General features: G+C 36.9%; 1 long non-coding RNA gene across 1 annotated transcript; it reads right to left on the bottom strand.

Annotated features, from left to right (window-relative positions):
• Window positions 1-79,986: 79,986 nt before the first annotated feature.
• Window positions 79,987-141,529, bottom strand: LOC104671801. The gene is made up of 3 exons (XR_749324.2): window positions 141,410-141,529; window positions 140,210-140,372; window positions 79,987-81,210 (listed from the first exon to the last, which is right to left on the bottom strand). It is a non-coding gene; the product is annotated as an uncharacterized LOC104671801 (long non-coding RNA).
• Between the last annotated feature and the right edge of the window lie 2,650 nt (window positions 141,530-144,179).

The raw sequence follows: 144,179 nt of genomic DNA, 5'->3' as shown, positions 1-144,179 counted from the left end.
TCTTTTCAAAAAACCAACTCCTGAATTCATTGATTTTTTGGAGGGTTTTTTGTGTCTCTATCTCCTTCAGTTCTGCTCTGATCTTAGTTATTTCTTGCCTTCTGCTAGCTTTTGAATATGTTTGTTCTTGCTTCTCTAGTTCTTTTAATTGTGATGTTAGAGTGTCAATTTTAGATCTTTCCAGCTTTCTCTTGTGGGCATTTAGTGCTATAAATTTCCCTCTACACACTGCTTTAAATGTGTCCCAGAGATTCTGATATGTTGTATCTTTGTTCTCATTGGTTTCAAAGAACATCTTTATTTCTGCCTTCATTTCGTTATGTACCCAGTAGTCATTTAGGAGCAGGTCGTACAGTTTCCATGTATTTGAGCGGTTTTGATTGAGTTTCTTAGTCCTGAGTTCTAGTTTGATTGCACTGTGGTCTGACAGACAGTTTGTTATAAATTCTGTTCTTTTACATTTGCTAAGGAGTGCTTTACTTCCAATTATGTGGTCAATTTTGGAAAAAGTGTGATGTGGTGCTGAGAAGAATGTATATTCTGTTGATTTGGGGTGGAGAGTTCTATAGATGTCTATTAGGTCTGCTTGCTGCAGAGCTGAGTTCAATTCCTGGATATCCTTGTTAACTTTCTGTCTCGTTGATCTGTCTAATGTTGACAGTGGGGTGTTGAAGTCTCCCATTATTATTTTATGGGAGTCTAAGTCTCTTTGTAAGTCTCTAAGGACTTGCTTTATGAATCTGGGTGCTCCTGTATTGGGTGCATATATATTTAGGAGAGTTAGCTCTTCCTGTTGAATTGATCCCTTTACCATTATGTAATGGCCTTCTTTGTCTCTTTTGATGTTTGATGGTTTCAAGTCTGTTTTATCAGAGACTAGGATTGCAACCCCTACTTTTTTGTTGTTCTCCATTTGCTTGGTAGATCTTCCTCCATCCCTTTATTTTGAGCCTATGTATGTCTCTGCATGTGAGATGGGTCTCCTGAATACAGCAGACTGATGGGTCTTGACTCTTTATCCAGTATGCCAGTCTGTGTCTTTTAATTGGAGCATTTAGTCCATTTACATTTAAGGTTAATATTGTTATGTGTGAACTTGATCCTGCCATTATGATATTAACTGGTTATTTTGCTCGTTAGTTGATGCAGTTTCTTCCTAGCCTCGATGGTCTTTACATTTTGGCATGTTTTTGCAATGGCTGGTACCGGTTGTTCCTTTCCATGTTTAGTGCTTCCTTCAGGGTCTCTTGTAAGGCAGGCCTGGTGGTGACAAAATCTCTAAGCATTTGCTTATCTGTAAAGGATTTTATTTCTCCTTCACTTATGAAACTTAGTTTGACTGGATATGAAATTCTGGGTTTAAAATTCTTTTCTTTAAGATTGTTGAATATTGGCCCCCACTCTCTTCTGGCTTGTAGAGTTTCTGTCGAGAGATCTGATGTTAGTCTGATGGGCTTCCCTTTGTGGGTAACCCGACCTTTCTCTCTGGCTGCCCTTAAGATTTTTTCCTTCATTTCAACTTTGGTGAATCTGGCAATTATGTGTCTTGGAGTTGCTCTTCTGGAGGAGTATCTTTGTGGCATTCTCTGTATTTCCTGAATTTGAATGTTGGCCTGCCCTACTAGGTTGGGGAAGTTCTCCTGGATGATATCCTGATGAGTGTTTTCCAACTTGGTTCCATTTTCCCCCTCACTTTCAGGCACCCCAATCAGACGTAGATTTGGTCTTTTTACATAATCCCATACTTCTTGCAGGCTTTGTTCATTTCTTTTTCTTCTTTTTTCTTTTGGTTTCTCTTCTCGCTTCATTTCATTCATTTGATCCTCAATCACTGATACTCTTTCTTCCAGTTGATCGAGTCGGTTACTGAAGCTTGTGCATTTGTCACGTATTTCTCGTGTCATGGTTTTCATCTCTGTCATTTCGTTTATGACCTTCTCTGCATTAGTTATTCTAGCTATCAATTCTTCCCTTCTTTTTTCAAGATTTTTAGTTTCTTTGCGCTGGGTACGTAATTCCTCCTTTAGCTCTGAGAAGTTTGATGGGCTGAAGCCTTCTTCTCTCATCTCATCAAAGTCATTCTCTGTCCAGCTTTGATCCATTGCTGGCGATGAGCTGCGCTCCTTTGCAGGGGGAGATGCACTCTTATTTTTTGAATTTCCAGCTTTTCTTCCTTCTTTTTCCCCATCTTTGTGGTTTTATCTGCCTCTGGTCTTTGATGATGGTGACGTACTGATGGGGTTTGGTGAGGTGTCCTTCCTGTTTGATAGTTTTCCTTCTAACAGTCAGGACCCTCAGCTGTAGGTCTGTTGGAGATTGCTTGAGGTCCACTCCAGACCCTGTTTGCCTGGGTATCAGCAGCAGAGGCTGCAGAAGATAGAATATTGCTGAACAGCAAGTGTACCTGTCTGATTCTTACTTTGGAAGCTTCCTCTCAGGGGTGTACTCCACCATGTGAGGTGTGGGGTGTCAGTCTGCCTCTAGTGGGGGATGTCTCCGAGTTAGGCTACTAGGGGTCAGGGACCCACTTGAGCAGGCAGTCTGTCCGTTCTCAGATCTCAGCCTCCGTGTTGGGAGATCCACTGCTCTCTTCAAAGCTGTCAGACAGAGTCGTTTGCATCTGCAGAGGTTTCTGCTGCTTTTGTTGTTGTTGTTGTTGTTGTTTAGCTGTGCCCTGTCCCCAGAGGTGGAGTCTACTGAGACTGGCAGTCCTCCTTGAGCTGCTGTGAGCTCCACCCAGTTTGAGCTTCCCAGGGCTTTGTTTACCTACTTAAGCCTCAGCAATGGCGGGCGCCCCTCCCCCAGCCTTGCTGCTGCCTTGCAGTTAGATTGCAGACTGCTGTGCTAGCAATGAGGGAGGCTCCGTGGGCGTGGGACCCTCCTGGCCAGGTGTGGGATATAATCTCCTGGTGTGCCTGTTTGCTTAAAGCGCAGTATTGGGGTGAGAGTTACCCGATTTTCCAGGTGTTGTGTGTCTCAGTTCCCCTGGCTAGGAAAAGGGATTCCCTTCCCCCTTGCGCTTCCCAGGTGAGGCGATGCCTCGCCCTGCTTCAGCTCTCACTGGTCGGGCTGCAGCAGCTGACCAGCACTGTTTGTCCAGTGCTCCCTAGTGAGATGAACCCAGTACCTCAGTTGAAAATGCAGAAATCACTGGTCTTCTGTGTTGCTTGCGCTGGGAGTTGGAGACTGGAGCTGTTCCTATTCGGCCATCTTGCTCCGCCCCCCAATAATTTCTATATGGTGTTTTAACTTAAGCATTTTGCATACTCCTAGGTTAGAGAGCCCAGAAGCAAACCTATGTACTCATCAACATATGACAAGTGGGATAAATGTTATTGCGGGCAGGTGGGGGGAAACGGACTTTTCTCAGACCTTTTTTAAAAGAAAATATAAAATATTTGTTGTCTATGGACACATTAAACACAATTTTAAATGGATTAAAGACCTGTAATTTTTAATAGAAGAGTATCTTCATGAAGCCAGAATAGAAAAGAATTCCAAAAGAGACTTCAAATCACAAACCATAAAGGGAAAAATTTTGTTAATGTTCACTATATTAAAACTAGCAATCAGAAAGACTACAACGTGCCTTTGCACATGCTGTATTTGCAACCTGAAATTACCTTATCTCAGATATCTAAAGGTCTAAACTCCTTATATTAGGTTCTCTCTGAAGCAAACTCCAGAAGATAGAATTCAGAGCAAATAGTTTATTTGGGAAATGATCCCAAGTAGCACAAGTAAATTAGCTCCTTGAATAGGAAAGTGAAGGAAATTAATAAAGTTGTGTAAATAAACAGGTTGCTGCTATTGAAAACTGGGGCTCAAGCCTCTTGGAGACCTCTGAGAGATGGTGTGGAACAAAGAAACTGGGGACATTATCCACTAATCTCAGCCAGCATTACTTGAAGGCTATTTCTGGGGATGTTACCACCACAACACTTCTGGTATAACCCATATATAGATCAAGCACACTCTTGCAACAAGATAATGCTCACACTCAGAGACTCCCAGTTGCAATAGGAAGGTGCCAGATGTACATAAATGGTAATTGCTGAGGGGACATTGATGAGGCATGCTCAGTTAAGCCTCTGCACAAATATCAGCTCATCAGAGTAGATTTGCCTGACTATCCCATATAAAACAGCATCCCAGTTCTATAGGCACTATGCTCTTACTCTGCTTTGTATTTACACATCTCTTTGTTTATTTTTAACCACTTCCACTAGAATACGAATTTCATGGAAACAGATATTTTAGAAGGTGCTTTATCGGCCGGGTGCGGTGGCTCATGCCTGTAATCCCAGCACTTTGGGAGGCCGAGGCAGGCAGATCACGAGGTCAGGAGATCGAGACCATCCTAGCTAAGATGGTGAAACCCGGTCTCTACTAAAAATACAAAAAATTAGCTGGGCATGGTGGCGGGCGCCTGTAGTCCCAGCTATTAGGGAGGCTGAGGCAGGAGAAAGGTGTGACCCTGGGAGGCGGAGCTTGCAGTGAGCAAAGATCATGACACTGCACTCCAGCCTGGGCGACAGAGCGAGACTCCGTCTCAAAACAACAAAGGCAGGCAGGCAGGCGGGCGGGCGGGCAGGCGGGAGAGAGAGAAAGTTATCTGTATCTATAGAGAGAGTTATCTATATCTATAGAGAGAGAAAGTTATCTGCAGTCAGGCAGGCAGGAGCTTTATCTCCCACATCTAGCATAATGTTTGAGACATAGTAGGTATTATGTGCTGAATGCTTATGTCCTCCCAAAATTCATATGTTGAAGCCCTAATCCTTAACAGATGGTATTTGGGGATGGGAGCTTTTAGGAAGTGATTAGGTTTAGATAAGGTCATGAAAGTGAGACTTCCATATCGAGCTCTCTCTTCCTCTCTCTCCATGCACCAAGGAAAGGCCTTGGGAGAACATCATGAGGAAAAGCTCTCTCATTAAGAACCCACCCAGTCGGTGGTAATTTGTTATAGCAGCTGGAACTGACTAATAAAATAGGTGTTCAATTACTTTTTGTTAAGTGCATAAATAAGATGCCACTTCATACCCATACAAAGAGCAAAAAGTAAAATCTGAATATATCTGTTATTGTGAGGAGGTTAGGTAAAGAAAATTATTATACATTGTGGTGGAAATGCGAATTAACCCAAGAATTTTAAAGAACAATTTGGCAACATAAAGCATAATGAAAAGTACACTTACCCCAAAACCCAGTTACATTAATGATGTGGCAAAACTCCCATTCTGGTTTTAATTTGCAGCAATTTCTGCCCATGCGCAGAAGACATATAGAAGTATGTTAATCACAGAGAAATATTATAAGCCTTTATTTTAATCCTGAAAGTCCTTTTATAAATACCAAGCACTATATTTTTGGTTTCTTGAATTTACAAATTCTTCTTTCTCCTCCAACTAATGGAAATACTCTTGGCTCTTGAACAACATGGTTGTGAACTGAAGGGTCCAATTATAGGAGAATTTTTTTCAACCAAACATGCATCGAAAATACTGTATTTGTGGGATGCGAAACCTCCACATATGAAGGGCTAACTTTTTATATATGCAGGTTTCCCAGGGCTGACTGAGGGACTTGAGTATAAGCAGATTTGGGTATACTTAGGGGTCCTGGAACCAATCCCCCAAGTATCCTGAGGGGCTGATGTAGATATCATCACAAGAACAACAACTTAGATTTGTAAATTTTATTTCAGTTTTGCAATGCACTATTCCACTGGATTCTCATAACAATTTAATGGCATTCTTGGTACGAAGGACAGACTGCTAGACACAACCTAGCCTATGTTACCAAGAAGCTTACTCTACAAGGGTTGAATAATCTAGGGAGGTACTAGGTACTAGTCTATTTTACAGGTAAATAAATGCAATCTCAGAAAGATGAATTGCACTGTCCAATGCTAGTGCCAGTAGATGGCAGAGTCAGAATTTAAATATAATTTCTCCCACTCAAAATTCATGCTCTTCTCATTGTTGTAAATTAGCTATATTTTAGTAACAGTAAAATAAGTCCTCAAATAATTTTTAAAAAATTAAAATAATGACAGAACTATTTAAAACTTGCTGGTGATTTCTATATAATTATGGCCAAGTGAGAATCTGCCACTACACAAACATCCTAGTCATCACAACTTAGCCAATGATGTGATTTTAAATGTTCTCCCCAGCTGCTGACTCTTAGACTTTTAAAACTTAACAGGTTAACACTATAAGCTGAGGTAGCAATATTGATGTTATTTTATTATGAGTAGTTTCTGACACAGAAGCACTTTACATAATCAACAGTACTAAATATATTTAAGGTAGTATTTTGGTTGCTATTTCAATCCAGTTTAATAATGTGGGTAAAATTACTAGCCCATAATTGCATGACAAGTATACATTGAATAAATTCATTATTGAGTAAATGCTAATGTTGTAAAACAATTGGTCATTTTTATTCAGACAATTTAATATATGTCCAGTTGGCACCATGTAGACATAATTTTAAAATCCTAATGGCATTTATCACAGTTCCTGCTGATGAGTAAAAGATACCAACTCTGATTGTCTTAAGCGGTATTCACAGAATCAAAGGCAGGCTTAGCAAAGGAGAGGGAACTAAGTCAGCTCTGGGGTGAGCCAGCAGGAGGAGTATTCCATCACTCTAGGTAACTCCTATACTGTGCGCCATTATCCTTGCTTAGCACAACCACTGCCACTGGATACCACTGCTGTATCTCACACTGCCATTGCAGGCTATCCCAAGATTTTGTCCATTCTATTCTCTTTGTATTCTTCACCCAAGGAGATAGGAGAGAGAGAAAGTTATCTGAAGAGAATGTGATTGGCTGATAAGTCACACACTCAAATCCTAACTGGCAGGATTTCTCCTCTCACGTTCTATGGCGGAAGGTGAGGCATTGCATCCCTTCAGAACTACATACAATAGAGAAGATTTTACAAATAGGGAAAAGGCAGTATTGTAGGATGCAAGGAGGTAGTATATAAGGAGGTAGTAGTTATAGGGTGCTGTGCATATACATGGGGCACAGGTGTGAGAGTTGGAAGACATTAACAGGACCATAAATCATCCCTGAAGCTTATTACTTTTATTATACCACTAGTCACAGTAGGGTATATTAAAGTGTATATCTGTCTCCTCAAGTGAGTTTCTTCAAATCAGGGAAGATATATGGATACTTTGAAAAGTTATATTAATTAATACTGATATTAATTATCAATAAAATAACCTGTTTCTACTGTGCTTGATGTACAATATGTGCCCCATTTTATATAAGAATTCACGGTTACTTCCAAGACAGCTGAATAGGAACAGCTCCGGTCTGTAGCTCCCAGCGAGATCAATGCAAACGACAGGTGATTTCTGCATTTCCAACTAAGTTACCTGGTTCATCTCACTGGGATTGGTTGGACAGTGAGTGCAGTCCACAGAGGGCAAGCTGAAGCAGGGCGGGGTGACGCCTTATCCAGGAAGCGCAAGGGGTCGGGGGATTTCCCTTTCCTGGTGAAGGGAAGCTGTGAGTGACTGTACCTGGAGGAACGGTATGCTCCTGCCCAAATACTGGGCTTTTCTCACAGCGTTTGCAACTGGCAAACAAGGAGATTCCCTCCCATACGGGGCTCGGCAGGTCCCACACCCATGGAGCATTGCTTACTGCTAGCACAGCACTCTGAGATTGACCTGGGACTCTGGAGCTTGGCAGGTGGAGGGGCATCTGCCATTGCTGAGGCTTGAGTAGGCAGTTCCATGCTCACAGTGTAAACAGAGAAGCAGGGAAGCTCAAACTGGGTGGAGCCCACCACAGCTCAGCAAGGCATACTGCCTCTCTAGATTCCACCTCTGGGGGCAGGGCATATCTGAATAAAAGTCAGCAGGCAGCTTCTACAGACTTAAACGTCCCTGCCTGACAGATCTGAAGAGAGCAGTGGTTCTCCCAGCATGGCATTTGAGTTCCAATAATGGACTGCCTCCTCGAGTGGGTCTCTGACCCCCATGTAGACTGACTGGGAGACACCTCCAAGTAGGGGCTGACAGACACTTCATACAGGGGGATGCCCCTCTGGGACAAACCTTCCAGAGGAAGGATCAGGAAGCAATATTTGCTGTTGTGCAGCCTCCACTGGTGATACCCAGGCAAACAGGGTGTGGAGTGGACCTCAAGCAAACACCAACAGACCTGCAGCTGAGGGGCCTGTCTGTTAGAGGGAAAACTAACAAACAGAAAGGAATAGCATCAATTTCAACAGAAAGGACATCCACACCAAAACCCTGTCTGTAGGTCACCAACATCAAAGACCAAAGGTAGATAAAACCACAAAGATGGGGAGAAACCGGAGCAGAAAGACTGAAAATTCCAAAAACCAGAATGCCTCTTCTCCTCCAAAGGAACACAACTCCTCACCAGCAAGGGAAAAAAAATGGATGGCAAAAGAGTTTGATGAGCTGACAGAAGTAGGCTTCAGAAGGTCGGTAATAACAAATTTCTCCGAAGTTAAAGAGCATGTTCTAACCCATCGCGAGGAAGCTAAAAACCTTGAAAAAAGGTTAGACAAATGGCTAACTAATCAGTGTAGAGAAGAGCTTAAATGACCTGATCGAGCTGAAAACCACGGAAAGAGAAATTTGTGAAGCATACACAAGCTTCAATAGCCGATTTGATCAAGAGAAAGAAAGGGTATCAGTGATTAAAGATCAAATTAATAAAATAAAGCTAGAAGACAAGATTAGAGAAAAAAAGAGTGAAAAGAAACAAACAAAGCCCCCAAGAAATATGGGACTATGTGAAAAGACCAAATATACATTTGATTGGTGTACCTGAAAATGACAGGGGAGAATGGAACCAAGTTAGAAAACACTCTTCAAGATATCATCTAGGAGAACTTCCCCAACCTAGCAAGGCAGGCCAACATTCACATTCAGGAAATACAGAGAACACCGCAAAGATACTTCTCAAGAAGAGCAACCCCAAGACACAAAATCTTCAGACTCACCAGAGTTGTAATGAAGGAAAAAAAGTAAAAGGCAGCCAGAGAGAAAGGTCGGGTTACCCAAAAAGGGAAGCCCATCAGACTAACAGCAGATCTCCCAGCAGAAACCCTACAAGCCAGAAGAGAGTGGGGGCCAATATTCAACATTCCTAAAGAAAATAATTTTTAAACCAGAGTTTCATATCCAGCCAAACTAAGCTTCATAAGTAAGGAGAAATAAAATCCTTTACAGACAAGCAAATGCTGAGAGACTTTGTCACCACCAGGTCTGTCTTACAAGAGCCCCTGAAGAAAGCACTAAACATGGAAAGAAGCAACTGGTACCAGTCACTGCAAAAACATGCCAAATTGTAAAGACCATTGACACTATGAAGAAACTGCATCAATTAATGGGCAAAATAACCAGCTAGCATCATAATGACAGGATCAAATTCACACATAACAATATTAACCTTAAATGTAAATGGACTAAATGCCCCAATTAAAAGACACAGACTGCCAAATTGGATAAAGTGTCAAGACCCATCAGTGTGCTGTACTCCAGAGACCCATCTCACATACAGAGACACACATAGGCTCAAAATAAAGGGATGGAGGAAGATCTGCCAAGCAAATGGAAAGCAAAAAAAAAAAAAAAAAAAAAAGCATGGGTTGCAATCCTAGTCTCTGATAAAACAGGATTTAAACTGACAAAGATCAAAAAAGACAAAGAAGGCCATTACATAATAGTAAAAGGATCAATGCAACAAGAAGAGCTATCCTAAATATATATGCACCCAAAGCAGAAGGACCCAGATTCATAAAGCACGTTCTTAGAGATCTACAAAGAAACTTAGACTCCCACACAATAATAATGGGAGACTTTAACACCCCACTGTCAATATTAGACAGATCAACGAGACAGAAAGTTAACAAGGATATCCAGGAATTGAACTCATCTCTGCACCAAGCGGACCTAATAGACATCTACAGAACTCTCCACCCCAAATCAACAGAATATACATTCTTCTCAGCACCACATCGCACTTATTCCAAAATTAACCACATAATTGGAATTAAAGCACTCCTCAGCAAATGTAAAAGAATAGAAATTATAACAAACTGTCTCTTAGACCACAGTGCAATCAAACATAGGCATGGGAAAGACTTCATGTCTAAAACACCAAAAGCAACAGCAACAAAAGCCAAAATTGACAAATGGGATCTCAGTAAACTAAAGAACTTCTGCACAGCAAAAGAAACTATCATCAGAGTGAACAGGCAACCTACAGAATGGGAGAAAATTTTTCTAATCTATCCATCTGCCAAAGGGCTAATATCCAGAATCTACAAATAACTTAAACAAATTTACAAGAATAAAGCAAACAACTCCATCAAAAAATGGGCAAAGGATATGAACAGACACTTCTCAAAAGAAGACATTTATGCAGCCAACAGATATATGAAAAACTGCTCCTGATCACTGGTCATTAGAGAAATGTAAATCAAAACCACAATGAGATACCATTTCATGCCTGTTAGAATGGCAATCATTAAAAAGTCAGGAAACAACAGATGCTGGAGAGGTTGTGGAAAAACAGGAACACTTTTATACTGTTGGTGGGAGCATAAATTAGTTCAACCATTGTGGAAGACATTGTGGCAATTCCTCAAGGATCTAGGACTAGAAATACCATTTGACCCAGCAATCCCATTACTGGGCATATACCCAAAGGATTATAAATCATTCTACGATAAAGACACATGCACACATATGTTTATTACAGCACTATTCACAATAACAAAGACTTGGAACCAATCCAAATGTCCATCAATGATAGACTGGATTGAGATAATAAGGCACGTATACACCATGGAATACTATGCAGCCATAAAAAAGGATGAGTTCGTGTCCTTTGCAGGGATATGGATGAAGCTGAGAACCATTGTTCTCAGCAAACTATGACAAGATCAGAAAACCAAACACTGCATGTTCTCACTCATAAATGGGAGATGAACAATGAGAACGCATGGACACAGGGAGGGGATCATCACACACTGGGGCCTGTGGGGGGTGGGGGACTATGGGAGGGATAACATTAGGAGAAATACCTAATGTAGGTGACGGGTTGATGGGTGCAGCAAACCACCAAGGCACGTGTATGCCTATGTAACAAAACTGCACATTCTGCACATGTAACCCAGAACTTAAAGTATACTTTAAAAAAAAAAATTCAGATATATATGATTTTAAGATGTTTTGGCATTGTCTATCCAATTATTTTTAAGATCCTACAATAACTCACCAAAAGAGGCTTAAGAAAATTGAATAATAATTTTATTTTATGAATTCCAAATAATTTATATCCCAAAATGTCTTTGCATCACAAACTTCCAGAAATTTCAATATATGAACCCCATATTGAAATTTTACCTGACAATCACTTGAGTCTTAACATCAGAAGCTGATATTTTCATCGTTTATCTCTAATGAGACTTCACTGGGCTCCTTTTAAAATTTTGTTTAATTATACTTCAAGTTCTAGGGTACCTTTTATTGTTTGTTGTTGTTTTTAATTGAAATGCATCACCCTTACCTCTCAGTAACCCTCTTTATAAGTTGTCTGTTGTTTTATATTTGTGGTCTGTTTAAAAGGAAACAGTTAGATTCAAATCATATTTGAGAGATGAAAGTTCAGCAAAGAATTCAATTATGTAAATTAGAAAACAAATGCCGGTAAAAAGAAAACTAACCACTCCACTCTTCCTTAACTCAGGTGGGGGCTGGGGGGAAGATGCAAATAAGGAGAGGAAAAGAGCTTTGCTCTGGCACTGAGAGGAAAATAAATATTTTCCCATTCAGTCTTATAGCAAGTAAGGACCATCATCTACAGTATCTTCCATCCTAAACCTATCTGCAGCCAATCATTTGAACCATTGAACTGCAAGTGTGCTTTATACCCCAAGGTGGTTGTACTTCACAAAGGGCGCTGTCCTCTCATTTGTGTGGGTATAGATCTGTGCTACTGAACAAACAAAACAAGGCAGTAAGCAATCAATGTACCCTGGGGAGCGGTGAGGGTTTGAAATATGGACAACTGGATGCTTTGGCTTTGGTACACAGGCTGGAGGGTTTATTTCAATGAATGCGCACCTTCAGGTTGTAAAAGAACCTTGGAAAATTAGTTCTGGAAGGAATCTTAGAGATACTTATTTCTTCTTTTGTTTTAGTATTGGCTTCTATGGATTCTATGAGAGTGTATGAACGTGTCTCAGGGCTGCTTCAGGAAATGGAAACAAAGTCAGCTGGACTCAGGGGCCCTCATCACCTTACCTTAGCCAATACAGCATTTCTTTTATCTGTTGATCACTTTTCCCACTTAATTTAAGAATGCATTTCTCTGCTAAGAAATTGCTTTTAAAATCGCCAGTCTAGTTCAAGTGAATATGTCATTTTACACTTAAAGGAAGAGGCCAGAAAGATTCAGTTAGTAGTCCAAGGTCACACAGCAGGTATTAATAGAGTTGAGACTAAAATCCTATGCCTCTTTCCTAACCTTTGTGTTTACCACCAGGTCACATTATTGATCTTTTATTCAATTCACTAAATTCTAGACTTCCCATCCTTGATAGCCAGTCAAAGCACTCCCAGAAGACAATTTTTCAAAAAGAGATTTTGAACTCATTGACTTTAATCCAAAGAAAATAACAGAATAATTTATAAATGTAAAATTAGTAATTTTCAAAGGCTGTATCGATATGTATGAAACTCTTTAGTTAAAATAAGCCCCCAATGGCTCTCAAGTTTGCCTCAGTGATACTCTAGGGAGAGCCCTATAAAGAATAGGATATTTCTAAGTATAAAGAAAGGGTAATTAAAAGAAAGGCAGTTGCCGACAAAGAGCATACAAAGATAGGTAAGCTTATTAAGTATATTGATGTATTTATAAATGAGAAAATAAATTATATTCAGTAACTCAACAAGATAAATATGTGTTCAGAGGACATGTACAGATGCTATGAAATATAGGACGTGATTCATATAAGATAAGAGACTATCTTACTGAACTAATGCTGACATATAAGGAAATGCTTTTTTTTGCATTCAGATTAACAGCTGTGGTCTTGCTGTATAGGAAAATGTTTAAGTGAGCTTTTGGAGACTATGTTATTTCCTTAGTGTAACCGTAAGGACTATAAGCCATTTGCCACCCTAGAGGACAGTTTATGTCTCTGTCCTCCCTAAATAGCATGCATATTTTACTACTAGCTCCACCAGTCTAGTTCATCTCAATAAGCGATGAACCCAAGTAACCATGCCACTCAGTTTTAGTCAATCAGTCTCTATTTTCATCCTTTCAGGTCACATTTGCTTTATTTAATGCAGCTGTGTTGAATCCGCTGCAATGCAAAACATTCAATGGAAGCCTTAAGCATGTGACTAGAGCTTCACATAAATATCTCTAACTTGAAGCTTTAATATAAAGCATTGCGCATATACACACATTCAATCAGTAAACATGTTAGAAGCACTGCTCAAGTAGATAACAGTTGTCTGTGTGGTGAATTAACACTGCTCTTTATTCTGATTAAGGGCAATCCTAGAGAAATCATAGCATTTTATCACAGATTCTCCTTTTTTTTTAGGTAAATGATTACAAGCCAAAAACAGTCCTGACTAATAAAAATAAAGAACATAACTTTAGGGTCCTTCCTTTTTTCCTCACTAGAACTATGCCAAATCCAGTAACTAATCATCTAAAATAACTGAGGAAATAAGCAGAAAAAAATCTAATGGCCTATAAGAACATTCCAGTAGTTGAATATATTGCAGTTGCTTAAATTATTAATACTTGTGTGTCCTGAGCCCATATACTGAAATTAAAAAGCACTGTCATGACATGGAGGGTTAAAAACAAAACCTAACATAGAAGATCCACATGAGACTTTTTTTGATCAAGCAGTTAGGATTATCTGCCCTCTGATATCAAACTGGGGCGTGATGGTAGCACAGCCAAAAAGCCAACTCTAACAGAGTGGAAAGTGGGTCCTGAGTACAGGACTAAGAGGAAAGTAATTCAGTAGAAGCCAAGAAGAACAGCATCCAGAGATGGTGATAAAGTTGATATATGTCTAAAAGACAGAGATAAGAGGGGGCTTTGTGGTCTTTGCACTTTGTTATTGATCTGCTAGCTGGGCTATTTAATGTGTCTGGTAATAATACATTATTTCTCCAGCTTCAGACTTAAAATGTGATAGTAAAAATTAATAGAGTAAAGACTATTTTTCTCCTTTCTTGTGCATTTTTACTATACTACATTTGTCACGAGAATAGAATTTACACACATTAAATAGCTCTCTTATGAGCTATGATGATTAGTAGTTTGAGCATCAGCAAAAGGGTGTGGATAATCCTAACATTCAGTAGAGAGCCTTAGACTACTCTCTTGAGTTCTAAGCACCTTTAACTCCGTGAATTTGTGATGTGAACATAGGCTTTGGAGCCAGACAGAGAAAAGTTAGGCAAGTTATTTAACCCCACTGAGCTCCTCATAAAATGGAAATAATGAGATAGAACTCATAGGGTCATTGGGTGGATTATAATAATGGAACGTTGCAGAGAAAGTCCTTAACAAGAACCTGACACAAAATTGTATTCATCAATATTCCTTAAAGGAGCAGATCATAATGAATAAGTTTATGTAAATCAGTGTTCTAAACCCTGGCTTACATCAGAATCAACTATGGAACAATTTTACAAAAGAGATGCCAAACCCTATCTTAAGACAGTATGCACAGTACAGTCTTTTCTATTTAAGAACTCCATGGGTGACCCCTATGTCCAGCCAGCACTGATAGTCACTCTTATAAAAGTATTTTTCATAGTCAAAGAACTTGAAAAGTTGAAAATGAAAAGGACTTTAATACAGAGTCAGCAACTCTTCCACCTTTTTGCCTATTGCCATCCAGCATTGTTTACACCATATAGAAAAGGGTATGTATATATAGATAGATGCTGACTATGATTCTATAATGTATAAATAATTGTATAACACAAAGGGATATTTCTAAGAATAAGATAAATTATTTGAAAAATCTTCCAGGGAACTAAGCAAGTTCATCTCTACATGACTCTGAGCATTGTTAGCTCTGGTTGGAATGCCATCCAGGATGGAAAAAAACAGGAGCCTGAACTCAGACCATCTGGCCTGTGCTTCTGCCTTGGATTCAAGAGTTGTAAAATATGATAGGTGCAAATTATTCTTGCATACCCAACACACACTGCCTCTCTCCTCCTGTATGACCCTCCCATTATGTTTCAGAATAGCATCTGGAGCCTGACCAAGTTCATAACCATGATCCAGGTAAAGAGAAGCCAAAATTGAAAGGAATCCAACTGTGAATCAGTATTAAGCAATATGCTGCCAAGTTTCTTAGACTACAACAACAGAACTCAAAAGAGCTTAGTTCAGGATAGTGGATCTGTACAGGAGAACTTGGAGCAGCTGAGATCAACCCTATGATTTAAACCTGAATCAAGAGATATTCAAACAGATTGGGGTAACACTTATATTTTTCTTCTGTGTATTATTTTACCAAATGAAGTGAAGGAAACATTTCAATTTGTTAAATATTACTCTTTTGGGATGCTATTAGGAAAAACATTGGATGAAACCACTAACATAAACATGTCAAAACCAACCTGTCAGTGCCTTACTAATATTCTGTATTCAATTATTAATAAGAAAAATAGCAGCAACAATTATACAATGTTTAGTATGTGTCAGATGCTGTTTCAAATGTTATTTACAGATTGACTCAATCTTACTGACCACCATATGGAGTAGGCAATTTTTTACACCCCTAGGTGGTATGTCACCTAAATTCGCCTTAAGGAAGGAGGACATTCCCCTGGCTCCTGGGAGTGCTGCTGGAAGTTGGCCTACAGCTTTCAGATGGATGGGTCAGGCAGCCCTCATCAAATGATTAATCATCATGTGGGTGTCAAGTCTGACCTTCTTGCCCCAAGTTAGGAAAACTGCAAGGCTATCCCAGTTTCAGATCTCTTCATGGGGTTGTCTGAAGACTTCCTCAGAATTCCATCATAGCCCAACTTCTCCTTCTGCCCTATCCTGCTTCCCACCCTTTCTACCCACATTCTGAAGAGGACTCCATAATAAATGTCCTGCACCCTAATCTCTGTTTCAGAGTCTGCTTCCAGTGGAATGCAATCTACAACAAGCCACTTAGGCAATTTGATCATCTCGAAAATCTCTCAGAAACAAGTGTCATACTCTAATATGTCAGTAACACATTCTAACTCAGCGTTTCTCATCTCTCTACTTCGCACTCCATTTTAAGCATATCACTTCATCTTCTACTACCTCTGTGTTTATTGGTCTCACATTCAGAACTCTTAATATCTGACTGGTTACTTAGTTATCATCCAACAAGGTTTTTCTCTATAAGTAGACTACTTCTTAGAGAGTCTGGATTCCCTATTTCTAGCCTGTAAGTAATTGCTGATGCCTAGAATTCACATTTCTCAGTCTGGTATATCCTGGCCAGGTTAACAAGAACACAAACAAGACAACTGAGGGTTTATGCCTAAGTAACTATCCCTAGCTATTTAGTGCAAAGAAAAGACTTTAGATGTAACAAGCATTGAGATTTTCATGAGTTCCCTATTTTTTTTTTAATTTTGAGATTGTAATGTGATTTTTGTTGTTTTCCACCCATCTTCCAAATCCAAATAATTATAAAGTCTAAAATTCTGCATAATTTCTTCCATTGACTTTTGTTTTTCCTCCCAGTTCCCTGAATCTTCTTTGGGTGAAACTACTTCTCACTCATTTGTCAGTCATATGGTAGAGGTTGGGCCACCATGTTATTATATTATCCCCTCTCCCTGGCTACAGTGATGACAAAGGGGTGATTTCTGGGAAGCCAATAAGATTCCTCTTCAGCATTTTCCTAGCTGGAACTGAGAAAACATTGTTGCAGCTCTAACATCAAGCCATCAGCCAACAAATTCCTCAACTTGTGGAGCTTACTGGTTTGTTATGTGAGAGACTAGAACCCAAGGAAACAAGGGAAAGTTTCAAAGATGATGACTACCCTAATTCCAGTTGTTTTTATGGTCCAACTCTGGCTCTCTTTTTCAAAGTTTATTTATTCAACTTTGCTTTCATTAACACTCCCATTACCTGTAGGATTAATTCCAAGCTCCTTACTATGATATATACAAAGTCTTTCACAATATTAATCTCACCTACTACAATCTAACTTCATCTTTACAAACTACATGTGCTCTATCCTTCCCTCCACCATACTCAGTGTTATAGTGATATTATAAAGTGCCTGAACGGTGACTCAGGACATAGCACACACTGTGCCTTTTTGGAAAAATACTCCCCAATTCCTCCTGTCAGGGTTAGTCATTAATTCTTCATGTCCTAATGACCCTATCATCATTCATTTGGAGGTCTGTGTCCACTACTATTTGATGAGTCATAGAAAGTGTGAAGATAATGTTAAATCTGAATGGAAGAAAAATCACAAGGAAAAGATGTCTTGTGTATATTATCTCACAGGCTCTAAGGATGAGCAAAAGATACATAGAGTTTTTTCAATTTGTGCAAAGGCACCAATAATAGAAAAATGCTTAAACTAACACTAAAAATAACACCTACGATAGTTCCAATGTTTTGTCATGCCAAAGAGCTGCTTCATATCTACTGTGACAACAAGTTTTTATCAAGCCAGTCACCTGGGACAACTGCTTATTGATATCATGCTTTCTCCCAAATGTTTATTTTGTTTTGTTTTCTTATGTTTACTTTACACTTATTTTGTATTACCTCATTTGGTCTCCTAAGGTGAAAGCTTAGGTTAGTGAGTTTAGATTTCTTTTTCTAACATGCATTTAAAGCTATAACTTTTTCTGTAAGAACTTGATCTCTCAACATTCCACAAAATTTAAGTTGTATTTTCTTTTACATTTATTTTTAAATTTCATGTGAGACATCTTATTTGACTCAGGTGTTTAGAAGTGTTCTGTTTAACCTCCAAGGATTTGTGAATTCTTCAAGTATCTTCTGCTTTGGTTTCTAGTGTAACTTTAATGTGGACTGAGATTATTTCCATTTTTAAAAATTTACTAAGGTGTATTTATAGCCCAGAATGTGCTCTATCTTTGTGAATGTCCTACACAAGCTTCAGAAGTATGTGTATTCTACTGTTGTTGAGTGGAGTATTTTACAGATGCCAATTGAAGCAAGTTGACTGGTAATAATAATGCTGTAGGTGTCTACATGCTTCCTGACTTTCTGCCTGCCTGATCTATCAATCACTGACAATGGGATGTTGAAATCTCCAACTATACTAGTGGATTTGTCTATTTCTTCTTTTAGTCTACAGTTTTTGCTCCCATGTATTTTGATGATGCATTGTTAGGTGCAAATGGTTAGGATTATTATGTCTTCTAGTAAAATTGACCCCTTATTATTATAATGCCTCTCTCTTTCCCTGATAATCTTTCCTTTTCTGAAATAGGCTTTGTCTGAAATTTATATAGCTACTCCAACTTTCTTTTGATTAGTATTAGCACGATATAGCTTTTTCCATCTCTTCTTTTTTAACCATCTGAATCATTATATCTTAAGTAGGTTTCTTTTAAATAATGTGTATTTGGTCTTTTCTTATATCCATGTTTAAAATCTGCCTTTAGACCATCCATACTGAAAGCAATTGTTGATATATTTGAATTAATATTTGTCATGTTTGTAACTATTTTCTACTGGTTACATTTGTTCTTTATTTTTCCTCTCTTATCCAATTTAATTTGGCTTAATTGAACATTTAGTTGAAAGTTCAATTTGTATGTGTGTATGAATTATAATTCTTTTTGAACATTTCTGAATAATTTCCATACAGTTTACAATATGAATTTTTAACTCATCAAATTCACCTTCAACTAACATTATACCACTTCACTTGTAGCATAGATCCTCTCTCCCATCCCTTGTGACATTGCTGCCATTCATTTCACTTACTTACATGTTTATCACACAGTACAACATTACTATGGTTACTTTCAACAGTTTTCTTTAGAGCAGTTAAGTGAAATTTTTTGTTTTGCCATTATTTATTCTTTCTCTGTCACACTTCCTTCTTCTAGATCCATATTCTTCTTCTTCTCCATGAATAACTTGTTTTAACCTATCTTTCAGGGTATGTCTGCTAGGGATGAATTCCTTCACATTTTGTTTGTCAAGGAAAATCTTTATTTCACTTCCATTTTGGAGGATAATTTCAGGAGATACAGAATTTTAGGTTGGTGGACTTTTTCTTTCAACACTTTAAATATTTCACTCTACTCTATTCTTCTTTGTGATTTCTTACTTTTGTGTTTCATAGATAAGGTTCACCACCAACATTATGACATCATTAAGATTTTCTCCTTTTAACTTGGTTTTCTGTAGTTCGAATATGATATGTCCAGGTATGACTCTCTTTGGTATTTATCCTGTTTGGTGCTCTCTGAACTTCTAGAATCTTTAGTTTGGTATCTATTAGTCATTTTGGAAAGTTCTCAGGCATTATAACTCCAAATATTTTTTGTGCTTCATCTTCTCTTTTTCCTCCTTCTGATATTTCAATTATGATCATGCTATATCTTTTGATATTGCACCCATTGTTCTTGATATTCTGCTCTGTTTTATTTATTCTATCTCTCTTGGCTTCACAGTTAGGGGTATTTCTATTTGCCCTGTATTCAAGTTACTGATTCTTTCCTTAACCATTTTCCAGACTATTGATCAACCAACCAAAGGCATTCTTCATTTTGTTTACACTATTTTTGGTTTGAAGTACTTCCTTTTGATTCTTTCTAGAGTTTCCCTCACTCTGTTTTCACTACCAATCTCTTCCTGCATGCCGTCTGCTTTTTCTATTAGAACCCTTAACATATTAAATACATCATTATTTTAAATTGCCTGTCTCCCAACATCTGTGTCATATCTATATCTGGTTCTGATGATGGCTTTGTCTCTTAAGGCTGTGTTTTTAATTGTCTTTTGGAGTCCATTAAATTTTTTTGCCATTGTTGAAAACCATACATGTTGGAATGAGTAATAGGAGCTGAAGTAAAGTGATCTTTCACATGAGGGATTATTTTAACCTGGGTAGAAGTTGGGCTGTGTTTAATGTTTGCTATAGCTGTAAGTGCCAGAGCCTTCAAATTCCTCTAGTGCCTTTGTTTTGTCTCTTCGCTTGACTTCAGGCTTCCTTAAGTCATTCTCTTGTGGGAAAGCCTGTATTTCTCACCTTTTTCAGATGTTATCCACTGTTGTAGTATATACTGCTGTTGGTATGTAGTAGCAATCTTATACCCTTATATCAGTATTTTTGTGAACCTGTGCCTTGGAACTTTGACCTTAACAATGTTTCTCCAGTAGAGTAGATTTTCCCCTTGCCTCCTACTTCTATCTCTGATTACAATGTTTCTAGGGTTTTGTTTTTGTTTTTGTTTTTAATTTCTAACTCCTTTTAACTACATTTCTTTCTTCCTGCCTCAGGTAAAAAAGGAAAGCTGGAAGTTCCTGAAATGTAAGGAAATCCCTCCCTAAACTGGGATAAATCTCTAGCAAAATCATTTTCCCTGGAGAGTGGGCATTTTTTATGGAGAAGTCTTTAGACATATTTTATAAAGATAATAGTTGTCCCTCAGTATCCATGAGTTCTGTATTAATGGATTCAACCAATCATGGATAGAATAGATTTGGAAAAAAAAATAAGGATAATTATCTGTAGTAAACATGTACAGACTTTTTTACTTGTCATTATTCCTTTAATGATACAGTATAACAACTGTTTACATAGCATTTACATTGTATTAGATATTATATGTAATCCAGAGGTTAAAGTATATGGGAAGATGTACATAGGTAATACACAAATACAACATTTTATATAAGGAACTTGAGCATCTGTACATTTTTATATACACAGGGGTTTCTGGAACCAATGCCCCGTGGATACAGAGGGACAACTATACTATCCCTTCCCCTTACCAGATTCATAGGGGATGTTTCTTCATCTTTAACCATCAACCTGGTATGGTTCCCGGTGTTAAAGCCCATGAGAGTGTGATAACTATTTTTAATAAATAAGAAAAGTTAATAAAAGTCAGCTTTTAAAAAACCCACAAAAGTTGATACCAGTGATAATACTTATTTTGTCTAAAAAGACTCCTGAGTCCAAAAGAAGTATCAGAGAGGGTTTTGAAATCAATTGGCCATTAAAAGTTTCTGTAATGTCACAGATAATAGGAAATTAGATGTGGTAATGTACCTTAGGGGTGATAATTTCATGTCCTTTAAATATCAAATTGCATCCTAAATTACACAACTTAATACAACATTGATCTGTTATCAAAGTTTGCACTTGTTATTTAATATAAAAATAAATTTCATTTTATATATTTTTGTGTACATGAATTTTGTTTTTCAAGTTTTTAGAAATCTTTGACAGTGTATCTTATTTATTTATAATAAAATATCACCATCTGATTATATAAATTTCAAAATGCAGGTAAAAATCCCATAGGGTCTTGCATTTAACAATTATTTCCTGAACGCCTTCTGCATTCTTTCCTACAGACCCTGTGCTAAGAACTATTGCTATAAAAATAAATAAAGGTCTCTCATGCTGAATAATTTACACTGTAAACGTGAGATATGTAAAAATATTACACTACTGTAAGTGCTATAATAAGAGCTTGTAATATAAACTGTTCATTAACTGGTTCCACTGATATCTTTTTTGCATCTACTATTTATCACACATTGTTCTAGACACTGAGAATTCCTTATTGAATAAGTAGTAATTATATGTATAGGAACACATATAGGAAAATGGCACAAGAAATGGGGATAGAGAATGCTAAAGATAAGAATGAAAAATTAAATAGAGTGATAGTGGAAGGCTACGTTGATAACTTTTGTAACATCTGAGCAAAGATCCAAAAGACATAAGAAAGTGGTACTTACAGCTATCTTGGAGAACATATGACAGGAAGAGGAAACAGTAAATGCAAAAGCCCAAGAGAGGAAGCTTCTCTGTCATGTTTCAGGAAAACATAGACCCATTCAGCTAGAATGCAGTGAGCAAGAGGGAGAGAAAAAGAATGAAATTCAGAGAGGAAATAGGAAAGACGGAATATATAAATCATGAAGGTCATTTAAGGAATGGATTGTACTTTAAGTGAGATTTAAAGCCATTGGGATATTTCGATGTGATCTACTTCATGTTTTTAAATGGCTGCTTAGACTGATATAATAAGAATGAAATACCCAAGAGAATACATATTCTTCCCAAGTGCACGTGGAACATTCTCCAGGGCAGACAATATATTAGGCCACAAAACAAGTCTTAAAACATTTAAGAAGATAGAAATCTATTGAGTACCTTTTCTGACCACAATGGAACGAAACAGACATTAACAATAGGAAAAATGTTGAAAAACTCACAAACATGTGGAAACTAAATAATGCTCCTGAACAACCACGGGCTCAAAGGAGAAATGACAAGAGAACTTTAAGAATATCTTGATACAAACAAAAATGGAAACAAAACATACTAAAGCTTATGGGATGCAGCAAAAGAAATCCAAAAAGGGATATTTGTAGCAATACACTCACCTACATTAAAATAAAAATATACCTGAAAAATGACTTTATATTACACCTCAAGGAACAAAGTAAGCCCAAACTTAGCAGAAGAAATACAATAACAAAGACAGAACAGAAATAAACAAAATAGAACTAGGAAACATAGAAATATAGACAATATCAACAAAAACTGGTTTTTTGAAAAGACAAAACCAACAAATCTTTAGCTACACTAACAAAAAGAGAGAGGACACAAATAAGCAAAATTTGAAATAAAAGAGAAAACATTACAACTGATATGACAGGAAAACAAAGCATAATAAGAAACTATTATGAACAACTGTGCATCACCAAATTGGAGAACCTAAAATAAATGGATGAATTCCTAGAAAATGCAACCTACCACTGAATCAGGAAGAAATAGAAAATCTGAACAGACAAATAATAAGTAAGGAGATTACATCAGTAATCAAAGTCTCCCTTCAAAGAAAAGCTCAGGACCGGATGACTTTACTGCTGAAATCTACCAAACGTTTAATCCAAACTAATACCAATCCTTCTCAAACTCTTCCAAATATTGAAGAGAAAGGAATACTTCCAAACTCATTTTACAAAGCCAACATTACTTGAATACAAAAGCCAGACAAAGACACTACAAGAAAAGAATACTGAAAGCCAATATATCTAACGAACACAGATGTAAAAGACCTCAACAAAATCCTAGCAGACCAAATTCAACAGCACATTAAAATGATAACTCACTGGGCCAGGTACAGAGGCTCAGGACTGTAATCCAAGCACTTTGGGAGGCCGATGCAGGCAGATCACGAGGTCAGGAGATTGAGATCATCCTGGCTAACACGGTGAAACCTCATCTCTACTAAAAATTCAAAAAATTAGCTGGGCATGGTGGCACGCACCTGTAGTCCCTGCTACACGGGAGGCAAAAAAAAAAAAAAAAAAAAAAAAAAAAGATCATTTACTATAATCAAGTGGGATTTACTCCAGGGATGCACAGATGGTTCAACATATGCAAATCAATAAATGTGATACACTGTAGTAAAAAAATGAAGGACTAAAACTATATGATCATCTCAACAGATGCAAAAAAAGTATTTGACAAAATTCAAAATGCATTCATGATCAAAACTCTTTTAAAAAAGGTAGAGAAGGAATTTACTTTAATGTAATAAAAACTCTATAAGACAAGTCCACAACTAATATTCTCAATGTTGAAAAGTTGAAAACTTTTTCTCTAATACCAGAAGTAAGAGAAATATTCCCACTCACCACTTCCACTCAGTATAGTACCGGAGGTCCTAGAGAAAACAACTAGGAAAAAAAAGAAAAGAAAAACAAGAAATGAAAAACATCCAAATTGGAAAAAAAGAAGTGAAACTGTCTGTTGGTAATGACCTGATCTTATATATAGAAGACCCTAAGGACTCCACCAAAAACCTGTTAAAACAGAAAACTAAATTCAGTAAATTTGCAGGTTATAAAATAAACATACAAAAATCAGTAGCACTTTTTATACACTAAAAACAAATGATCTGAAAAAGAAATTTAAAACAATTTAATTTGCAATAGCATCACAAATGAAATATTTAGGACTAAATTTAATGAAGTGAAAGATATATACACTGAAAACTATAAAATATTGATAAAAGAAATTGAAGAAGACATAAATAAATAGAAAGCTATTCCATGTCCACAGATTGAAAGAATTGAAGTTGGTTAAGTGTTCATACTATCCCAAAGGATCCACAAATATGATTCGATTTCTATCAAAACTTTAGTGTGAATTTTTATAGAAATTTTAAAAAATCCTAAATTTGTAATGAACCAGAAGAGACCCCAAATAACCCAACCAATTTTGAGCAAAAAGGACAAAGCTGCAGGCATCCCACTCCCTGATTTCAAAATATAGTATAAAGCTATTTTAAGCAAAATGGTATGGTATTAGTGTATTAGTCTGTTCTCATACTGCTATAAGTATCTGAGACTGGGTAATTTATAAAGAAAAGAGGCTTAATTGGCTCACGGTTCTGCAGGCTGTATAGGAAGCATGGTAGCATCTGCTTCTGGGGAGCCCTCAGGAAATCTACAATCATAGCCTAAGGCAGAGGGAAGCTGGCACGTCTTAAATGGTCAGAGCAGGAGCAAGAGAGATAGAAGGTAGGTGCTACACACTTTTAAACAACCAAATCTCATGAGAACTCACTATCATGAGAACAATAGCTAGAAGGATGACGCTAAACCACTCATGAGAAACCAGCCCCCAAAATCCAATCACCTCCCACCAGGCCCACCTCTGACATAAGGGACTACAATTTGACATGAGATTTTGGCAGGGACACAGATCCAAATAATATCAATTCCCATGAAAACAGACACATCAATCAACAGTTTACCAAAGTCTCTTTAATAAATGATGTTGGGAAAGCTGCATATCCACATGCAAATAAAATACAATTAGACACATATCACATTATATACAAAAATTAACTAAAAATTTGACAAAAGACTAATATGTATAAACTAAATCTATAAAGCTACTAGAAGAAAATATAGGGAAAAATCTCCATGACATTGGTCTGGGCAATGTTTTTTGGATTTGACCCCAAAAGCACAGGCAACATAAGCAAATATGGACAAATGGGATTGCATCACACCAAAAAGCCTCTGCACAGCAAAAGAAACAACAGAGTGAAGAGACAGCCCATGTATTGAGAGAACATATTTGTAAACCATACATCTAATAGGGGGATAATTTCCAAAATATGTAAGAAATACAAACAACCCAAATTAAAACTACAATAAAATATCACCTCATTCCACTTAGAATGGCTACTATCAAAAATATGAATGATAACAAATATTGGCAGGTATGTGGAGAAAGGGGACTCCTTGCACACTGCTGGTGGGAATGTAAATTGCTACAGCCATTTTGGAACATAGTATGAGCTTCTTCAAAAAACAAAAGTAGAATTACCATATGATTCTGTAATCCCAACTCTGGGTATATATTTAAATAAACTGAAGTTAGTATGTTCATATCTTCACTCCCATGTTTATTTCAGCATTTTATTCACAATAGCAAAGATATGGAAACAATGTGAGTATTTACCAATGAAAAAAACAGGTAAAGAGAATGTGGTATATAAACAGAGTGGAATATTATACGGCCCTAAAAAGAAGGAAATCCTGTTATTTGTGACAACATGGATGGAACTGAAGGAGATTTTGCTATGCAAAATAAATCAGATAAAGAAAGACAAATAAATGCTGTGTGATCTCACACGTAGAATCTAAAAAGTCAATCTCATAAAAGCAGAGAGTAGAAAGGTGGGTTGAGGAGGAGCTGGGAAAAGGGAAGGTGTTGATCAAAGTGCACAAAGTCTCAGACTGAAGGAATAAATTTTAGTGATCTATTGCACTATTGCACTGCATGGTGACCAGAGTTGATAATCAGGTATTGTATATTTCAAAATTACTAAAAGAATAGATTGTTAAATACTCTCACAGCAAAAAAATGATAAGTTGGTGAGGTGATAGATATATTAGCTTAATTAAGTCTTTCTACCATATTCACAGGACAAAGCATCACATTGTACTCCATAAATATATGCAATTATTTGTCAATTTAAAAGTTTTAAAATGAAAATAAATAACAAAATAAAATTTGAAACTGTAAAAATGTAAAATAAAATATGGGAGAGGCTATAAGTAGAAAAGATCTTTAGGACAGGGATACTCAAAATACTCATTCACAAGTAAGATATTTATGTCAAAATGTAAACCAAAGCACCGCTTCCTGTGCCAAGAAAGTCTTACAACAACAACAACAACAACAACAACAACAACAACAAACTCAACTGTATGTGTAGTAATAGAGTTCATCTACATTATGGTATAAGCTATTTCTCTCCTTGTGGACCATGAGGCCTTTGATGGGCCATAACTTGTGAAGCACTGCTTTACAATATGACTGTAATGAGCCAAGTAAAAAAAGATGGCATCTTAAATCCTGGTTGTGGTGTGGGTCAAGGAAAATGGCTCATTTCTATATAGATAGATACAGGTATATATATGCCCACATCCTCCCAGGATTTGATGATGGATTAAATGTGAGATATAAGATAGCAATAACTACAACAAAATCAACAGCAACACCAGTTTCTGAGCCTGAGATACTGGAGTTGCATTTACTGAAATGAGGAATATTGGAGATGAGACAGATTTGGGGAAAAGATTAGAATTTTACTTTTAAGCATATTAACTGTGAATGTCCAGAGATACCAAGTAGGCAGTTAGATCTTGGAGTTCAGCAGGGCCTGAACTAAGTGTATACTACTTAGGTATATACCATCATTAAATATAGGAAATTTAAAGCCTTAGAATTGGATGATATCACCAAGTGAATGAATGATCTTTATACATACCAGAGAAGTGATCCAAGGACTAATATCTGGGACCACTTGATAATTTAGTAGTCTAGAACAAGAGTTGGCAAACTATGGCTAGTGGGCCCAGTCTCGTCTGCTGTCTGTTTTTGTGTAGCCCACAAGCTAAGAATGTTGTTTTTACATATATCAAGTGTTGTGAAGAGAAAGAAAATGAAAGAATATGCAACAACAACCATAGGTAGTCCAAAAAACCTAAACTATTTTACTATGTAACCATCTACAGAAATAGTATACTGACTACTGGTCTAGAAAATATGATAGATGTGATCAATAAAATAAAAACCAGGGGAGTGTGGCATCCTGGAATTCAAGTGAAGCCAGCATTTCATACAGAAGGGAATAATATTTTTGCCAAATTGGGATGATAGATCAAGAACGATGAAAACATGGAACTGACCACTAGATTTAGCAATATGGAGGATACTGGTGGCCTTGACAAAAGAGTAGTGTTCAACAAGCTATGTGAAGAAAGGCGTGACTGGGAAAAGAGAGATTGAAAACAGAAATAGAGACTACCCTTCCAAAGAGATTTTCTGTAAAGAGGATCAGAGAAAAGAGGCAGTGCATGGCGAGGTGAATGGGTTAAAAGGGGTTAAATGGTTAAAGTAGGAATAATGAAAATTTGTTTTTATGCCTATAAGAAAGACACAAAATGAATGGAAGTTTTCATGATGCGATGTTGGGAGGGAACTGTTACTGCAGAGATTCTCTTAAGTAGGTGAGAGCCAATAGGATCTAGTGACAAGTACACACTTAGATTGGGGCATGGGGGCAGTCCCTCTACAGTAACATGAAGAAAGGGGGAGAAGAATCTGGAGGCAAAGATACTGCCAGGTAGGAAAATGCTGTGACAGGAGCTTGTGAAAATACATTCTGATAACTTCTGTTTTTAGCAAGTGGAAGAAGGATCATTAACTGAGAATGAGGATGAAAGAAGATATGTTGGAATTTTTAATAAAGAACTGAGAAAAATACTTGTTCCCAAGAGTAGGAAAGAGAATTTGGTATTTTTGCCACCCAGGACTAAATGTCAATTTAAAGGAACTGGTCATGAATTGAAAGTAATACAGTCATAAGGTTTACTATGCAGGAGGAGGAACTGGGTAGGCATGAAGCTTGATTTAATCAGAATTGGGGTTTTGCCAAGTGCACACAATAAATCTAGAGGGAGCAAATTAGTTGAATGTGATGAAAAAGAGTGATTATAATGATGTACCATGGACTCTAAGCCTAGTAAAGAAAAAGCAAGGACATGGTGGAGTCTATAAAAATCCATTGAGTTATAAATACATGCTATGTACAATTTTTCTACATGTTATACCTCAGTACATGTTTACCTAAGTCTTAAAAAGGAAGACTTCAGCAGGACAAAATATAAGTACAAAAGAGAAAACACTGATTGGAAGCATACTAGTTGAGTTATTAGAAACAGACCAAGTGAGGGATATAAGCACAATGGGGAAGTAAGTTCTAAGGGAGAATGTTAAAGTATAAGACTAGAAGACTGACTGCAGAGAGTAACTTAATAAAAAAAGTCTCCATTTATTCTAGAAATTGTATATATAATATAGTCCACAAAAGTGTTTATATCATAATTCACACAATGACTTTGAACTAGTAGAATGGAAACTGATCATATTTCTTATATTTGCAGAATTCAGAATAATCATTGGAAGATACTTAAGAATTAGAATTCAAAATAATCATAATAAGATGCAGAGAAGTCATAAAACAGAAAAATTTGTATTATGCTAAGTATCCTTGGGAAGTAAAACCAAGTGCACAAATTAAAAGAAAGGAAAAGGTGGTTTTGTGATCATACGGTGAAATGGTCTAAAGGCCCAAAGTAGATGAAAGTTGAGTCTTGTCTCACACATAAGGTGCCCTTGTACAAGGTAAGGTATAAATCTAGGAACACTTACATTGAGTTCAAAGTAGATTTGTGACACCTTATTCAGTGCTATCCGGATATCAATATATAGTCATAGAACAGGAAGGAATGATACTATCCTTATCATGGATTTGTTTTTGGTACCACAAAGTATGGAGGGAACACTGATGGGTTCACATTTGGCTACATAACAATGAGAGGGGTCATGAGCAAAAAGCTAAAGAAGCTGATTTATTCTTCTAGGGGACTTTTAAAAAGTATTACTGAATATTGATTAATACAGAACAGGCAGGCTCTTCTGAGCCTTTGTTTATTGATTGAGTGCCCTTTATAAAGATAAGAAAATAAGTGAATTTGAGCTTCAGTTTGCAGAATTAAGTACAGATATCAGAATAAGTCGAGAAGATAGAGAACGGCCACATCCTGATAGAACAAGAGCTGCCTCCCTTTGTGTCTTTCTACTTCAGCTTATAATACAGTTACCTATGACTAGAAATAAAAATGAGAAAACTATTGTGTCATCAACAAGCCAGAAATCAGTTCCTCCTGTCCTAGCCAAGTTCACAGGCTGTTTCAGAAACAATGGCTGCAGTGCTACCCATCAGGAGTTTTATTATGTGGGGCCTCATTTTCTTTCCTGCCAGGCAATGCTGAGCTTCTCCTGCCAGCATAGACTTCTCCCTGCTGCTGTTTCTCAGCTTTGGGCACCATTATATTGCTTTACTCTCCGCTTCCACATGAATTTGGAGCTTTTCTTCTTCCTGTTTCCTATGGCTTGCTGGGTCCTCACACATATCCTTGTATATTTAGGACATAAACAACACCATAGAGGAGAATGATGAAGCCACCTAGAGAAGATCTACAGTCCAGCAGTTGCTGTGAGTAAAACTTCATTCAGCCTAGAGCTATGGAGAATATCACAAGTTTGTAAATCTTTCCTAGGATTAATCAAATACAACTTGAAAAAAACATAATAACTCATTTTGAAAACCAGTAAAACCACAATCCAAGTTTTATAAAGTCAAAGATGTCGCTAGATCCTTGCCAAGCTGGAGTTGGTAATCAAACTAAAGAGGCAGTTGTCTCACTTCCACTTGCTTTCTATCTCCTCTAATTAGAGTCATTCTGCACAATAAGTTCATTAAATTGTTCACTTCAAATCCACTTCCCTTCTTGTCTAAGAATCTATAGGTGACAAATAAAGGTGAATTCATACCCACGATAATTTTTGTATTTCTTGACATTATTCCCAAAGGTTGGAGACGGTCCCTTGCAATAATCAACTGATTAAGCCCTGACCTATAGCACATCTAACTCCCAAATAGTTCTAGGAGGGAAGTTCCATTCTAACTCCCAAATAGTTTTCTAATTTTTTATCTTCCAATCCCTGCAATCATCCCCCTAAATCATTCCCCTGGGCTTTCCATGTTAAATAGGCTCAGATTTCTAAAAAATATTTGTTGAATGCTTATTGTTTGCCAGATTTCATTCTAGCACTTCCCCACACATTATTTGATTTCATCTTTAAAACAACCTCTGAAAAACAGCACATACCATTATAATCATGCCCTTTCAGATGAGAAAAACGGAGCCCTTCATAATGGTTAAGTGATTTTTATCAAGGACTCACAAGTGCCAGAATCTGTGTATTCCCAAAAAGGTACTCCTCTCTCCTATAAATTTATTTAAATTCTTTATAAATATATTTAAATTTTATGCATGTAACATCTCTTGAGAGAGTAAGTTCTTAATGTGTTTTTTTCTTTTTATATAAAAAAATCTTTCATACATTTATAGCTTTTAGAACTTTAAGGTTCTATTGTTTTCCTGAAATTTTTTCAAACATATGCTCATTCTTTATAGTATTCTCAAAGTCACAAATGTCAGTATTACAGGTCTTCAATTGCTAAGAAATGTGAACCTCTTTGCTTATTATGGTCAGATCTGCATGAGTGAGAATCTGCAAAGAATAATAATTCTCTTCTGGAATACAAGAAATATATCTGAGCACAATATTCAGTAGGAGGAAGATCATATTACTAATGACATTAAAAACCAGAAGCTAGTCAATCCAGGGAGGATTGTACAGTTTTACACTGAGGTTTAAGCATTTTATATTATGTCTTACACCACTTCTAAATTTTATAAGGGATTTAGGATCAAATAGTTTAACAGTACTATTTATCAACCCATTATGTACATAAGAAAACTAACCAGAACGAGATTAAAGATATCAACGTAATAAACAAAATAATACATTTTTTAAAATAATGTCATTTATTTAACTGCTACAATGAGTAAGACATGAATACACCATTCCTTAGTAATATCCAGCAGGTTGTAGTTACTATGAAAACATTTTTCCTTTTGTTTTCCAAAATATTCTAAATGTAGTCATGTTAAAGTATCTTAGTCCATTTTTGTTGCTATAACTAAATACCAAAGATTGGGTAATTTAAAACAGATGATTATTGGCTCATAGTTCTGGAAGCTGGGAAGTCCAACATCAAGAGGCCAAGATCTAGTAAGGCTCTTCTTACTGTCTCAACCCAAGGCAGAAGAGCAAAGGCAGGGGAAATAAACTGTGATAATGTCATTAATTCATTCATAAGGGCTCCACACTCACGAACTAAACACTTCTTTAAGGTGCCACCTTTTAATACTATTAGAATGGCAACTAAAATTCAGTATGAGTTTTGGAGGGGACAAACATTCAAAGCATAACAAAGTAGAATATTCAGTCTAAACTAGAATGATGTCTAGCAAATGAAAGATACTCTCTGAATCTAATATACTTATTGTAGTTTAATAATATGACTTTCTAGTAGAAAACTGTCATAAACTATAACTTTTTTGGTAAAATGTGTTTCCATAGCCATCTAGACAAACAAGTCAAACCCAAAGTCATAGAATTAGGTGCAATTTTAGTGATTTATATTAATCCCCTTTTTCATAAGTGAGGAAAAATGAAGGTCTGACTCATCAAGTCTTTAGTTCAAGATCAGTGTTGGTTAGTAGTTAAGTACAGATTAGAACAAGTTATCTAATGTTACGTCTAAGGGTAACTCAGTTAAAGGCTATTCTTTACTCATTCATTTATGGATCCACTCAACAAATAATACATCAAACAACCAATATATACCAAATTCTGGCCTAGGACTTGGTATCATAATAAATAAATAGACACAACCCTGCTATAAATAAATAGACTCAACCCTGCCTTCAAGTAATTTTTAATTTGGTGGGAATATAGACATTGAATAATTAATAATGTACATTTAAATAATAATTGTGAAAATTTATCCAAAGGAAATATGCAATGTTCAATACTGCAAATACTGCAAAAATCTTAGAAGGCTGTCCCTAAGAAGTGGCATTAGAGCAAATAATGCAAAAATCTTAGAAGGCTGTCCCTAAGAAGTGGCATTAGAAGAATGATTAGTAATGTCTAGAAAGAAAGCAGGGTAGGGATGGAAGACAGAAGTCAGAAAGTGAGAAATCCCAAACTCATAGACATAAGAAAACAATAGTTTTTCTGAGGAGTCAGAGCTACGAAGAAGCTTAGTAAGTAAGAAAAATGAAAGAGCCTAACGTGACTAGAATCCCGTGGGCAGGGGGACATGTAGCATGAGATAAGGCTAAAGAGGTGAACAGTGATCCTTGTGACTATGACCCCAGTTAAGGCCTTGGGGCATTATTCAAAGTGCTCTGGGGAATCCATTGAATAGTTATCAGCAGGGTAATTATAAGATTTTATATATATACAAATTTATATATGTATACTTTTTTATATATAAATTTATTAAATTTATATATATAATTTTGTGTATATAAATTTATTATTTATAATATATATAAATATATATATTTGTGTATATAAATATATATATTTGTGTATATAAATTTATATATATATTATTTTAAGAAAAATTTCCCTATTTTCTTTTACGGGCAAGAGGCTATGGAGACTCCAAAATTTATGATGCAAAGTCAGTTACCAGAATCCAAAATTCGAGGAAGAATGCAAGAGTGCAAGGACAAAGTGATAGTGGCTTTGAGTAGCAGAATGTTTGTAGGAATGAAGAGAGGTAAAAATCCAGGGAATTATTTGGAATTTACAATATTCCCTTCTGAAACTATTGGAAAGTTAGAATAAATATTGTTTGATTTTTAATTAGGGTCTAAGAAATATTAATGTGTCAATTCTGGCTTTCATGCCTGGAAGCACAGTGGTACCAATTATTAGAGGTACAGAAAAATTGATAAGTGTCTTGTTGTTTGTTATATTTTTTTGGGAGAATGTCAAATTTGAGCTAACTCTGAGACATGCGCAAGGAAATATCAGTTGAATATATGGCTATGAAATTTAAAACAGGTCTGAACTGTAAATTTGGCATAGCAGTCTCATCTCAAACATGGAAGTAGAAGAGATTTCCCCGAAAGTAAATGTAGTTAGCAAAGATTTAGCCCTGAGAAAGTCCAAATTTTAACATTCAGTTAGAGAAAGTTGAGTTGAAAATGAGTCTAAAATGATCAGTTAAAGAGGAGGGAAACTAGAAGAGTGTAGTGTCATGAAAGTCAGTGGAAAAGAGTGTTTAAAGTGTTTCAGCAGGGAAACCATGAGCAAATATATCTAACAATGTTAAGCTATGCAAGTGAGATGAGCTCTCTACGGTTCTTACCACAAGACAGTTCAGTGGCATGATGAGAGCAGTCAAACTGCAATGGATTGAAAAGTAAACAGGATAAAGTTACAATAACTCTAGAGGAATTGGTTGTGGCAGGAGGAAAGAAATAGGACAGTAACTACAGGAGGCTATGGAGGCCATAAAAGGCTGTTTTATATAAGCCCTAGAACATCTTAAATATAAGGGTTCTTCAAATAGATCACAGAAAATGCATATTATCAAAAAATTATGGGTGGATTTCAAGAACTTTTTGTACCAAAACAAACTTGTATTAACGTGTTGCAGTATGTCTGAACAGGATCTAGTTTGAGGCATTAAGAAGGATAGGACATCAGTTTGAAAAGAACCTCTATCAGAGCAACATACATTTTACTAAAATTGAAGCAAGAACAAACATCAAATTTATGGGGAAGCTTGGGTAAAAGAACGAAAAATCATTGATGCTTTATGAAAACTTTATAGAGACAGTGTCCCAAAGAAATCAGCCATTTACAAATGGATAACTCATTTTAAAAAGGGATGAGATGATGTTGATGCTGAAGCCCATGGTGTCAAGCCATCCACATCAATTTGTGAGGATAAAAAAATTAATCTTGTTCATGCTTTAATTGAAGAAGACCTATAATTAACAGTAGAAACAATAGCCCACAACATAGAATATCTCTACTGTTTCAGCTTACAGAATTCTGACTGAAAATGTTGAGCAACCCTTCCAATTGATGGGTGCAGAAACTGTTGTGCCCAGATCAACTGCAGACAAGAGCAGAGCGTTCAGTGGAAATTTTAAACAAGTGGAATCAAGATCCTGAAGCATTTCCTCAAGGAATTGTAATGAGAGATGAAACTTGACTTTACCAGTACGATCCTGAAGACAAAGCACAATTAAAGCAGTGACTAGCGAGAGGTGGAAGTGGTGCAGTCAAAGCAAAGTGGTCCTGTCAAGAGCAAAGGTCATGGCAACAGTTTTTTGGGGAACTCTTAAGACATTTTTCTACTTGACTTTCTGGAGGTCCAAAGAACAGTAGTATCTGCTTAGTATGAGAGTGTTTCGAGAAAGCTAGCCAAAGATTCAGCAGAAAAAATTCCTAGGAAATTTCACCAGAAGAGTCTTTCTCCACCATGACAATGCTCCCGCTCATTCCTCTCTTCAAACAAGGGTGGTTTTGTGACACTTTCATTGAGAAATCATTAGGCATGTATCTTAGTGTCCTAATTTGGCTTCTCCTGACTCCTTTTTCTTTCCTAATCTTAATCGGTAAAGTGCACTTATTTTTCTTCTGTTAATAATATAATAATTTGTAAAAGATTGCATTGAGGGTCCCAGGACCCTCAGTTCTTTAGAAATGAACTTAATGGCTGGTATCATTGCTTCCAAAAGTATCTTGACCCTGACGGAGACTATGTTGAGAAATAAAGGGGTTTTTTTTCTTTTTTTTCTTTTTTAATTCCATTTTTCTATGAACTTTTTGAAGTCCCTCATATTGTTTCCCATTTTCTCAGATTATTCAAAATCAAATCAACATCATTTTTAGTTCTGATTTCTGGTTTCTCAGTTCTAATCTCTAGGCTCCTCCTTGTTCCTGTGATGAAAAATCACAACTTATTCCTCGGTTCTAAAAATTGGATATCATTTTGTTTCCAGGTATTATGACAGTATCTCATTTTATTATGTACTACTTTTAGTAACAGAATCTCCATCCACTTCACATGAAGACCAATCTGTAAAAAAAAAAAAAAAAAAAAAAAAAAAAGTTTCAAAAATATAAGAGTTTATGATTATGTTTATGATTATGCTATCACTACATTCTGAAACCTCTTTCTTCCTCATTTGTCATCTCCATTCAAATTCCGTTAGCCTAACTGGGCACAAGAAATTTCTTCATTGAACCTCTAGGATTCTACAAACACTTTTAAATAACTACTGCCTGACTCCATTAGCTTGAGACTTTTATTCAAATGTTCTGCAAGGAACTATATCTACAAAGTGGGGAAACATGAGGTGATCCGTTGGATTTAGGAATGAAATTATTAAACCTTTTATTTACTTGTTTCATTTATCATATATTTTCAACAACAATAAAAGTGATAACTTGGGAAAGGAAGGACATTTTTAATTCCAAAGTGTTAACAATGGCATTTCCAGAAGTGTTCACTTTTACTTTATGTAAGAATTTTTTTTTTTTTTTTTAATTTCAGAGGTATAGAAGGGACAAAAGAGAAACAGATTGGTACTGTTTTCTCTGATTTCAAAATCACTTGTTCAATATACTTACTTTTAAAGTTTTAAAAATGTAGAAATGTACACAAATTATAAGAATACAGCTCTTAAAATTTTTACAGAATTTTTACAATGGAAACCCAGATCAAAAAATAAAACATTAACAGCTAGAGAGAAAAGTCCCCACTTGGCCTCTCCCAATCTCTATCTATACTTCCCAACAGGGAAAATCTAAACCGACTTATTATAAGTTAGTTTGCTGGTTTGGGGATTTTTTTAATTAATAAAATGAAATATATGTACTTTTTAAATACTTGACTTTCTTTGTTAATGTTTATGCTTGTGAGATTCATCCACATTTTGAGTAGCACACATTATAGTTTATTGCTCGGTAATGTTAAATTATATTAATTGGCGCTATAAATTTATTTATTCTACTGTTGATAGAAATTGGATTCCTCCCAGTTTTGACTATTATAAATAATGCTTCTATGATTATTCTTATGTCTTTTGATGCATATATGCCTGGAATTCTATTGAGTATAAAGATGGGAGTTGGAATACTGGATCACTGATTATGTATATGTTCAGTAGAAGTTGCAAAATATTTCCCAATAATTACAACAATTCATTCACCATCAACAGTGAGACTTTTGGCACCTTGCCAACAATTGGTATTAGCAGAACATTGTATTTTAGCAATATTGGAAGGTGTATAGAGGTACCTCACTGGGTTCTTAATTTTTATTTCCCAAGTGACTAATAAGATTGAACAATATTTTTATATTTATGGAATTTGCTTTTTTATTGAGGGAGCCAAGATGGCCTAATAGAAGCAGCTGCAGTGAGTGGCACTCACCGAGAGAAACGAAAGAGAGGTTAATGAATACAGCACCTTCATCTGAAATATCCAGGTACTCACATTGGGACTGATGGGGAAACAACTCAACCCAGGAAAAACGATAAAAAGCGGGAGCAGCGGGGAGCAACAGCCCACATGAGAGAGACACAGAGCCAAGGGAACCCCCACTCCACTGCCAAAGGAAGCAGTGAGTGAACGTGCAACACCAGTAAAAACCACGCTTTTCCCCAAAATCCTCGCAACCTTCGGATCAGAAGAACCCCTCTTTGAGCCCACACCACCAGGGCCTTGGGGCCAACACAGAGCTGTGTGGAGTGCCAGCAGAGCAGCTGCTCAGGCATGCACAGAGACCGGGGAGCTTTAGATACTTCAGCCCTAGAATCCTGACAAAGTCACTGAAACTCAGGCAAGGTGGGAGGGTCCCTACACACCCCTTGGAAGGGGGCTAAAATCAGTGGGCTGAGAAGCATCTGTCTGTAGGCCCCACTTCCGTGGCACCTCACAAGACCCACTGACTTTGGATTCTAGCCAGCCACTTCCAACAGGGTAGACCCTGCCTAAGAAAGGACAGAGCCCCCGAGGGGAGGGGCAGGCCACCATCTCTACTGTTTGGAAGACTCCACTGATCCAGCCTGCGGACTTCAGAGATTCCGAGTTGACCAGGGCAGAGGTGATTTCCCAGCACAGCACGGCTGTTTTCCCAAAGTGTGACCAGAATGCCTCTTTAAACAGGACCCTGATCCACTCCTTCTCACATGGAGGGACCTCCCAGCTGGGGTCTGCCGCCACCCCCACGAGTATTCTACACAGTTCTGATTTCTCCATGGGACGGAGTGCCTGAGGGGCAGGGCGAGCCGCCACCTTTGTTGTTTGGGTGTCTCACCCAGTCCAGCCTGTGGGGGCCTTGGAGTGCCCAAACTGATGGGGGTTGAAGGGATCCCCAGCACAGCACAGCTGCTCTACCAAAATGCAGCCAGACTGCTTATATAAGGTACCCCTGATCCCATTCCTACTGACTGGGTAAAAGCTCCCACTGGGGTCTCCAGCCATTTCCTACAGGTGCATTCAGCCTGGCAATAGGTCAGTAGCCCACTGGGAGCTCCCAGAGGAAAGGGCAGGCTGCCCTCTGATGTTTCACAACCCTCACTGGTGATACCTCCAGTTACTGGAAAAACTGAGGTGACTAGGGTCTGGAGAGGACCCCCAGCAAACTGCAGCAGCCCTATGAAAGAGAGGCGAGACTGTAAAAACAACAACAACAACAACAACAACAACAAGAAAAGAAAAAAACACAGAAATCCCATCCAAAGGTCAGTAACCCCAAAGATTGAATATAGATAAGCCCACAAAGATGAGAAAGAATCAGTGCAAAAACACTGAAAACTCAAAAAAACAGTGTGCCCCTTTCCTCCAAATGACCACCACACCTCTCCAGCAAGGATTCAGAACTAGGCTGAAGCTGAAATGGCTGAAATGACAGAAGTAGTCTTCAGAATGTGGATAAAAGTGAATTTGCTGAGCTAAAGGAGCACATTGTAACCCAACACAAAGAAGCTAAGAATCATGATTAAACAATGCAGGAGTTGACAGCAAAAATAACCAGTACAGAGAGGAACATAACTGACCTGATAGAACTGAAAAGCACGCTACAAGAACTTTACAACGCAATCACAAGGATTAATAGCAGAGTAGACCAAGTGGAGAAAAGAATCTCAGAGCTTGAAGACGGTCTTTCTGAAATGAGACAGGCAGACAAAAATAGGAAAAAAAGAATAAAAAGGAATGAACAGAACCTCGAAGAAATATGGGATTATGTAGAGACCAAATCTACCACTAACTGTGGTACCAGAAAGAGATGGGGAGAATGAAACCAATTTGAAAACATATTTCAGGATACCTTCCAGGAGAACTTCCCCAACCTAGAGAGACAGGCCAACATGCAAATTCAGGAAATGCAGAGAACCCCAGTAAAATACTCCATGAGAAGATCATCCCTAAAAAACAGAATCATCAGATTCTCCAAGGTCAAAATGAAAGAATAAATGTTAGTGGCATCTAGATAGAAAGGCCAGGCCACCTACAAAGGGAAGCCTGTCAGACTAACAGCAGACCTCTCAGCAGAAACCCTACAAGCTAGAAGAGGATTGGGTGCCAATATTCAACATTCTTAAAGAAAACAAATTCCAACTCAGAATTTCATATCCAGCCAAACTAAGCTTCATAAGCAAAGGAGAAATAAGTTCCTTTTCAGTCAAGCAAATGCTCAGGGAATTTGTTACCACCAGACCTGCCTTACAAGAGCTCCTGAAGGAAGTACTAAATATGGCAGTGAAGAACATTACCAGTCACTACATAAACACACTTAAGTACACAGACCAGTGACACTTTAAAAGAACCTCATAAACAAGTCTGCCAAATAACCAGCTAACATGATGACAGGATTAAATTCACACATAACAATATTAACCTTAAATGTAAATGGAAAAATGTAGGCAGGCCAGGATGGCTGGATAGAAACAGCTGCAGTCCGTGGCTGTCACAGAAAAGAATGAAAATGGTGAGTGGATTTTGCACCTTCACCTGAGGTATCCAGATTCTCTCATTGGGACTGATTAGGTAAACAGCTTAACCCATGGACAGTGAGGAAAATCAGGGTGGGGTGGTATGGAACCAGGGGAACCCCCACCCCCAGCCAAGTGAGGCTGTGAGTTGACTGTGCCACCCCACCCAGGAAAACACACTTTTACCAGTTTTTTGCAACCCACAGATCAGGAGATCCCCTCCTGAGCCTATGCCACGAGGACCTTGGATCTGAAGCACAGAACTGTGCAGACTCTTGGTAGAGTGCAAGGCAGACAGTCAGGCATGCAGGGAGACCCAGGAATGGTTTTGCCTACTCCTGCCCCTGGAATTCTGGCCAGGTGGGAGATCCATCCATTTATTCCTGTAGAAAGGGGGCAGAATCCCGGGAGCCAAGTGACATCATTCTGTGGGCCCCGCTCCCACACACCTCACAAGTTAAGACCCAACAGTTAGGAATTCCAGCCAGCCAGCAGTAGCAGGATGGAGACTGCCTGTGATGGACTGAGTTCCCAGGAAGAGGGGAAGCCTCCGTCTCTGCTGTTCTAGTCGGCTGTTCTAGCCTGCCTGCTCTGGGGAGTCCTGGCAATCCAGACCGGCAGGAGTTTTCCACAACGCAGCAGATCATGGTCAGATAGCTTTTTTAAGTGGGACCCCAATCTGTCCCTCCTCACTGGGCAGGTCCTCCTTGTGGGAATTTCACCTTCAACAGCCAGCATTATATGAACAAATCTCTGAACTCTCCCTGGGATGGAGCCCCCATGGAGAGGGACAGCCACCGTGTCTGCAGTTCAGTCAACAGCCTTTCCAGCCTGCTGGCTCTGGAGAGTCCAAGTGGTCTGGATGAGGGGTGTTCCCCCAAGTGCAGTGCACCACTCTACCAAAAGCAACCAGACTGTTTCTTTAAGCGGCTCCCTGATCCCATTCCTTCCGAGTGGGTAAAGCCTCCCAACAGGGGTCTGCAGACACCTTCTGTAGGAGTGCTAAGGCTGGTATCAGGTCGGAGCACCCTTGGGATGGAGTTCTCAGAGGAAGAAACATCTATGCTATTTCACAGCCTTCACTGGTGATACCTCCAGGTGCAGGAGGGACCAAGGTGAATAACATCTGGAGTGAACCCCTAGCAAACTGCAGCAGCCCCACAGAAGATTAACCTGGCTGTTAAAAGAAAAACAAGCAAACAGCAACAACAACAACAACATCAACAAAAAAAAGACCCCACAAAAACCCCATTCAAATGTCAGCAACCTCAAAGATCCTCAAAGAATATTACCACTGACCTCACCCAACCAACCATCAGAGCATACTGTAAATACCTCTATACATATAAACTAAAAAAATCTAGAAATGGAAACACTCCTGGACACATATACCCTCCCAAGATGGAACCAGGAAGAAATTGAATCCCTGAATAGACCAGTAATGAGTTCTGAAATGGAGGCATTAATAAATAGTCTACCAGCCAAAGAAAAGCCGCAGACCAGACTGATTCACAGCTGAATTCTACCAGAAGTAAAAATAATTACTGGTATGACTCCTACTAAAACTATTTTTAAAAACTGAAAAGGAGGGACGCCTCTCTAATTCATTCTATGAGGCCAGCATCATCCTGATGCCAAAATGTGGCAGAAATACAACAACAATAAAGAAAAACTTCAGGCCAATATAATTGATGAACACCCACGCAAAAATCCTCGACAAAATACTGTCAAACCTAATCCAGCAGCACATCAAAAATCCACCATGATCAAGCAGGCATCATCCCTGGGATGTAAGGTTGATTCAACATATACAAATCAATAAATACAATGCATCACATAAACAGAACTAAAGCCAAAACCACATAATTATCTCAATAGATGCAGAAAAGGCCTCCAATAAAATTCAATATCCCTTCATGTTAAAGTTTCTTAATAAACTAGGCATTGAAGAAACATACCTCAAAATAATAAGAGCCATATATGACAAACTGACAGCAAATATAATACTGAGTAGGCAAAAGCTGGAAGCATTCCCTTTGACGACTGGCACAAGACAAGGTTGTCATTTCTCAATGCTCCTATTAAACATAGTATTAGAATTTCTAGCCAGGGCAATCAGGTAAAAGAAGGAAATAAAATGTCTGGTCACAGTGGCTCACGTCTGTAATCCCAGCACTTTGGGAGGCCGAGGTGGGCAGATCACAAGGTCAGGAGATGGAGACCATCCTGGCTAACACGGTGAAACTCTGTCTCTACTAAAAATGCAAAAAAATAGCTGGGCATGGTGGCACGTACCTGTAGTCCCAGCTACTCAGGAGGCTGAGGCAGGAGAATGGCATGAACCTGGGAGGCAGAGCTTGCAGTGAGCCAAGATCATGCCACTGCACTCCAGGCTGGGCAACAGAGTGAGACTCCATCTCCAAAAAATAAAAAATAAAAAGAAGGAAATAAAGTGTATTCAAATAGGAAGAAAGGAGGACAAACTAAGTTTGTTTGCAGATGACATAATCCTATATCTACAAAACTCCATCATCTCAGCTCAAAAGCTTTTTACCCTGATAAGCAACTTTAGCAAAATCTCAGGATACACAGTCGATATATAAAAATCACCAGCATTCTTATGCACCAACAACAGACAAGCAGAGAACCAAATCATGAATGAACTGCCATTCACAAATTGCCAGGAAAGGAATAAAATACCTAGAAATGCAGCTAACAAGGGAAGCGAAGGACCTCTTCAAGGAGATCTAAAACCACTACTTAAAATAAAAAATCAGAAAGGGCACAAACAAATGGAAAATATTACATGCTCATGGACAAGAAGAATCAAATTTATGAAAATGGCCATACTGCCCAAAGCAATTTATAGATTCAATGCTATTTCCATTAAACTAACAATGACATTCTTCACAATATTAGAAAAAACAATTTTTAAATTCAAATGGAGCCAAAATATAAAGATCCCAAATAGCCAAGACAATCCTAAGCAAAAAGAACAAAGCTGGATGCAACACTCTACCTGACTTCAAACTATACTACCAGGCTACAATAACCAAAATAGCATGGTACTAGTGAGAGAGCAGACACACAGACCAATGGAACAGAGTAGACAACTCAAAAATAAGACTGCAAACCTACAACCATCTTATCTTCAACAAACATGACAGAAACAAGCAATGAGGAAAGGATTCCCTATTTAATAAGTGGTGCTAGGAGAACTAGATAGCTATATGCAGAAAATTGAAACTGGATCCCTTCATTACACCATATACAAAAATCAACTCAAGATGGATTAAAGCCTTAAATGTAAAACTGAAAATTATACCATTGAAGAAAAACAAGGCAAACCCATTTAGGTCATAGGCACGGGCAAAGATTTCATGACAAAGACACCAAAATCAATTGAACAGAAGCAAAAGTTGACAACAGCAAAAGAAACTATCAACAGAGTGAACAGACAATCTATAGCATGGGAGAAAATTTTTGCAAACCTTACATCTGTTGAAGGTCTAATATCTAGCATCTATCTACAAGGAACTTAAACAAATTTACAAGAAAAAAAACAAACAACCCCATTGAAAAGAAGGCAAAGGATATGAACAGACACTTCTCAAAAGAAAATATACATGCAGCCAACAAACATATGAAAAAAAAAAAAGCTCAACATCATTGATCATTAGAGAAATGCAAATCAAAGCCACAATGACATACTATTTCACACCAGCCAGAATGGCTATATATTAAAAAGTCAAAAAATAATAGTTTCTGGCGAGGTTGTGGAGAAAAAGGAATGCTTTTACACTGTGGGTGGGAGTGCAAATTAGTTCAACCATTGTGGAAGGCAGTGTGGTGATTCCTCAAAGCCCTAGAAGCAGAAATACCACTCAACCCAGCAATCCCATTACTAGGTATATGCCCAAAGGAATATAAATCATTCTTTTATGAAGACAGCTGCATTTGTATGTTCATTACAGCACTATTCACAACAGCAAAGACATGGAATCAACCCAAATCCCCATCAATGATTGACTGGATAAAGGAAATGTGGTACATACACACCATGGATTACTATGCAGCTATACAAAGAAACAAGATAATGTCCTTTGCAGGGACATGGATGGAGCTGGAAGCCATTATCCTCAGCAAACTAGTGAAGGAATGAAAAACCAAATACCACATGTTCTCACTTATAATTGGGAACTAAATGATAAGAACACATGGACACATGGTGGGAGAAACAATGTACATTGGGGCCTGTTAGAGGGCAGGAGGTGGGAGGAGGGAAACGGTCAGGAAGAATAGCTAATGGACGCTGGGCTTAAAGCCTAAGTGATGGGATGATGTGTGCAGCAAACCACCACAGCATACGTTTGCCTTACGTGATAAACCTGCACATCCTGCACATGTACCCCTGAACTTAAAATAAAAGTTGGATATTTTAAAAATGAAGTTTGCATGTGAACAGTTAAATGAACTTATAGATTACGTTGTTTGGTTCAAAGTAACTATTACAAAAAGGAATTTAAATGCAAAGGAACCAAGAATTGAAAGTAATATTCATAAAGCATCAGAAAAAAACTAAGAAAATGGCAAAGACAGATACAAGCTCTTCCTAAGGTACATATCAAAGATGAAATAATGATTTCATCATATCTAACAAAAAATTTGCAAAAACAAATCATCAAGACTACCTAAACTGTGGATTCACTGTTGCTATTTTTAATGATGAACTCCTACTTTAGTATACATTATGCCATTGGATATTAACTAATTCCTATCATTAATACATATAAATATATTACATATACAAATATATACACATTGAATGTGAATGCTTGTTTTTGTTTTATTCTTAGTGGTGTACATTCGAAAAATGTTTAAATATCTCTAAACTATGGTGGTGTTGCACACCATAGGACATAAATGGGGCTATCTCTGCTATCAAACTTCTTTGATGTTGATCACTAAGCTGTCTGAGTCCACCTTTGGGAATTTCTTGCTTTTAGGCTCCTCAGTGTGATGCTCATCCCTCAGTGCCTTTCTGTCTTATTAACCTGTTCTCTATCAAGGCTACCAAGCAGCCCCTAGCAGGTTTCTCTTCAGATGCCATGCTCCACTGGCATGACTGCACTTTGTCCCCAAACCTGCCAATGAATTTACCTCAACATCTACATTTCTTAAATGGACATGTCACATTTTTAGGTTAGTGTTCTCCTAATAGAGCCTATATAACTCAGTTCCTCAATTGCCTGTTCCAAAACCCTGTAACTTAGATGACATTTACAAAATACAGTGAAATAACTTATTGACTTCATATGATAGCAAAAGTATATCCATTATAGATATTTAACACCATAAAAGGAAGTGCTAAAATGAGGGACTACATTAGCCTTTTATTGTTTCTTCTTTTCAGTTGAGGTTATTTCTCACATCATCAAATGATGTAACTGAAAACATTAACTTTTAAATGGATCACACCAAAACATGTATTTTAGAAATCAAAACTTACTTGTCAAATTCCTATGTGCTTGCTAAATATTCTACTTTTTTGTTGGCTATTGTTCAATTTTAAATATTCTATGTGGTAAAGCTGCCATAATTATGACAATGCTTTTTAAAAATTTTTTAAACCCTAAGGGATTTTTACCACTTGATTATACCCCCTTTTCTACTAGTGGCAATGTATGGTTTCGTCTCAGAATATACTAAATAATCCCAATTTAGTCTAGCTTTGGAATTTAATCTTAATTGAAATATTTGCAAAAATATCTCACAGTTAATTTTGATTTTTCATCAATAATTGAATTTAAAACTGGCATTGGGTCAGCAGAAAAGGGAAATGCTCTGCATTTGTCACTGAAATGAACACAAATAGAATATAATCCAAATGCACTAATTTAGCTCTGTGCATAATATAATATTTTCCTAATTTAATGTGATCCTCCATGTAGACACAGTTTATTTATAACTTTAACCCACAATTATGGAAAAACAAGACTTTCCTCCAGAACTATGCTTTCCCTAAAGTAGTTCTGGTTGTGGTAGGAAAAACTATGATGAGTTCTAGAAGTCTCGATTCCAAACATTCAGGGAATATACACTCAGATCTTCCTGATAGTACTCTTTAAACAAGTTTTGCTGAATTTTCATTGCAAATAAGAGATGAACCAGACATTCTTCTTTATAAATAACAGAATAGGTTGCAATTCAGTCTATACATTTATAATATCCTTTATCACACACCAGAAAGTTGATATGTGCAGAGTTTGACTCCCTCTCCCGTCCATTATCCACAAAAGACAGAATTGTTGAATTACACTTCTTTTTTTCAGCCATAAACTCTTAGTTTTCAATTTGGGGCATAATTTGGAGTGTTATAAAAGATTTCTATGATCTTTTTCCCCCAGTCTCAGAGCCAATTTTGTGCTATTTGTTTATGCAGCAAATTATTCAAGTATTAGTCATTTCCCTTGTTATTTTCTTCCTGTTCAAATTGTGTTACAATAAATTCTGGCTGCATTCGCAGTTAGAGTATTTACTTTCATTTTTCATTATGTACCTACAAGTAGCCAAACTCAGTTGTTTAAATGTGTGGCAGTATGAGGGTGGAATATTATTCCTGAGAGTGGGTAGTCTTGAGCCTCATGTCAAAGTGTTCATGGTCAAGTTTGAACGGGGCAAAACTTTCCTTTGGGGCAGTAACTGAAGACAGAGAAAGAAAATTGCTACATCAGATTTTAAATAACCTTAAATGCCAAAGACAAATGAATGCTAAAAGGCTTGGGATTACTGACGTTGTCCCATAGTTGCAGCCCAGGTAAGCATGTCTAATTTTGGAAGTCAGAGAGTTCAATTATGAATCTCTTTCAATTACCTAGGCTTGAAATATAGGTACGTAGATCTGGGTGAAAGCAGTTGGAACAGAAAGGAAGAAATTATGTCATCCGTGTATTAAGAAATCTTGGCAATTGATTCCACTGGGGACTGTGATCAAATGTGGCTTCCAATTTTAGAGGTGTAGTGCCATAAAAATTATGTACTAGCACACATAAGGGAATCAGAAAAGAACAGACATAGGAGGGAAGATGGTAAATGTGCTCTAAAAGTTAAATTTGAGGTAGCTCTAAGACATACAAATAGGAATATCAAACAGACATGTAAGGGAGTTGGAGAGGACAAAAAATAACTAAGAAGATTTCCTCTTCCACCTTGATTTTCAGTACACAAAGAAAAAAACTATAAAGTAGGAAAATGTGTTTATGCAAGGCTACCTTCCTTCATCAAGCCTTTCAGTGAATGCTTGAATCAGGGTCATGATATTCTCTAATTGAGGGAAATCCAATCTTCTGCCTTCCCTGGGACACATTGGAAGAAGAATTGTCATGGGCCACACATAAAATACACTAACATTAATGATACCTGATGAAATAAAAAAAAAATGGCAAAATAAAACCCATAATGATTTAAGAAAGTTTACGAATTTGTGTTGAGCCACATTCAAAGCCTTCCCGGGCTGCATGTGGCCTTCAGTTAGTGTGTTGGACAAACTTTCTAATCCATTCATTCTTTGATTCAAAAAACATTTATTGATCACATGTTATAGATCAGGAATAAGAATGGTAAAAAGAAATATACTTAAGAAGTAGTTAAGGGGTAGAAGCAACAGAGTTTGTTACCAAATCTGTAGTAGGAAAGACTTTCCAAAAATTCCAGACTTCTTAATATATAGATTAAAATAAATTAGGAGGTGACAGAAAAAAATACATTAAAAAGTATTATTTGAGTCCTGAGGAACAACCTTTCCAGAGCTGTTCCTCTGTTATCATGACACCCTGAGAGGAACAATGACCTATGGCAGCCCAATGCATACCATGGAGACTTTAGGGAATTTCATGATAACAAAATAAAATTACTCCACTCCAGTCATTCATTTATTTATCCATTAAACAAATATTTCTCTTATGCTCACTATGCGCAAAGTACTGTGCTAGGTACTAGATGTGGAGCAGTAGATGAACAGATAGGATCTCTTCTTAGTAGTGTTTACAATGTAGTATTGAAACGGGAATAGTTCCCCTGTCCCCCTCACAGGGCATGTTATGGGGGTGTGGCTTGCTTCTTCAGTGCTCCACTGTTCAAACTTCTAGGGAGCATGCAGACAGGCAGGCTGTGGGGCTCCGACCCCATGGCAGCATCTAGGGGTGAATGTTCACAGCTGAAGCCCCAGTGGGCATGTGCTATAGTATGTTCTTTCAGTGTAGCCATCTGTAGACAGCTTGTGTTAGTCAGCTCAATTAGGCCCCCTGCCTTATCACTAGGAGAGAGGGCTTTCTGTATCCAGGGGTTTCTTGCCTTGGTGTACTGGAAGAATCAGATCACACGTGGGCTTGGAGAATGAATGCAAGCTTTTATTGAGTGGAAGTGGCTCTCAGCAGATGGGGGAGCCAAAAGGGAGATAGGGTGAGAAGGTGGTTTTCTCCTGGAGTTGGGTTGCTCAGTGGCCCAGGCTCTTCTCCAACTGCCCCCACTAAACTCCGCCTCATTCTGCTGGTTGATGGCCTGCCAGCATCTATCAGTGTGCTCTTATACTGGTGTGCTCCTCTCGAAGTCCAGCCGCTTGTGTGCGTGCCCACTAGGGTCTCAGGGGTTTTTATGGGCACAGGATGGGGGCATGGTAGGCCAGGGTGGTCTTGGGAAATGCAACATTGGACAGGAAAACGGAAATGCCTGTCCTCACTAAGGTCCATGGGCACAGGCCTGGGAGTGGAACCCTAGACAGGGACCATGCCTTCTCTAGCCAGCACTTCCCTGACTCCTCCCATATCAGTATGTTCACCTACCATAGATCAAACCCACTCTCAAGAATCTTTCCAGACTCAGCTAGTCACTGGGCACTGCCTGTTATTTCTTTTGACTACCCGTTTTCATCTTCATCACCTTAACCATTATTTAAATATTTGTAGATATGCCAACACCCGATAGTTAATAATTATTTAAGTCCTCCAGAGGCTTGGAATTCAAGATATAGTACTCAACATACTTGAGATAGATGAGTATGCTCTGCTTAATGTATTTATTAGAAATAGAAAAACATTGTAAGTTTCATACTGTTAATCTGTTAAATTTTCAAAACATGTAAACAATAGTGTTTTATTGATAAAAGGTTAGTTTAAATGGACAAAATTGCTGTTTAAAATAAGCTTTTTCAAAATACATTTCTATAGGTAGAGATTATCTCTTAGTAAAAGAGCAATGATCTATTATCAAAAGTATATATTTTGATATATATATACAAAACAAGAGGATTACAAGTATAACAGTGGAGGGCCTCCTACCCTGCATAACCATTATTAGGTGACAGCTTGCCCTACATAGTACTTTTACTCAAACACACAAGTCTCACATTAAGCATTTGCACATGCTTTTTTTCTTCTTTACAGATTTTTCTAGCAAAGTTAATTTTTATTAATTTATTAATTTTATTAATACATAAATTTATTTATTTATTAATAAAATTTATTTATTTATTTATTAATAAAATTTATTTATTAATAAAAATTTTATTAATTAATAAAATTTTATTTATTTTATTTATTAATAAAATTTATTTATTAATTAATTTATTTATTAATAAATTTATTAATTTTATTAATTTATTAATTTGTTTCTCAACAGCACCTTTTACAGAAGTTACATAAGCTGAAATGTTTTTGTTTAAAGCGTATGTAATTCTTAAGCTTTCAAAGTATCAAAAAGGTAAAGACTTTGCAAAACATGCAGTTTTCTTGCAGGGAGCTTTGTTTTCCTACCCAAATTGCTAGGAATGTATTTTAAGGTTTCTGAATGAAACTATACTATAGAATTTTTCTTTTTTCCTTTCAGAAAACTCACTTATGTATCCAAACTAATTGAAGACAACTGTCCACTGACATTCTGGCCAATGTCTTCTCTGTTTTTAGATTGGACCTAAAAATAATGAAAGAAAGTTATTTTTGCATGCCTGTAGGCAAAAGATCATCCTGTTTAGGAGAAAAGACCACTGGATAAATGCATTTATCTTTTAATTGATTAAATTCCCAACTGTTTAGATGTGGTATACCCTTTTTAAAGGTTAGAACTTCCATCTGTCTATCCTTTTATACGAGACTCTGGGAAGTCTCAGCTGCAGATGTGGCAGTCCCAGGGCAAAATGAGGGCAAGCTAAAAGTTGTGATCTTCCCAGTCAAAAAGAAAACAGCATTTTCTGTCTCTCTCTCTTATTTTTTTTTTTTTTTTCTAGACTTTCTACTTTTTTTCCAGCCAGTTTTTCACAAGCAGCTCACTGGTTCCATAAATAAAGTGCAGCATCTTCTGTAGTCTGGGCTTTCCTGTAGGTGACCTTGTAAGAATGTCTCAAAACAGCCCATTCTCTGATGTGTTTATTTCTTGAGACCAATCAAGATCTTTTTTCCCCTTCCATATGGGAAAGTAATGCTTAAATGACATCCAGATCATATTGCTGAAATATTTTTTTTACTACTCCATTCTCAAATGTTAGAAACTGATTCATTTGATGCCCAACTATGCACTTGCAGAAAGTATGACTTCTAAACTCCAATAGGAGAGAGAGACTCCTTGGTTTAGAATTGTGAAATGACTAAGCCAGATCACATGGACTACAGATCTGCCTTAGACTTCCTCTTTGCTGAAGAGGAGAAAGATGAGATGGGGTTGATATTTAATCGAATTAATCACAATTTAAATATAGGAAGAAAACATATGAATGATTTACATTGAAATATTTTTGGAATGGCATTTATCAGTTGTAAGGACCTTGACATTAGAGATTGTGTGGATTTATATTCTGTGCGGCCAGCACAATAGTAGGGATTACAGCAGTAGTGGCTTAATGTTAGTGAAAGACCAAAAGGGACAGAGCAAAATGGAGGGGATTATAAATGCCCTAACTGTCTAGTGAAAACAAAACAAAAAAAAGCACCAGATAAAGAACACAGACACTTTGCAATTATGGCTATAAAGAGAGGCTGTCCTTACTAAGACTGAAGATCACAGAAAGCTAGTATTAGAAAAATATGGATACACGAAGTATTCCTATTGTAGGGAGTGTCCCCTCTGTGAAAAATAATAAATGTATGTTGTTTTAAACAGTAGTTGCAATTGTTATCTTTGCTTTCAGAAATGTCTAATAGGAAAAATAACCCCACAGAGTTTGGAAAGATGGAAACAATATCTTGGTAACGAAGTAGAAGTTAGAATAAGAGAGATGATGTGTTTTGTAAAAAGAATCACGAAGAGACATGGTATCCTCATCCAGTAGTCTTAATACTTACTAAAGGGATGTTGGTGATTTGAGAAAAACTGAAAATTTGGAAAAATTATATTCAGATTCAACTTATTTGGAATCAATTAAAGTGAATACATATTTCTGGGCACCAATGAAGAATCAGACAAAGTTAAACAGCATAAATATGTGCATATTCATTAAGAAAAATAAAATTTTTTCAAAGATATATAGACTAAGAAATTTTGACTAAAAGAAAGATAACAGCAGAAGTTGAAGAATTTCTAGGCACAGAAAGTCAAGAGTACAGGAGATTCAATGGTACTTGTTAGCAAGCACATTGTGAAAATGGCTTACAAAGTGGAGAGAGACTGTTGAGTCCAGAAGGAGTAATAAATTAAAACAATAGCCAAAAAGTGCTGTGAGTGTAGAACATCGCTATTCATTTGCAGTGAGTAAGTGGTAGAAGTAAGAGGCACAGAAGTGGTCATAAAAAGAATGATAATAGAGCTTAAAGGTTGAGTGATTCTAATGACTGAAGAAGTTATGTACACACATTCTTAGTGCCAATATTTACTAAGGATTTATACAACATGCCAAGCTTGTGGCAATACTCTTATCAGATAATTTTTCACTTAGTTCTAATAACTATATTATGAAGATACTCTAAGTAACTCCTACATATGTATAAACTAAGGTTTATAGAGGGCAACTTTCCCAAGGCCATGTATGTAGTAAGCAACATTTTCTAATTTAGATCTATTAATTTCAGAGTCAATATTCATTATCACTAAGCTTTGTTCCACACTCTATGGCTATAATTGTGAATGTCTAAGTGTAAAGTGGTAGAAAATATTATTGTTTATAAGAATTTTGAATACTTGCCCTGGCATAGATACATAAATTATAAGGCTAGAGGGGTCAAAGGGTCATCAACACACAAATGTTAAAGGCTAATAGCAGAGAGAGGAAAAGCAAGAAATTGTAAAGGGAAAGAGGGAAAAGGCAAGATGGGACAAAAAATTAAAAATAAAAATAGATGCCATAGGCAGAGGAATAAAATTTGAAAGATAACAATTAAGTCATATGGCAGAACAATGATCCAAAAGTAAATATAAAAATAACAATTATCATGGGTTCCAGAAGGCATGAGGCAAGTGATCTTTATTGGAGAAAGAAACAAGATAAAAAGGAAATGGAGAACCTAAGAATATCTTTTCTTTTTTTTTTTTTTAAGATGGAGTCTCACTCTGTCACCCAGGATGGAGTGCAGTGGCACGATCTCAGCTCACTGCAACCTCTGCCTCCCAGATTCAAGCAATTCTCTTGCCTTAGCCTCCTGAGTAGCTAAGATTACAGGCACCCACCACCATGTCTGCCTAATTTTTTTGGATTTTTAGTGGAGACAGGATTTCTCCATGTTGGCCAGGCTGGTCTTGAACTCCTGACCTCAAGTGATCCTCCCGCCTCGGCCTCCCAAAGTGCTGCAATTACAGACATGAGGCACTGTGCCCAGCTGAACCTAGGGATTTCAAAGAGGTCACACACCATAAAAGAAGGGATCTCAGGTACAAATAAGAAGCAATGAGTGGGTGTGTGTGTGCTGAGGAGAGGAGTGAGGCTGAGAGGGAGGACGGTGAAAGTGTGAGCTCATGATGCTGATCTGTGAAGTCCTCTACACTACTTACAAGTCCTGCGACCTTGCAACCTTGTGCCAGTTATTAACCCTCTCCTTTCTCCTGTTTCCTCATAGGTAAGGTGACAATAAATGATAGTACAGTCCCACAGAGTTTTGTTTAATCTCTGACTCTGATCTCAGAGCTATTAATCTATAACCACCATATTCTAGAAAGATGGAACATATAATATCAGAACCTATATCTTTGATCTTTTGATTGTCTCAGTGTCCCACCATTCAAAATGTAGTACTCTAGCATCCAGTTTCAGGAAGATGGTGGCCCATAAATTTTATTATGCTATGGTCTCTACTTTAGCATATGTACAGAATTTTTCAGAATGTTTAAAAGTTCTGAAAAAAGTTTAAAATATCTAATTTTCTGAAATTCTATAAATAGCAATATCCTCTGGAAGAAGCTGCCTAGCTCAGATTTCTCCCCTATAAGAGAAAGAAAACCTAATTTTTTATTTTACAGTTTTCCAGAAAGGGTAGTTTTACAAACGTCCTTCCTAATGTATCTGCTCTCAGTAGATTCTATTGTATGAATCATAATGAAAGAAAAATGCTGGGGGTGCCAAAAACCTGAAACCAACTGTCCACTGCTAAGATGCTAAGTAGGCAGGATTGCGAATTCATTCTGCTGCCTTTGTCTTTATAGAGGTCACCATTCAGGACAATCCAGAAAGAGGTGATACCTACTAGTGAGTAGTGATTATTCAGCGTCATAGTCAGCACAAAAGAACACATACACCATGTGAACATGAGCCAAAAGTTGCTGATTAGAGGATAGTATAAAAATAAAATGGGTCACAGCCAAAAATATCTCAGCAACCTAAAGAACAAGACAGCACCTCACTTTGATGGCATGGTCCCTTAGTTCTTTCAAAAGGAAAATGTTCTTTTATTCATTCATTCCACGAGTCAGTCCGATAATCACTGATGAAATGCCTTGACACTATTCTAAGTGCTATACTGAATTACACTGACATGATGCCTGATATCAAAGAAAAGAAATTATCTTTTAGACAAAAAGACAGACATTAAACAATATGCTGCTGTGATTTGAGGAAGCCCAATTACTAAAATGCTTTCCCAGTGCTAGTTATGAAATGGTAGAGAAGTAGTTACGGAGTGAGGTTGGTGGAGGTGGAAATGCCAGCTCTCTACCTGCTATTCCTTGTATATGGGAACAGATGATTTCTTAATACTACATCCAAGAATCAGGCATGAACTTACTCTGGCATAGGTAAAGCAGACAACAATCACAGACTTTCCTAGATGTTTTCCCTACAAGGTCTGCCCCTGAAAAATTTGTGGCAAGGAGTAAGTAAACCACAATCCTGGAGCTTACTAGATAATGCAATAATTAATTGCCAAAATTATTAAATAAATTACATGAATGCCAGCAGGATAGGAGAACTCCCACTGCAGTTTATCCTCCCAAACACTGGATATGATATACTGATTACAAAATTTGTGTCACTCAGCATCCTTTGCTGCATCCATGTTCTTTGTTATACGACTTTGCAGCTCCACCTATCAAAGTCTATTTCTCTCTTCCTTCCATAAAGGCTGGATTTTTTTGTTTTTGTTTTTTGGTTTTGGGGTTTTGTTTTGTTTTGTTTTGTTTTGAGACAGTGTCTTGCTCTGCTGCCAGGCTGGAGTGCAGTGGCGCAATCTCAGCTCACCGCAGCCTCTGCCTCCCAGGTTCAAGCGATTCTCCTGCCTCAGCCTCCCAAGTAGCTGGTATTACAGGCATGCACCACCACACCCAGCTAATTTTTCTATTTTTAGTAGAGACAGGTTTTTACCATGTTGGCCAGATAGTCTCGATCTCTTGACCTCATGATCCGCCCCCATCAGCCCCCCAAAGTGGTGGGAGTACAGGTGTGAGTCACCATGCCCAGCCAAGGCTGGATTTTAGATTTACTTTGACCAAAAGAATTTGGCAGCAGTGATTGTGTGCCTTTTCCAAGTCTTGACTTCAGAGGCCTTGTACGTTTCTGCCTTTTTTTTTTTCTTTTTTAGAAACCCTGATACTTCATGAGAACAAGTCCAAGCTAACCTGCTAGATGATGAAAGATGGTTCAAAGCAGACATGAATGTGTCCTGATGAGGCCATCCTGATGCAGCCAGTCCCATCCAATTTATGAACTGTTAGCTGACATATGATGAACTCAGGAGAGATCAGCTCAACTTGGGGCAGATTGGCACAAGAGCTAAGCCAGCCTCACAAGACTAGAGTTCAGCCGCTAACATTTTCAGGTGTTTTGTTATACAGAAATATCAAATACCTTGATACCATGGTATTGTTAGACTTACTTTCCTTGATTAATTAAAATCTAGTAGCTCTGAAATGGAACTGCTGTACATGTGCACTAGAAAACATAAATAGAAACATTCATGCCATAATTGTTTCATAAAAGCAAAAAACAATTTTTTAAGTGAAAACCAAGTGTTAAAAACAAGGGACAAAAAAAATTGTAGTATATTGCTACAGCTGGATCATTGTTCATCAATAGAAATGGATAACTACAGATGCAGGTATCATCATGGATAATTTTCAAGTAAACATTATTGAGTGAAGGGAGAAAAGTAACCAAAAATTAACAAAGTAGAACTCCTTTTAAATAAAAATAATAAAACTTTAAAAATACTGTTAAGAGTATTTAAACTTTAAAAATACATGTTACCTATATGTGTGGTAACATTATTATTTTATTATATAAAAATAACAAAACTTTGAAAATACTGTTAAGAGTATTTAAACTTTAAAAATACATGTCACTTACATGTGTTGTAAAGTATTTTGAAGAGGTAAAGAGATAATTAAGACAAAATTCAGGATAGTAGTTAACTTCTAGAGGGGTTGGGAAGCAGAGACAAGATAACCAACTAGACGTAACCAGGAAGCACTTCTCCCACCAAGAGAGACCAAAATATCCAGTAAACTAACATACTTTGAAAAACCTTTTGAGAGAAAACACTGAGAGCTGATAGAGAGGTGATGCAGACCAGGAGACTGAAGAGGGAGAAAGCTGCGAACCCCACACGGACTTGCTAAATGCCAGGACTAGTTCCCAACCCTGAACAGCTCCTAAGGACGGGGTGAGTGAAGTGACAACAGAACAGGCAAGCCACTCTCACTGCAGAGCTCTGAGATCTTAGCTGCAAGAGATCCCACCACTCCCCTGTGGCCTGAGAGCACTTCCGTTTCCCCAGCACAGCCAGTGCCCAACCCCAAGGGGCTACAGGACAAAGCAGCAGACCCAGTCCCAGCACCTAAAGGGTTAGGGTATGCAGCTCTGGGGTGTGAAGCTGAGATCTGTGCTGGAACTCAGCACAGGAAGAGCCCTCACTCTCAGAATACTGAGAAGATTGTGAAGTGCAGGTTCCTGGGCTGATATGCCTTCCTGGAGCTGGGCATGCCTCCCTTTACAGGACTGGTGCAGGAAAGGTATGGCTTGTCACCAGCTGCAGCCTCTACCTGAGGCAGCCCCACAGTGCCTGGAATGTCTAACAGGCCAACGATTTGTGTAGAGAAGGCTTGGGACAAAACTCACTGGGCAGGCCACATATTGGAGCAGCCACCAGAATGAGACTCAGTTGAGGGAGAGCAAGCTGGATGGTGCATACAGCTGTCTGCTGGGCAAAAAGAATACAAAATACAAACAAAACATACAGCCCTAGCCCCGGACTGTGGGAACCTCATCGGCTGCACACCCACAGCAACACTGCCCTACCAGGTGATACCCCACCTTTGACCTAATGCATCAACCCACCACCAGCGGACATACCCCACAACCTGCTCTGACTCTGCCAAGCACAGAAGACCAGTGGGCCTCTGGAGTGCTGAGGGTCTCCTGGTAACCTATCCTTCAGCTTGGGTAGCCCCTAAGGGAGAGGGAAGCACAGCCCACCAGGGCCCCCCTTGGGGCTAAGGAATTGTGGACTTGGCACCAGTGATTGGAGGGGGCTTCCCTGAGGCCCAAGAATGGACCTGGCAAGGGGATCATCTTTTTGCCTGTTGCCTTCCTTCCCCATCTTATCCATCAGAAAGCACTGCTATAAACACACTGAATTACAAAGAGCCATGTGGCAGAAATCCTATCTTCTGGCTGTTACTCATAAAAGTAACCTATCAGATCGCACCCTGAACACCACCACCAAAAAAAAAATCTAGCATATATCGCCTATGAAATTCAGTGCAAGAAACTAGCTATAAATGAAGATCCCATAAAGAGTTTTGGCCTTCTGAAAGCACCCAGAAATAAACCATCAACTATACTCAATTTACACCACAGTCAAAGCCTCAAAGGAAATAAAGAATATAAAAACAGAAAGTCCCATCCAAACAACAGCAAATTCAAAAAGATAAAGGAACAGCAGCCCTCTCAGATGAGAAAGAATCAGTGCAAGTACGCGGGCAATTCAAACAGTCAAAGTGTCTCCTTACCTCCAGATGATCGGACTAGCTTCCCAGCAATGGTTCTTAACTGGATTGAAATGGCTGAAATGAGAGACATAGAATTCAGAACTTGAATGTCAAGGAAACATATTCAAGATTCAGGATAAAGTTGAAACCCAATCCAAGAAATCCAGTAAAATTACCCAAGAGTTGAAAGACAACACAGCCGTTTTAAGAAGGAGGCACACTGACTTCTGGAATTGAACAATTCACTACAAGAATTTTATACTACAATCGTAAGTCATTAACAGAATAGAGCAAGCTGAGGAAAGAACCACAGGGCTTGAAGACTGATCCTTTGAATCAATTCAGTCAGATAAAAGAAAAAAAAAAGAACAAAATCACGTAGAAATGTGGGATGACATAAAGAAACCAAACCTATGACCCATTGGCATTCCTGAAAGACAAGGAGATAGAGTAAGCAACTTGGAAAACATATTTGAGGATATAGTGCATGAAAATTTTCCCAGTCTTGCTAAAGAGGACAACATGCAAATTCAAGAAATTCAGAGAACACCTGTGAGATATTATGCAAGATTTCCATCCTCAACATACATTGTCATCAGATTCATCAAGGTCAAAGCAAAAGAAAAAAATCCCAAGGCAGATAGAGAGAAGGGTCATCACTTAAAAAGGGAACCGCATCAGGCTAGCAGTGGATTCTCAGCAGAAAACATACATGCCAGAAGAGATTGGGGCCTATTTTTACCACCGTTAAGAAAAAAAATTCCAACCAATAATTTCATATTCTGCCAAACTAAGCTTCATAAGCAAAGGAGAGTTAAAATCCTTTTGATATAAGTAATGGCTAAGGGAATTTGTAACCACTAGACCAGGCTTACGAGAAATCCTTAAGGGAGTGCTAAACATGGAAATGAAAGAACAATTACCAGCTACCACAAAAATACACTTAAGTACATAGTCACAGACACTATAAAGCAATTACACAATCAAGCCTGTATCAAAATGATGGCAAGAGCAAAATCTCACATATCAATATTAACCTTGAATGTAAATCATCTAAACACCCCTCTTAAAAGTTATAGGTTGGCAAGCTGCACTAAAAAAAAAAAAAAAAAAAAAAAAAAAAAAAAAAAAAAAAAAAAAAAAAAAAAAACCAACCATCTTTCGTTACAGGCTCAAAGTAAAGGGATAGAGAATCTTGTGCCATGCAAAGGAAAACAAAAAAGAGCACGGGTCACTATTTTTCTATTAGATGAAACAGACTTAAAGAAGTAACAGTAAAAAAGAACAAAGAAGAGCATTACATAATGATAAAAGGTTCAATTCAATAAGAACACTTAAATATCCTAAATACATATGCACACAACATCCAAGCACTCAGATTTATAAAACTGGTTATTCTAGACCTACAAAAAGACTTAGACAGCCACGCAATAATTGTCAGAGAGTTCAACACCCAGCGGACAGCATTCGATAGATTATGAGGCTCAAAATTAACAAAGAAATTCTGGAATTAAACTGGAAACTTAACCAATTGGATCAAATAGATATCTACAGAATACTATCCCACAAGCCACAAAATATACATTTTTCTCACCCACACACAAAACATACCCTAAGATAAACCACACGCTCAGCCAGAAAGCAAGTCTCAAAAAAATTTTTTTAATTGAAATCATACCAGGCACACTCTCAAACCACAGGGCAATAAAAACAGAAATCAATATCAAGATGATCTCTCAAAACTGCACAATTACATAAAAATTAGACAACTTGATCTTGAATGTTTCTTGGGCAAACAACAACAGTAAGGCAGAAATCAAAAATTTCTTCAACATTAATGAAAACAAAGACACAACATACAAAAGTCTTTGGGATACAGCTAAAGCAGTGTTAAGAGGGGAGTTTACAATGTTGAATGCCAACACAAAGAAATTAGTAACATCTCAAATTCATAATCTAACATTCTACCTAGAGGAACAAGAAAAACAAGAACAATACAACCCCAAAGCTAGCAGAAGAAAAGAAATAACTAAAATCAGTGAAGAACTGAATGAAACAGATGCAAAAGTCCATATAAAACATCAATGAAACACAAAGCTGGTTCTATGAAAGAATAAACATGATTAATAGATGGCTAGCTAGATTAACAAAAGTGATAGAGAAGATACAAATAAGCAGAATCAGAAACGAAAAAGATGACATTACAACCAATCTCACAGAAAGACAAATGATCCTCAGAGACTACCATAAGCACCTCTACAAACACAAATTAGAAAATCTAAAAGAAATGAATAGGCCGGGCGCGGTGGCTCAAGCCTGTAATCCCAGCACTTTGGGAGGCCGAGACGGGCGGATCACGAGGTCAGGAGATCGAGACCATCCTGGCTAACACGGTGAAACCCCGTCTCTACTAAAAATACAAAAAACTAGCCGGGCGTGGTGGCGGGCGCCTGTAGTCCCAGCTACTCGGGAGGCTGAGGCAGGAGAATGGCGGGAACCCGGGAGATGGAGCTTGCAGTGAGCGAGCCGAGATTGCGCCACTGCACTCCAGCCTGGGCAACAGAGCGAGACTCCGTCTCAAAAAAAAAAAAAAAAAAAAAGGAAATGAATAAATTTCTGGAAACACATAACTTCCCAAGATAGAACCAGGAAGAAATTGAAAACCTGAACAAATCAGTAATAAAAAAATCCACCACCAACCACAACAAAAAAGAGCCCTGGACTGGACAGGTTCACAGCCAAATTCTACAAGACATACAAAGAACTGGTACAAATCCCACTGAAACTATTCCTCAAAAAATCAAGGAAGAGGAACTCATCCCTAACTCACTCGATGAAACCAGTATTGTCCTGATACCAAAATCTGGCAGAGGCACAATGATAATTAAAAACTTCAGACCAATATTCCTGATGAACATCGATGCAAAAATCCTCAATAAAACACTAGTAAATCAAATCAATTAGCATATCAAAAAGTTAATTCACCATGATCAAGTAGACTTTATTCCTGTGAGGCAAGGTTGTTTCAACATATGCAAATCAGTAAATGTGATTTGCCGAATAAACAGAATTAAAAACAAAAACCTTTGGTCATCTCAATGGTCGCAGAAAATGCTTTCAATAAAATCCAACATCTCTTTTTGATTAAACAAAAAAACCCTCAACAAACTAGGCATCAAAGGAACATACCTCAAAATAATAAGAGCCACTTATGACAAACCCACAGTCAACATCATACTAAATGGGCAAAAGCTGGAACCATTTTCTCTGAAAGCTAGAACACAAGGATACTACTCACCATTCCTATTCAACACAATACTGAAAAGTCCTAGCCAGAGCAATCAGGTAAGAGAAAGACCTAAAAGGCATCCAGATAGGAGAAGAAGTCAAACTATCTCTTTTCACTGACAATGTGATTCTATACCTAGAAACACCTAGAGACTCTGCCAAACGACTCCTGGAACTGATAAATGACTTCAGTAAAGTTTCAGGATACAAAATCAATGTATAAAAATCAGTTGCATTTCTAAATGCCAATAATCCTCAAGCTAAAAGTCAAATCAAGAATGTAGTAGCATTTACAATAGCCACAGAAAGAATTAAACACCTAGGAATACAACTAACCAAAGAAGTAAAAGATCTCTGCAAGGGGAACTACAAAACACTTCTGAAAGAAATCAGAAATGACACAAATAGAGAGAAAAACACTCCATGCTCATAATTTGGAAGAATCAACATAGTTAAAATAGCCATACTGCCCAAAGCAATTTACAGATGCAGTGCTATTCCTTTCAACCTACTAACATTATTTTTTATCAAATTAGAAAAAATAAACTATTCTAAAATTCATGTGAATCAAAAATAAAGAAATAGCCTATATAGCGAAAGCAATCTTAAGCAAAAGAAATAAATCCAGAAGCATCACATTACTTGACTTCAAACTGTACTGTAAGGCTGCAGTAACCAAAACAGCATGATACCGGTACAAAACAGACACTTAGACCGATGGGACAGAATAGAGAACCCAGACATAAAGCTGCACAGCTACAGCTATCTGGTCTTTGATAAGGTCATCAAAAATAAGTAATGAGGAACAAAACTCCAAGTTCAATAAGAGGTGTTGGAATAACTGACTGTCTCTTTGCAGAATAATGAATTAACTCAAAACAGATTAAAGACTTAAATGTAAAACCTCAAACTATAAAAATTCTAGAAGAGAGCCTAAGAAATATCCTTCTTGATAACGGCCTTTGCAAGAATTTGTGGTCAACTCCTCAAAAACAATTCCAACAAAACACAAACTTACAAATGGTATCTAATTAAACTATAGAGTTTCTGCACAGAAAGGGAAACCATCAAATTAGTAAATAGGCACCCTACACAATTGGAGAAAACATTAGAAAACTATGTATCCAACAAAAGGTTGGATATCCAGAATCTATAAGGAACTTAATTCAATAATCAAAAAACAACCCCATTAAAAATAAGGCAAAGGACATGAACAGACACTTCTCAGATTGAGACATATGGCCGGGCTTGGTGGCTCATGTCTGTAATCCCAGTACTTTGGAAGGTCAAGGCAGGCAGATCTCTTGAGTTCAGGAGTTCAAGACCAGTTTGGTCAACATGGCAAAACCCTGTCTCTACTAAAAATACAAAAACTTGCCAGGCACTGTGGTCCACGCCTAACCCAGCTACTCGGGAGGCTGAGGAATGAGAATTGCTTGAACCCAGGAGGCAGAGGTTGCAGTGAGCCAAGATCACATCACTGCACTCGAGGCTGGGTGACAGAGTGAGACTTTCACAATGAGATACCATCTCACGCCAGTTAGAATGGCAATAATTAAAACATCAGGAAACAACAGGTGCTGGAGAGGATGTGGAGAAATAGGAACACTTTTACACTGTTGGTGGGACTGTAAACTAGTTCAACCATTGTGGAAAACAGTGTGGCGATTCCTCAAGGATCTAGAACTAGAAATACCATTTGACCCAGCCATCCCATTACTGGTGATATACCCAAAGGATTATTAAGTCATGCTGCTATAAAGACACATGCACACGTATGTTTATTGCGGCACTATTCACAATAGCAAAGACTTGGAATCAACCCAAATGTCTATCAGTGACAGACTGGATTAAGAAAATGTGGCACATATACACCGTGGAATACTATGCAGCCATAAAAAAGGATGAGTTCATGTCCTTTGTAGGGACATGGATGCAGCTGGAAACCATCATTCTCAGCAAACTATCGTAAGAACAGAAAACCAAATACCACAGGTTCTCACTCATAGGTGAGAACTGAACAATGACATCACTTGGACACAGGAAGGGGAACATCACACACCCGGTCCTATTGTGGGGAGTGGGGGGAGGGATAGCATTAGGAGATATACCTAATGTAAATGACAAGTTAATGGATGCAGCACACCAACATGACTCATGTACACATATGTAACAAACCTGCACGTTGTGCACATGTACCCTAGAACTTAAAGTATAATAAAAAAAAAGAAATAAATAAAAAATAAAAATAAAAAATAAAAAATACAAGGCATACAAATACAAGCAGCCAAACATATGAAAAAATGCTTGTCATCACAGAGAAAACCAAATTAAAACCACAATGACATACTATCTCACACCAGTCAGAATGGATTTTCTTAAAAAGCCAAAAAATGATAGATGTTGGTGACACTGTGAAAAAAAGGGAATGCTTATACACTGTTGGTGGAAATGTAAATTAGTTCAGACACTACGGAGAGCAGTTTAGAGATTTCTCAGAGAACTTAGAACTAGCAATCTCATTACTGTGTATACCCAAAGGAAAATAAATAGTTCTTCCAAAAAAGAAACATGCATGTGTATGTTCATTGCGGCACTATTCATAGTCACAAAGACATGGAATCAACCCAGGTACCTAGCAGTGGTGAACTGAATTTTTAAAATATGGTACATATATACATGGAAACTTTGCAGCTATAAAAAGGAATGAAATCATGCCCTTTGCAGCAACATGGATGCAGCTGGAGGCCATTATTCTATGCAAACTCATCCAGAAACGGAAAATCAAATACTGTATATTCTCACTTTTAAGTGGGAGCTAAACATCGGGTACACTCAGACATAAATATGGGAACAACAGACACTGGGGACTACTAGAGGGGGATAGAAGGATAGGGTCAAGGGATGATAAACTACCTATTGGTTACTATGCTCATCACCTCAGTGACAGGCTCAATTGTACTCCAAATCTCAGCATCACGCAATATACCTTTGTAATAAACCTGCACATGTACCCCCGATTCTAAAATAAAAGATGAAACAAAGAACAGAGAGGTGGGAGGCAGAAGAGATTGGGATGGAGCACACTAAGGCCTTCAAAGGTACTAAAAATGTTCTATGATGCAACGTACATACCCTATATACATATGGAAGTAGTATTTTGGCATAGTTCTGGAACGATAAATAAGAAGCTGAATACAGTAAGTACCTCCTGGGCAGGGAACAGCGTGACTGAAAGAAAAAGAAAGGGGACATTTTGCTATATGCCATTTCAAATAATGAAAGAGAATGGATGCTCTATCATGAACCTATATTAACTACTTTAAGATAAAAAATTTACTTTAAAAGTTACAAAAACAAAATATTGGCTTGTGATTTTGTATCTCTTGGCATTTTTCATATTCTGTATAATGAACATGAACAGCCTAGCTTACTGTGTTTTAATATGGGACTGGATCCACAATGCCTGCCTCACCTCTTAATTAGAAGAAATTGTGTAATTTCTCTAAGTCTCAATTAGATCCCTTTGTAATATGCTCCAATAGAGTAGTTTCATTACCTTTACCACACCTGTAGATAATCTTCTCTGTATTGTCTACTAGACTATAAAAGCTTTAAGAAGGCAAGAATAGTGTCTGGCTTATTCATTGCTTGATCCCTAATGCCTAATAGTGTTTGCCCACTGTAATCATCATTGGTAATTATTACATATTTACTATATATAATATTTACTATATGTAATACATAGTAAATATGTAATATAGTACATATATTAAATATATATAGTAAATTATATCATGATTTATTATATTAAATTAAATTATTAAATACAACATACTATATTACTGTATGTCATATAGTAAATATAGTAAATATTAAATTACTATATTATATATAGTAAATGTTATACTTACTATATTTACTATATTACATATTTAATATTTACTATATTACATACAGTAAATATGTATAAATATAGTAAATATATAGTAAATTTAGTAACTTTTTACTATATTTGTAATACTAATAGTATTTACTAATATTTGTAATACTAATAGTAATATTTACTAATAATTGCAATACTAATAGTAATAGTAATATTACTATATGTAATATAGTAAATATATAGTTAATATTACTATATGTAATATAGGAAATATATAGTTAATATTTACTATATGTAATGTAGTCAATGTGTAATAACTACCAACAATTATTTATATGTCTATATTATTACATATAACTGGACAAAAACATGAAAGGCAATTGAAAAATATTTATATTTATTACATCTTTAAAAATAATTCATATCTGATACAAACATTTTAAAACACAAATTGAAAGTATTAGAAAGCTTTTCACAATTATATAGGATACTCATAGGGTAAACTTTAATTTGGGGTTTTTGTATAAAGGCTTCACGGATGTTGCAACTCTTTCAAGGATAGAGTAGACTAGTTAGGTAATGATTTTAGGGATTTATTAGTTTGTAAAATCATATCACAATTCTTTATTTTTAAAAAGTTAAACAAGCAAATAAATTGGAATACATACTTCATGCTGGGAAAACTATTCCTAGGCATGCTTTTGGTTTATTGAGTGGCATAATAAATTGGTTGGTAATAATTTATACTTGAATCATTTGAACTTTGAACATCACAAAATCAGTTTACCATAAAATTATATAATTGGTTACAAAGAGGCTTAAACCAAAAATAGACATCAGTAAAAACTACAGATAATTGGAGCATTTACTTCTTTCCCATGAAATAGGGTATTTTCCCCATGGCTCTGTCATCTGAATTATTTAATAATTTTAAATCTAGGAGTAGATACAGCATCAAACTTAAAATTAGGTATCCATGTTACTTATCTCTCAGTTTGACTTATCCCAGATAAGGAGTTTGGGACTAAATCAATCCCCTGTATCCTGTGATGACTACAGAGATTTCCTTCACCAAAAATCAGATTAAAACCTTTTTTCTTGAGAGCTGTGAGTACATTACAGGACTTAGAAGCATATTCTGTACTTTTCTTCCCCTCTTCCAAATGTTATCCAGTTATTTGGCTGGGGCTTCTGTCTTGCCTTCCAGTCATTACTTTTCATCCATCACATTTCCCATTATCCCAGTTTCTAACTGACTAGTCCTGTACTCTAGGCCCCTGTTGGAGGCCCTGGCCCCTGCTTAAGTTTTTGTATACTTCTCTCTAAAGTTGAGTCTCTACTTGCACCTCTTGGACACTACACTGGATTCCAATAGGTGTGAACAGATGTCTCTTCTTCCTCCTACAACAGCATTGTCAAATGTTTATTTGGTTGTATTTTGAACCCTTCCAGCAACAGGAAGCTCAAAAGCAGGTCATTCCATGGTTAACTATCTCTAGCTCTTTGTTTGAAAGTGCTGCAAATGGACCCAATATACTGACTTGCAATTCTACTCTTTAGGATTACATAAAAACTGAATGTGGAGACATTTAGAATAAGTAAGTTCAATTTTCAACTGATGTGATCTGTGGAGACACTGATCAATGTTATTTGTCCATGCCCCAGGTTCTCAATATTTTTAAAATGTGGTGCATGGGGAATATTCAAAAGTGAAATTGTTGATTCAAAGGGAAGATACAATTTTTATTTTTTCAAATAGTTAAATTGTTCTCAATATTCTGGCATCAGTTAATACTCCCACCAGCAATGCATAAGATTTCCTAGTCTCTATACCCTTAAAAACTTGGTGTATACTCAGAATTTATACTGTTTGCCATAAAAAATAATTAAATAAATGTTACCTTGTTTTTCTAATATTGTGTGTTAAGTTGAACATTTTTTATTTGTTTAAAGTGGAATTTATTTACATTGACTGATGAATCTTATGCCCACTTAAATATTGAGCTGAAGTTGTCATTCCTACTCATTACAGGGAGCTTGAATTTAATCAGATAAAGTAGACGTTTGTCTATGATATTAAGTAAAAATGTGTTTTCTCAGACTTGTTTTTCATTGGTAATGGGATTTCATGTAATGAGGTATTCTTTTTCAAATTTTTAAAGATTCATTTTTATCAATCCTTTTTGGCCTGTAACTTTTATCTTTTACTTAAATAAACCTGTCAGTTATCAGAATATTAAAAACCTATTCTTTTTCTAATACTTTGGTGATTTTTTTAATATTTAAGTTTTTGAACCATCTGACCATTTATGTGAAAAGTGAGAAGTAGAAATCTAACTAGTTTGTTAAAGAGGACAATTATTAAAACATATTTCTTTCTCTTTTTTATTATACTTTATGTTCTGGGGTACATGTGCACAATGTGCAGGATTGTTACATAGGTATACATGTGTCATGTTGGTTTGCTGCACCCATCAACTCATCATTTCCATTAGCTATTTCTCCTAATGCTATCCCTCCCCCAGCCCCTCACCCCACAACAGGCCCCAGTGTGTGATGTTCCCCTCCCTGTATCCACATGTTCTCACTGTTCAGCTCCCACTTATGAGTGAGAACATGTGGTATTTGGTTTTCTGTCCTTGTGATACTTTGCTGAGAATGATGGTTTCCAGCTTTATCCATGTCCCTGCAGAGGACATGAACTCATCCTTTTTCATGGCTGCATAGTATTCCATGGTGTATATGTGCCACATTTTCTTTATCCAGTCTATTATTGATGGACATTTGGTTTGTTCCAAGTATTTGCTACTGTGAATAGGGCCACAATAAACATACTTGTGCATGTGTCTCTATAGTAGCATGATTTATAATCCTTTGGGAATATACTCAGTAATGGGATTGCTAGGTCAAATGGTATTTCTAGTTCTAGATCCTTGAGGAATTGCCACAGTGTCTTCCACAATGGTTGAACTAATTTACACTCCCATCAACATTATAAAAGCATTCCTATTTCTCCACAACCTATCCAGCATCTGTTGTTTCCTGACTTTTTAATGATTGTCATTCTAACTGGCATGAGATGGTATCTCATTGTGGTTTTGGTTTGCATGTCTCTAATGACCAGTGATGATGAGCATTTTTTCATGTCTGTTGGCTACATTAATGTCTTCTTTTGAGAAGAGACTATTCATATCCTTTGCCCACTTTTTGATTGGGTTGTTTGTTTTTTACTCACAAATTTGTTTAAGTTTTTTGTATATTCTGTATATTAGTCCATTGTCAGATGGATACATTGCAAAAATTTTCTTCCATTCTTTAGATTGCCTGTTCACTCTGCTGATAGTTTCTTTTGCTGTGCAGAAGGTCTTTAGTTTAATTAGACCCCATATGTCTATTTTTGGCTTTTGTTGCCATTGCTTTTGGTATTTTAGTCATAAAGTCTTTGCCCATGCCTGTCCCGAATGGTATTGCCTAGGTTTTCTTCTAGGGTTTTTATGGTTTTAGGTCTTACACCCACGGAGCCCAGCAAGCTAAGATCCTTTGGCTTGAAATTCTAGCACAGCCGCCTGAGATCAACCTGGGATGCTGGAGCTTAGCAGGGGGAAGGGCATCTGCCATTGCTGAAGCTTGAGTAGGTGGTTTTGTGCTCACAGTGTAAACAAGCTGCCAGGAAGCTTGAACTGGATGGAGCCCACCGCAGCTCAGCAAGACTGACTGCCTCTCTAGATTCCACCTCTGTGGGCAGGGTATATCTGAAAAAAAAGGCAGCAGCCCCAGTCAGGGACTTATAGATAAAACCCTCATCCCCCTGGGACAGAACACCTGGGGGAAGGGGCAGCTGTGAGCACAGTTTCTCCAGACTTAAACATCCCTGCCTGACAGCACTGAAGAGAAAAGTGGTTCTCCTAGCACAGTGTTTGAGCTCTGATAATGGACAGACTGCCTCCTCAGGTGGGCCCCTGACCCCCGTGTAGCCTGACTGGGAGATACCTCCCAGTAGTGACTGACAGAACCTCATACAGCAAAGCTCTGGTTGGCATCTGGTGGGTGCCCCTCTGGGAAGAAGCTTCCAGAGGAAGGATCAGGCAGCAATATTTGCTGTTCTGCAGCCTCCGCTGGTGATACCCAAGCAAACAGGGTCTGGAGTGGACCTCCAGCAAACACAAATAGACCTGCAGCTGAGGGACCTGACTATTAGAGGGAAAACTAACAAACAGAAAGGAATAGCATCAACATCAACAAAAAGGACATCCACACCAAAACCCCATCTGTAGGTCACCAACATCAAAGACCAAAGGTAGATAAAATCAGAAGGATGGGGAGAAACCAGAGCAGAAAGGCTGAAAATTCCAAAAACCAGAATGCCTCTTCTCCTCCAAAGGATCACAACTCCTCACCGGCAAGGGAACAAAACTGGATGGAGAAAGAGTTTTAAGAGTTGACCGAAGTAGGCTTCAGAAGGTTAGTAATAACAAACTTCTCCAAGCTAAAGGAGCATGTTCTAACCCATTGCAAGGAAGCTAAAAACCTTGAAAAAAAGGTTAGAGGAATGGCTAACTAGAATAACCAGTGTAGAGAAGAACATAAATGACGTGATGGAACTGAAAAACACAGCATGAGGACTTCACGAAGCATACACAAGCTTCCATAGCCAATTCGATCAAGTGGAAGAAAGGATATCAGGGATTGAAGATCAAAATAATGGAATAAAGTGAGAAGACAAGATTAGAGAAAAAAAGAGTGAAAAGAAATGAACAAAGCCTCAAAGGAATATGGGACTATGTGAAAAGACCAAATATATGTTTGATTTGTGTACCTGAAAGTGACAGGGGAGAAAGGAACCAAGTTAGAAAACACTCTTTAGGATATTATCCAGGAGAACTTCCCCAACCTAGCAAGGCAGGCCAACATCCAAATTAAGGAAATACAGAGAACACCACGAAGATATTTCTCAAGAAGAGCAACCCCAAGACACATAATCACTGGATTCACCAAAGTTGAAATGAAGGAAAAAATGTTAAGGGCAGCCACAGAGAAAGGTTGAGTTACCCCCAAAAGCAAATCCATCAGACTAAGAGCTGATCTCTTGGCAGAAACCCTACAAGCCAGAAGGCAGAGAGGGCCAATATTCAACATTCTTGAAGAAATTAATTTTCAACCCAGAATTTCATATCCAGACAAATTAAGCTTCATATGTGAAGGAGAAACAAAATCCTTTACAGACAAGCAAATGCTAAGGATTTTGCCACCACCAGGCCTGCCTGACAAGAGGTCCTGAAGGAAGCACTAAACATGGAAAGGAACAACCAGTACCAGCCGCTGCAAAACAAGGCCAGATTCTAAAGAAACTGCATCAACTAATGGGCAAAATAACCAGCTAGCATCATAACGACAGGATCAAATTCACACATAACAATATTAACCTTAAATGTAAATGGGCTAAATGCCCCAATTAAAAGACACAGATTGCCAAACTGGATAAAGAGTCAAGACCCATCAGTATGCTGTATTCAGGAGACCCATCTCACGTTCAGAAATACACATAGGCTCAAAATAAAGGGATGGAGGAAGATCTACCAAGCAAATGGAAAGCAAAAAAAAGCAGGGGTTGCAATCCTAATCTCTGACAAAACAGACTTTAACCCAACAAAGATCAAAAAAGACAAAGAAGGCCATTACATAATGCTAAAGGGATCAATGCAACAGGAAGAGCTAACTATCCTAAATACACACACACACACACACACACACACACACACACACACATATACACACACACACACACACACACACACACACCCAATACAGGAGCACCCAGATTCATACGGCAAGTTCTTAGAGACATACAAAGAGACTTAGATTCCCACACAATAATAATGGGAGACTTTAACATGCCACTATCAATATTAGACAGATCAACAAGACAGAAAATTAACAAGGATATCCAGGAATTGAACTCGGTTCTGGACCAACCAGATCTAATAAAAATCTACAGAACTCTTCACCCCAAATCAACAGAATATACATTCTTCTTGGCACCACATCACACTTATTCTAAAATTGACCACATAATTGGAAGTAAAACACTCCTCAGCAAATGTAAAAGAACAGAAATCACAACAAACTGTCTCTCACACCACAGTGTAATCAAATTAGGACTCAGGATTAAGAAACTCACTCAAAATCACACAAGTACATGGAAACTGAACAACCTGCTCCTGAATGACTACTGGGTACACAGCGAAATGACGGCAGAAATAAAGATGTTCTTTGAAACCAATGAGAACAAACATACAACATATCAGAATCTCTGGGACATATTTAAAGCAGTGTGTAGAGGGAAACTTATAGCACTAAATGCCCACAAGAGAAAGCAGGAAAGATCTAAAACCAACACTCTACCATCACAATTAAAAGAACTAGAGAAGCAAGAGCAAATACATTCAAAAGCTAGCAGAAGGCAAGAAATAACTAAGATCAGAGCAGAACTGAAGGAGATAGAAGCACAAAAAAACCCTTCAAAAAAAATCAATGAATCCAGGAGCTGGTTTTTTGAAAAGATCAACAAAATTGATAGACCACTAGCAATACTAATAAATAAGAAAAGAGAGAAGAATCAAATAGAACCAATAAAAAATGATAAATGGGATATCACCACCAATCCCACAGAAATACAAACTACCATCAGAGAATACTATAAACACCTCTACACAAAGAAACTAGAAAATCTAGAAGAAATGGATACATTCCTGGACACATACACCCTCTCAAGACTAAACCAGGAAGAAGTGGAATCTCTGAACAATAGACCAAAAACAGGTTCTGAAATTGAGGCAATAATTAATAGCCTACCAAGCAAAAAAAGTTCAGGACCAGAAGGATTCACAGCCGAATTCTATCAGAGGTACAAAAAGGAGCTGGTACCATTCCTTCTGAAACTATTCCAATCAATAGAAGAAGAGGAAATCATCCCTAACTCATTCTATAAGGCCAGCATCACCTTTGTAACCAAAGCCTGGCAGAGACACAAGAAAAAAAAAGAGAATTTTAGACCAATATCCCTGATGAACATTGATGCAAAAATCCTCAATAAAATACTAGCAAACCAAATCCAGCAGCACATCGAAGAGCTTATCCACCATGATCAAGTGGGCTTTATCCCGGGGATGCAACGCTGGTTCAACATGCACAAATCAATAAATGTAATCCATCACATAAACAGAACCAACGACAGGAACCACATGATTATCTCAATTGATGCAGAAAAGGCCTTTGACAAAATTCAACAGCTCTTCATGCTAAAACTCTCAATAAACTAGGTATTGATGGAACATATCTCAAAATAATAAGAGCTATTTATGATGAACCCACAGCCAATATCATACTGAATGGGCAAAAACTGGAAGCATTCCATTTGAAAACTGGCAAAAGACAAGGATGCCCTCTCTCACCACTCATATTCAACATAGTATTGGAAGTTCTGGCCAGGGCAATCAGGCAAGAGAAAGAAATAAGGGGTGTTCAATTAGGAAAAGAGGAAGTCAAATTTTCCCTGTTTGCAGATGACATGATTGTATATTTAGAAAACTCCATTACCTCAGCCCAAAATGTCCTTAAGCTGATAAGCAACTTCAGCAAAGTCTCAGGATACAAAATCAGTGTGCAAAAATCACCAGCATTCCTATACACCAATAACAAACAAGCAAAGAGCCAAATCATGAGTGAACTCCCATTCACAATTGCTACCAAGAGAATAAAATACCTAGGAATCCAACTAACAAGGGATGTGAAGGACCTCTTCAAGGAGAACTACAAACCACTGTTCAATGAAATAAAAGAGGACACAAACAAATGGAAGAACATTCCATGCTTATGGATAGAAAGAATCAATATTGTCAAAATGGCCATACTGCCCAAAGTAATTTATAGATTCAATTATATCCCCATCAAGCTACCACTGACTTTTTCACAGAATTGGAAAAAACTACTTAAAATTTCTTATGGAACCGAAAAAGAGCCTGTATAGCCAAGACAATCCTGGACAAGAAGAACAAACCTGGAGGCATCGTGCTACCTGACTTCAAACTATACTACAAGTCTACAGTAACAAAAACAGCATGGTACTGATACCAAAACAGATATACAGATCAATGGAACAGAACAGAGGCCTCAAAAATATCACCACACATCTGTAACCATCTGATCTTTGACAAACCTGACACAAACAAGCCATGGGGAAAGGATTCCCTATTTAATAAATGGTACTGGGAAAACTGGCTAGCCATATATAGAAAGCTGAAACTGGATCCTTTCCTTACACCTTATACAAAAATTAAATCACGATGGATTAAAGACTTAAATGTAAGACCTAAAATATTATGTCTTACACTGTTGTAAAACATACTATACTAAATTTCCATATGTGTTTAGGTTTATTTATGCATTTTAAAATTTCATAAAATTATTTAGTCTATTGTATGCTGGTACAAATCTTTAATTATTATATCTTTATAATATGATTTAATATCTGAAATGCTAGTTTCCTCTAATTATTCCTTCTCTTTCTAAGGTTTTTCTGTCTATTCTTCTATGTAAACCTTAGAATTGTCTTTAGTTCAAAAAGAAAGAAATCCTGTTGGTATTTAGGTGTACTTATATTATTAATAAATATATAGTAAGTCATAATGAAACTTTCATATGAATTTAAAATTCTAAAGTAAGGAGAATATATGTTTTTATAATATTGAGACTTTTTATCATACAAAATCTGTCTGTCTACTAAATCATGTATGCTTTTACATCCTTCAATATCATTTTTACCTACATAGAGCTTCAAAGACATTTTTCAGGTATTTCATATGTTACTAAAGTTGACCTTTGAATAAAGCAGAGCCTTGGGGTACTGACTGCCACACAGTTGAAAACTTTTTTACTTTTTTGAGATGGGGTCTCACTCTGTCTCCCAGGCTGGAAATGCAGTAACACAAATTTGGCTCACTGAAACCTCTGCCTCCCAGGTTCAAGGGGGTCCTCCCACCTCAGGCTCCTGAGTAGCTGGGATTTCAGAAACATGCCACCACATCTGGCTAATTTTTTTGTATTTTTGGTAGAGACGGAGTTTTTTCATGGTGCTCAGGCTGGTCTCAAACTCCTGAGCTCAGTAGATCCACCTGCCTCAGCCTCCCAAAGCACTGGGATTGCAGGTGTGAGCCACACCATGCCGGCCACTATGTATAATTTTTGGCTCACCCAATAACTGCTAATAACCTACTGTTGACCAAAAGCTTTATTGACAACACAAAGCCAATTAACACATCTTTTGTATTTCACATGTATTATACATTGTATTCTTATATTAAAATAGAGAAAAGAACTTATTAAGAAAATCGTAAGGAAGAGAAAATACACTTTTTATCAAGTGGAAATGGATCATCAAAGATCTTCATTCTCCTCATTTTCACATTGAGTAGGCTAAGGAGGAACAAGGCGAGGGGTTGGTCTTGCTGTCTTGGGGTGGCAGAGGCAGACAAGGTAGAGAAGGTGGAAGGGGAGGCAAGAGAGGCAGGTATACTCAGTGTAACTTTATGGAAATACATCCTAATTTCTAACTTTTTTTTCCTTTCTCTAAAAATGTTTCTATACTTTATACATTTTTCTTTTACCATAAGAAAAACTGATTTAGCTTTTTCAGTGCCCATATCATGGAAGGGTCCATGTAGTAAAAGAAGTCAAAAGCAGTCTTGAATAATCAGAACCATTCTGCTAGATTATCTAATGTCAATTTGTTTTCTGGAACTGCTTCTTCATCTTTTCATTGCCTGGCTATAGTTCAGAAGCTCTCATCTCCATCAAGTCATTATCTGTTAATTTCCCTGGTGTGGTATCTATTAGATCTTAAACTTCTCCAAGATCCATATCATGAAATCTTTCACCTCCACTCCTCAACTTTTTTTCTGCAGTATCTACAATCTCTTTCATGATATCCTTGACTGACTCCGTTGTAAATCCTGTGAAGTCATGCACAACATCTGGACGCAATTTTCTCCAGCAGGAATTTATTGTTTCAAGCTTAATGGCTTTCACAGCTTTTTCTATAATAATGACATCTTCAGTGGTGTAATCCTTCCAACCTTTCATAATGTTCTCTATGTTATCTGTACCAGGGTTTCTTTTTTTCACAGCATTGACAATCCTCTCTATAGAGTACCATGGGTAATGAGCCTTAAGGTCTTATGATCCCCTGATCTAGAAGTTAAATTAGAGATGATGTGTCTGCAGGCAATTAGATCACTTCAGCACTATTGGTGTTGAACTCATGGGGTTCTGAATGGCCAAGGGCATTGTTCAATATGAAAGGAACTTTAAAAGGCAATCCTTTACCGGTGAGGGACTTCCTTACTTCAGGGACAAAGCATCAATCCTAAGGACTCAGAAAAAGGATTCTCATTGTCCAGGACTTCCTGTGGTACAACCAAAAGACAGGCAGTTGGTGTTTATCATTCCCCTTCAAGGTTCAAGACTTAGCAGCTTTACAGATAAAGGCAGTCCTAATCACAAACCTAACTGTGTTAGCACAAAACAGTAGAGTTGGCCTACCCCTTCCTGCCTAAATCTTGGTGCTCACTTCTTTTCCTTACACTAATAAATGTCCTGTGTGGCATTTATTTTATTTTTTTCCAGAATAGGGTACTTTTTTCTTCATTAAAAACCTGTTCAGGTAGGTATCCTTTCTCCTTGATTTTTTTAATAGTATCTGGGAACTCATCTGTTGCCTCTTCTTGGTCAGCAGAAGCTGCATCTCTTGTTATCTTTACATTTTTTAAGCCAAACTTCTTTCTAAAATTATCAAACTACAATTTGCTGGCATTAAATTCTCCAGCTTTAGATCCTTCTCCTTCCTTTTGCTTTCAGTTGTCATGTACTGACTTTGCTTTTTCGGCAATCATATTAGAGTCTACATGTATGCCTTTCTGATAGCAATTCTAAACCAAAATTAAGCTGCATTTTCAATATGAGATAAAAACATATATCACAAAAAGCACAAGGTTTTTGTACCTGCTACTATAGCTGCAGCAATGGCTTTGTCAATTTCTTTTCTTTTTTTTTTTTTTTCTATACAATGGTCCTTACATTAGATTTATTTATCTTTAAGTGGTGGGCAACCACAGCTGCAGACCTCAATCTATAGTAGATATCAAGCAATTCCACTTTTTCTTATAATGTCATGACTTTACTGTGCTTCTTGGGAAAATTTCCAGCATCACTAGTGGCATTTTGTATGGATCCTATAGTGTTATTTAAAGTTTACTATATTGCACAACATACAATGAAAAACTATATGAGAGCTGTGATAGATCACTTTTAACAGATATAAAATTTATTGCAGAGATGAATTACGTGAAGATGATTAGCCTCACAATGTGTTTTAAAGGGATACTGGCAACACTTGAGCTCACTGCCATAGCAACAGGAGGTGACAATGAAATAATTAAAGTAATACTTTATGTACTATAGTTAATTTTATGCAGTTATGATTTAATAGCACATCTTTACATTTGTTACATTTCTCTCGACTATGAATGAGAGTGCAATGTACAGGTTTACAGGTGTTTGTGTGTGTGTGTTTTAATAAATTTTAACTTTTTATAATGGATTTTTATATATTTTATGGTAGTAAATATAATATCTACATATATCTTATGCATTCATGACTTTTTTTGTTCTTTTTGATATTTCTAGATCATGTGGTTCTTCTGAGAGTTTTTCAAATTGTTGCAAATCTCCAAAAAATTTTACAATATATTAATTGAAAAAATTTTGCATATAAGTAGACTCATGAAGTTCAAACTTGCATTGTTCAAGAGTCAGCTGTACTTACTAATGAGAATTTTTGTTCTAAAATAAATTTGTTCTAAAATAATTAATTTTTTATTTTGTTCTAAAATAATTATTTTCATGTTAATTAGCTTGACTGTGAAGATTTCATAATATTTACCAAATCATCAAGTGTGATGACGTTAAATCATTGAGGTTATACACCTTAAATAGATATAATTTTTAATTGTTGACTAAGCCTCAATAAAATTAGGAAAACAAGCAAATAAAATAATTATGGCTAAACGGATTTTTACATAGTTGATATCTGACTTGCTTTTTTGATATTTGACTTAATTATTTGATATTGGATTTTCATTAGTTCTAACAGTTTTCAGTTACCTCTGTTTCTAAGAAGGCTTGGTAAATACTATAAATAAATATAGGTATTTACATAATTTTCTATTCAGTGATTATAGTTTATCATTTCTGTTTCATGACCCAATGTATTGATCATAACTTTTAGAGTCATAGTAAAATCATAGTGATCACAGAGATATTATTTTCCTTTTAAATTTCAAGAGAAATATCTCTGATTCAATACCAAGCATGGAATATGTAAATATGAATATTATTACATTGTAGAAATACTCTTATTACTAGAATGCTAACGTTAATTTGGGAAAGAATGTTTAAGAGTTTTTTATCTTGTTTTCTTTTGCTTTTGGACAAAAACCTTCCTACTTCTAGTAGGAAGTTATGTTTTCTCCCTTACACATCAATGTTATAAAAGAAAAAAACTGAAAGTAAAAAGGGAATTATGAACATTTTATGTTAGTTTGGTTTGCCACAATTAATTGATCATTCCATCTACAAATACTGATTTCATGCATATCAAGTGTCTGCATTCATTAATTACCCAATAATTTTCAATCAAGAAAAGAGTTAAATATTCTTTCACATAATTCCATTTCATCTCAATTTTTTTCACCTACCTATTGTTCCTAAATACCTACCTTAAAAGTATTAAGAAAGTATGATAGTTGGTATATGTGTTGACCTGGTGCATTTTTTAATAAATAAATTCTTATCGATTGAACCCTTCTGTGCATGAAAGTATAGTAGAATGAATAAGCAGAAAAGCTCTGGAAAGAGAATGCATGGGTTCTAAATCCTAGTTCTCCCACTTACTAGATGTTATATTTCATCAATTTAAGGATTCACTTTTTTCATATTTTAACATCTCAAAGTGATTGGCTTCTTGACATACATGGCATAGTCATAATTTTATTCAGTGTTTTCTCTCATAGTGTTAAGATAAAATAGTTATGCATCTTGTAATGAATGAGATAAATAATAAATTAAAATGTTGACCTTGGATATGTTAATTATATGTTACAATTTAATTAATGCAATAATCAGACTTACAGTAAAACATTAAATGTATTACATGTAAAGATATCTACAACTGCATCAGATATTTAGCGAGTGCTCAATACTATATATTTGTTATTGCTTGAAAATTAAAGATTAGTCATACCAAATGCTCATTACTATACTGTACTCTACCAAGTGTCGAACAAGAATGAGCTAGACACTTTTCTATATTTTCTCACATTTAGTCCACACAACAGCCTAATACTTATAATATTATCCCCATATAATAGATACGAAAAAATATAGCAAATTACTTCCTCAAAATGAAATAATGGAAGTAGCAAAACCATGAGTCAGTTGCAGATTATTTTATTTTTGTTTTTTAATTTTCTTTTGTTTGGATACAGAGTTTCCCTGTATATGTGATTCCCTGTATGTATGTATATATATATATATATATACACACACACACATATGCATGTGATGTATGTGTATATATACACACATACACATATACACCATAAGAGTATTTCAAAATACACATGTGTATTACATTCTATTAAGTGAATAAAAAAACTTCAAGCAACACTGAAATATAAAAGCTGTTAAGGAAAATTTCCTTTGATTTCATTGACATAATCAATTTGACAAATCACAAAATAGATCACAGAAAAATGTCAACTGATTGCCTTTAATATATGAATCTTGATGAAAATGGTATCCAATTTAATATATCAAGTTTACCTAAAATGCTCTTGTCTGCTGACACATTGTGAAATAGTTTGCTGGCATCAATAAGAAGAAGAACTGCTGAGAGGCTGAGTTCCTGAAACCTCTGAAATATTCATCATCATTTTTTTTATCAGTTATTTACTAATCAAACTTTTACATTGTGATATCCAGACTGAATATGTAATTAATAGGAAAATGTAATGTCAAGGAAAAATGCAGCCAATGAGTTGCTTAAATATACTGTTTCATTAAAAAGAGACTCTTTAACACTTGTTTATAAAATTCTAATAGCAACTGTCCTCATCTTCTGTCAACATCTTAATAACCTCATATTTGTTTTCTAAAAATTTATCTTCTCCTAATAAATCACTCTTCAAGAGCCCTGGCATCTAATTACATATTTAAACTTATTTGTTATATCAACTTATAATGAAGACAAAGCGTATTAGAGCAGGCAGTTCATTTCAAGTTCAAGTGATGAGCAACCATAATTCAGGAATTCAGCAAGCAGAACCGATGCTCAAAAAGTGATGAAAAGCAATCCAAGTTCATGCCAGTACATGGTATCCTAAGAATATATTTGAATTTTCCCACTTAAGTGCCAAATTCTGAGTCAGGGTTTTAGATCTTTTTAAATTTCTGCTTTTATACTTCTGCTAACAGGAATTAATTATCTACCCACTAAGTAAAAGCAATAATTGCACAAAATAAATAGGGAGATAATTAATTAGTATAATAAACAGTAAATGATTGCTTTAACACACTGAAATAACAAGGGAAGCCAGTCTGTCCCTTTGTTTCTTCCTAAAGGCAGGAGAGAAACATGCCTGCAGTGACATGAGTACAGATAGGCATAATTGTCTGATGAAACTGAACCTTACCACTAGAATTGACGATCCACACCACTGAGTTTTTCCTCACTGTGAAGAAACTCCCAGTGAATATATTTTGCTTCTGCTAGTACTCTTCATTCCTAAGTAACTTGATGAAAAGTCTCTATATCTGGGAGAAAGATTCCATTCATTGAAATGGAATTTGCAATAGTTGGGATTTTATTAATATAATCTCTGACACTTACCCTAACCATGTCCCTAATCCAATTTAGATTTTACTGACTTTGGTTTGGCTCTGTGTCCCCACCCAAATCTCATCTTGTAGCTCCCATAACTCCCCTGTGTTGTGGGAGGGACCCAGTGGGAGTTGACTGAATTATGGGCGTGGGTCTTTCCCGTGCTGTTCTCGTGATATTGAATGGGGCTCATGATATCTGATGGTTTTTAAAAATGGGAGTTGCCCTGCACAAGCTCTCTTTTTGCCTGCCACCATCCAAGTAAGACGTGACTTGCTCCTCCTTGTCTTGCACCATGATTGTGAGGCTTCCCCAGTCACATGGAAGTCCAATTAAACCCCCTTCTTTTGTAAATTGCCCAGTCTCTGGTATGTCTTTATCATACATACATACATACATACATGAGAATGGACTAATACACCAAGTGATTAGAAATGAGAATTGTCCAGCTTCTTTTAATAATTAAAAACAGGTCTACAATTCTAGTCTAACTTCTGAAGGAATACATGGTTAAAATAAAAAGACATTCAAGAGGGAGACAGCATTGGAGCATAAACCTGGATAATAAGTACTGACCACAACAGGGAGCTGGGGCTTAGTCCCAACCTGAGATTGTAACATTTTCAGAAGAGCTAAGGGATGAAAGAGATCTTAGAGAATTCAAGAACAAGCATCACCTTCAAAACCAGAAGATGCCGAGTCCATTTGGGAAAAGGAAAAGTCATTAACACTGGGCCATTGTTAATTTTATATTCTGAACAAACAGCAATGTAACTCATCCCTGTATTATCAGAATCAGCCTCTAGTTCTTAGAAGTGGATTATCCATGTATTCCTCAATACTTTACTTAGATAACCCTGTAGAACAAGAAGAAAATCTTTAATTCTCCTTTTCTTCCAAATACCATTAATGTTTATAGGGTCTTTATACCTACTCATACCTTTACAATCACATTGGCTCAGAGACTTAATTTATTTTCCCACACAAGAGACTGAGGATAAGAAAAGAATTCTGCTGCAGTGAGTATTCAAAGTATAAAGGTCAGGTTTCCAGTTCAGGAGAGCTATTATATTCAAACAATAATATGGAAAAATTCTTTAACTATTTATTTAACATGACAGGAAAACAATTCATGAAAAGAGTTCAGTGAAATTGACAACTTTAATAAACAACCTGGGAAATCTGTGTGTTTGAGAAACTTCTTTTCTCTGCTTTGTTTTTTAAAGTATATGCAGAATGCTTCAGAAATAACAGGAATAACTTCTCTTTTACCACTCTTTGAGATTTTCTGAAGTCTACAAAAGTATTTGATAAAAGGTTATCTTGCATCTGTGGCAGTAATAGGACAAATACTGAACATCAAAAGTGAGAATGTGACAAATATTTTGACACAATCGTACAATCACAGTGACATACACAATAAAGTATTAGAAATAAAGAAAAATACTCTGACAGTATGCCGAGTGCAGATACTTTCATATCAAAAGAGACAACAAAATACAATTACAGTACAGGAAAAAATAAAAATAAAAAGGAGAGGAGAGAACAGATAGGTCTTGGAACGAAATGCTGAGATTTCAAACTGAATTTAACAAAAAACAGCACTGATAGGCCTTTGGCTGCCACGATGACAATGGCATAATTGACACACTCTCAGGAAAAGAAAATAATTGGTTTCATCAAGCGGAGTAGAAAAAGTATCATCTAGCAAGCAGTGACAGAAGTCATGGCAGATGCCTAGCCATCAAGGAAGAGCAAGGGCCTGCTCTAGCTCTGTGAAGGAGCAACCCAGAGAACACCATCACCTAACACATTGTGAATCCTTTTTAAATCAGAAACTGAATATATTACTTTATTTTGGTTGGATGCATTTTGCTGGGAATTAAATATCACAGTATTCTTAATAGAAGTTCATTTCTAGAGAGCAAAAATAAGGTCTACATTTTGACTTGGCAGTTTTGTGGGAGCTAATTTATGAAGCAGTAACAAAATCATTTTTAGGGAAAAAAAGGTAGTTTTTAGCAGTTGACATACTGGAGGCAATAATTATAGGCATTTGATTTATGAGTCTGAATGCGTTTGATAATAGGAGACTACTTATACTTGAATCTGATGTAGTAAGTACAAATGTTACATTCCACTCCCCGCTATAAAAAATTGCCCATGTGCATGGTGGTGCACACCTGTAGTCCCTGCTACTCGGGAATTTAAAGCAGGAGAATCACTTGAACCTGGGAGGCGGAGGTTGCAGTGAACTGAGATTGCGCCACTGCACTCCAGCCTGGAGACAGAGAGAGACTCCACCTTAAAAAATAAATAAAAAATAAAAAAAAAATGCCCATCTGTAATTTTTGTAGTCTATATAATCAAGAACGGTGGGAGCAAGAAGGTTAACATTAAGCAAGAAGGGATATCATCAAATAAATTTAATATCATAATTGTTCTGATAATTGTATAGATCATATCAATATTTTTAAAATTATTCATTATTAGAAAATCATTGAGAATGTTTTTCATGCTGAAAAATGTGTGCCTTACACTCAGTCGCCTTCTTTAGTAAAATACCAAGTCTAGGTCTCCACTCTATTAGGGCTAAACTAGTTTGAACTGGAGGACTCTAAGATGGAGAAAATTACAAATACAGTGATCTAGCAAAGTGTTAATGGGATCTTAAAATAATGAAATTGAAAATATGTAAAGTCACTGGAAACCCAAGAACAAAATACTTTCATTTACAAGATAATCATAATCACTATTAGAAAGGCAGCCAAAATCAATGAGTACTATTTCTCTTCACCTCTGTTTCATTTAGATTCAAATCAATAAGTACACTGGCTCTCCCTCCTTCATAGTATGTGTATGTTGCCTTTCTGCCCATGAGTCATTGGAAAGCATCAATTCACCTTCAGAAAGAATCCCACCTTCCTTGGAGCTAATCAGAAAAATTTGAAGTCGAGAAAAAGATAAAAACACTTCATTATTCTTCTCATGTCGCCTTTCTTTTCTACCACTCCCTCCTGCAGGGTACCAGCTTCATCTCGCCATTGTCCCATATACTTCAACTGGCACACCCCATTCCAGCCTGGATATTCACGTTCCTTAAAGTGGATTACCTACAGGACAAATAGGCTTTTCTCTTGCTATTATTAAGGAGCTTGCCTAAAATTCCTTTGATATCTCATTGTGTCTTAAAGTTCTTAGAGTAGGATTTGAATAGACAGATGAGGGAAATAGGCAGATAACTTCATATTTATCTACCCCTCACTTGGCAAGATAGTGTCATGATTAAGACTATGAACTCCAAAAGCAGCCTTCCTGAGTTTTGATCAGTGCTCAACTTTTCATTATTTGTGTGAGTATCTGCATTAGTCCATTTTCTCACTGATATAAAGATACTTCCTGAGACTGGGTAATTCATAAAGAGAAGAGGTTTAATTGACTCACAGTATGGCATGGCTGGGGAGGCCTCAGGAAACTTACAATTGTGGCGGAAGGCGAAAGGGGAAGCAAGGCATATCTTACATGGTGGCAAGAAAGAAAGAGAGTGCACGGGGGAAACTGCCACTTTTAAAACCATCAGATCTCGTAAGAACTCCCTCACTATCACAAGAACCAGCAAGAGGGAAACTGTCCCCCAGGATCCAATCACCTCCCACCAGGTACCTCCCTCAACACATGAGGATTACCACTCAAGATGAGATTTGAGTGAGGACACAGAGTCAAACCAAATCAATGTTCTTTGTTTCTTTCTCATTATTTACCAGTTCTTGGCCTGAATTTCCTCATCTGTAAAATGGAGGTGATAATAGTGTCTACTTTAATTAGATTATTGACGAATGACATGCAAAATGCCCAATGCTAATCCTGACACTAAAGAATCTTTGATAAAAATTAGTTTAACTAGAGGTTACATATGACTTCTATTGTCTTGGAGTTTGAACTGAGTTTAAAAGGTTGAGAATATTATCATGGATGCTCAATATACCATACCCTAAAATATGGTACTAGACCTTCACAGACTAAATAATGATGGAAGTGATTCTGACAGTACCTGGGATATATAAGGGAAAGTAAAGAAATTTTCAGGAAGTTAAAGTGAACTGTAGCAAAAATTTGTTCAGAGAGAATACACACAGGGCTGTGGCTGGGAGAGGGATGCTTGCCTACACTAAGACTTATGAGGAGACCTGCAGATAAACATTCAGAGAGTTTGACACATGTTCCTGGGGTTTGGAGACATCTGGTTGTATACAGGTTGTACCTGACTTATGACTGAAGGCACCTAAAAGGTAAGAGCTTGGATGAAGTTGGCATAGAAGAGCAAAGTGTCCATTAATTGATGGCAGAGCTAAGGTGCCAAATGTGAACCCCAGAGTAGGGACGGCAGTGATCTATTCTATACATTGCACCTATCCAATACAGCTGCCTGCCTAGGGTGAAGTGAGCTCAGCAGAGGAGACAGGAGGTGAATCTGAAGAGCCAGAATCTAAGGCAGAAGCCATGACAGTCAGAAAGAGGCAGCACCACCTGTGCCAGAAACATCAGGGAAAGATCCCTGGGGTTAGGACAGCTGCTGTAAAGGTGCTCCATGTAAGAAAAACCCAGCAAGTGTGCATCTACCATTCTAAAAGCTTTAGTGCCAAATTACAATTGTGCCCATTAATTATAAAATACATTTTTACTTTTTCAAATAAAAAAGATGGGCAGGTCGGTAAATATATCCTAGAAAATATCATGGCTCAGCTGTAACTCAGCTTACAGAGTCAAAATACTATAAACACTGAATCGATGTGACAAAAATTACAACATAACTGCACTGAGGGAATGGGAATGGAAAAATTCCTCTTATTGTAGCAGGAGCTGATGAATAAAGTGTGAAAAAGGAAAAAGACTGTATCATATTTTATAGTGGAAAATCAAAAATAATCTAATTGAAAAAATCAAGATGTCAATATAAGCATGTTATTTAGAAATTTAAAAATAAAAGCCAAAACATTAGCCAAATGAAGTGAGAGTTCTAGCCTGGGAAGAGGAAGAGCCACAAGTTGTGGTAGCACAGGGTGATGGGGGAAGCTGATTGGTAGTCAGTGGTGAGAGCTAAGAGACTGAAGATGTTTATAATAAGTTTGAAAAATTGGTTGACACCTTATAGAGTATGTGTGTATAACTTTGGTAACAACAAAAATCATAGAGGGGAAGAAGGAAGGGAGAAAAAGGTAGGAAATAAGGGAAGTAGGGAGGAAGGAAAGGAAGTTCAAGAATCTAGCTATTTGTGCTGCTTCTTTGTAGCTCATTAAAAAATGATCTAAATTTTAAAATGATAAAATACTCTGAGTTACCATCAAAACCCAAAATCCGCAGGTTTAATTTTTTTGTTTTCCTGATGCTATTAAGAATTACTTATCCCCAAAATAAAAATATTTACTCAGCAAACACCATCCCTGAAAGTGAACTCTCATTGCTTGTTGCTTCTCTACCCATCTGGTGCATGTCAATTCAGGTTAATAGGACTTGTGCAACTAAAATCTCCATCAGAAATTCCACCAGCAGGTGTTACCTATGAAGAGCATGATTTCGCCTCTAATATCAATACCTTGTGGCAGAGATTCCTTCTCCCAAATGTTTCAATCTCAGAGGCCACTAAACTGAAGAACAAACGGGCATTAACTAAGGAAGACACAGCAACTCTATCCAAGCTGAAGACAAATACTAGCAAAAGTGAAAAATAAAATTGTTTGGGAGCTGCAAAAATTGCAAATAGATATTTTAAAATCTGGTGAATGAATGACAAATAATCTACTCTGATTATATAGCTACACATTCCACAGAAGAGCCAAGACTATGAAACACAGCAATTCCAATGAATGCTCTTCTCAAAGCAAGCAGTACATATACTCATTATCACTCCCAAAGTTTCTATTTTCTGTGACTTAACTTGTGAGCTGTACAGAAACAAGCCACAATCCTCAAGTTCACCTTTAGACTGGGGCTCAAATCCCATGTGTGCTGGTATAAAAATTAAGAGGGCAGCAGAGACAAAAGAGGAAACAGAGATAAATTTTTAAGAATTGTGCATTGTCTTGAGGATATTTAGATCAAGAAGGAGAAATCCACAGACTGTAACACCATTTGCTTGCAGCATAAATACCAATGTGGGTCGGTCACAGATACAGTATTCCATCTGCCAGCTGTGAGGAGGGAAAGGAAAGCAATTAGGCATATGATAAATCATGGCTTGAAGTGGCAGGTTCAAGCACCACATGATTCATGATATGTAAAGAAAAATCTAGATAATGTGTTTTTTCCTTAAAGTGAAAAATCAGTGAAAGAATTTAGGATTCTTTAAGTTTTCAATTGATTTATAGGATAAAATGGCTGGCCACTTGATTAAAGAATTATGTAACAAATTTATAGGACTGGAATTGCCTTTCCCATTAACACACATACACCATTAATAATTCTTTCACTGTCTCCTTTATATACCACCACTTGCATACTCCTCCTTGCCTGCCCTCCCATCACCCTCACAATGACAATGATGAGAAACTTTTGAATGAAATATCTAAAGGACAAGAATTTGAGAGAGAGAATGCTTTTCTTATGATTAAACACAAATGTTATTACTATGTTCCACAAAGCCCTATATTTTCTACTTTCTTCCTACCTCCCCAGTCTCACCCCACACCATGTTCCTACTCATTCACAGTGATCCAACCATCTGACCTCTTTTTTTGTTTGTTTGTTTTTTGTTTTAGCTCCTCAAAGATTCTAATTCCCAATTATTTTAGGACTGGCCCATGTGCTGTTCTTTGATGTAAAACGCTACTCCAGGTACTCATCTCTTTGACCTAGCCAACTTCCATTAACCTCTAGCCTTACATGTTGCCTTCTCCATGAACAATTTTTTAATATCCCCAAACTAAGTCTCTTTATGATGTAATCCCATAATTCCCTGTGTGTCTCCTCAGACCATTTATAAAAACTATAATTCAATTGCAATTAAAATTATAATTAAGTATATTTCTATAGCAATTATAATAAAAGAAACGTTTGCCCTTTTTGGGTATAATAATCGTCCTCCAATAAGGTAGCTATTTCCATCAAATAAGGATTTTTTAAAAAGTTTAATCCCAGTGATTGGTTCAATGTTGCATATATGGAGTATAGTCAGAGGATGAAACAACTTCAGACTTTTATAGAGGGCTGACTTCTTAACCTCCTGAAATTTGAAGGAAAACAACATTAAAAATTAAAGCTCTAGTCTAAAAGTTGATCAGAGAAAAAAATCTCTGCTGACATATTAGCTAGTGGACTTGGCAGCAATGTGTTTTGAGATTCTACTCTGTGGACAGAATACTTCTAGATATGGAATTGATCTGTATAGTTTCTGACTTCTGGACTCGGCCAATCAATTTTGGGAGGTTAATGAGCAAATATAACTAACACACAAAGCCTCCAACAGAGAAAATGCACACATGAATGTAAGCTCATTTGACTATTGTACAGTTTGGTGACAAAAAGCACAAACTCTGGCTGGGCGTGGTGGCTCACGCCTGTAATCCCAGTACTTTGGGAGGCTAAGGCAGGAGAATGGCGTGAACCTGGGAGATGGAGCTTGCAGTGAGCTGAGATTGTGCCACTGTACTCCAGCCTCGGTGACAGAGGGAGACTCCATCTCAAACACATGAATGAATGAATGAATGAATGAATAAATAAATAAATAAATAAATAAATAAATAAAGCACAAACTAAAGCCAGAGGGCCTCCTTCAGAATCTACCTTCAAAACGTTCTAGCCAATTACTTTGAGCCTGTTAACTCTGTCTCATTTTTACTATCAGTAAAATGACTTAAGGAAAGCATATCCTATACAGAGTTGTATCAATTTTTTTTAGCACACATCGAAAGTGCTTGAAGAGAGCCTAGAATGAAGTAAGCTAAGAACTCTGTGTATGTGTGTGGTGGGGTGGGGGGTTTAACCTTGTAGAACTCTGTATTTAAAAATAAATAAGAAAATGCTACAGTTACGGAATTAACCACAATTTAGGAGAGTTCATCAGAGAATATAATAAGACAGGGAATTTTGAGGAAGAAAATCTGAAGGTGGATGGAGACTGTAGGGTAAAAGCACCTGACAGCAATAACTTAAGCATACCCTTAGAACAACCCTCTATAGCAAATACATCTGAATGTTTTTTGTGTTTTTTTTTTTTTTTTTTTTTTTTTGAGACGGAGTCTCGCTCTGTCGCCCAGGCTGGAGCGCAGTGGCCGGATCTCAGCTCACTGCAAGCTCCGCCTCCCGGTTTTACGCCATTCTCTCGCCTCAGCCTCCCGAGTAGCTGGGACTACAGGCGCCCGCCATCTCGCCCGGCTAATTTTTTGTATTTTTTTAGTAGAGACGGGGTTTCACTGTGTTAGCCAGGACGGTCTTGATCTCCTGACCTTGTAATCCGCCCGTCTCGGCCTCCCAAAGTGCTGGGATTACAGGCTTGAGCCACCGCGCCCAGCCTGAATGTGTTTATGGAGCTAGGGAATCCAGGTGCAGCCAAGCTGGAGAGTCATTCTTTGTCTATGAGGAACATCTGAGTCACTGGACCATCCCATGGAACATGGGCCATGCAAGGGATTGAAGCCCTGAGTTGCAGGTTAAATGAAGGTTGCCAAGTGGAGGCTGTTAGGGGAAGGGTGTTAAGTGAAAATGTTGTATAAACTGCATGATATTTGCAGATGGTTGCAGTTTTCCTGCCCAGCCCACCACTCCTGGGCCATGTGGTTATGCTGGCCACTCCTGGACAACTTCTATACATAAGGTAATTCTCCTGTTCAGCCTGCTGCCACTGGCCTCTGTCTCCTGTATGTAAACACCTAATACATACAACCCCATGTCTTGTGTACTGGCTCTGGGTCTCTTCTGCCTCTTGAATCTGGTTCTTTCCTTATTGAGGTTAACAGGGGTTCAGCACAACAGGGTTACAACTTCGTATAATGGAAAAAGAGCACATATTTTAAAGGAGAAAAGAGAAGCCTTAAACCTCAGAAGTGAACTAAGTGTGCTTGAAGAAAAAGAAGGTTTATTCTATCTGAATGTGTATCATGGAATAAAACCAGCATAAATGAGCAATAGGAGTTGAAGGCCTTGGGGGCAGGTGCTGAAGAGTTTGATTCAAGAGCTAATTAGGAGCTACAGTGGTTTCCTGTGTAGGGAGCAATCTGATTAAAATAATTTAGGGAAACAATAATTGTTGCTTTAATTAGAATGGATTAGAAAGGAAGAGAAATTGTCCACTATGATTTGATCAGCAGCAGGGCACAACAAGAAGACTATGAAAACTGAGAAGGTATATACCTAGGACGAGATGGGGTTGGAGGGGAATTAACAGAATTGTATTACAGATTCTAAATGCATACAACAGGAAGAATATAACCCAACAAAAAGGATCAGAGTGTATTGTTATGCTTGTTTGTAATGTAAATACATATATTATTAATATTTAATACATTTTATAAATAATGTTGTGATATTTTAAGAGAAGAAAAATTTCATCAGACCAGCATTAGATGATAACAGGAATGCCTCTCCCTAACTGTCCACTCCCAATTCTTTTCTTACCCAAAGTGCTAGACTAGCCCACAATAACTGATAACAAATCAGACCTATCAGATATATCTGCTACTTTGAAGACATTACCATTAGGATTTCAGCTGACTCACCAAATTCATTTTACATAGCTTACCAAACAGCTGGCAGGCTTCAATTGATTTTGTGTCACTCGAAAACAAGAACTTAGAAGTTAAAAGAACCATATCACAAGGTTGACACCTTAATCTTACTCACCTCTGGTTTTGTGACTGACATTATTAAGAGATTAATGAGTACTTGTTCAATGATATATTTATGCCTTATGAACACTGTGTTCTCTATCAATTCTAGTTGATCATCTATACATTTGATCATTTTCAATCATCAAGTGACCTATATTCATAAAAATAATCTATGCTTTGGATATCTTATCTATAGGATGGATAAGAATCTGATCTTCTGGTGACAAGTTATGTCTAGATACCTCTCAGGAGTAAGAGAGGAAAAGTAACTTGCATTAACTACAATATATTGAGTGCCAAGATCTGCACAAGGTGCTTCACATTTTATCTCATTTAATCCTTTATTGAATTCTAGAACATAAAAATAACTATTCTTTTTCTCAGGTAAGGAAACAGAGGCTCAGGAAGTCTGGGGAACGTAAATGTCAGAGTTAAAACATGATATCTGCTTTGTAAGCCTTGGGTGCCTTCATATCACTGTCTTTCTTGGTCTTTTCACACGGTCCAACATTCCTAATCCTCAGATCATGATTATATAGTCAGTCATACAACACCATGTCCTCTACCCAAGTACAACCAGCGGAGACAACCAGCCAAACAGTCAACTAAGAGAACTTGATAAAAAGGGGCAGCAAAAGGCCAGTGAAGCAGAGATAGCCCGCCCTCTTCTGCTAAAGAGAAATAGAACTTGCTCTTTTCAGACTGCATAGCATTGTTACTATTTGCTAAGTGCCGTCCCAAAGCTTAGGTGATGCACACAGCAAGATGACATAGTCCATGATCCTAGAGACTTACAATTTAATAGCTAAGAGAAATTGTTTATACAGTGAACCCAGGCAAGAATGACTATGGAAATTACTGTTTTGGAGAGTAGAAATGTTTTTGTAAGAGATGTCTTGATGGAAAAGTAAGATTTTATTCAAATATCAATAGAGTTAAGGCCTTTCTTAATAGGTAAAGTAAACACTAGAAACAACTACCACAGAAGCACAAAAAGATGTGACATATTTGGGAATGATGAGAAAATCCAACCTAGATTTCTATGAAGACTGTACCTATAAAATGTGTTTGTGTATGTGTGTGTATGTGACATAATCTGAAAATGACTAATTTCGGGACCCTGAATCCATACTATTTGAGCTTTAATCTTCTTTCATGAGTGCAGTCACTGAAAAGTTTTATACAGGAGAGAGATACAATAAGTACTATATCATTATTATCATTACTAGTATTGTTATTACCTATAGCAATAATATTAATAGATAATAACAACATATGTTAAATGCTTATGAAACTCTAGGTACTTTCCCAGGCACTTAATATTCATTTTTCATTGATTTCTTAGTCTGATCTTAAAAACTAGAAATGATTTTATTACCATTTGATAATGGTAGAAATCAAGCCTCAGAGAAATTATCATTTTCTTAAGTTTCTACTGACAGCGATGGGCTGCTCCTGGTATCAAACCTACACCTGGCTCTCCCTAGAAATATTTTCTTAACTACTACACTCTACAGTCTCTGCATTTCATATGAAAAATGAGGTGCATAAAGTGGGCAAGCTGGATCTTAGTGAGACTTGTCAGTGAGTCCAGTTATTCACCAATTGGTAACAGGCATTTTCATTTCCTTCCTTTCTTCACAAAGATTATTGCAAAAGCAATTTAAGCCTTTGCCTCTCCTTTCTGTAGGTTGATATTCATTTCCTTGGTTTTCTATATATTGCCACACTGAGAAATATACATTCCTGAGAGAAGGGAGGTAAAAAAAAAAAAAAGAGAGAGATTTCTGATATTTTGCTTTCCACTAGCATCTAAGGATCTCAAAGCAATTTACCAACAACAGTGCCTCCTTTATTCCTACTTTTGTTAGTGACAGATAAGGAGCAATGTTGCTGATTAAAGAACAATGTTCATAGTAAAGGAGGTTTTTAAGCAAATTAAAATATAACTACTATATAACCCAACAATCCCTTTTCTGGGTATATATTCGCCCCAAAAAGGAAATCACTGCTTCATAAGGATATCTGTATTCCTATGTGTATTGCAGCATCATTTATGACAACCAACATTTGCAAACAAATTAAATGCCCATCGACAGATGAATGGATAAAGAAAATGTGATACACACACACACACACACACACACACACACACACACACACACACACACATGAATATTATTCAGCCTTAAAAAAGAAGATACTGTCATTTGCTACATGGATGGAGCTGGAGGATATTACGCTATGTGAAATAAGGCAGACCCCCCCCCCCAAAATATTGCATATTCTCGCTTGTATGTGTATTTTAAACCACTGAAATATACAGAAATAGAGAAAAACAGTGATTATCACAGGTAGGGTAGAGGAGAGAAAATAGGGAGCTGTAGGTCAAAGAAAACAAATAAATAGGATGCACACATCTAGAGGTCTAATGTACAACATTGGGACTAAAGTTAATAAAACTATATTGTATCGGGAATTTTAAAATCTGTATTTTTAAAATTAGTAATTTTAACTACTCTTGTCATACAAACATTAACTATGTGATAGATATGTTAATCTGCTTCACTATAGTAACCATTGTACTATGTGTTTATATGTATCTCTGTATTTATATGTACTTAATGACATCATGTTGTAAACCTCAAATATACACAATATAATTTTTTTTTAAAAAAAGAACAATTTTCTTATTAACCACATTATTTTGGTGGCTGAAAGAAGACATAGACCAAGAGATGCTTTAAGGTATGGTTAAAATCAGATATATTATTGAGTTTAAGCCCCAGGGATAGCATATTGCTAGTCAGAGCTTTGACTTATTTGATAACACATAGGAAAAAAATCACTGGGTTGAAAAAGAAGAACAGTGAAATAATGTTCTGCTCAATTCCTAAAAGACATAATTTTATTTTTTCATAGGGTTTCTCTTTTGTCCACATTTTCTTTTGAAACTAGATACTTAAGAGAGTGTCAGGATGGGAATGAAGACTAATATTCTTAAAAGTACAAGGAAGAAAAGCTTCAGTTTTAACCACAGATCTGCCACTTACTGACTGTGTGATCTTGAGAAAGTCATCTACCCTTTCTCATCTTAGGACAGCACTGGTCTGAGGACACAAACATTAAAGGGAGGCCAATTATTTCAAATTATTTTTTAGTTCTAAGATTCATTTTATCAATTATATTATAAATTGCCTTTCTGGAAAAATGACTAACAATCTCCTTTTTTCCATTAATAAAAGAAATATGCAGCCCAAATGTCAGTATTCTAAAATGTGCAGGGCAAAGCAGGTAACATAAATGAATGTTTCAAGATGGATAAAATATAATAGGGAATTCATGGTCTCCGCCTTCAGACACTGAAGGCTACATTTTTTTCAAAGGAACATAATGTGATCCAAACAAAAGACATCTGCAGGCTAAAACATGTTCATGTTTTTCCTATGAAAAACTAATCTATTTCATTTGACCATTCAGCTGCCACTTGCACCATGCCCCCAGATTGCTGCAGCCTGTCTATTGTTTTCAGCTAAACTTCTTGAAATTATCATATATCTCTCTAAATAAAACTTAGATTCATCTTATTCCAGATTTCTTTTTAATCAGGAGTATTGCCTTTATTCATGTCCTTTCTTACTATTTCCTTCTGCTAAATTTGACCCTAGTGATCACTCTCACTTCTTTGCACCTCTCCTCTTTGAGCTTCCATGAAACCTATCACCCTTACCTGTCCTACTGTCACTTCTTCTAGCCCTCCTCTTGGGGCTTCACATCATTTCTGACCAATCCTTAAGGAATGGCCCTTCTTTTGGCTCTTGTTTTAGCCCAGCAGCCTCTCCTCTGTATGCTCTCCTTGGAGATCTCCAACACTCTTATGTGGATAACAACACCACCTACATTAAAAGCCCTGAGATTTTTCAAAACACCATATCTAAAGGTTTGCTAATTATCTATGTTGATGGTTTGCTAATTATCTATGTTGATGTCTTACAAGCACCTCAATCCCAAAGTCCAAAACTATACTGGTTATCTTACCAATTTATCTCAGCTCCAAATCTACTCTTCTTTTCCTTGCTTTGTGATACTGGAGTGTGTCCAATAAATATTTTTCCTTTGCCAGACAGTTTGCTGTTAGGCTTTGACAACAGAGGGTAATGGAGGGACACTGTAAAGCCATGATAGGGAAAACTTCTTTTCCAGACCCCAGAGTGCTGTTTTGTTTCCCGCAGATTATATGTGAGTGGCCCAGTAGTATTGTCCTTAATGACCCTCACAGAACTATGGCCTCTACTCTCCAGCAAGCCTCTCCAACCACCCATCTGGCTGATTCTGTATACCAGATCCAGCCAGCAATCTCTGGAAACTGTCTCCAGCCACATGGAGAACCACACTTATGAACTAACTCTGGCCTGTAGTCTATGGCAAATTTCTTTGGCAACATCAGGCTATGTTTTCCCGTTTCAGCCATCTTCTCCAAAAAGGTTTGAATCACATTCTTGGGGTAAGAGAGATTTGCTAAGTTATTAGTCTCTTTACTCACCATCCTACAATCCTAGAGGAAGCAGCTGCTTTCTGAACTTGCTACTTCTATACCACTTAAAGTACTCCATTACACTTTTAACTAATTTTGCCAATTAATTTTTCTTATACTGAATTTTCTGTCTCCAAACTATTGGTGTGATTTTCTATGACTGGACCCTGAAAGATACAAAATTGGTAGCAAAGGTAGTCCCAAGAGGCAGACACTCAAAGGTGGGACTGGGGGATGGGATTGGTCCTTCCCTTGAAATTCAATACAGCCCTGAGTTACTACTTGCCAATGCAAAAGGGTATGCTGATAATTCATGCCAAGCAGTGGCATCACAATTAGTCATGTTATTACATACTTAACTGTGATGATGTTCCGAGTGAAATAAGTGCCTTGGATGTCCATGTGACTGCTGCAGTTATCTGCAGTGAAAATGACTACAAGGACCATGTTTTGGAACAGAATATCCTGAATATATTTGAGTGCTAATAGGAAAAACAAAAACCCCCAAATAAATAAAACAAAAATAATAGAGATATTTTATTGATTATATTGCCACAAAATCAAATACTAAATTTAGTTATGCACGTTACAGAATCAAATATCAGTTAAATTTACATCTTCCTCAAGTTTCACATGTGAGCATTAGGACGTTGATTTTAAAAACAACATGCCACTACAATTCTGAATGAGGACATCTTGTTGGACTCAAATAAAACAGAGCATCTCAAATCCCTGAGGCATGTTGAATCTCCCTGACCAACAGAAGTAGCTTTCACTCCTGTGTCTGAAAAGGCCAGTCTTCCTTTGCTTGAAAACTCTGTGATAACCTCACCTGGGGCCGATTCCTTGTAAGGATATTCTCCAGGTGTCAGTTACACAGCTTGGCCCAAGAGGAAAGAGATTATACTCCAAAGAATTGCAGCACTGTATTGTATCTGTCAGCAAAATCCTGGGATAAGTGTTTTGTAGCTAATTCTATAGCTACTAAACCAAGGAAGGTGGAATATAACACCAGATAAAGCAAAATGCATTTATATGAGTACAGTTACTCAGTAATCTGAATTTAATGAATTGGCTTATGCACCTAGAAGTGGTTCTGATGTCCTACTTGGTTGGTGGACTGAAATTAGGACTTAATGGTGAGATATGCTTAATAAGGAGGAGCTGTTAGTGCTTCCCTGCAATGATGAGCAGGAATGAATTCAAAGTTTATGAAGATGGGAATGTTGGTGTGGATTAACCTATGATATACCTAGCCATCCACCAAGAAGACCCAGGAGATAATTTCTCCACTATTCATTGCCAAATACATTTCTAAGGCCAGCACTTTCATCCTTGAAAATCTCCATGGTTCTGCATCTTAGTCAGCCACATATAACAATGGGAAATATAGTAATTGAGATAGGCTCCTGATTTCAAAGAGAATAATGGGATTCCTAGAGAAGCAGAGACAAAGTGACATCACTTAATTGCCAAAGACAAAATAAACACATTTGTCACACAGGGCAGCAGAGTTCTGACCTTCAGGGATCTCTGAGAGTGACTAATTGATTACAATGTCCCTAAGAATGAAACAGATGGGAAAACTGCAAGGACATTATTTAAATGTACCAGAAAAGAAAAATTGAAGTCTGATGGCCAAATCCTGACTTGAGTCACCATAATACTTGGTCATGACTTCTAAGTCACTTTCCATATCTAAGGCAGTTTAAGATACAGAATCTCTTAAAGAGCAGTCTGGGTCTCCTTGTGGAAGAGCCCTGTGGTAATGCCACTAGTATATCTAACAATTATTTCTCCAACCTTTTTCCAAAAGGTACTGCAGCCAGTTACTAGAATAAGAGTATACAAGGAAAAAGTAAATACTTTCTGGGCATTACTAGACATTGACAAAGTATCAGTAATTCTTAGGGTCCCAAAATGCCACTGTGACTTACCAGTTAAAGTAGGGGTAGGGGTTTATGGTAGTCAGGTGACCGGTGGAGTCTGCCCAAATGTGAATGACAGTGGATCCAGTACGTACATAGATCCACCCTGTGTTTCTCAACAGGGCCTGATGGCATAGTTAAAAAGGCGTATTTGGAAACTGGTAGAATATATGAATTGGCTTTTTAACCCAAATGGTAATGTCCATAGTAAGAAGAACCAAATGGAGGATCCTGGAACTTGCATAACAACTGAAATAATATGTCAAAAGCGGTATTACATTTTGGGGGGAATTTCAGAGATTTCTGCCAACTTCATATATTTGCAAAATGCAAGGGTGTTGATACCTATCATAATCTCACTTAATCACATGATTGGCCTGTGAAAAAGTTAGATAGATATGGGAAGTGACTGGATTATCACAAACTTAATTAGATAGCAAATCTAATTGCAGCTCTTGTTCTAGATGTAACATCTTTACTTGAGCAAATCAACATGGCCCCTGGCACTTGGTATGCAGCTGTTGACCTAGCTAATGCTTTTTCTCCCTATCAATGTGGAAGAACCACCAAAGACAGTGCTATTTTACCTGGAAGGGCCAGTAATATACCTTCATAGTCTAATCTCACAACTAGGACAATTCTCACCTTCTGCCTAGTACAGTTCATAGAGATGCTGACCATCTCAACATTCTGAAAAATGTCACTGTGGTCCACTATATTGATGATTGAATCTGATAAACAGAAAATAGCAAGTACTTCAGATGCCTTAGTAAAATATGCAAGCCAGAGAATGAGGAGTTCCCCAGACAGAAAATATAGGAAGAAATCCAAGTGGGTGGATGCAGCAATAGAGACCCACTCAAATGTGACTGTGAATGACAGCAGTAAAGTATTCCATATGGGCCTAAGTTCGAACGGTATATTTGGTTGTCTACATTTCCTGGACTGAGAGAAGGCTGGATCATGGACAATTACTGATGGTTTTGCTGGAGGGTCACAGACAGAATGAATATGGTTGGGCCATTGGTAACATGAGTGTCTGGGACAGACACGTGGATGGGCCTCTCACAATGGGCACATAGCTATGAAGATATCTCTGTTCCATGTGAATGTTCACCAAAGTGAACATTTTACTATGTTCACTTTAATACATTGTATGTTCACCAAAGTGAACATTTCAGCATGTTCAATTCAATACATTGTCAATATTCCAGTGGACAAAATTACACATATGCCAGTTACTTCTTTTCCCCCAACCAATTCATTACAAGAACAATGGACCCATGTAAAAGGGTCCCTGGTGGCAGGGATAAAGACTGTCCCATGGTTCAAACCTTGGACTTTCTCTTACCAAATCTGACCTAGTTACTGCTATTGCTGAGTGTCTAATACACCAACAGAAGAGACCAATCCTGAACCCCTGCTAGTGTAGAATCAGCCAGTCAATCGGTAGTAGGTTGCTTATGTTGGACCTTTTCCATTGTGAGGGATCAGACATTCATCTTCCCTAAAATATATACATATATTCTGAATATGCATCAGTCTTTCCTCACACAATGCTGTTGCCTGTATCACCGTTCACAACCCTGTAGACTGTGCTATTTTGCAGAAAGTCAATCACAATTATACACTGTGACAGTATTCCAAACAGCATTGCTTATGATCAAGTAATCTTTTCAAAGCAAAAGTACATAAATGGGTTTATGCCCATGGAATGTCTTTTCTCTTTACTTGTTTTGTATATGTATACACACACACACACGTTCATATGTTGGCTATTTTCTTCTTGTCTCTCCCTCTTTCCCTTGTTATTTCATACACTGTTGTTAGAAGTCAGCTGGTTAGTTTTATTTTTCATTTGTTTATTTAGACACAGGTTCTTGCCTGGGCTCAAGAAATCCTCCCTCCTCAGCCTCCTGAGTAACTGGGACTACATCTGCATGCCACCATGCCCAGCTATTATTTATTTATTTATTTATTTGTAGAAACAGGGTCTTGCTATGTTGCTCAGGCTGGTCTCAAACTCCTGGATTCAAGTGAGCCTCTCATCTCTTCTTCCCAAAGTGTTGGGATTATAGGTGTGAGCCACCATGTTCATCCTTCAGGTCAGTTTTAAAATTTAATCTTTAACACTGACTAACATGTCCTTGATATTCCCCTTCAATTGACTGATTTTTTTTTTTTTTTTTGTGAGACTGAGTCTTGCTCTTTTGCCCAGGTTGGAGTGCAGTGGCGCTTGCTCACTGCAAGCTCCGCCTCCCGGATTCACGCCATTCTGCCTCAGCCTCCCAAGTAGCTGGGACTACAAGTGCCCGCCTGGCTAATTTTTGTATTTTTAGTAGAGACGGTGTTTCACCGTGTTAGCCAGGATGGTCTAGATCTCCTGACCTCATGGTCGGCCCGCCTTGGCCTCCCAAAGTGCTGGGATTACAGGCGTGAGCCACAGCTCCCGGCTGCCTTGACTGAATTTTGAACAGACTTGTTCCCATTTCTAAGCACCCACCTCCTTTTTCTTAGAACATTGACTTTAGAAAACTTGGAATTGTAAGTCCTTTCTTTTCTCCTTTAACACGTAAATCTTTTTAAATGCTTCTTGCCAGTTTTACAACCCAGGAATGTATTTCTCAAGGACCTGGGTGCTGTTCCTTTGAAATGTAGTAAAAATAAAGTCTCTAACTCCCAGTGTCCATGGGAGGATATAAACCTAAGTTCCTTTTTACTCAAACTACTGCCGTAGCTTCTAGATTATTTCCACTCTTAAATCCTTCAAATTCATCCTCTTCCTTGCCACCTGAATATTGTATTTAAAGGAGAAATACATGCTATTACTTTTCTACTATTTTTAAATTTCCTTAATAACCTAAGGCCACACTTAATTCTCAAACCCAGATATACCTATTACCACAGATATGAAGATGTACCATAGGATGCTCAAAGCATGAACATGGCACATCTTTTAAGACTATCGGCATTACTCAAATGTTTTTTGGAGCAATTGAATTAACAAGTAATTTAAAATTATTAGTAAGCAGATATAAAATAGAGTAGAATCCAAAATTCACATGAAATTTTAAGTTTAAAATAGCAGCTTTTAAGCTTTAAAATAACAATGCAGTATTAACAGCCACCTCTGTTGTTAGGGGTACATTGGTGAAAAAGATTAAGAAGCACTGTAATCCCACTGCTTTGGGAGACCCAGGCAGGAGGTTACGTGAGGCCAGGAGTTCAAGACCAGCCTAAGCAAAAAAGTAATACCTTGTCTCTACAAAAGATTTTTTTTTTTTAAAGTCAGCCAAGTGTGGTGGTGCATACCCATAGCCCTGGCTACTTGGGAGGTTGAGGTAATGGTCAGGGGATGGATCGTTTGAGACCAGGAGTTCAAAGTTACAGTGAACCATGAAGCATGGTCATGCCATTGCAAGCCAGCCTGGGCAACAGAGTGAGACTGACTCAAAAAAAAATTTTTAAGTTGATTTTGCTTGTGCAAAGAGTACATTAGTTATATAGTTTCATGTTGCCATTCCAAATGCTGTTTTTCTCAACTAGATTGTTCTCCTTCTGCCCTCATATATCATGAGTCTTCTTCCAGATGCATAGCCCATTCGTTCTTTATAATAAATTTGCTGTCATTCCACTTTTCCTTAACCTATGGGAAAAGTAAGCTAGGATCCTTCTTTGCTCACTACGATAACTATACTTGCCATTTGTATTAAAATTATCTGTCTATATGTTTGCCTACCTGTTTATACCGCAAGTTTTTTTAGTGTAAAAACCAAATCTTAATATGCTATTCAATTATGTATCACTAGCACCTACCATCATGTGTGATATATGGCTGATAGTCAAAAATACTGCTTGAACTAATAATAAACTACACAACCACGCATTGTATTGGGATACATTTAAATGTAAGTTTGATTGTATAATTCCTATTTTTCTAATTGAGAATTCAAGGCTGTCAACATCAATGAATCTACCATAAACCATGCATTTCAATGGGAATGATATCGCCTCCAGGGGATGAAAATTTATTCTTGGAAAAAGGAAAATATCTTAGAGATTATAATGGTTTCCCTATCTGACAAAATCTTAATCTGTCATTGATTGCCTTAGGTATTACATGAGCACCAATAGCATTGAATTCATGAAACATATACAAAATATATATAAAATCAGTGCTATAAAACTACAGTGAGTAGATGGCTGTGGTTAGAAGATTTTCTCTACTTTGAGTTTCCACAATGTCAAAGTCATATCATGGGGTCTCTGTATGTCTACCGGATGCTATTGGCCGCCTTGTAGAAATTAGTTGATCTTCAGTACTTTAGTGTGTTAATTGAAATTCAAAAAAGTTAATAACAGCATATATTACTAAATTTTATAAAAGTTATTCAATCCAACATTATTCTACCTAGTCCTGAAAATAAAAATGTTGACAATATATGAAAGAATATATAGCAAGTAGTTAAAAGTTATTTTCTCTTATCAAGCAAAATTAAAAGTTATGTTCACCAAAAATAATTCCGGAAAATTATTTTTTGATTGTTTCACTTTTGCCAGAAAAGCAACAGTTTTAAATGATTTTAAAAGTTGTTTCCTCTATAGCCATACCACCCTGAATGTGCCTGATCTTATGTAAAATTTGTTTACATTGCTACTCTTATTATGTATTCATATAAATTGCTAATTTATATATGTAGTGATACTTTATAATTTATATAAATAAATTAAAGTCTAAAATATACTAAAAGTGACTCAAAAAATACAGTTATAAAGTTAACTTATATGTTAATAGGATTTTAACTTTTAAACTGAAGTGTTAGTCACTCTTAACCGTGTATTGAATAAATAACCAAGAAGTGGAAAAGTCAAAACTCAATCCTGTCTTGTGGTTACAAAATTAATTTTTAAAAAAACATTCATCCCAACTGGCTCCTGGCAATCAGAAATCTGATGGAAAAAGTCATTCTATCACAAGCGCATGTTGATTGTTCAACCTCTGCCTGGGGCCTTAGGTGCCCTCTTAATGGCCTGTGATTCGCTGCTCAGCAGAAAAGCATTTTCTCCCCAGACATCCTGGAAAATACTCTTCTCAAAACCAAATACTCTGCAAATCAAAACAGACCTAGAGCTTGACTTAAAATTCTGTAATGTGTTCTCCTGTCATCTGTGCTAAACAGAGCTGATTAAAAGACAGTTTAAAACAAAGTGAATCCATACTAAGGAGGGGATTACCTACAGGTGGGCCAGTGCGCTCTTCTAACTCATATCTAGGGTCTGGCAGAATGCTCACTGGACAGGCACAAGGAAACATTCACCAACCACGCAAGTGAACATGGTGGAATCCCCCATTAAAAAAAAAAAAAACAAAAACAAAAAACCTTTTGTCTCTTAGATAGAGGGCCAGAAAGACCCTCCTACTGTCCTATTAATCTTCTTTACTTTAAAAAATCTTTGTCATTTAGAGATGCCCTAATATATTTTCTAAGAGAAACCCACAAGTCTTAGGCCCCATTTAGTAATTCTATCACATCTTACACAAAATCATAGGAATACAACAAAGAATAATGTCCTCTCTTGTAAATTTAAGGTAAAATTACTGAACAATGAGACATCATCTAATTAACACAATAAAAAAGACTCTTATATAGGAATTGCAATCTGTTGGTATTCCAGAAAACTGAAAACAACCAAAAATGAAACAACAGTGACTTCAGGCCAAAGGTTGGCATAGAGTATTTGACCAATCTGATCAAACAATATAAAGTTGTCATGATGACATCATGATCTATTTGCAATTCCCATGGCATGTAGAGATTTGTAATGAGCCCTCTAAAACAGATCCACCCCCAGGAAACTAGATGGTGAAGACACATTGTTTTAATTTAAGCGTGGCTATATTTCCTGAAAGAAGTAAGGAAATTGATTTTGAACAAGATAATTGAGTATGTACAGCCTCTGCTGTAATAGGGTTAATTAGAAAAACAATGCACCAAATGATTTCCGCCCAATGATCTCCTTCACAAGAATACAGCAATGGTTAAAAATGTGTGTTTCAAGAGCATTCAGAGCATCTCTCATTGTTGGTTTTATTATTTATTCAGATTTAATAGAAACTTCAGTTTCAGACATTATTCTAGCCACAGGGGCTATTGTATAGAAGAATAAAATCTAGTTCCTGTATTGATGAAAGTCACAATCAAATGGGATACAGAGTCATATAAATCTATAATTGCCATAAAACTGAAGTCCTATTAAAAAAAAGTCATGTGCAGTTTTTTGGAGCAAAGAGCAGTAAAGGAGTCAGTATTTGGAAAAGTTGCAGAAAGTTTCACAGATGAGATCACATGTAAAATTCATCTTGAAAAGTGAATGAGTAAAATTTTTCTAGATGAAGAAGGCAAGGAAGAATATTTCTGCTAGAGGTTTGGCAATATAAAAAAGCAATGAATGTGTGTGGAACAGAGGATAATTCAGTCTGTTCAAAACAATGCATGTGACCCTGTGGATACCAAATGAAGCTGAAAAGGTAATTTGAGGTCTGGTAAATTAGGACTGATGTGACCCAATATGGGTATACATAACTCCACTGAAAATGTGAATTAATCCATAATAATACAAATAAATGGAGGAAAAGAGACAAATATCCCATGCAGAAACAACAACAACTAAAATTATGCAGCTGTCCCACTCTCAAGGAGATGGAGTTAAACTCCATACATTTGGGATGATGTGCACTGTGCCTCCTTCCAAAGAGCATAACAAGGAAAAGATGAAAATATGGTAACTTGAGAGTGGCAAAATCTGACAAACTCTCCCTCAGCCAGGTGATTAAGGTCAACATTAATAGTGATAAGACATGTTGATAGTATGTACCCTTGCTATGGTGTGATAAAAATGGCACTTCTGTGATCTTCTCCCCAAAAACCTATAATCCCAGTTTAATTATACAAACACAAGACAAATCTCATTTGAGGGGTGTTTTATAAAATATCTGACCAAGGTGCCTCAAAACTGTCAAGGTCATAAAAAAGCACATCTAAGAAATCATCATAACCAAGAGAAGACTAATGAGTTATGACAACATATATGGAAAAGAAAAAGTACATTGAATACAAACTGAGAAAAACTAAAGTGTGGACTTTAGTAATAATGTATCAATGTTTGTTGATTAATTGTAATGAATGTATCATACTAATGTAAGACATTAACAGTAGGAGAAACGGGGGGGGCGGGATTATGGTAACTCTCTGTACAATCTTTATAATACTTTTGAGCCTAAAACTATTCTTTAAAATACTGTAGACGGTCAGTCCAACATATCTGCAGTTTCAACCAACTGCTCATCGGAAATACCGTATTTGTGTGATGCAGCACCCAAGGATACTAAAGTTCAAAGTTTTGTATCTGCAGGTTCCTCATGGCAGACTGCGGGACTTGAGTATCCATGAATTTTAGTATCTATTGGAGTCCTGGAACCAATTTTCCATGAAGAACAAGGGATAACTGCATTTTAAAAATGTGAATTGAAATAGTTTCTCACCTATTATAAGCAGATCAGGAAAAAGGTGTCTATTCAGTCAAAATAGTTAACCTAATAAGTTATAGAGAACTAGCCTCAAATTAAGCAAATGTAAGACTCCTGTGGTTTTTACAATTACAGTTCTCTCCTGCACTTTAAAAAGTACAAATCCAGCCTCTGAAGGCCATGTAAAATCTCTGTTAATTATCTATAGCTTTAGTCATTTCTCATACCTTCTCTCAATTAGTGTAATTTCTAATAGGAGGTAGATTAAAACAGAAAACCAGCAAATGGCATTCTAGGATCACATAGTTAAAATCCGAAAATGTTAAAACCAAAAGTTTGATGTCTGATACCGGGCCAAGGCATTTTCAAAATTTTGGCCATTTCTACAGGTGATATAGATTGTCACACACATCATCAATAGGTGAAGAGTCTCAGTCATAGAAGGACTGCAGACTCATTTTTTAATTATCTGTGGATAATGAACATGTTTTCTGTTTGGGAGATAATTTCAAAATCAAATATTTTCTTCTGTTGTCACCATAAATCAGTAAGATATTCTAAAATTTTAATATTTCAGCATCTAATCAATATCTTTCAGTTTCGCATCTTCACCTGGTAGAAACATAAAATTATTTGGTAGATGGTATCTCTTATTTAGAAGATGAAAAGAAAGAAAAGAGTCACTATACTAAAACTGTACCTCAGGAACTTAATTAACTTTTGGCATATTTTCCTGTAAGAAGCAAAACATATTACAGTTAAATAGCACACATTTAGAAAATACAAATGTTCACATTAACAAATTATGTTTATTACCAATATTAAACCACCACTCAAGTGAAAAAATGTTTAAAACATCAGCAACATTGCAGACATCCTCAGCATGCATCTTCCTACTCACAAGTCTTCCTTTCCTCAAAAAAATTGCTATCTTGAATTTTATGTTGATCAACCCTTTTTGTTAATAGTTACATCAACTATTTGTATGTCACTAATCTTAAGGATTTGTATTTTTGAAATACGTATTTTAGCTGTTTTTTTCATTACAATTCTTCAGAAAACATTGTCTTTTGAATTCATCTATATTGTTGTGTGTATCTGAAGTTTATTACTTTCTTTGCTGTATAGAATTTTATTGTATGAGGATACCACTATTTAATAATTCTACTATACAAGGACATATAGTTTGCTTACAGTTTGGGTGTTATGAATAAATTATCTGTTTTGTCCATGTTTTAGTGTCTGTAAATAGAAAAATAGCCAAGTTACTGAGATGCATACATTCAATAGTAACAAAAAACAACAAAGTGTTTTCCAAAATGATTATACTTATTTACGATAACATCAGCATTGTTCATGAGAATTCCCACTGATGTGCAGCTTTGCCAAAATTTATCATCAGTCTTTTTCATTTTTAGCCACTCTCATGTGTATACTGGTATCATAAATGATTTTTATTTCCATTTCTCTAATTACTACTGAAGTTGAACAAATTTCCATTTGGCTATTTGGATATCCTCTTTGTAAATTGGCTTTACATTCCTTTACCCATTTTTCTACTCTGTCTTCTCATTCATTTACAGAAATTCTGGATAAGGATCTTGTGACAATTATATATTTTGCAAGTACTTTATCTCACTACATCGTCTGTTGTTTCACTCAACAATGATATTTGATAAACAGAAGGTCTCAATTTTATTACAGTCACATTTACCAATCTTCTAATTTATTAATCTTCTTTATTCTTAGCACTTTATGTATTTTGTTTAAGAAAATTTTTGCAGCTGCAAGGTCATGGAGATAGTCTTCATTCATCTTCTGAAAACTGTGTTGTTTTGCCTTTAACAATTGGAATTGATTTTTGTATATAGTGGGAGATAGGAATCGAGTTTCATTTTTTTTCAGGTGGATATCCAATTATTCCAGCATTTTTATTGAAAAGACAGTCCCTTCCAAACTGCTATGCATTTCAACTTTTGTCATAAATCAAATGTCCATATAGGCATTAGTCTGACTGTACGGTGGTCTCTCTTCCATTCTATTATTCATTTGTTCTCTCATTGTGAGCATATCATGCTGCCTTAAGTTTTATAGCTTTTTATTGAGTCGTGGTATCTACTAGAATAGCAATCTTGTGCATTGTTTCTTCTTTACTTTGGCTATATACATGTATGTATACGTGTGTGTGTGTGTGTGTGTGTGTGTTACAATAATCTTGTCATGTTTCACTAAAAATTTCTAGCAGGAATTTGGCTAGGGTGACCATTCTAGAGAAAACTGATACCATTTAATGTCTTCCAATCCGTGAAAAGGATATATTTGTCTTTTACCTAGGTTTTATTTGACTTTTCTCAATAACGTTTTATATTACAAAGATAGTAAAGAAAAAATCCTATAATCATTCAACTAGTGAAATTTTAGCTATAAAAAGGCTTTGCAGTTCTCTTGAAAAATCAACATATCCAAAGAAAAAGGAGAACTATAATTTTTAAGAAAAATATATTGTGACACAAAGGTTTTTACCTATAAAGTTGTTATTCTTGTGGGAAATAAAATAGTCATGAATATTTAATGCCAGAAATGATTACCTTTATATTTTATTTAGAACATTTCTTATAGATTTTCTAGCTGATTGAAATAGAAAACAAGATCAAGAACTCAGGGGGAAATAAAGTCAAAATGAAAACGAACTAATATTAAGCACTGAAGTCAATTAAACATGTGAACATAGGTCCACACAATCACCAGAAATACCAATTTAAAAAATAGAAGACAAGATCTTGAATATAATTCTTGAAATGTAAAATGTTTTTGGTAAACAATATTTATTTTAACAATAAATCACATCTAATAATAACACCTCTTCTAGGTATGTAGGTAAAGGGGAAAGACGTGGTAAGTAAAGGCAAGACAAATTTCTCTACCTGCGTATGGGTAAACCAACAACTTTTAATATAAAATGAATTCTTCTGCTTTCAATCTTAAAGCACAATGCTGATGCTTAATTTGAGATATAAATATCAGATTTTGAAACACTACAAAATTGTATATCTTCTAAGAATAGATGTCTTAGTAACTGCAAACTGCAGTACATTAAAAAACATCAACACCAATGTGAAGTTTGTTTTAGCCATGGCAGATGTTTTCTTTTATTGAGATATTAAATTTTACTGCATAATTTTTTGAAATGCTTTTTCAAACTGTCGATTATTTGATATAGTCATTGCATTCATAGATATTCTAACACTGAACCATCCCACCATAGTTAAAACAAACTTCATATTGGTTGTGTTGTTTTCTGAGTGACCTGCAAATTTCAATTACTAACATTTTGAGATTTTTGCCTAAATATTTATGCATGTGGTTTATCAAATTATCATATATTTGTGTTGTATCTGTTAGGGATTTTAAATAACAGTAGATAGATTGCAAGGGAATAATTTTCTTCATCGTAAAATAAGTATTCAGCACAGAATATGCTTTTGCCTGCCATTTTTAAGGAGAATGAAGTCTCTTTTAGATAATTTTCTCACTTTCCTATTTATCTAATTTTTCTCCATGTATAAGTTTAGTAATTTATAATTTCCTAGAAGTAGTTTATACAGTGTGAAAGACTGAGTTGACCATGGTTAACAACTAAATATGTAAGAGATGAGCAGAAGCAAGCAGGAGATGAGAAGGGAAGGATGTGAAGTTAGAAAAAATAAGTAATCTAAGGACATAGATGTTTTATCCCTATGAAACAAAAAAACACAATAATATCAATACTCCCAGACACAATTGGAACTACCTTTTTTTTTTTTTTTTTTTTTTTTTTTTTTGAGATGGAGTCTTTGTCGTCCATGCCAGACTGCAGTGGCCTGATCTCGGCTCACTTCAAGTTCCGTCTCCCAGGTTCACGCCATTCTCCTGCCCTCCTGCCTCAGCCTCCCGAGTAGCTGAGACTGCAAGCGCCCACCAACACGCCCAGCTAATTTTTTTGTATTTTAGGTAGAGACGGGTTTTCACTGTGTTAGCCAGGACGTTCTCAATCTCCTGACCGCGTGATCTGCCTGCCTCAGCCTCCCAAAGTGCTAGGATTACAGGCGTGAGCCAACGCACCCGGCCATCTGGAGCTACTTTTACGTGCCAGTGACTAAGTAAGGTAGCCATTAATTATTGCTCAGGCAGTATACTGCACAATTCCAGGGTACCATTTACATTGCATTCTATATGAAAGATGCTTCTTGAATTGTATAATGCAAAGCCTGAGTGTCAAAAACAGTGGCCCTCCCTTAAGCACTTCGTATATTAACACACGTAGCCCTCAGAACAGCCCTAAGCAGCATTATTACTATTCCACTTTACAAGTAAGGAAACAGAGGCAGATAGTACTTTGTACTTTGCCAAGATTCCCACAGCGAGATGCAGTAGAGCCAGACTTTAGTCCAGCTCCAGACCACCGTGCTACTACATGTAAAACAAAGTTTTGTTGAATAAATCTGTACAGAATTAAAAGTAAATTTTTCTATGGGGTAAAAGAAAAGGAATAAATGAGTTCGGGATAGGATGACGGGAAAGATTCAATGAAAGAAGTAATAGAAAACTGCATCTTGAAGGAATTAGTGGAATTATAACAGGCAGGGAAGGACTCCTCAGATGGTTGGAACAATGGGCACAAAGAATGTCTAAAGCATCACCTTTCCCTATGAGAGCCCGTGACCTAAAATATACAAGGAAAGCAAAATGGGGTAATTATTGTCACGTATGTGAGCAAACTTGGAAGTAGTGGCTACATGAAAGTAATTTGTAAAATGGGTTTCATAAATCTCAAAACAGAAACATAGTATAGATAGCAGTGTGTCTGCAATTGGTGGGTTCTTGGTCTCCCTGACTTCAAGAATGAAGCCACAGACCCTCGCACTGTTACAGTTCTTAAAGATGGTGTGTCTGGAGTTCCTTCCTTCTGATGTTCGGACCTGTTCAGAGTTTCTTCCTTTCGGTGGGTTCCTGGTCTCACTGGCTTCAGGAGGAAAGTTGCAAACCTTTACAGTGAGTGTTACAGCTCACAAAGGTGGCACAGACCCAAAGGGCGAGCAGCAGTAAGATCTATTGCAAAGACCCAAAGAACAAAACTTCCACACCATGGAAGGACACTCCAGTGGATTGTCACTGCTGGCTCTGTAAGCCTGCTTTTATTTCCTTATCTGACCCCACCCACATCCTGCTGATTGGTCCATTTTACAGAGAGCTGATTGGTCCGTTTTGACAGGATGCTGATTGATGTGTTTACAAACCTTGAGCTAGACACAGAGCACTGATTGGTGCATTTACAATCCTTTAGCTAGACATAAAAGTTCTCCAAATCCCCTCCCAGATTAACTAGACACAGAGCACTGATTGGTACATTTAGCAACCTTGAGATAGACACAGAGTGCTGATTGGTGTGTTTACAAACCTTGAGCTACACACAGAACACTGATTGGTGCATTTACAATCCTTTAGCTAGACATAAAAGTTCTCCAAGTCCCCACCAGATTAGCTAATACAGAGTGTTGATTGGTGCATCCACAAACCCTGAGTTAGATACAGAGTGCTGATTGGTGCATATACAATCCTCCAGCTAGACATAACAGTTCTCCAAGTTCCCACACAGCTGGCTTCACCTAGTGGATCCCCTGCGGGGCCACGGGTGGAGATGCCCACCAGTCCTGCACCAGGCCCCACACTTCTCAGCCCTTGGGCGGTTGATGAGACTCGGCGCCAGGCAGCAGGGAACAGTGCCCATCAGGAGGCTCCGGTAGCACAGGAGCCCACGGGGAGCAGGGTGAGGGACTGGGGGGCAGGAGCTCAGGCATGGCTGGCTGCAGGTACCGAGCCCTGCCTCTTGGTAGGCGGCTGAGGCTCCGCGAGAATTCGAGAGTGGTGAGGGCCGGCCAGCAATGCTGGGGGACCTGGCGCACCCTCCACAGCTGCTGGGAGTGCGTGCTAAGCCCCTCACTGCCCAGGCCAGCGGTGCTGGAGGGTGGCTCCAAGTGCTGGTGGAGCCTGCGCCCACCCAGAAGTCACGCTAGCCTGTGAACACCCTGCACAGCCCCGGTTTCCAACCGTGCCTATCCCTCCACACCTCCCCACAGGCAGAGGGAGCCGGATCCGGCCTCGGCCAGCCCCGAGAGAGAGGCTCCCACAGTGCAGTGGCAGGCTGAAGGGCTCCTCAAGCGCCGCCAAAGTGGACTTCCAGGCCAAGGAGGCCCCGAGAGAAGGGCTGCTAGCATGTTGTCACCTCTCAGTAGTAACATTAAATTACCTTAAAGAATTTTGCTGTGGTCTGGACTGTTGACTAGGAGGACTGGAAAAAGAGTTCCATCTGTTTTCACTGTGGCCCATCAATTCCAACAGGAAAAGGGGGGCTCTCATGGAAATTACAAATATGATGTGACAAACTGACAATGCTTTTATTTATTTTTTTGAGATGGAGTCTTGCTCTGTCACCAGGCTGGAGTGCAGTGGTGCAATCTCAGTTCACTGCAACCTCTGCCTCCCGGGTTCAAGTGATTCCCCTGCCTCAGCCTCCCAAGTAGCTGGGATTACAAGCATGCGCCACTACACCCGGTTAAATTTTTGTATTTTAGTAGAGACTGGGTTTCACCACGTTAACCAAGATGGTCCCGATCTCCTGATCTCGTGATCTGCCCACCTCGGCCTCCCAAAGTGCTGGGATTACAGTCATAAGCCACCGCACCTGGCCAATTCTATCACTTTTTAAAGTAAATTGTCTCCTAGAAGAAACACAAACCAGGTGCAACCATTTTCAATATTGTCAGCTGAACCTCATACAGCACGGTGCCCCCATTCTTCGTGATGAAAGTTTACAAAAGGAAACCTTCTTCTCCAAAATAGACAAGGATTTATAAACACTGGCACTGCATTGTTATGAATAAACAACAGTAAATGCACAAGAAGTGACAGTGTCACTCTCCATCATCAGGGCCCTAAGATCCTCACTCCATCTGTATCTCATTTCTTGATCCAGAGCTGCAATGCCCTAGAGCACCTGTTTCAGGCACACTCCTAAAGCAAGGTGAAATGGGAGAAGAAGACTGAAAGCTTGTATAATATTCATTTATTTTCATAATTAATAGATGGGATAAAAGGATAAACTGGAAACCGCTGCGACCTGGACAAACTACTAGAAACTTCATAATTGGCATATACAAAGCTCTCTGGGATTTTAATGAATTATGGACTGTAACATGCATAAGGAAATGAAATGAGATTTTCACTCAGCTCTGTGGGATTTTTATGTTCCCTCCTAAGCTGTATTCTACAAGTCTTTACATTCCATGTCACACGTAAGTGAGCAAATTTATCCTGTCTTTTGAAATATATGCAAGTATTTCAGCCCACATACGGTGAGAATCTGGATTTTTAAGTTTGCAAATATTCAACTCACCTCTGGTTCCAAATCTCCATTTCCACTGACATCTCAATGTCCAATTTCATTCCATATCCTTATATCCTTTTCTATCCTTCTAAATTCTTTATTATTATTATTATTTTTTATTTTGAGATGGAGTCTCGCTCTACCGCCCAGGCTGGAGTGCAATGGTGTGATCTCGGCTCACTGCAACCTCCACCTCCCAGGTTCAAGCAATTCTCCTGCCTCAGCCTCCTGAGTAGTTGGGATTACAGGCACGGACCACCATGCCAGGCTAATTTTTGTATTTTTTGTAGAGACGGGGTTTCACCATGTTGGTCAGGCTGGCCTCTAACTCCTGACCTCGTGATCTGCCTGCCTCGGCTTCCTGAAGTGTTGGGATTACAGGCGTCAGCCACCGCACCCACCCTATCTTTCTAAATTCTTATTTTCCATGCTACTTTGCCTCATACATTGGTTCCTTTAATCTCCAAAGTATTACAGTCTGAACACTGCGTAGATAATAGAGTTGACTGAGAGCTTGAGCACGGAAGGCATGCACATCACAGCACATGAGGCACAAAACTCTTCCGGCGCTTCTCACACATCCATGATGCTAGACAGATTCCCACCATGGGATAAATTGCAAAAGTCTTCTCTTCACTATCACTACAGGCTTCGATGTCCTGCCATTTGAGATCTCTTTCCCTCATGATACTCCACTTTATTCCTCCGCTTGTTTACTCCCATCCCTGTGTGATTACAGTAGGCTCACCTGGATAATACAAGATACCCTTCCTGTTTAAGGTTTTAAGGCGTGTGGTTTTTGTTGTTGTTTTTTCAATTAGCAGCATTAATTCCATTTGCAACCTTAATTGCCCTTTACCAGGTAGCCTAAAATATTTAAAGGTTCCAGGGATTCAAATGTAGACATCTTTAGCGAGCTGCTAGTATCCTATCACAGTGGATATCCTTTTGGTATGCTGCTGGATTCAGTTTGCTAGTATTTTGTTGAGGATTTGTGAATCTATATTCATAACTGTCATTGGTCGGTAGTTTTCTTATAAGGTCTGTTTTTTTTTTTCTAAATCTCAAGGTGGAAGTTTACACAATTGCTTTGAGAATTTTCTTCTGTCTAAATATATGTGATTAATGGTATTTGTTCATGTTATTGTTGCTGCTGCTGCTGCTGTTGCTGCTGTTTGTTTAGTGACTTTCCTGAACTATGTTTATTAAGTCTATGTTCTTTGTAGCATGGGGCTATCAAAGTCTCTGCTCAGCTTACTGGTCAAATACTGACTGAACGTAAACTTCCTTAAATGCCTGTAACCAGTAAGTTCCCAGCTTTTACCAAAGGGCTCTCTGTGTATCTGGTGGGGCATGGCTTCAACACTCAAGTCAAGCAGTTTAACACTCTGCCTTAGCTTTTTTATCTCCCTCTGTCGCCCAGGCTGGAGTGCAGTGGCACGATCTCAGCTCACTGCAACCTCTGCCTCCTGGGTTCAAGTGATTCTCCTGCCTTAGCCTCCCAAGCAGCTGGGATTACAGGTGCATGCCACCACGCACGGCTCATTTGTTTGTATTTTTAGTAGAGACATGGTTTCACCCCCTTGGCCAGGCTGGTCTCAAACTCCTGACCTCAGGTGATCTGCCAGCCTCAACCTCCCAAAGTGCTGGGATTACAGGCATGAGCCACCATACCCAGTCAATTTTTACTTTTTTTTTTTTTTTTTTTTTTTTTTTTTTTTGCCTTTGGAATCTTTACTCTGGTTTGGCCACAAGTTAGTAACTTGGCCAACAGTTAATTGTAAACTGCAGGTCTACACTATCTTTTTTTTTTTCTTTTCTTTTCTTTTTTTTAATTATACTTAAGTTCTGGGATACATGTGCAGAACATGCAGGTTTGTTACATACATATACATGTGCCATAGTGGTTTGCTGCACCCATCAACCCATCATCTACATTAGGTATTTCTTGTAATGCTATTGCTCCTCTTGACCCCCGACAGGCCCCAGTGTGTAATGTTCCCCTCTGTGTGCCCATATGTTCTCATTGTTCAACTCCCACTTATGAGTGAGAACATGCGGTGTTTGGTTTTCTGTTCCTGTGTTAGTTTGCTGAGAACGATGGTTCCAGCTTCATCCGTGTCCCTGCAAAGGACATGAACTCATTCTTTTTTATGGCTGCATAGTATAAGGAAAATGTGGCACATGAGCAGCTTTTACTTCTTACTTGTGGAGAGTTTAGGGCCTTCTTGGGTCTTTAATGAGTATGTACATACCCCTAAGCAGGAACATGTCTCTGCAAGTGAGGGCCCTTCTGTATTCCCAAGAAAATGTCAGATCTTTCCAAAGCTTTAATAAATGCGTTCAACAAACGTTTTTAAAGTGTTTTGGTCAACACATCTTTTCACTACCTGGAGAAATTGCCTCAAATTATTTCAACAAATATCCCTGGGCAAAAGCGTGTGTATACTGAAAGAGCTCTAACATGGGTCAAACACAGACAAGCATTGGGAGTAGGATTTTCCAAGGAACTGCCAGACAGGTCAAATAATAACAGTTAAAAATGGGGCTTCGGGCCGGGCGCGGTGGCTCAAGCCTGTAATCCCAGCACTTTGAGAGGCCGAGACGGGCGGATCACGAGGTCAGGAGATCGAGACCATCTTGGCTAACACGGTGAAACACCGTCTCTACTAAAAAAATACAAAAAACTAGCTGGGCGAGGTGGCGGGCGCCTGTAGTTCCAGCTACTCGGGAGGCTGAGGCAGGAGAATGGCATAGACCCAGGAGGCGGAGCTTGCAGTGAGCTGAGATCCGGCCACTGCACTCCAGCCTGGGCGACAGAGCGAGATTCCGTCTCAAAACAAAAAAAAAAAAAAAAAAAAACAACAACAACAACAAATGGGGCTTTGTAGGAATTCCAACCCCAAATCTATTCTCCAGTGGCTGCTGGACTGCTGGTTTTCAAGATAATTACAAGGCTGTTGTTTTTCAAGGCTACCACCGATGGGAAGAGGAAGATGGGGATAGGGTAAGTTGAAACATCACAAAACTTAATATTTTTACTGAGAATACGCCGCCTTTTTTTTTTTTTTTTTTTTTTTTTTTGAGATGGAACCTAGCTTTGTCACCCAGGCTGGAGTACAGTGACACCATCTTGGATCACTGCAACCTCCACCTCTCAGGTTCAAGCAATTCTTCTCCTTCTCCTGCCTCAGCCTTCTGAGTAGCTGGGATTACAGCCACCCACCACCATGCCTGGCTAATTTTTCTATTTTTAGTAGAGAAAGGATTTCACCCTGTTGGTCAGGCTGGTCTCAAATTCCTAACCTCAACTGATCCACCTGCCTCAGCCTCCCAAAGTGCTGGGATTACAGGCATAAGCCACTCCACCCAGCCCATTTTTCTTGAATAAATGTTCACAAATTATTATAAGCCTTGGTTTCTTAAAACATTGATTATTATTAATTTCTTCTAGTGTTCTAATTGCTTTTTATAAGAGAATTTTTTGAAAGTTCTTATGCCACTATTTCCATTGATGTCACTTAATGTTTTCTGTTGAGATACTAGACATTGGCACTCTGTAATATAAAATTTAATTTTAAGAAAGTTGTAGTTTTTTTAATGAAATCCTTGTGGGGAGCATATAGAAATTGAGCTGGATAACAGTACAATTAAGCTTATTCACAGTTCGATAACTTAATATAATCAGTAAGTTGATTAATAAATTGGTTTAGAACTAAAGAGAAGTCTCCAGTGGCTTGGTTTTTGCTCTCATAATTGAGCAGCTTCTGAACAATTTGGGTAAATACATAGAATATCTTTTAAATCAAACATTCAAAAGTAATTTTGATGGATTTTTAAAAAATATTTTGATAGGCTGAAACATTGAGCAAAATAAATGTATAATATCAAGACCCAACATAAAGTCCTGCATTTGTATTTTTTAAATTAATTATATCCTGTGTTTTAGTGGAAGCAAATTTAATAGCAATTTGTAATGGAGAAAGAAAAAGAGAAAAAAAAAAAGGAAGAAAAGAAAAATAGTTTTAGTTGACCACCAAAATGCTATGTCCTAATATAATACAGCAAGTTATGGCTCATGCACACACATACACATCAACTGCTCTCAGAAACACTGATGAGTAATTAATTCAAAAGATATTTGTTGAGCACATGAAATATGCAATCTACTCTGTCAGATACTACTGACATGAGGATTTATGAGAAAAGCCTTGGCTTTGTCCTCAATGAGATCACCATTTAAAGAAATAAATGAAAACAAATCATAAAAATATAATAAGTATTATATCACAGATCATCACAAAATGGTAAGGGAACACTCAAATAGCAAGATTAATTCTGTTTGAAAGGAATAGTTTGGGTAAGTACGCTTTAACTGGCACGCAAGGGTTTGAAGATCATTCCAGTGACTGAAAATAAATTGCATGTACTGAGCATTTACATGGGTTTGGTCCTGTGGTAAACAATAAAAATAGAGCAGTCATGTCTTCTCCTTGAATACTACAATCTAGTGAGACACCCCCACCCCATCAGAAAGAGCATTCTAATCCCCTTCAAGTAAAAATTAACCAAAGGGTCTTATTTATTAAATCGGCAAATCACTTCTGCTGATGACTTTTCCTAGTTTCACACTGGTGACAGGTAAAACTTCAATTCACACTGTGACAAGTTCTATGGAAATATAGTTGGATATTATTCAGTGAATTAGAGACAAGCAAAAAGGATTACAGTCATGCGCAACTACTCATAAAACCCTAATATGAAGCTAGTATAGTCATCAGACTTTTAATTAAAGCTTTGAAAGTAGTTCTACCTCGATAATATGTTGGATTCCTCTGAACTTATTACACAAGCATTTTTCCAGTGAATTGCTACAGCAACTCTGAGCACTGAACATGATTTATAATATCACAGATTGGATGACAGATAATGGTGGAAGCTAAAGATAATAAATAATTATTGGTACCATCTGGACTCATTGAAAAACATCCTTTTAAAAAGTGCATTTCAGAGTCCTACAAAAATAGAATTTGTGCAAAGAAAACAAAAATGTTAAATTTAAATTAGATGGGAGCAAAGATACTAATTAAGAATTCACAGGGGAACATAGACCTAATTTAAAAGTAATTGACACAAAATTATTCATAAAACAGGATGGTTTTTCTGATTATCATCTACATTGATGAAGTAGAATAAGCTCTCTATTAATCTCTTCATGTCAAAGACAGCAAATGCCACATAATCTAAGCTCTGGGGTCACTCTGATAGTTTTCCCAGTTTTCAACTGAAAAATCTGGTTATTATTGACATTGAGGCACATTAAATTCACTGTGAAAAATACAACAATTATATATGCATTCAGGCTATTTATTCTATTCAGGTCTTTCTGCATCAATGGGGAATGAGTTAATCATACAAAAATGTTAGTGGATGGCTTTGTAAAGATATTAGATTTGGTGATCCTTCTAAACTTGTAACAGCATTTTTTTTCTTGGTGCCTAGCTCCTTCCTGAGGAGGGAGAGAGAACAGGCTAGAATACCTATACATATTTCCATCTGTGTTTCTCATAGAAGCAGCTCACAGAACGGAATTCCAAGAAAACAGTTTTAAGGGTGGTAGTCACCACAAATGCACGTAAATATTTGCCAAGTGCCTATAAAATACAACACACCCATTTTACACATAGCACTTTACATTCACCCTATTTTATTGCTGACAACACATGCTCAAAGCGAATACTATCTCCATCTTCCAGATAAGGAAGCTGACTTGCCCAAACTCAGATCTGTTTATACTATTTCTACAATATCATGCAATAAATGAAAAGCTACAGGAACAGTTAAATGGAGTCACTTGAAAATACAGGAGCTAGACCAGATTGGAAGCTGGAGAGCTGCAAATCGCATGGAACAATCAGGACGTGTGTAAGGATAGGATTCAGGAGCACTGTCTCTTTCCTTTTAGAGATGCTTGGCAGTCTCCCAACAATATGACCTTAAAGTGGGAGGTCTATGCTGAACAGCTGCCATGATCATATGTTGACAAATTTGTTACCTAATAAATCTTTATTTTACTTCTCTGAGAAGCTGATGCAATTCAGTAAATATCTTCATTGCAGTAGCTTGATTAGAAGACATCAACACCTGAAGAAGCAGAGATACTTTTTATTATGATAAAATCACTTTGCTACTTTGCTAACCATTGATCAGATTATTGTTACTGTGTGTTTAAAACCCACAACTTGTTTGTCCCTGCTAACATGCCAAAACATTTTTATTCACAGTTTAGTTCAGATCACTAAGCATAAACAGATTATGTTTGTCATCAATGAGAAAGTAGAGATAAGGAAATTAGCAGACCTGCCAGTCAGCATGAAAGCTAAGGTAGGTTTGTTTCACCTAGAATATGGATAAACTCAAAATATGCCTTGCTCTGAATTTCCATAATTTATTTACATGCAAACAAATCTCTAGTGTGTGGGGAGGGGTTGGGGGAGGGTAAATGTATCCAGCCCAAATTCTCCCCAGGAGTTTAGACAAATGCTTACTGAAAATTCTCTTTAATATCCTATGTGAATCACAATCTTGATTTACTAAAAGCTGAATTTATTTTATTCCCTTTCTTCCTATCCAATCCCATGGCAAACACCCTTGTCTCTTAGTAACTAACACTAGTAATTTCAGGCATAACTCTGAAATTTATCCTTAACTACATTTCTCCCTCTCCCTGAACCCTGTACCCCCAAAATCCTGTTCAGTTTATGCCAATCCCTTATTCCAACACAAAATATTTCTTCAGTCTGTCTACTTCTCTTCATCTCCATTACTGCCCTAGCTTGGCCATCTTCATCTCTTGGTGGACTTTTGAACAATCTCCTGGCAGTTCCTCCCACCTAAAATGATCCTTTGAAATGTCAATACAATTAAATTGTTCTCAAGCTTAACACCCTTCTATAGCTTTCTGATACTGTTATCATGAAGAAAATAATCTTCCTAACATTGTACCTCAAATGTCATAAATCACTCAGAGATACTCCAGTCATTCCGATCACCTTTCACTTCCTTGCTCCAAGTTCTTTCTGGCACCAAGGCTGTCATCCATCTGTCCATTCTAGTTAACAGCTTCATCCCACTGTTTCAACCTAGACAAGACTTTCCCTAAAAGATTTTGCCTAACCTGCACCCTCCCTCCTTGCCATCATCAGATTTTCTTAGCTTTTGCTAAAAATGCACCTAGCCCTCCCTGTATCTTAGCCATTATCACATTATATTGTAATTCTTCAATTGTCTCTTCTACTAGATAATAAGTTCTAGAAGGAGAAGGACAATGACTGGATAAATCACTGTTCTATCCCCTGTTTCTAATGTAATGCCTAATACTCAGTTAATGTTTAATTAATATTTGCTGAATAATTCAATGAATAGGTATTACTTGGCAGGCAAGGTATAAAGGAATCTAATCACATCAGACACTTTCAATATTTGGCTCTCCCTGCCTACAGAATTAAGTTAAACTCCTTAGCATGATCTGCAAGACCCTTTCAATTTGATTCCAACATTTTGGTATCATCTCCTATGATGTGCTCGAGCTATGATCCTCATTGGTCTGTTGAGAGTTCCCCAAACAAGAATTCCTTTTGGTTTCACACTTTTGTTCCTTTCATCCCTAGTATTGAAATATCTTTTCTTAGTGATATAGGAGTTAAAGAGAAATTATTTAGGCAGATAGTGAGTGTATGGGAGTCCTTGGTACAGTTTTCCTTTTAATGAAAAGCGGCCCTCAAATCATTTTCTTTTCTAACAAAGAGCAGCCTGTAAAATTGAGCTGCAGACATACACAAGCAAGCTAGAGGCTTGCATGGGTGAATGCCAGCAGTTGCCCCAACAGGAAAAGGCTACCCGGGACTAGGCATGTTCAGAATGGTGGCTCCATCTTCTCTTTTCCTTTCCAACCATGCGTGCAGTGGGGAGCAGACAACAGGGCACCTGTCCAGTGGAAAGCCCCTTTGCCTAATAAAAAGATGAGGGCGGGTGGCCAGCTTCCCCAAGGGCTAACTAAACATCACATCTGGTCCAACTAATCTGTGGGCCCTATGTAAATCAGACACTACCTTTCAAGCCTGTCTATAAAATCCAGTGACTCCACTGCAGGCCAGAATTCCATTCAGGCGTGCCTCTCTCTCACAAGAGAGAGCTGTTTTCCTTTTTCTTTTGCTTATTAACCTTGCTCTCTTAAACTCACTCCTTGTGTGCGTCCATGTCCTTAATTTTCTTGGCATGAAGCAAAGAACCTCAGCTATTACCCCAGACAATGTCACCGCTTCATTACCTTTTAACCTTCTAAATCTACTTAGTTTTCAATGTTCAATTCAATTGCCATTGCTTCTCTGGAGCTGTTTGTAAGCCGCTCAGAAAGACATAATCTTGTCTTACTCTCAATATGCCTAATACAAACCTCTGTAAAAACATTTCTCATTCTCTTGTAATCTGTTTGCTTATGCATCTTATTTGCCAGACTCCTGGAAAAGGAATGATACTCTCTCTGAAATGCCCTTGCCTCCATAGCCCCCAGAACATGGTGGATACTTTGTTAATTTATGCTAAGGAATAAACTTCCCACCTATGATCATTCACTGTTGTTTTATAACTTGCACTTGAACTTTCAGTTTCAAAAGACAATAATCTTACTATATTTGTTCTTCAAATTTAAGGTAATCTAACAGGTATCTTAGGTTATTGTGCACAGTATGTTAAGTAACTAATCAACTCAACACTTGAAGCCTGAAAGGACAACCATACTCTAAACACCATTAAAATGTTTCTTACTCATCTCCTGTATACATACTATGTTAAGCTTAGTCCTAGGATTTGTATTACCACTCTAGTACCTAATATCAGATTCAGTAATAGAATCTACTGTCAACTTCCTAGCTTTACCACTGCATGAAAATTTAAGACTTGTCATTAGCACTGTTCTTTTGTGGATTAGTAAGATGGATCATTTTTCTGCTGGCTTAATTTACCAAGATTCAAAGAAAATTGCTCTTTCTTCACTGTTCTTGTGTTAGTACCAATTAGTATGAAATATATTGCCAGAAAGTAGTAATTGAGGTAGAAAACACACCTTTGAAATGTTTCAGTCAAGTAAGCAAACGTGTCTGTCAAGTAAAAGTTGTGTGAAATTTCTTTCACACAACTTGCTTTGCAACTTTTCCTGTATGTGTGTGTATATATTAGTAAATATGTCACATGACTTTTTAAATACACCCCCCACCCCAAATATATTCTGATCTTTCCATTCTGGCCACATCGTGGCAATACCAGTTACTGCACTTACCTCATGCTGCAAGCAACTAACTGTGAAACAGGACAAAAGTATAAAGCAACTGTTTTCACACACTGGATAGCAAGCAACTTCTGACTCTAATACTTGAGAGAAAGAAAACACGTGTCAGTCCCACTACCATCACCACATTCTTTTTGCTTTCTGCCACTTATAGGACTTCTATGCTAGGAACTGCAGTCTCACTGAGCTGAAGAAGCAAAGATAAGGGTCTAGATCTAATGAAGTTGCTGGAATTTAGGGCTGTAAAGTGGGAAAAGTTTGGATGGGTGGCAGAATTTTATGTGTAGTTTCACCACACATCAAGATCAAGAATTGAATTTAGCAAGACTCTGTGGTGACAAGAATGACTGCTGCAAAGGTGGGAGCTGAACAGAAATTTTACAATCACAACAGCACTGGGGAGTGTTAGAATTCCAGCCAAAGTGAAAAGAGCTTTCTGAGCACGCCAGGCATTCAGTTGATGGCAGAAAGGCCACATTTTAGGATTAAGGATCATTTTCGAGAACTGTTGTTCTCAAAGTGAGTTCCCCAGCTTCTAATGGGTCACTAGAAGCTTGGGGGATACACAAAGTCATTATAACATTTTCATTATAATACTAACACATTATTCCCTTTTCTCCCATGTTAACATTTACACTGATGAAGGAGAATAACAGGTGAGTAGAACTTCTCACAATTTAAAAATCAACCTCAGCACCAAAATCTGCTAATAGCATTATATTCCTTACTGCAATGAAGTAACAGTACAAAATTATTATTATTATCACTATATACATTTTTTCAGTTCAACATAAGAATATTCTTGATGAAGAAGTATAATTTCTTAGTTGTATTAAATTTTGGTGTTAAGTATATGTATTTTATTAATAGTCTTTGTACATGCACAGAGCACTTGTGCTACATGCCAAAATACAGTAGCTATCTGAGGAAAAAGCATTCAGACAATAATCTGAGTTGCAAGTTCACCTAAATGTTGTTTTTAAAGAACACCATTTTTACTTGCAAGAATTAACCAAATAGTTGATTATTCAGATTTAGATATTTTGTAGATGTTTTCTCAGAACTTTATAAAGTAAGCCTGTATCTTCAGGAAAACAACTGATAGTATTTGTAGTCAATGAGAAATATTCAGCTTTCAAGTAAAAATTATAATTTAGGAAAACTTGTATCTGCTTCCATAAGTATGACAACTTCCCATACTTAATGATTTTTCTAATGACAGTGGTGAATATAAATTTCTGATATTACATAATAAAATGTGTCAACATTTGGAAGATCTTTATAACTCATGAACCAATGTTTACCAAATTATCAATACACAGTGTTACAAAATCCTGTATGGGGGAAAAAGTTATTAAAACTACAAGACAGTCCAGTGGATTTTAATATGCCAGAAAACCAAAAGGTGTTGATATGGTTTCATATTCCATTTTATAACCAACTTCTAAGAAATTACTACTTGTGATGTTTTGGTTGCTATCATGAAGAAATATCTTCATTTATATGAAAAAGCTATTAAAATTCTCATCACTTTTCAAACTACATATCTGTATGAGTCTGGATATTTTTTCACATATGATAACCAAGGCAACAAATCGATTGCAAAACTAGATAGACCACTGTTTTCCATACAGTCAGATATTAAATTAGTTTTCAAAAAAAAAAAAAAAAAAACTAATGCTACTTTCCCCACTAAATTCTTGCTTTGGAAAATAGTTACTTTTCATTAAAATATTTGTTAACATTTAATGCATTTATTGCTGTTATGTTTAATATGTTTGTAATGAAGTATTTCTAAATGTCTCAGTTTTAATTTCTAATATAGTACATATTGGTAGAGATAACCTGTATAAAAAAGCTCTGTCAAGTGCTCAGTAAATTTTAAGAGGGTAAAAGGATCCTAACATTAAGATGTTTGAGAACTGCTGCCCTCAAGTAAGATCCATGTCCTAGAATTAATGATAAAATGGAAACATATATTGTCTAATGAGGAATAAAACAAAGCTTTTGGGATCAAGATAATCTACCAATAATTTTAACAGTCTTTCTACAGCAAAACCCAATAACTTTTAAAGGAAGAGAACATAAAGTAGACACACAATACAGTGTCCAGCATACAATAAAAATTACACAATCTAAGAAGCAGGAGAAGTGGCCAATTACCAAGAAGAATAGCAGCAACAGAAACAGACTAAGAAGACTAAGAGGTTGGAATTAGAAGTTAAGAACTTTAAAAGATGTATGTAAACATAGCCAATAACTGAGACAAAAGAGGCCCAATTAGTGAGTAAGAGGGAAATACCAGCAGAGTCATAGAAACTATAAAAAGAAACAAATGAAACTATTGTGGAAAAGTACAATATCTAAATCTTTAAAATAGATGGCTTTAATAATACATTAACAATGGCAGAAGAGAAGGTCTATAAGTATGAAGGCAGATTAGTAGAAATCATCCTCCCAGAAGAAGAGAGGGGAAAAGATAGAAACATGAAAGGAACAAAGTGTCACTGTAGACAATAAAGGTGGTTTAATTACCCACAACTGGAATCTTGAAAGTAAAGAAAAGCTAGTATGGAGCAGGAAAAAAAAAAAAAAAAAAAAAAAAAAAATCAAGGTTGCACTTGCCAAAATGTCCCAAATTTGATGAAAATACAATAATCTAGGAATCTTACAAGCAGAAAACCACACCTTATTCAGGTCATAAACAAACTGCTGAAAACCGAAGATAAAGAACAGAGTAAATTGAAAAAGCAGCCTAAGCAAGGGAACAAGTATATATTACAATTAGGAGAACAATGACAAGAATAACAAGTAATTCCTCATTAAGGAGGAAGAAAGGAAGCTAGAATAAAATTAACAGCATCTTTACAGCAACAAAGAAAATGAGAAAAAACACTATGAAGCCTAAATTCTAATGAAAATATCCCTCAAAAAAGATGAAATAACATATTTTAAGGAAAATAAGTAAAAGCTAAGAACACTTTTCATCAGAAGATAGTCTAAAGGAAGGTCTTCAGACTGAAAGAGAAAGACACAGGATGGAAATTCAGATCTGAAGGAAAGAAGACAGTGCCAAAAATTATAGATGTGGGTAATTTCAAGACAATATTATTTTACTTAATTTTTTAAAAGAAAATTGGTTGTTTAGAGTAAAAATAACATTGTGCTATAGGGTTCATGTGTATGTAAAAATAAAGTATATTACAAAAGTATTATTAGTTGGGGTAGATATATTTATGCTACTCAGTGTTCTTATATTTTCAGTGGTGAGGTACAATAGTAACTCTAAATAGATTACGATTTTTAAAAGAGTGCATGTTATAATATTTAGAGTAATTACTAAAAAGGTAACAAGAGGAATAGAGTATAAGTTAAAATGTAATAAAGATATTGAGATAGAATATTTAAAAGTATTCAGTTAAAACAAAGAAGGCAAAAAAGGCAGAGGAAAAATTGACACAAATAGAATGACAAATAAAACTATCAATAATTAAATAAACACAAAAGGCAGAAATAGACTGAATACAATAATCAAGATCTAACTATATGCTGTCCAAAAAAAACCTGCACTTTAAATGTAAGGACACAAAAGATAAAACGATGGAAAAACATATATTATGAGATCTTTAGAAAGCTTGTAAGCATATATTAACATCAAAAAAATAAAGTTAAGCAAGGTGTACTTGCAGTGATTTTTTTAAGAGATGTCATAATGATAAAAGAGTTAATTGATCAGCAAAACATAACAATCCTGAATATGTATACATCAGAGCTTCAAAATATATAAAGCAAATGTGATTTAAATAAAAAAAGAGATTGCCAGATTTATAAGTTCATGATTATAACACTCCCGATCAGCAATTGATAGAGGCAGAAAAAAGGATCCAAAGGATGTCAAAGATTCATATATTACTAACCAAATTAATCGAATTGACATTTATAGAACAGTAAAACAACTTTTACTTTTCAAGTTAACATGGCATATTCACAAAGAAAGGCTGTATTCTGACCCATAACACATGTATCAATACATTTTGAAGTATTAAAAATCTATGGGAAAAAATTCTGACACTACAGAATTAAATTAGAAATAAATAATAACATACCTAGAAAGCTTCAAATATTAGAACATTAAACAACATAATATTAAGTAGATACTTAGAGAGGAAATTAAAAATTAGGAAAATATTTGGGTTTATTTCTGAGTTGTCTATCTGTTCCATTGGTCTATGTGCCTATTTTTATATCAGTACCACACTGTTTGGTGACTATAGCCTTATAGTATAGTTTGAAATCAGGTAGTGTGATGCTTCCAGATTTGTTCTTTTTGCTTAGTCTTGCTTTGGGTATGCAGGCTCTTTTTTGGTTCCACATTAATTTTAGAATTGTTTTTCTAACTCTGTGAAGAATGATGGTGGTATTTTGATGGGGATTGCATTGAATTTGTAGATTGCTTTTGGCAGTATAGTCATTTTCACAATATTGATTCTACCCATCCATGAGCATGGGATGTGTTTCCATTTGTTTGTGTCTTCTATGATTTATTTCAGCAGTGTTCTGTAGTTTTCCTTGTAGAAGACTTTCACCTCCTTGGTTAGGTATATTTCTAAGTATTTTATTATTTTTTTGGTGACTTTTGTAAAAGGGATTGAGCTCTTGATTTGATTGTCTGCTTGTTCACTGTTGGAGTATAGAAGAGCTACTGTTTTGTGGAAATTAATCTTGTATCCAGAAACTTTGCAAATTCTTGTATCAGTTCTAGGAGCTTTCTGGAGGAGTCCTTAGGGTTTTCAAGGTAAACGAGCCTATAGTCAGCAAACAAGAACAGTTATAACTTCCTCTTTACCTATTTGGATGCCCTTTATTTCTTCCTCTTGTCCAATTGCTCTGGCTAGGAGTTCTAGTACTATGTTGAAGAGGAGTGGTGAGAGTGGGCATCCTTGTCTTGTTCCCCTTCTCAGAGGGAATGCTTTCAACTTTTCCCCATTCAGTATTATGTTGGCTGTGGGTTTGTCATAGATAGCTTTTATTATATTAAGGTATATACAAGGTCCCTTGTATGCCGACTTTGTTGAGGGTTTTAACCATAAAGGATGCTGGATTTTGTCAAATGCTTTTTCTGCATCTATTGAAGCTCAACATGGATTAAGGATTTAAACCTAAGACCTGAAACTGTAAAAATTCTAGAAGATAACATTGGAAAAATCCTTCTAGACTTTGGCTTAGGTAAGGATTTCATGACCCAAAACCCCAAGGCAATTGCAATAAAATATGCTGCACTATATACTGTTCGGGTGATGGGTGCACCAAAATCTCACAAATCACCACTAAAGGACTTACTCATGTAACCAAATACCACCTGCACTCTAATAACTTATGGAAAAATAAAATAAAGTAAGAAAAATTTAAAAAAGGAAAAATTAGGAAAATATTTGTTGACATACTGAACATGCACCATATCAAATTTATGAAACACACCTAAGGAAGTACTTAAATAAATTTAGTTTCAATGCTTATTTATTCAACATAAAGGTCTAAAAATGTGTTTCCACATTAATAAGTGAGAAAAAAAAACAAATTAAAGGGGGTAAAAAAAAGAAAATAACAGTAGAGATCAATAAAATAGAAAATTCATAACAAAGAAAAAAACAAAAATCATTCTTTTAGAAAAATTAGTGCAATCAATATACCCCTAAAATACTAACTAGAAAAAAAGAGAAAATGCAAAGTAAGAATTTAGAGAAGAACATCATTACAGATACAAAGGATATCGAAGAAGTATTATGAACCATATTCTGCCAAAACATAGAAGAAATAAACAAATTCATGGAAAATTAAACTATCAAAATTAACACAAGAATAAATAAAATCTGATTCACCATACATATACTAAGGAAATTGCATTTATTAAGATAAAAACTAAAATAAAAAGACACACCAAGTCCAGGAAATTGATATTTTGCTGTTTAATTCTATCAGTTATTCAGGGAAAAAATAATAATATTTACCTTGCAGAAGTCCTTTCAAAATAAAGTATGATTGATGTGTTTTGTGCAGTATTATCCAATATATATACCTAAATATAAAAGTTTAATTTTGGAGTATTTTCTAAGATACCATATGGTAATATATCAATGGCATTTTGTAAACAGGGATTTCTGAGAGATGATCCAAAAAGCTTGAATCAGTTATTAATTTGAGATTATTGCAATTAAAACTTCTGCTCACCAAAATACACCATTAAAAAAGTCAAATTGTAAGCCTTGCACTTGAAGAAAACATTAAGATACATGTATCTGACAGAATATGGAAAAAAAATCTACAAATCAATAATAAAAACACAGGCCAATGTTTTAAATGGGTAAAAAATTTGAACAGATACCTGACAAAAGAAAATATCCAAATTATTAATAAGAACATTAAAAGGTTCTTGAACTTCGTTGACAGGAAAAAAACTATAATATGATACTATTTCACACTCACTATTACAGCTAAAATCAAAAAGGCCCACAACACGAAGTATTGGTAAGAACAGGGAGTAAGTGGAGACTGATTAGTTGCAAATAAGAAATTAAAATGGCAAAGGCACTTTGAAAAACTGTTTGGCACTTTCTTATATTGTTAAATATGCATCAACTCTATAGGCAAGGCATTTATCTTATGTTGCCAAAAATTAAAAACCCAAAAATGTTTATCAATAGGAATATGAATAAACAAATGAAATACTAAGAACATAAATGAATTTTAAACCCAATATATTGATCAAAAAATCCAGACACAAAGGAGTAGATACTATATAATTTCATTTATACAGTACAAGAGCAGGTAAAACTTAAGTATACTAAGAGAAGGCAGAATAGTGATTTTTCTATGGCACACTAGAAAATTTTCCAGGATGGAAAGGCTCTACCTAGACTGAAATGCTTGTTACATAAGCATATACATTTGTCAAACTCTACATATTGTACATTTACCGTTGTCTTGTACAGAGATTTCACTTCAATAAGAAGAAAATTATCTTCCTGCAAGAAGCGTCCTTTAGTTGATTCTACCCAACTCTAAATGGACAACCTGAAATTATTAGTTACTAGTTCAATTTGCAGCTCTGCTAGAACTTAAAATTAAGCTTTTGTGTAGTTTATATGTGTTTTCTCATGTATGAAATTACATAATTGGAGCACATGGCTTTATGGTATAACTTGGGCAGATGTAAAATTTTACATGTCTCTACTTATTTTGATTCAAAAGTTGAAACACCAGGTCATTTTTGGATTGAAAAATTGAATTGAAAGTTCCTACAGTGTCAGGGTCTATCATATATACTTTTAAATACCCATAATACTTCTCCCAAATAAGGTTTTTCTAAGAAAATCAGTAATGAAGTTGGATTACAGGAGATTCGGCATTTTCATCTGCCTTTTACAAAGCATCAAGATGGTGTCAACAAGAGAAATAACAAGGGTAAAAATAAATATATCCATCAAGAATGAAAAACCCAAATTGGTATCTGTCACTAATAAATAAGGTCTGGGCTGGAGGAAACAAGCATGAGAACAAGTCAGGGATGGAAAACCAGGTTTTAAATCGGATATAGTGTAACAACTACCACTTTAATGAAAGATATTTTTCCAAGATGTTGTTGATTTCAGAGAAGATTTAGAAATATTCCAAAATTATCTTTTTAACACTGGTACCAAGTCCTGAAGGTTTCTGAGGCATGCTTGATCAAAGTGTGTATCTCTGCAAATGTTTGCCTGCCCAAAAACAGTTCAGCATAATGTTAATTCTATGAGATTCAGTGTGATCCTAAATTGTAATTTGGCATCAGTTTAATTTCAATTACTGTATTCAGGACAGCATAAATAATCCTATTTACACATTTAATTCAAGTGTACATAATACATGTAGAAAAAAATAAAATTTGGGGGGCGGAGCAAGATGGCCGAATAGGAGCAGCTCCAGTCTCCAACTCCCAGCGCGAGCGACACAGAAGACCGGTGATTTCTGCATTTTCAACTGAGGTACTGGGGTCATCTCACTAGGGAGTGCCGGACAATCGGTGCTGGTCAGCTGCTGCAGCCTGACCAGCGAGAGCTGAAGCAGGGCGAGGCATCGCCTCACCTGGAAGCGCAAGGGGGAAGGGGATCCGTTTTCCTAGCCAGGGGAACTGAGACACACAACACCTGGAAAATCGGGTAACTCCCACCCCAATACTGCGCTGTAAGCATACAGGCACACCAGGAGAATATATCCCAATCCTGGCCGGGAGGGTCCCACGCCCACGAAGCCTCCCTCACTGCTAACACAGCAGTCTGCCGCGATCTATCCGCAAGGCAGCAGCGAGGCTGGGGGAGGGGCGCCCGCCATTGCTGAGGCTTAAGTAGGTAAACAAAGCCGCTGGGAAGCTCGAACTGGGTGGAGCTCACAGCAGCTCAAGGAAGCCTGCCTGTCTCTGTAGTCTCCACCTCTGGGGACAGCGCATAGCTGAAGACCAACAGGGGAAGTAGCGGGAGCCAGTGCAGACGCGAACGACTCTGTCTGACAGCTTTGGGGAGAGCCGTGGATCTCCCAACGCGGAGGTTGAGATCTGAGAACGGACAGACTGCCTGCTCAGGTGTGTCCCTGACCCCTGAGTAGCCTAGCTGGGAGAAATCCCCCACTAGGGGCAGTCTGACACCCCACACCTCACAGGGTGGAGTACACCCCTGAGAGGAAACTTCCAAAGGAAGAATCAGACAGGTACACTCGCTGTTCAGCAATATTCTATCTTCGGCAACCTCTGCTGCTGATACCCAGGCAAACAGGGTCTGAAGTGGACCTCAAGCAATCTCCAACAGACAAACAGACAGTCCTTCTGACTGTCAGAAGGAAAACTATCAAACAGGAAGGACACCTATACCAAAACCCCATCAGTACGTCACCACCATCAAAGACCGGAGACAGATAAAACCACAAAGATGGGGAAGAAGCAGGGCAGAAAAGCTGGAAATTCAAAAAATAAGAGCGCATCTCCCCCTGCGAAGGAGCGCAGCCCATCGCCAGCAACGGATCAAAGCTGGTCAGAGAATGACTTGGACGAGAGGAGAGAAGAAGGCTTCAGTCCATCAAACTTATCAGAGCTAAAGGAGGAATTACGTACCCAGCGCAAAGAAACTAAAAATCTTGAAAAAAGAGTGGAAGAATTGACAGCTAGACTAATTAATGCAGAGAAGATCATAAACGAAATGACAGAGATGAAAACCATGACACGAGAAATACGTGACAAATGCACAAGCTTCAGTAACCGACTCGATCAACTGGAAGAAAGAGTATCAGCGATTGAAGATCAAATGAATGAAATGAAGCGAGAAGAGAAACCAAAAGAAAAAAGAAGAAAAAGAAATGAGCAAAGCCTGCAAGAAGTATGGGATTACGTAAAAAGACCAAATCTACGTCTGATTGGGGTGCCTGAAAGTGAGGGGGAAAATGGAACCAAGTTGGAAAACACTCTTCAGGATATCATCCAGGAGAACTTCCCCAACCTAGTAGGGCAGGCCAACATCCAAATTCAGGAAATACAGAGAACGCCACAAAGATACTCCTCCAGAAGAGCAACTCCAAGACACATCATTGCCAGATTCACCAAAGTTGAAATGAAGGAAAAAATCTTAAGGGCAGCCAGAGAGAAAGGTCGGGTAACCCACAAAGGGAAGCCCATCAGACTAACAGCAGATCTCTCGGCAGAAACTCTACAAGCCAGAAGAGAGTGGGGGCCAATATTCAACGTTCTTAAAGAAAAGAATTTTAAACCCAGAATTTCATATCCAGCCAAACTAAGTTTCATAAGTGAAGGAGAAATAAAATCCTTTACAGATAAGCAAATGCTTAGAGATTTTGTCACCACCAGGCCTGCCTTACAAGAGACCCTGAAGGAAGCCCTGAACATGGAAAGGAACAACCGGTACCAGCCATCACAAAAACATGCCAAAATGTAAAGACCATCGAGGCTAGGAAGAAACTGCATCGACTAACGAGCAAAATAACCAGTTAATATCATAATGGCAGGATCAAGTTCACACATAACAATATTAACCTTAAATGTTAATGGACTAAATGCTCCAATTAAAAGACACAGACTGGCAAACTGGATAAAGAGTCAAGACCCATCAGTCTGCTGTATTCAGGAGACCCATCTCACATGCAGAGACATACATAGGCTCAAAATAAAGGGATGGAGGAAGATCTACCAAGCAAATGGAGAACAAAAAAAAGCAGGGGTTGCAATCCTTGTCTCTGATAAAACAGACTTCAAACCATCAAAGATCAAAAGAGACAAAGAAGGCCATTACATAATGGTAAAGGGATCAATTCAACAGGAAGAGCTAACTCTCCTAAATATATATGCACCCAATACAGGAGCACCCAGATTCATAAAGCAAGTCCTTAGAGACTTACAAAGAGACTTAGACTCCCATACAATAATAATGGGAGACTTCAACACTCCGCTGTCAACATTAGACAGATCAACGAGACAGAAAGTTAACAAGGATATCCAGGAATTGAACTCATCTCTGCACCAAGCGGACCTAATAGACATCTATAGAACTCTCCACCCCAAATCAACAGAATATACATTCTTCTCAGCACCACATCGCACTTATTCCAAAATTGACCACATAATTGGAAGTAAAGCACTCCTCAGCAAATGTAAAAGAACAGAAATTATAACAAACTGTCTCTCAGACCACAGTGCAATCAAACTAGAACTCAGGACTAAGAAACTCAATCAAAACCGCTCAACTACATGGAAACTGAACAACCTGCTCCTGAATGACTACTGGGTACATAACGAAATGAAAGCGGAAATAAAGATGTTCTTTGAAACCAATGAGAACAAAGATACAACATACCAGAATCTCTGGGACACATTTAAAGCAGTGTGTAGAGGGAAATTTATAGCACTAAATGCCCACAAGAGAAAGCAGGAAAGATCTAAAATTGACACTCTAACATCACAATTAAAAGAACTAGAGAGGCAAGAGCAAACACATTCAAAAGCTAGCAGAAGGCAAGAAATAACTAAGATCAGAGCCGAACTGAAGGAGATAGAGACACAAAAAACCCTCCAAAAAATCAATGAATCCAGGAGTTGGTTTTTTGAAAAGATCAACAAAATTGACAGACCGCTAGCAAGGCTAATAAAGAAGAAAAGAGAGAGGAATCAAATAGATGCAATAAAAAATGATAAAGGGGATATCACCACTGACCCCACAGAAATACAAACTACCATCAGAGAATACTATAAACGCCTCTATGCAAATCAACTAGAAAATCTAGAAGAAATGGATAAATTCCTGGACACTTACACTCTCCCAAGGCTAAACCAGGAAGAAGTTGAATCCCTGAATAGACCAATAGCAGGCTCTGAAATTGAGGCAACAATTAATAGCCTACCCACCAAAAAAAGTCCAGGACCAGATGGATTCACAGCTGAATTCTACCAGAGGTACAAGGAGGAGCTGGTACCATTCCTTCTGAAACTATTCCAATCAATAGAAAAAGAGGGAATCCTCCCTAACTCATTTTATGAGGCCAACATCATCCTGATACCAAAGCCTGGCAGAGACACATCAAAAAAAGAGAATTTTAGACCAATATCCCTGATGAACATTGATGTAAAAATTCTCAATAAAATACTGGCAAACCGGATTCAGCAGCACATCAAAAAGCTTATCCACCATGATCAAGTGGGCTTCATCCCTGGGATGCAAGGCTGGTTCAACATTCGCAAATCAATAAACGTAATCCAGCATATAAACAGAACCAAAGACAAGAACCACATGATTGTCTCAATAGATGCAGAAAAGGCTTTTGACAAAATTCAACAGCCCTTCATGCTAAAAACGCTCAATAAATTCGGTATTGATGGAACGTACCTCAAAATAATAAGAGCTATTTATGACAAACCCACAGCTAATATCATACTGAATGGGCAAAAACTGGAAAAATTCCCTTTGAAAACTGGCACAAGACAGGGATGCCCTCTCTCACCACTCCTATTCAACATAGTGTTGGAAGTTCTGGCTAGGGCAATCAGGCAAGAGAAAGAAATCAAGGGTATTCAGTTAGGAAAGGAAGAAGTCAAATTGTCCCTGTTTGCAGATGACATGATTGTATATTTAGAAAACCCCATCGTCTCAGCCCAAAATCTCCTTAAGCTGATAAGCAACTTCAGCAAAGTCTCAGGATACAAAATTAATGTGCAAAAATCACAAGCATTCTTATACACCAGTAACAGACAAGCAGAGAGCCAAATCAGGAATGAACTTCCATTCACAATTGCTTCAAAGAGAATAAAATACCTAGGAATCCAGCTTACAAGGGATGTAAAGGACCTCTTCAAGGAGAACTACAAACCACTGCTCAGTGAAATCAAAGAGGACACAAACAAATGGAAGAACATACCATGCTCATGGATAGGAAGAATCAATATCGTGAAAATGGCCATACTCCCCAAGGTTATTTATAGATTCAATGCCATCCCCATCAAGCTACCAATGAGTTTCTTCACAGAATTGGAAAAAACTGCTTTAAAGTTCATATGGAACCAAAAAAGGGCCCGCATTGCCAAGACAATCCTAAGTCAAAAGGACAAAGCTGGAGGCGTCACGCTACCTGACTTCAAACTATACTACAAGGCTACAGTAACCAAAACAGCATGGTACTGGTACCAAAACAGAGATATAGATCAATGGAACAGAACAGAGTCCTCAGAAATAATACCGCACATCTACAGCCATCTGATCTTTGACAAACCTGAGAGAAACAAGAAATGGGGAAAGGATTCCCTATTTAATAAATGGTGCTGGGAAAATTGGCTAGCCATAAGTAGAAAGCTGAAACTGGATCCTTTCCTTACCCCTTATACGAAGATTAATTCAAGATGGATTAGAGACTTAAATGTTAGACCTAATACCATAAAAACCCTAGAAGAAAATCTAGGTAGTACCATTCAGGACGTAGGCATGGGCAAGGACTTCATGTCTAAAACACCAAAAGCAATGGCAGCAAAAGCAAACATTGACAAATGGGATCTCATTAAACTAAAGAGCTTTTGCACAGCAAAAGAAACTACCATCAGAGTGAACAGGCAACCTACAGAATGGGAGAAAATTTTTGCAACCTACTCATCTGACAAAGGGCTAATATCCAGAATCTACAAAGAACTCAAACAAATATACGAGAAAAAAACAAACAACCCCATCAAAAAGTGGGGAAAGGATATGAACAGACATTTCTCAAAAGAAGATATTCATACAGCCAACAGACACATGAAAAAATGCTCATCATCACTCGCCATCAGAGAAATGCAAATCAAAACCACAATGAGATACCATCTCACACCAGTTAGAATGGCAATCATTAAGAAGTCAGGAAACAACAGGTGTTGGAGAGGATGTGGAGAAATAGGAACACTTTTACACTGTTGGTGGGATTGTAAACTAGTTCAACCATTATGGAAAACAGTATGGCAATTCCTCAAGGATCTAGAACTAGATGTACCTTATGACCCAGCCATCCCACTACTGGGTATATACCCAAAGGATTATAAATTATTCTACTACAAAGACACATGTACACGTATGTTTATTGCGGCACTATTCACAATAGCAAAGACTTGGAATCAACCCAAATGTCCATCTGTGACAGACTGGATTAAGAAAATGTGGCACATATACACCATGGAATACTATGCAGCCATAAAAAAGGATGAGTTTGCATCCTTTGTAGGGACATGGATGCAGCTGGAAACCATCATTCTTAGCAAACTATCACAAGAACAGAAAACCAAACACCGCATGTTCTCACTCATAGGTGGGAACTGAACAATGAGATCACTTGGACTCGGGAAGGGGAACATCACGCACTGGGGCCTATCATGGGGAGGGGGGAGGGGGGAGGAGGGAGGGCTTGCATTGGGGAGTTATACAAGATATAAATGATGAATTGATGGGTGCTGACGAGTTGATGGGTGCAGCACACCAACATGGCATAAGTATACATATGTAACAAACCTGCACGTTATGCACATGTACCCTAGAACTTAAAGTATAATAAAAAAAAAAAAAAAAAAAAAAAAAATAAAATAAAATAAAATTTGATAGAGGAAATAAATTATCTTATTTTTAAACACAAAATTGAAGAGGATCCTCATATTTTGAAAGCTGGGTTTTCTTTTTGTTTGTTTGTTTGTTTGTTTGTTTGTTTGTTTGTTTGTTTGTTTTTGCTTCTAGGTATATCCTGGTTGCTTTTTAGTGAGAAAAGGCAATCTATCTGCACATCTCCTGTATTTTTATAGAGCTCCATTAACTCTATGCCTAGAATCATTTTGATACATTTTGATACAGAACACTTAAAGAAGGAAAAGGAGGATTTTTGCTTTATTTTAACTTGGAGACTATTCCTAAGATATTGGTATGAATTTTCTAAATAAGTTCTAATCAGAGTTCTTCCTTACCACTTTGGATGTTCTCGTAATTAGTAGGGTCTGCCTTCAACCAACCAATGAAGAAAGTACGAAAGCTCTTTAATGTTCCCAGCCTCCCAAGCCTGCTATCTCCTTGTGATCCCTTTCCTTTTTAAAAATGAATCACTTTCTCCTTTTCAGGAATTCAAAATTTTTCTACTACTTCCTGGTATTAAGATACAAAAAAAAAAATCTTCAGTAAAATACAAAGGAATAAAGCATACACCATCCAAGAAGATGTATCATACAATTCTCTATCTCATTACCCTGCCATATCCTTCTCCCCAGCACATTTCTGTTTGTTTATTGCATACTTCTCACATTATTTTATCTTTCAGCTGTTTGTGCTAGTATATACAATGGAGATTAACTTTTGGATATCAAATCTGTATGCAGAAAATTTGCTATATTCATATATTAATTGTGATAGTTTATCTGTAGATTTTTAACCATGTATGCATTCATAGTGTCTGACTAGTGAATTTTATTTCTTCCTTTTCAATCTTTGTAGCAACAGTTTTTTCCCTGCTTTATTGTACCACCCTCAATCCTCTAGTAAAATGTTGAGTAGAAGTGCTGATTGACATGCTTGTTTCATTCCTGTTCTCATGAAAAATCTTCCCTTTACCTTTACATGGGTAGCCTTTATCATATTAAGTATAGAGAAGTCTGTGATATCACAAGCTTAGCCAAGATAACTTTCAATAAGAGTAGCTTAGGAAAGAGGCTATCTGCCTAATTTTTCAAACATTAGACAAAGTTCTGAAAACTGTAAATCATCTTTTAATATATCTTTTATTATAGTCCAATGTATCTGAGACATCACTTTTATTTCTAAATCAATTCCATTCAAACTTCTTGGCTAAAAGTATTGGGAGAGACTTGCCTTGATTTGTCAGTCCATCATAGGATGGAAAATCACTTCTTTTTCTGTTAAAAAGGTAGCGAGCTCTTCTCCAGAGTTGTGTATCACTAAATAAGTCTAATGACACTTTGTAAATCAGCCAAATACTGTGAACTGACAATAAAATTATCTGAATATGAAATAGCCTATGCTTTACTAAGGAAATAAAATGACTAAGGAAATGGTATATAAGAAAATAATACTGTGTAGCCATATTCTCTTGAAACAATGGTGTAATGATAGGATCATTTCTCCAACTTTTATGTCCTACCACAGGCAATGTCCTATCAGCTTTCATCTTTCTCATTACTGGATGTGAATGAAGGAACCGAGTGATCAATGTACTTTTGTTCACTTCAGTAACCAGAGTAATTCAGAGTGGCTCCAAAAGACAATCATAAAGACTTAATATATTCTTTCTTTACAATTGTTATTTAAAGCTATAGCATGGAAATTTGGCCTATAATAGTCATGAAAAAAATAATTACTCTCTCCAGGGCTCTATGTCAATTTTCCATCTAAATATGGATTTTTATTAATGTTCATTATAATTTCACATAAGCATGAAGAAACTAACATTTTATTGCAATTGTCAAGGGAGAGAAAGTAAAAGATAGTGTCTTATTCCAAATGACCTAATAAGTACTATGAGGAAAAAGTCATTTTCTAAAACTATGCACTTATTCTCCAGCTTCCAAATTCAAGACCGGGAAGCACAGGTACTCAATAAAGGCTGAATTATAATGATGATGTTACATGTCAAAGAAAAGTTACTGAATTAAAGATACATACATAAAAATGTGTGTGTGTGTGTGTGTGGCTTATATAAGAATATTTTAACAGATGTAGGCTCTAAATAGTCAGATGAGATCTTGTCTAAGAGGAAAAGCTCATATTTTTACTTATTTTCTTCACAATACAGTTTCTTTGATAAAAATCTCTATCAAAATAATCTACCATGATGGAATACATTCATAGTCAGAGCAGACTTTCAGGCTAAAAAAAAATGAAGTACTAACAAACATTTTCACTAATAGGTTGCATCTAAGGAATATATGTAGTTTCTGAATGAAAATGGCTTATTTAGCAAATGCTTTCCCACAGGTGCCCAAGTCAACTCATAAATAATGGAGTTGAAAATAAAAACTAATTTTTTGAACCCAAGTTCAAATTAAATGCATTAAATTACTCAGTCTTTGCCAAAATCCTGACTTCTTGAAAACACAATTAAATCAATTTACTTAAATAGAGAAAGAAAATAACATATTTATTTATAGTCACTGTTTTGAATCCACTCCTCCCAGGCCACTCCTAATTTTAGAGGGTAAAAGTCAATAGCAGTTTCAGGGACTTTTCTATTCACAGTGATAATAAAAGAATGGACCTGGGGCACAATGGCTATCTGTACTGCTGCTGTTACAGGCAGTGCAGTCAAACTCTCTTAATTCTTACCCTACTGCTAAGAAGTCAAGTCCCAGTTTACTTAGAATTTGACAAGGCCACCATCACTCTACCTCCAACTTTCTTAACTATCTCTCACTCTTTTAACTATCACTTCTACCCCCTGCCCCACCACCCAACTTATGGTTTCTCATAGATTCACAGAAAGGAAAATTTGTGTTTTCAACTACCTGTGAGTCAACACCTAAACAGGAACTTTGTAATTTCACCAAAAGGATGCTTTCTATGATAACTTAATTTCTATCAGTTATTAAAAAAAAAAAAAGAGTCTGGGATGAAAACAACAGAACAATAGACAACTTCCTTTGTGGACACCAAAATTTGATTTTCATCCATTTCCATGTGTCTCAAGATTAAAAAAAAAATTCTAACCATAGAAAGTACAAAATCTAATCTTACTCTGAGGGCTTACGAAAACAGGCAGCAAGCCATAGTTGGCTACCAGGTTTCAATTTGCCAAACCCTGCTCCAGAGAACAGACTGGAGATAAACAAGTGATGAATCAGATAATTCATCTAAAAGACTACCACAGAAATCCACATAACAGATAATGGTGGCTTGAACTCATGTTTTGCTGTAGGGATAGAGACAAGTAAATGAAATTTGGATATATTTCAGATAAAACCAATAAGACATGGTAATGTATTAACTATCAGTACACCATATTCTGCACTCTTTGTGGTGAAGATTCACATTTGGAAATAAGACAAAATTTCTTAGAACACCAAAGAATTTTAAGTATTTTGTTTTATTTTGTTTGCAAATTACCCATGATACCCCTGGGCTTGAAACTAGGGCCATGTTTCTTTTTTTCTTTTTCTTATTTTAAAATGTATTAGAGCTATAAGAGGTTTTTAAACAATTGACATATTTATAAGACAAATAAAACATACTAAATTTATAAACATGGTTTAAAATCTTTCCATGAGTTTCATAAACTAAATTTGTAAATAGGATCAGACATTAATTAAAATCCCACTCCAAGGTCCCCTTTTGCACAGAAAATATTGTTCAGAGCTACTTTGATTTTTACAATTTAATCTTCAATCTGTTAAAAATTTTAAAATCTAGGTATCTTTTAGGTTCAATTTGCAGATATGATTAGTCTTTATAAATATAACACATGTTACAGTCATCTTTTCTGTTATAAACCATATAGAGTTGGGATTAGTATTAGAGAGAGTAGGTTGGGTTGGGGAAGGTCTCATAAGGAAGACGTCATTTGGGTCTGGAAGGCTCAGAGGTATTTGTCTGTCAGAGAAGGACAAGGGAAAGCCTTGGAGTTAGAGAAAATAGGCTAAGAAAATGTGTTGAATTATAAGAATATGCCACATTGGGGAATTTTCTAGTCCTGCAATGGGAAGAACTATAAAAGAATGAGATATAAAAGAGAGTACTGAACTTGATTATAGAGTGCTTTCTTTAAAGCCATGCCAAGACATTTGTATAGTTCTCTTAGTTTAAGTCAAGTTTAAAGTGTGGAGATACACTAAATACAAATAAGGAAAGAAAACTCTTCCTTCCCTAACTATCTACTCTGGTAAGCTAAAAAATTCATAAAGCTCATAGCCTGCCTGAAAGCAATAATAAAATAGAACAAAAAACACTGTTAAGACCTTATTATAACCACTCTAGCAGTTAGGACCTTATTTCATGGGATGAAAATGCAGCATTAAAGCTTTACCAGAACAATTTATAATACTGCTCTTTTTAATTCCATTTAATGCTTTTCTGGCTATTTCAAAAAATGAACTAGCTGATCGATTCATGATACCAGTTGTCATAATTTGTAATATCAACATATTGGTTCTGCATAAAACATCCCCCCCACCCAAACTGAGCAGAGGGATTCATACTGAGGAGTCATGAAAAATATGAGAGATTTAGCTGTGCACTTTTTCACAATGTCTTGATATTGACCAAGAAGATCTCACCTGGTAGTCCTCTCACCCTTACAGCAGTTTCTGTTCAGAGCGTTTGGATATATAGGAGCCTATGCTTATGCATTTGGCCCCCAGACATTCTGCTAAAAACTGCACACCCCGTTGCTCAAAGAACAGCGACTAAACATCAAAGACAAAAAGATAACTTTGAACTTACAGATACCTGTGCTATGGATAAAGAATTCTGACCATGCCATAACTGCTCAAAGAGCATATAAATTACTCTCAAAATAATAAAAATTTAAGTATATACATAATGACAATACTAACTGTAAAATTAAGCAATCCTAGCAATGAATAAGAACAGAATATAGCATATAGGATAGTATCATGTGTCCTAAACATAGAAATAAGTTCAGGGTAACATATGTAATCTTAGCACTTGTAATAAATCTCTGGACGGGAAGTCTTAATACTGTTCCTTTTGAGCTTTCTATGTGTTGTCCCATTCAAGGTTAACACCCAAATTTTTAAAATCTAGAAACACACCTCTCTTCTCATATACACACACACAAATAAATCCCTTCAATATTTAGTTGTCCTTCATATAGACTATGAAATTTAAAACAGACATTTATCAGCAAGAAAGATGGGAAAACAGTGTGTGTTCAAGTCACGAACAAGCATTCTCAATTTTATTGTCCCTAAATGTCAAGCAGAGGGACTAATTGGAAAGGAATGACCAGTGATGATGCAAAGAAGCCAGGGTGATTTGTGGGGCGCAGAGAGATGAGCACAGCTCTGTCAAATAAATTATTTAGGGAGCGAAGTGTTAACAATTTCATGTTCAGAAAAGGAGTATTTTGACCATTGACAGAAGGGAGAAAAATTTGAAACCTAGAAATAAAAATAAATTTCTAGGTTTCACCTTGGTCATATATACTCCAAATTCTAACTACAAAGGCCAATATATGCATTTTTGTAATGTCCTGTATTTTCAAATATTGCTTTCTGTTATGCTCTTTCGATGCATATTTTTAAACATGGTTTAAAATCCATGGTAAACTTCTCCTCCTTTTTGTATGTTTTGTTTTTCAACACATTATAATGATTTGCAACAAAATAAAGGCTTGTTTTCCAGAGTACAAATTCAGTATCAAATAAATATGTACCTATTCCAAAACTATATTCAGTGAAGCTATAAATTGGATCTTAATATACTATATGGATTACATACAAGAGTTTCAAGGCATACTAGAGTAGCGATTCTCAACTGATGGGACAGTTGGGGAAGAGCAATAATATTCTCTAGCAAAGGAGATTTTCCAAACATGTGAGTGTACACACACAAACACACACACATGAAATTAGGGAACATACCCTCACTGTCAGTCCTTTCGAATCTACTGACTAAACACCTCCAGGGCAAGGTAATTCCTCCTTTTTATGAACAGCTTTAGTAGTTACTGAAAGAATTACGTTATATACTCATATGGCCCTTTTTCAAGGATCACTATTGGCACTATTTCTATATTATGGGTCTACTTGGAATGCGATTATTCTTTCTTTCACATGACTGCACCAGAAATTTTACGAGAACAATTAAAGTGCAACAACTGCCAATTCCATCCAGTTTATTCTTTAAATATGTTAAAGGACATCAAATTACTTCTCAAAGAAGCATGGAAAATAACTTTTGAGATCTGTGTCAGACAGAGATCAGCCAAAGCAGCAGCAGATTGATCGATCTACCTACCTATATACATATTTATATATCTATATATCTGTCTGTATATATGTGTATATATCTATAGATTTAAAGAGAGATTTGACCTTATGTAATTATGGAAGCTGGTAACATAGTGCCTGCGAGGCTCATACATCTATATTTGATGGAGGAGTCTGAAGTACACATATAAGGTAATAAGAAAGCAAAGACAGACCTTATGTAAGGGAATAAATAACTCACTCTGTGAGGATGTCTTGGAGTCCACAAAGATGAACTGGAACGTCTATTGGTGTCTTGTGATCTCAAAGTTTTCAACTTCGATGATGGTTTGATCTTCACGGGAAGCTGGCATCCTTCATCATGTTGCTTGCTAACCATGGACCCAGCCTAGAAATCAGAGGAGCTGAAAGAGGAGATCCAGCAGGAGCTGAAGGAACTTGGTCCAGCTGCTGCCCATGCCAACAAGGTAAGCCAGCAGATAAGTCTCAATGCAGCTTATGGCTGGTGCTTCACTTCCACCTGCCAAACCTCTCCCAAAATGTCCAGTGGCCCATACTGACCAGAAACGTTCTGGAAAGGGAGCTGTCAGAAAATAGGTCCAGCTGAGCAAGACTGAAACAATACAAACCTACCATATTGTTTAGCCATTTTTATCATTAAATAAAAGCATACATTCCTCACACTGAAATAATTATGCATCTATCTTCTTGCTGATTTTTACAAATGGAATAAAAATTATTTCATGGATCTTGAATGCTGCTTATTCCACAAATGGCCCCTGTGTACACTATGAGTGTCCCCAAGTCACAGAGTAGCATGAGGGACAAGGAGACCTAGAGGAGACCATGAAGATCATATATTCATTTTACTATGTCTGTTTTATAGTTAAAGAAACAGACTCAACAAGGTTAGTGGGTTGAATCAGATACACAATCCTTCTCAGGCAAGAGAAACCTCTTCTAGCCAGAGCTAGAAGCCATATCTCCTTTCCATCAGTCTGGTGTTTTTATATGTAATTCATATATTTGTGTAATTTATAAACAATAAATGTAAAAACAATACTATTGATCAATAATGTTATTATTCACACTGTCATTTTTCTTTTCCTTTTACTTGGGAGAAAGCAGAGGCTGAATTTTAAGATTGCCTTTACACAGTCTCCAAATCTACTATGATTCTTCTAACTTCCTCTATAATAGCTTCTTCTTCAAGGCTTTACACGTTTCTGTTTTCTGTGTATTTCATTTCTACAGTTATTTGAATTTATCAGCTAAATTGATGCATGCATTTCTGTTTTTAAATCCATACTAAGAACAAATTAGAGTCAACAAAAGCAGTATGCTTTATTGTTTATCTACAGAGTGTCTACGTTCTGATTCAGATAGAAGTTCAGCTTTCTATTGATTTAGGCATAAAATTAAATTGGAAAGCAATACACACCTTAATTAAATGATCTATAGTCATTCTCTTGTACAAACTATTTCAGCACCAACAGTGTTTTCTGCTGTACAAGCTGCATCACCATCCTTATTCAATGTAGTCTTGACTGAAGAACTACCTAAACTTGATAATTAATGCAGAGAGACATAAATGTGTGAGTAAATAAGATAACATCTAGGAGAGAGGATAAATCCTATATGCAAAACAAACTATAACCAATATGCCTTTGTTATAATAACATAAGAAGATTCTTATCAGTGTTTGCTGTTTTGTTTCCAAATCCATTCTTGTCCCTGTCTACCAACATTTAAAAAATTAGTTAATATTGTGCTGCAATTGCAAAGGTGAAAGGAATAGATTAGGAGTTGCACAGCTGTTTACAGTTTTGGTTTATAGCTCTGGGACATCCCATTCTGGAGACATTCCGTTCCAGTTCATTTTAACAGTAATTAGAAGTACCCCCATAACGAGGAGTTTGCTGTTGGAAACAACTTCATTAATTTGGGTGATTTTATTAGTTTCCTTTAGGGTGAGGAACTAGAACTAATAGTTGTAATTTAATAGGAAAATTACTGAAGCAAGAAAGGTTCCACTGAATCTTAAATGAGGCATTAGACAGAAGTTTCCTTTCCAAATATTGAAATATAAGAGTACTGCCTTTACCTTTAAAATTCCTATGTAAATGCATATAAATTAGCATGAAAGGGCTATTTGAATTAAAAGTCTAAATATTGCTTAAATGAAACACTGAGTTCTCATACCAAAAAATACAGGTAAAACTGACATAAATTGAAAATGCATGTGTCCATGTAAGGCATTTTTCTTCACACTTTATTTAAAGTGAGGTAGAGTCAACACAGTTGGCCTTCATGGAAGGAATTTATTTTCCTTTGGATAAAGAGGTTAATTCACTTTTCTAATCTTGTTCTTTTATCTTGTTTCCATCCTATCCCCTCCTGTTTTTCCCCTCACATGTCATCTCCCTAAGTAGCAGCATTTTCTTTGTCACAAGAAGGATTAATGGGACAATATTATCACCTCTGGTACACACATGATTATCTATCTACAGAACACTTTATAATCATTTAGGCATCCTTCCTCCCACTTCCAATGAAATATGACTCAGCATTGCTTTCAGTATTTTAGAGATGACAAAATAGAAATTTATGCAAGATTTCAAAGCGGATTAGCAACAGATTAGTAATCTGAGATGTAAGTGTCTATCCTTCTTCTTGGAGACTGTATTTTGACACCTCCATCATTTGGAAATAATGATCTTTTACCATAAAAAAAGTGTTAATATTTCAAAATGTGTAGAATTTATAATGCCTGGGTGCTAAAACAAAGAAGCAAATATAAGATAAAATGTATATTTTGGCTTCAAGTTGATTGTTCAGATACAAAATGAAAGTCTTCTCATGTCTGGGCATAGATAAGCCTCAAAATCTATGAATTGTAAATCCACAGAGTAGGAACTATGTCTGTCATGATGACTTCTGCAGCCCAAATACAATGACTTTTATAGTTCGAATACATAACACAGTGCTTGACAATGGGGAATTTTCCATTAAAAACTGGTTGAATAAATGTCAGGCCCAAAAATAATAAATAAAACAAAAAATGGTCTACTCTACTGACCTTTAGAAACTAAAGCTTCTCTCACATTGTTGAAGAGTTTGATGTCTATGAACATTCTTACCACTTTGTTTCTACAAATAACTTCTCTTTATACCAACCAATTTTCATCTTCTCCATCCCACCCCACTTATCTATCCAGCAGAGATGAAAAATAACAGACTCTCTCTCAACTATTCTTTTTCATTTCTTTTAGGTGATTTCTCACTTTTGAATTTCTCAGGTCTTGGGTTAATGAGCATCACCCACAATAGGTGGGAATCCAAGGAAAACATTTTAGATTGAGCAACTTAAATTTGAAAAAAAAGAAAACATAGGGAAAAGAGTAGGTATTGGGAGGGAACTAAAACCCTCCCTAAAGAAGTGGGTGGATGCATGTTCTCACTTATAAGTGGGAGCTGAACAATGGGAACCCATGGACACAGGGAGGGGAACAATGCACAGTGGGGCCTGTCAGAGGAGTTGGGGAGGGAGAGCATCAGGATAAATAGCTAATGCATGTGGGGCTTAATACCTAGGTGATAGGTTGAGAAGCGCAGCAAACTGCCATGGCACAAGCTTACCTATAGAACAACCTGCATGTCCTGTACACATATCCCAGAATGTCAAATAAATTTAAAAAAAAAAAAAAGTGTGTGGAGATTTGCAGTCATGCAAAAAACTAAAGAGAGGAGAATAGAAAGAAAGAATTGGAGGTCAATCAGGAGAAGACACATTTTGTGAAGATATTAATTCCTTTAATATTTCCTCCATGAAAGGCTGGGTGAAGGATTATGTTTTCTATAACTTCAACTATTTAATGCCATATTCTAAACCTCTTTGAAACTGACATGTCTTCAGTAAAGATTTCATACAATTTCAAATACTTTTACACAACTTATTACAGTAGTTCCAACATGCTCAAAGGAGGAAGATTGTAAATGGGAAAGAAAGACTTGCTCACCCCCAAGTCTGCAATTGCCTCAATGGAAAAAGAATATTATCCTCAAAATTAGACTCAGAAACAAGTGTTAGTCAACACCCTGGAAAAGACAGTCCTCAAAATAACTGGAAGAATTTCTCCAGCGTGTACAACTCAAAAGAACTAATAGATATTCCTAGTTATAACTTTAAAAAAATGACATCCCCCACCTCT

This window comes from Rhinopithecus roxellana, chromosome 15, assembly GCF_007565055.1.
Source record: "Rhinopithecus roxellana isolate Shanxi Qingling chromosome 15, ASM756505v1, whole genome shotgun sequence".
In the NCBI taxonomy this organism is placed as follows: Eukaryota; Metazoa; Chordata; class Mammalia; order Primates; family Cercopithecidae; genus Rhinopithecus; species Rhinopithecus roxellana.
The sequence above is the reverse complement of the archived record's forward strand: the minus strand, read 5'-3'. Positions and strand labels throughout refer to the sequence as shown.